At 40.6% G+C, this 139,808-nt stretch overlaps 3 protein-coding genes and 1 pseudogene across 10 annotated transcripts; 2 read left to right on the forward strand and 2 right to left on the reverse strand.

Moving 5' to 3' along the window:
* Positions 1–51,721: 51,721 nt before the first annotated feature.
* On the forward strand, positions 51,722–69,887 carry ASNSD1 (asparagine synthetase domain containing 1). 2 transcript variants are annotated; one of them, XM_004577291.4, is made up of 6 exons: positions 51,722–51,869; positions 53,703–53,756; positions 54,697–54,772; positions 56,739–58,291; positions 58,682–58,863; positions 69,528–69,887. In XM_004577291.4, exons 4-6 carry the CDS (start codon positions 56,831–56,833, stop codon positions 69,811–69,813), a joined length of 1,929 nt encoding a protein of 642 aa, XP_004577348.2. In that variant the 5' UTR covers positions 51,722–51,869; positions 53,703–53,756; positions 54,697–54,772; positions 56,739–56,830; the 3' UTR covers positions 69,814–69,887. The 2 variants fall into 2 exon arrangements, with proteins under 2 accessions (XP_004577348.2, XP_058520696.1); XM_058664713.1 differs by having other exon boundaries at positions 58,682–58,877; positions 69,528–69,652.
* A 4,510-nt stretch (positions 69,888–74,397) lies between these two features.
* ANKAR (ankyrin and armadillo repeat containing) lies at positions 74,398–120,840 on the forward strand. 5 transcript variants are annotated; one of them, XM_058664718.1, is made up of 23 exons: positions 74,398–74,517; positions 79,053–79,490; positions 81,928–82,091; positions 82,768–82,871; positions 84,989–85,169; positions 86,938–87,157; positions 88,337–88,372; positions 89,003–89,204; positions 91,018–91,226; positions 94,895–94,999; positions 96,624–96,865; positions 102,429–102,597; positions 103,860–104,101; positions 105,563–105,716; positions 105,791–105,952; positions 108,148–108,254; positions 109,818–109,940; positions 113,849–114,007; positions 114,574–114,691; positions 117,189–117,298; positions 118,064–118,260; positions 119,280–119,326; positions 120,585–120,840. In XM_058664718.1, exons 2-23 carry the CDS (start codon positions 79,160–79,162, stop codon positions 120,830–120,832), a joined length of 3,630 nt encoding a protein of 1,209 aa, XP_058520701.1. In that variant the 5' UTR covers positions 74,398–74,517; positions 79,053–79,159; the 3' UTR covers positions 120,833–120,840. The 5 variants fall into 5 exon arrangements, with proteins under 5 accessions (XP_058520701.1, XP_058520697.1, XP_058520699.1 ...); XM_058664714.1 differs by lacking the exon at positions 74,398–74,517 and adding an exon at positions 76,439–77,071; XM_058664717.1 differs by lacking the exon at positions 74,398–74,517 and adding an exon at positions 76,930–77,096.
* Positions 120,841–123,674: 2,834 nt separating this feature from the next.
* Positions 123,675–135,967, reverse strand: OSGEPL1 (O-sialoglycoprotein endopeptidase like 1). 3 transcript variants are annotated; one of them, XM_004576977.4, is made up of 9 exons: positions 135,789–135,966; positions 133,100–133,340; positions 131,790–132,177; positions 130,940–131,144; positions 130,707–130,855; positions 129,463–129,593; positions 129,284–129,355; positions 127,125–127,231; positions 123,675–125,569 (listed from the first exon to the last, which is right to left on the reverse strand). In XM_004576977.4, exons 2-8 carry the CDS (start codon positions 133,318–133,320, stop codon positions 127,153–127,155), a joined length of 1,245 nt encoding a protein of 414 aa, XP_004577034.2. In that variant the 5' UTR covers positions 133,321–133,340; positions 135,789–135,966; the 3' UTR covers positions 123,675–125,569; positions 127,125–127,152. The 3 variants fall into 3 exon arrangements, with proteins under 3 accessions (XP_004577034.2, XP_058520703.1, XP_058520704.1); XM_058664720.1 differs by lacking the exon at positions 135,789–135,966 and having other exon boundaries at positions 133,100–133,342; XM_058664721.1 differs by lacking the exon at positions 123,675–125,569 and having other exon boundaries at positions 127,124–127,231; positions 135,789–135,967.
* Positions 135,968–138,488: 2,521 nt separating this feature from the next.
* Positions 138,489–138,594, reverse strand: LOC118757885 (small nucleolar RNA U3; annotated as a pseudogene).
* Positions 138,595–139,808: the final 1,214 nt, after the last annotated feature.

A 139,808-nucleotide genomic window follows, 5' to 3' on the forward strand; every position in this document is an offset into this window, starting at 1 on the left:
GGCTAAGAATATGACAGGGCATTTTGCAAAAGATGACATAGAAATGGCCAACACATATGAGAAAAGACATCCAGGCTCACTAGCCACTATGGAAATGCAAATAAAATCAAAATGAGCTTTCATCTCATCCTGCTAACAATAGCTACCATCCCAAACTCAGGAAATAACAAATGCTAGCGAGGATTTAAGGGGAAAAAAAGATATCCTAGTACACTGGTGGTAGAAGCGTAATTTCTTACAACCCTTACTGAAGAGAATATGGAGATTCTTCGGAAATCTGAATATAAAATTACCATATAACCCAGTCATTCCACTCCCAGAAATTCACCCAAACTAAGTAAAATTAGCATCTATCCCCCATGTTCATAGCATCTACGATGTAGAATCAACCCAAAAGACCAATAATTGATAAGTGCTTAAAGGAATTGTACTTTATATATACAAGTGGGAATATTGTTCAACCATTAAAAAAAAAGAATGAAATTGTATGTTTTGCAACATGGATACCATGAGACCATTATCCTTAGTGAAACATGCCAGTTCCCAGAAGACAAGTGTCAGGGCTACAGCAAGCTCATCCTCCACCTGTGGAGTGCGCGTCCCATGTGGTTGCTGGTTAATGTCACGGCTACTCCACTTTCAATCCAGCTTCCTGCTTATGGTCTGGGAAAGAAGTGGATGATGGTGGAAGCCCCTGGGCCCCTGCATCCACAGGAGACATCTGGAAGAAGCTTCTGGCTTCTGGTTTAGGATCAACTCAGCTCTGGCCGTTGTGCCCAGTTGAGGGATGAATCAGCAGATAAAGATCTCTCTGTGTCTTTCCTTCTCGCTCTGTAAAATCTGCCTTCCAAACAAAATAAATACATTTTTTAAAAATATATGCATCATTTATTTCCCATGACCCGTGGTAATTAACATACTGAGTACAAAAAAATGCAATATGTAAGCAAATTGACATTTTAGGATTTGATTTTCGATTATAGCCATTGTCTATACCCTTGAGAACAATGGCTTTTCCACTTGTTGAATTCTGTAATTAGCAGAGGATTAATCTTGTGATTTTAAAGTAAGTAGAAAACAAATCATTGTAAAAAGTAAAAGAACATTAAGGGGGGATGGTAGAAAGTATCAACATGATGTTACAACTGTTCATGAAATACATAAAATCTGTTCCCTTTATATAAATTGTTAAAAAGCGAAAAACAAAAAAGTTAAAGTTTGAAAAAGTTAAATGCAAAACCAATGGTGACTTGAAGAGAATTATGCAGAGTGGAATCAGAAAAAGTAGATCAGTGTTTACAATAGGCAGGCAAGGGCCCGGCAGCGTGGCCTAGCGGCTAAAGTCCTCGCCTTGAAAGCCCCGGGATCCCATATGGGCGCCGGTTCTAGTCTTGGCAGCTCCACTTCCCATCCAGCTCCCTACTTGTGCCCTGGGAAAGCAGTCGAGGACGGCCCAATGCTTTGGGACCCTGCATCCGCGTGGGAGACCCGGAGGAGATTCCTGGTTCCCGGCATCGGATTGGCGTGTACCGGCCCGTTGCGACTCACTTGGGGAGTGAAACATCGGATGGAAGATCTTCCTTTCTGTCTCTCCTCCTCTCTGTATATCCGGCTTTCCAATAATAATAAAAATCTTTAAAAAAAAATAGGCAGGCAAGCAGAAGTATAGTGATTTTCAAGTAAAGGTAATTCTCTGAGAAAGAGTCCTGGAGAAAACATAATTTTTTTAATTGTGCCATGTTACCATAGTCATTTTCCTTACAATTTTATTTAAACCTAAGAATTGATCGATATATTTAATGCTACCAAATGTTGATGCAGTCTCTTAATTTGCTAAAAATAAAAGTAATTGGCTAAAAGCATAAATAATAAAGTATGTTACCATTTCTAATTCCACAAACCATTGTATTTTAAGTGTTTGAGTAACTTCTGCTTGTTAATATTTATCAGGTGTTCATGTTATTTTTCTTTTCTCAGTTTTTAACTAACAAAATAAACACCCTAGGCCCGTGTAATCATGATAAATCATTGTTTATTAAAATAGCTAATGCTTCTTTGTATTCTTCACAAACTCAATTATTACATATATATACATATATGTATATACACATACATATGTACATATATTATGTATATATACATTTGTTATATATATACATACATGCATATATTCTAAAAATAAACACACTAATGAGCGCTTTACCTCTGCCTAGATATGGCGTAAAAATTATAGTCCTGCTCAGGCATAAGGTCAAAGTGTAAGGCAAAAATCTGATCGTAACCAGTCCAGGCCAAAGCTGTTGATAACAAAACAAAGCCAAATTACAGCAATAAAACTCCCATTGCAGTGCTGCAGCCTGGACTAATTGCTTACTAGGTTCAAAATGTCATTGGTCAGCATGGACAAAACCATTAGAAGATGTTAATGAAAAGCCAGATTTTATTTTAAAAGTGAGTTGCCCAGATTTGATCCCAGGGGACAGATCACCAATTTAGTTATTTATTTCAACTGTAAAAATTCTGAAAGTTGGTGCTAAGAGGTAGTATCAATTTTCATTCTTTGAAGCAATCTCTAAATAGGTCATTTTTGCCCAATTTTTACATTATAAGTATTTTTGATGATGTTTACATACTTGATCAGGGTGGGAAGGGTTAGGGGAAAGTGGGTGAGACCATTGTTTCCAGATTTTCTTTTTTCTTCTTCCTGTGTCTGGGGAAAGGGGGAGATAAAGAGAGAAACTGCACCGAGCCTCCCATCCTCCTCAGTACTCAGGGATGGGGAACGGTCACCCAGTGTCATCCCAGCGTCCCTGATGTGTAGCATGCTCCGAGGGTTTTGCTCAAGTACTTTCAATGATTCTGAAATGCTCTTGATTTTGCTGATCCAAGGATGAGGAATTTTTTCCAAAGTCCATTAGCTGACATTGTCCACCTTGAAGTCTCCATTGACACAGATAATTTGCTGTCAACACTTGGCTGGAGTAGTTGACCAATTTGTTCTGCCCTCCTTCCTCTGCACTGGTACCAGTTGTCCTCTGCAGGCCCTAAGGGACTTCATGTGCATCTGGCCATGCCATCTACTGCTCCATCCAAGCCACTGAGGAGACCCATATCTGACATTTGCGCTCCATGGCTGAACCACAGATCCAACCATGTGTCATTCTCCCTATAGTTGGAGTTCACATTGTCAAATTTTGGGAAGTTTCTTAATTTGATATTATAATAACTAGGGATACTTTGGACCAAGATTTAAAAACCAAAAGCACTGTAAGGTGCCTCAGTTTTTCCAAGCAAATTAAATTAGTTTAGTAAGTTATTTTTGGTGTAATATTAAATTCTGAAATAAACCACATATTAAAAATCAGCTGGGGCAAATATCTTAGCATTTAATACATCCCTTGAAGCACTCGGCTTAATCTCAGCTCCACTTACCATCTACTTATCTGTTAATGCAGACTGTCACAAGCTACAGAGATGCCTCATGTCCTTGGGTCTCTACCCCACTCCTATGACACCCTGACTGCCTTCTGGTTGCCAGCTTTGACCTGACCCAGCTCTGGCTGTTAATTTGGCAAGGGAATCAGCATATGGAAGATCTCTCTCTCTCTTTTCTCAGCTTGCTCTTTCAGTCTCCCTCTACCTTTCAAAAAAAATTTTTAATGGACGTAGTAGCATAGTGGCTAAATTTCTTGCCTTGCATCCACCAGGATTCCATATGGGCACTTGTTCTACTCCCAGCTGTTCTACTTCCCATCCAGCTCCCTGCTTGTGGCCTAGGAAAGTAGGTGAGGATGGCCCAAAACCTTGGGACCCTGCACTCACGTGGGAGACCCTGAGGAAGGTCCTGGCTCCTGATTTTGGATCAGCTCAGCCTCAGACATTGCAGCCACTTGGGGAATGAACCAGTGGACAGAACTTTCTCTCTGTCTCTCCTTCTCTCTGTAAATTTGATTTTCCAATAAAAAAGTAAATCTTAAAACATAAAAAATAGGCTGATATATCTCTATGTATTTTAGTAATTATATGTACATTTGAATATTCCATATGCTGACATTAATGTTCAAGACAAAGATGACAGATAAAAACTCTTAACATAAATTGCCTAAGTTGAGTAGAGCCATACAACGTGTGTAATTATTTTTAAGAAAGAAAATTATGTTTCTGAAAGGCTACTTTGCTAGAAAGCACAATTTTACTTTGCTAGAGAATATGAATCTAACAAACTAGAAAATAGCTGTACATTTGATCTTGTTTGATTAGAATTTATTTTAAATACTTTACCCATATAACTTAATAAGTACAAGTATGTGTGTGTTCATCCGTTGGTTTTGTTGTTTTCATAGCTTCAGGAAACTGATCTACTTATGGCTAAAACATACCAGTCTTAGGCTGTGCTGGTACTGTAACTCTTCTGGTATTTTTAGGTCAAAAATAAACTTCCTTTACTTTAAAACCATTAAGCTTCAGGAGACTATGTGTATTTACTTTTGTCTGTTACATATTGGATCCTTTTCAATAACTATTGGGTAACTTGAGAGAAAGTGACTATCTATTTGATACTTCCTTTGGAGCCTCTCTCACACCCAAACTACCACCATCACCACACACACACACACAACCGTTTTTCCCAACAAATGTAAGGAATGCTAACTTGTTTCTTTCAAAAGATCCTTGCAAATAAAAGATCATGGCTCATGTTCTGGAGGGAAACTGAGAGACTTCACAACAAGGTAGCCAATGGCAGAGGCAGCCTTCTGCCCCTTAGTAGAAGTCTTGAGTGGGCTCCTAGCTGATTGGTATAGGGGAAGCCAGGCAGAGCCAGTCAAAAATGAATTCAATGCATTCTCTTTCTCTCTCTCTCTCTCTCTCTCTCTCTCTCTCCCCCCTTCCTCTTTCTCCCTCGCCCCCTCTCTCCTTACTGCCCTCTCTCTTCTCCCTGTCTCGCTTCCTGCCCTGGCTTTAGAAAGTAGTTTCATCTGTGAAGCATACTGATTTCAGTAAAAATGAGGGAGACCCAACTCTATCAGTGAATCCAAATTCGATACCTAAAAAATTTAAGCAAACTTCTCTGTTTCTCCTAACTGGTTATAATCATTACTTTTCTACTTAACTTCTGTCAACTCAGCAAGGGGTGATCTTAGATACTCTACCACATTGTAAGCTCCATAAATATCCCAATTGCTTTCTATTACCGTGATAACATAAATATGTGCATTAAAAATTAATTCTTAAAGTCAAGTTTAATCATAATTAAGTTCTTTCAGCTTTTGGTCGGTTCACAAGAGCTCCCATTGGTATTGCCCATAATGTGTTTTCCAATACTTTTTGTAGAATTAACTGACAAGCTCAGAGTTTTGTTGAGAGTTTGCTAAACTAAATGGAGATTGAAATAATTTACTACTAAATCATTTGTTTTATTTCAACCACCTGACCAATTCAATCATGGGTATAATTAAATGCAGTGGAAAATGCCCAAGCTGAGATGAATTTACTTGGGAATATGGAAATTCAGAAAATGTAACTATAGATATGCATTGTCTATACAGTAAAGTATGCATATCCTTGATAATCCACTCTCATCAGATAAGAAGGTGGTATGCTAGGACACGTTTAAGCAATGCTTCAAAAGCTTTGAACCTTTGAACATGGAACTATGCAGAATGGTATTTATGTTGCTAAACAAGGTTTAACAGTTGCACCTTGTGAGCACTGCATTGCAATGGTTGCTGAGGTTTTTCCAGCTTGGTCAGACATCCACCATCAAGAATCTTAGAAATACCAGGAGAGAGCCCACGCTGAGACAACGGCAGGCTTATGTATGGTTAGGTTAAAAGTCAAATGCACCAAGTTTGTCTTCTAGAGCTCCCAAATCTGTGGCTTAGCCTTCTTGAGTTGTAGCTTTCCCCTACTTCTACCCTTCAAATACACCCCTGCGGCTTCCCCAATGATAAAACCAGCCTCTCACCTCTCAGTTAAGCTTGCTCTAGAGAATGATGGGATACACTCCCTCTCCTATATAAACCATAGGAAGAGCTTCACTTGTTTATGATTGTCGATCATTCCTTAAATTTTAGTTAAGCAACAAATAAGAAAACAATAACAGTGAAGTTTCTAATTTCAGGATCCTGGCAAGTGGAGAAAGCATTTTTGCAGGATAGTAAAGGAAGGGATATGGGAAGCTTAGTAACCACAAATCATTTTCAGAAATGCCATAAATATTTGTATGAACTTAGGTCAAGTAAAGTATTTCAACATAAAATGTGACTGCTGGAATGTGTTTATAGCAAGTGGCTAAATAGGAGTTCAACTTATTATAGCTGGATAACCAAATTTACAAGACACGCTTCATCCTGTGTCACCTCCAGGTCACTACAATCTATGGAAAAGTATTTGGCTGGCCACTATGCATGGATATTCATCAGCTGTCTTTCACTCCGTCCTGTTGTGTATTTTTCCCTGACAGACCTAACACAGGTTGTATCTTGGCTCACCCTCAAAAGAGAATTCAAATTTCTTATCTTACAATGAAGATGATAAAAGGAAAAATTTTGTAATAGGCTCATCAAGGAACACGCTGGAGACAAAGGGAAGGACATTATTACATCAGAATAAAAAAGATAATTTTCATGAAATAAGTATTAAAATTTTGCCACTTTGACTATTTGTTAATTTTTTTCTAATGCTTCACAAAGTGCATTGAAGGAAAATTTCAAGGCAGCATTCCCCAGTGTCCCAGTCCCTGCCTCCCTTGTCTGTATCAGTGGACATATGGTGATGGGAGTCACGTCAGCCAGGTTTTGTCATCTTCCAGCTGCTCAGCTCCATGTGATCACAGATGAGCTCATGGACCCTTTAGATTACACGGTCTTTAAATGGCTTTCTTTCTTTCTCTATTTCATATTTTTAAAACATTGCTTATTTTCTTGCTTCCCAAAACCTCAGCACAGGCCTTCAGTGACCCCAGCTGTGGGCTTGCTTCCCAGGAAAGGGCACACAAACAGGCGCATAGACAGATATTCCCTGGAATAAATCAGAAATTCCCATGGCACAATCATGAAGTATTGAGAGATGGTGAAACAAAACACTGGATTTTTGTTGATTATTTTAGAATTGCTAGCAGTTCTTTTTTGAAGAATTATTTCATTATTCCAACAAGCAGTTGTTCGTATTTTCTAAGGCTTCAAATGTATACAGATCAGATGGTTGAGGTTGAAGCTTAATATTAGAAGAGCCCATTCTCATGACAAGTTGCTTCCCTGTGCTCAATACCTCTAAAGGGAGGGGGAAAAATAAGAGTTGTGAGGCTTCTTTTTTATTTACTTTTTAGAAGTTGAATGTTTTGTTTTTAAAAGAATCTTATGTATGAAACCCAATACGGTAAACAGATAGAAATGACTGTGTTCATGTGTGTGTATCTGTGTCTGTGTGTATAAGATTAAAAAGAATAAAGCCCAACCACTAGACCCTCCTCCTCTCCCAGATGACCACTGAACCACCACAGAGTTAGAAGATACTGTGATCTTGCAGCTATTTCATAACTCAGATCTAACAATTTTGATGCATGTTGGCAATCTCTTTGTCAAACAGTTCTGTGTTGCAATAGAGCCAACTCTACAGAGCAAGGCTTCCCTGGCCCCAGGGTCCTGTAGCAGCAGTACCTCCAGATTCCTGAAAAGTGAAGACATCCAAGAGAGAAGCCCAGCCTTTGGAGTTCTGTAACTTTCCCATTCCTAGCTTCCACCAGTTCAGCTGACATATCTGTGCTTTTTTTCTGTTTTATTTCTTTCATGGCCATTTAAAATATATTTTGAGAAAACACTATGGCATAAACAATTAAAAATCCACTGTACTGGACTTGTTTTTCAAGCATATTTTTTTCATGTTGAAATACAAGAAAAATGGCACTGACACCTAGAGGGAGAGATGTAGGTAGCCTCTCATCCCCCTTCCCTCCTGCCCAAGTAGACCAGAAGAGTTTCTGTGAAGGCATTGGCCTTATTATTTCAGGACTTATCTGGAGTGTATGCATTTGTTCATCCTTTGGGCCAAGAGACTGTTGTTCCAACCACTGTCAGCAAGAAATGAACAGCATAGACAAGTGGCTCTCTGTTCCTGCAGGTTCTCCATCTGTGAATCAACAAAGCACACCCACAAGTCACAGAAGCAGCCGCTGCCAAGTATTTCCTAACAAAGGCATCCATATCTATAATCTTAAGGATAGTCATCATCATTCAACCAAGCATGAACTAGAAATATTCAGCGAAACAGTGTATCTGAAGTGAACATGCACAGACTTTTATTTCTTGTCATTATTCCTTAAATGATACAGTATAACATCTATTTGTGCATCAATTACAAATTTTAAGTCATCTGGATAGTTTAATATATGTAAGAGAATGCACATAAGTATACAAAATTACAAGTGCATATATATTTTATAAAGGACTTGAATATCCTAGAAATTGCTAAGGGGGAGATCCTGGAACCAATCCCCCATATATTGTGATATACTACTCTACTATAATTAACTTAAATCAGTATTTCTCTGTATGCAGAATAATTCTATACAGATGTAGCAACTTTAACAGTCATAAAAACTAAGTCTTGTAACTGAAAAGAATTCAAACACACCACCAGATAACTAAGGGAAAGTCATCTGAACTATTCCTGACTTGTAATTCATCTTCAAGATGCACTGGCACATCAGTAGGCTTATTAGGCTGATCTTATGTGAGCTTTCAGTTCTTCCTAACACTGGGGTTTGAAAGAAATGAGACATCCTAGATTATCCTAAAATCTGCCAAGATCAGCAAAATTATACTTCAACACAACAAATGGCTAAATACTAAAATGAAATAGACACGAGACAGCTGAATGGTACCTTATAGCCATTTTAAGGTATATAGCAGCCGGTCCTGTATATAAACTAAAATTGAAATGTCAATGAGCTAATCAGAGGTTGTGGTTAAGAACTTGCTTTTTTTTTTTTTTTATAACATACTGGTTACTCAAAACCATGTCAATTCCATAATGTTGCAAATTGCTGTTGATGTTATATTGGGACTCTTAATTGACTGTGATGATATTCTACCAGCTCTAACTTCGGACCAGAAATGGTCTCCCCAAGAAACTGTTCAACCCATCTGGACAATAAGTTGCTGGACTCTATGCTTGGTATACATTTGCAAGGAAAGAATCTTGATTGAATTTGAACTGTAATACTGCATCAAGGTGGAGGAATCCACCAGGGGGGAGGGGCATGGGGAGGGGAGGGGGGATTCCCAGAGCCTATGAAACTGTCACATAATGCAAAATAATTAATAAAAAAAAAAAAAAGAAATGAGACATCCCAACACTTGGAGGAAGATGAGGGACATGCTCTTGCTCTTAAATCTCTACAAATTAAAATGTATGTGTGTGACCGTAGTTATACACACAAAATATTAGCTGGTCTTTTGATTATTGCTACAAACGTGTTGTTCTCTCAAGTGAAATTATTGGTTTAATCACAGTGCTCTATGTGAAACAATCAGACCTGTGACATGAATCCAAGCACAGTGCTCTATTGCTGAGACAATGCAGCCCTGTGTTCTCTGGTCTCCACAATCCTCTCTGCACTCTACACGATTCTGCAGCAGGGACTGCACCCCACCACCCATACATGACTTCTCAGAGTCGTGTTGGCTCTGAGAAGCCACGCAGCTTGGAAAAGAGTGGGCTGAGACTGACTGGCACCCCTGAGCTTAACTGCGATATGAAAAGTTCCAACAGCAATGTTAGGAGAGGATAACCTTGGTCTTCTGTTTAGATATGTTCTTAAAATGTTGAATCTTCAAATGTTATCAATTCCATGAGACATTATTATTTGTTAAAGATTTATTTTGATTTGAAAGGTAGATTTATGGAGAGAGATAGAGAGAAGAAAGAGAGAGATGAAGAGACAGAGAAAGAGAGAGAGATTTTCCATCTACTGGTTCTCTCCCCAAATGGCCACAGCAGCTGGAGCTGGACCAGTTTAAAGCCAAAAGCCTTATCAACAGGTTCAAACAAAAACAAAGACAAGCCGAGATATCTTGGCCACCTGTTGTGGAGGGAGGGAGGAGGAAGCAGTGATCTCAAGGAAATCTAATTTGAAATCAGGCCATTACAAATGTATTCAAAACCAGATTAGGTAATTTCACATCAGTTATGGCTCTGCGATACTGAACCATAGACTAGGGTAGTTATTTGTATTTAATGCAATCAAGAGATAATCCCTGTTTTCCCAAGCTCTTTTTTCAAGATTTATTTATTTTTATTGCAAAGTCAGATATGCAGAGAACAGGAGAGACAGAGAAGATCTTCCGTCTGATGATTCACTCCCCAACTGGCCACAATGGCCGGAACTGGGCCAATCTGAAGCCAGGAGCTTCTTCCAGGTCTCCCACATAGGTGCAGGGTCCCAAGGTTTTGGGCTGTCCGTGACTGATTTCCCAGGTCACAAGCAGGGAGCTGGGTGGCAAGGAGGGCTGCTGGGACTAGAACTGGCGCCCATATGGGATCCCAGCATGTTCAAGGCAAGGACTTTAACCACTAGACTACAGTACCGGGCCTTCCTAAACTTTTTGAAGACCCCCTCTTACCCTTACTATAATAATATATGTATTTCCTTCCTTTCAAACCCAATCTGTTTTTCAGAAACTAAGAAATTCAATGAGAAAGAAGTGTCTAAGAGATACCAATATTTCATTACTATGTGCCAAACTTTTCATGCACAGTTGTAGGCCAAATTACAGACTATACTTAAACTTATTATCTACCAGCAAGCACGCAAATCTATACTCCTGATTTCTAACCAGCACACAATATATGGCAGAATTACTATAAGGCTTCACTAAGATAGGTCAACCTTGGAAGACCGAAGTTCTGATACCCTCACACTATATATGGCCATTAGTTCTGGACTTGGCTTCCACCATGATGTTTCCTTGCTTTTTTAGCATGTTCAGCTGGTTAGAACAGTCTTAAGACTCTCGTTGGCAGGTTGATTTGGCCCTTCAGCCCTTCCCCTCTCAGCTCTGCCTTACAATAAGCTCAGTTTAAACAAACTACTACTGGCTCTCTCTGTATCTTTCCCTTTAAAGGAAATTTCCTTTTTTTTTTAAAGATTTTATTTATTTTTATTGGAAAGTCAGATATACAGAGAGGAGGCGAGACAGAGAAGATCTTCCATGTGATGGTTCACTCCCCAAGCGGCCGGAGCGGCCAGAGCTGAGCCAATCCAAAGATAGGAACCAGGAGCTTCTTCCAGGTGTCCCACGTGGGTGCAGGGTCCCAAGGCTGTGGGCCATCGTTGACTGCTTTCCCAGGCCACAAGCAAGAAACTGGATGGGAAGCGGGGCTGCTGGGATTAGAACCGGTGACTGTATGGGATCCTGGCACATTCAAGGCGAGGACTTTAACCGCTACGCTATCTATCGCGCCGGGCCCATGGGAAATTTCATATACAAATTCCAGGGATCAACTCACATGATACAAACTTAACTCCCAGAACAAATAGACTGCTTCAAACAGGAATTTCTTTTATCTTAGAGACCGAAGAAACCACTTCACCAAAGATGAGATTTGGCATACTTCCAGGCCTCTTTGTCCTGCTGGAGATAGAATGAAAGTGATTATAAATGTAGACGATAACTAGAAAGATAAATGGAGATGGCGAGAGGTGTACATTTTTCCAACAGGAAGACTCAGTCATGTAGAGACACGGACTTTTTGCTGCAAAATGCAAGCAGCCTCACAGATATTTTTCCAAATGCTTTCTCTGCGATATTGATGTACTGGCTTTCTGACATGTAAGGTCTTTGCCATCTAAAGTGTCCAAACATGTCATTTCAAAATAGACAGTGTCAGCAAAAAAGGAAAAGTCAAACCACGTAGATTTTCCTCTCACTGGCAGAAGCTGAACCAGCTGTTCTCATGTGTCTGCATTGGCAAAGAGCTTGGAAGCAAGTCGAAGTGTACCAAGGTTCAGAGGCTGGCAGATGCCAACAATGGCTTTCACGTTGTGGTAATTCCCTTAACAGCAGAAACCTCACCAGCTGATTTTTGTATGTGATCAATGACATCTGTCTAGGTTACAGAATTCTTATTAAATCAGATCATGTATACATGTCATTTCTTGTTTTCTTAGGAAACCAATTTTCAAAAAAACATGCAGCTAAACTGATGTCTTTCTTCTTTTCCTGCCTGTTTCCTACCGCCTATTTCTTTCTCCCTTTTTTCTTCCTTTCCTTTCCTTCTTCCCTTCCCTGCAAATACAAGAGTATTGCAAAAAGCTTGTGGGGAAAATGGAATTAAAATATACATAAAATGGAATTAAAATATACATAAAAGACCAGGTGTTCATAGCAGCAGTTGAGATACTCCTTGGGATGCCCACATGTCACATCAGAGTGCCTAGTTCAAGGCCCGCCCCTACTGATGATTCCAGCTTCCTGCTGATGGGCACCTACAGGGACAGCAGTGATGGCTCATCTGCTTGGAGCTCTGCCGTGCACACGGGGAGCAGCTGGAGGTCCTGGCCCTGTTTCTCTCTGGGGTGGGCATTTAGGAGGTGAACCCAGAGAGAAAGTCTGTCTTTGTCTCTCTTTCAAATAATGAAAATACAGAAGTCTTTAAAATGTTTTTGGTGCAAAATTTTTAAATCTATACATAGTTTTTACATAAAATACACTCGCCATGCACTCTTCAAAGGTTCTTCACAGAGACATAAACGATGACATTTATTTTTCAAATGTCTCTGTGCTTAATCGGGGAAAAAAATGAAGCCCAGAGTATTTTTTTCCCTTTATAGTGAACTCTAGCCAATTGTTTTTTGCTTTTGTGGTTTTTTTTGTTTTGTTTTGTTTTGTTTTCAGTCGGGTGTGTTTGTTTCCGTGGAGTAGGGGTCTACAGCCTCTGAGAGATGGAAGCTGCTGCCTGTGACACATCACGGGGCAAGCCAGATAGAGTTTCAAGTAGTGGAAGCCTGAGGCAAACAAGGTTGCATCTTCTGGCTGCTTTCAAACAGCCATAGCTCCACTTCCTGCTATTCTTTCCTAAAAGCCTGCTTCACTGTTTTCCAAATGTTAATCAAAAATGTCAGGACTGTTTGCTACCTCAAGTACTGAAATATCCACGAGTTTGAACACAATATATATGACTTGTAAAAGGGAAACAGCAGAACTGATAGCATGCTTTTTATAGTCTTTTCTTTCCAAGGGAATTCAGATATCTTACAAGACCAACTCAAATGAGAATATCATGCTTTATAAGTGTTATACATAAGTCAGATAATTGTAATTTGAATGAGACTTGGAGCAACTGGTCTACAAACATCACACTCACCACTGTTGCGTTGAGTTGGAAATTAGATTCCCCCTTCCTCTTTCTCTTTTCCTGAAATATGAACAAATGTAAAATAAATAAGTAAGTAAACAGATGTACAAATGCATATGTCCTCAAGGAAAATCTCAAGGTTTCTACTTCCATGTGTGAAGAGCGAAGTTGTTGACTATAAGCAAACAAAATGAAGCTTCGAAACAGGAGTTGTCCTAGACAAGATTTTAGAAGGAACCTATTATGTACATACATCACCCATGTTTTTGGTCTGCAATTAACAACCCACTTGAAACCACCCCCCACCCCACCCCACTTCCCAGCTGCTACACATCCATTTTCTACACATCAGTGAATGTGACTGTTTAAAGTCTGTGTCACTATCGGGTCAGTGTGACTAAGCCTGTTAACCTCATGCATAACTTTTGGGGCTTCATTTCTGAAATAAAACACTGTGAAGTATAAGCATCCCAAGCATACATTAACTCCTTCAGTGCAGTTTATATGGGACATGTTCACACAGACTCATTGCCATTACTGGGCCCGGATCCAAGCCCAAGTACAGAAGTGAGTATGGGTCCAGTGCGATGGCCTGATTGGCTAATCCTCCTCCTTCAACCACCAGCGTCCCATATGCAGTGTCAGTTCATGGCCCGGATTCTCCACTTCCCACCCAACTCTTTGCTTGTGGCCTGGGAAAGCAGCAGAGGACAGCCCAAAACCTTGGGACCCTGCACTCACATGAAAGACCCACAAGAGGCTCCTGGCTCCTGGCGTTAATTCAGCTCATTTGGAGAGTAAACCAGCAGATGGAAGATCTTTCATCTCTCCTCTCTATAGATCTGCCTTTCCAATAAAAATAAATAAATCTTTTAGGAAAAAAGTGAACCTTGAAAGCAGTAGAGGAAATTCTCCTGTGGTGTCCCCCACCACAATTCCAACATGTGAAGTGAGGTCTGAAGTGGCCCTCATGAGGAACAGCAAAATGCTTTACTGGCAGAATAAAACTATCTAATGTAAATTGCTATTTTTTAAAATAATAATAGTAAAACATTTTGCTAGAGTGCTTTCATAGGTACCAGTATTACAGCAACCTATGAGACGGACATAGTTGAGCTTTTTTAAAAATATATTTGTTTTATTATTTTTTTATTTGAAAGATAGATTCAGACAGTGAAAAGGAGAGACAGAGAATCTTCCATCCGCTGTTTCACTCTCCAAATGGCTGCACTGGCCAGAGCTGAGTCAATCCAAAGCCAGAAGCCAGGAGTTTCTGCCAGGTCTCCCTTGTAGGTGCAAGGACCCATGGACTTAGAAAGCCCTTTATTGCTTTCCCAAGCCAAAAGCAGGGAGATGGATCAGAGGTGGAGTAGGAGGAACATGAATCAGTGCCCAAAAGGGGCACTGGCATGACAGGCAAAGGATTAGCCTATTGAGCCACCATGTCAGCTCCTAAGTTGGTCTTTATACATTGGAAAAATCAAAGCTCAAAAAAGTAGAAAAATGTAGTAAGGACTGAAGAGCCCAAGTCTTTCCCGGAATTCTTTCCTTTGCATGAATGGGTCCTAAACATGGCATCAGAACCTGATTCCTGAACCTAGACGGTGTCCACTGTGGTCATCCCCTCAATCAGCAATGTGTTCAGTTAAATGAATGACAACCACAGGGAAAATACAAATTGAAAAGAAGCACAGGAAACCAGATTCCGGGCCTGGACTCCTGTCTATACAGGGAACTATACCAGTTCCCCCAAGGTACCAAAGGGAAGAGTCCCAACTTGCCACTGACCGTGTTGATCTTTCCCATAGATCTAGTGTAGAATGTCCAGGAAAACTAGGAAGTCCCGGGAAGTCAGGCCTTCCAGACTCCCCGAGAGGCCCAGTTCAAGATTGAGAGTCCTCCTTTAGGCCATTGCTTGTCCAGAAGGCACAGAATGTTCCAGTCAACGTGTGAACAAACAAAGCCTCAAGCCAGCTGTTGGATTAGAGGTGAAATGTCAACATATACTGAGAATCAAAGACACTCTGCTTCAGAAGATCACCTGAATGGTGATTCCTTCAATTAGCAGGTGTCTTCAGTCCCAAAGAGGAATTTGATAAAAGGAAGGGAATTCATCACCAGACTGTCTCAGTTCAAGCACCAGCAACAGGACATGTTAGTATGTGAACTAAATTGTGGGGTTTCTCGGAAGATTATAAAGGTTAACCTAGGTCGATCAGTGAGAATATGCCAGGCTTAGTTAGCATTATTTGGTAGCTATTGCTCTCCTTGGTTTTAAACATTAAGAAAAAACAATGGGGCCTGGCGGCGTGGCCTAGCGGCTAAAGTCCTCGCCTTGAACACCCCGGGATCCCATATGAGCACCTGTTCTAATCCCGGCAGCCCCACTTCCCATCCAGCTCTCTGCTTGTGGCCTGGGAAAGCAGTTGAGGATGGACCAAAGCTTTGGGACCCTGCACCCGCATGGAGACCTGGAAGAGGTTCCTGGTTCCTGGCTTCAGATCGACGCAGCACTGGCCTTTGCGGCTCACTTGGGGAGTGAAACATCAGATGGAAGATCTTCCTCTCTATCTCTCATCCTCTCTGTATATCCGGCTTTCCAATAATAATAAATCTTTAAAAAAAAAAAAGAAAGAAAAAACAATGAAATGTTTTATGCTTCAGTTTCAATGAGGCACATGTAATCATCAAAGGTATCAATTAAAATTCTTTAGGTATAAACATGTCTATTCTGGATAACAAAAGCCAAAAAAAACATAATTCATAAGTCATGGGATATCTCAGTGGAAACAAAGACTGAAAAATCCGGTTTCAGTGAGTCAGGGCTGGATCCAGATAGCTAAGGAGAATCAGGGGTCAGACACTAGGTGAATCTCCCAGGGTCCTGTCCTTGGGGTAAATGAGTCACAGTGGTTCTGTCAGATGATTCGTTATGCATTCAAGCGTCAAATTCCAGATTATCTATTGCCTGATTAGACTTATGTGCCTACCTCTCACCTAGGAGACAAAAGCATTTTAATCAAAACTACCACTCACACCTCAAGGATGAATAAACAAAATCAGAATTGTGTTACCAAATGGAACGATGCCTAATGGACCAACAAGGAGAGTAAGGATCCACCTTACTAACTGCTTTGACATGTAAAATTGTATGTATTTATGGGGTACACGTTTCAGTATGTGTACACGGGGCATAATGTTCAGTCAAAGTAAATATATCTCTTTGCTCATACCTTTATCATTCATTTAGGGTGAACTTTTTAAAAGTCTTATGTTTTAGAGTTTATGTAGAGAAAAATATAGTATGTTATTTGTAGTCACCTGTAATCTACCGGTGTGCTTTAGAACCTTGAAACTTCTTACTCCTATCCAGCTATAACTTAGTACCCACTAATCAACACTTGCCCATCTTTTTCTTCCCCTCCTAACCTCTATAGCCACTACAAAATGTTCAATATTTATGAAACATGAAACATCATTCTTTAGACTCCAGAACTGAATGCATTTGTGTGTCATTTATCTTTCTGTTGTGTAATTTCACTTGACATAGTGACCAAAAGTTCCATCCATATTGTAAATCACAAGATTTCACTCATTCTTATAGCTGGGAACTATTCTATTCTGTATATATATTTTCTTTATCCATTCATAGTAGTTGGACACTTATGTTGTCTCCATTTCTCGGTCATTGTAAATACTGTTGTAGCAAACATAGAAGGGCAGGTGTCTCTTGAGCAGATTTCTTCCTTTGAATATACACCGCATGGTGAGATTGCTGTGTGTTATACAGGGGTTTCACTTTTAGCTTTTGAGGAAACATCCTACTGTTTTCCTCCAACAGTGTATATTTTCACCAACAGTGGACCATAGATTCCCTTTCTCCACATCACCCATATTTGTTATCTTTTGTTATTTTGATTGATAATAGCAAACCTGCCTGGATAAAATGACATTTCATGAGGTTTTGATTGGCATTTCCCTAATAAATCATGATGTTGAGCATTTTATTTTGATGTACCTGTTGACTATTTGTATGTCTTTCTTTGAGAAATGTCCATTTAGATATATAGTCCATTTTGAAATTTAATTATTTTTGCTATTGAGTTTTTTTGATTCCTTGTGTGTCCTCTTCACAAACCCTTGTCAGGTATATAATTTGCAGATATTTTCTCCAAAATGATAGGCTGCTTCTTGACTCTGTTGATTGTTGCCTTTGCTGAGCAGAAGTTCTTTGCTTTGATTAAATTCCATTTATGTATTTTTGCTTTTTGTTCCCTGTGTTTTGGGGACCCAGTCCAAAAACTTCTCCCATATTCCAATGTCCTCAAGCATCTTTCATCTCTTACAGTAATTTCAAAGTTTATGATCTTACCTTTAGGCATTTAATCTATTGTTAGTTGATTTTTCACGTGGTGAGAAATAGGAATCAGGTCTCATTCTTCTAAATACAGGCAGTAAATATTTTATGCACCAATTATTGAAAAGACCTTTTTTCCTTGTGCGTAAATTTTGTTAAAGAACCAGTTTACTCTTAAGGCCTACATTCTGTTCCATTGGTCTGTATAACTTTTGTTGATGCCATTACCATCTTGTTTTTATTATTTTTATGACAGCTTTGCAATATATTTTAAAATTCATTAGTGTAATGTCTCCTGATGTATTATTTTTAGTAATGATTGCTTTGGTTATGTGTGGTCTTTGCTATTCTTTCTAGTTCTGTGAAAAATATCATTGAAATTTTTAGAGGAATTGCATAATGCATTGATTCTAAATAACTTTGGGTAGTCTGGACAGGTTACTGACTTTTCAAAATTATGAACATGGAATGTTTACATTTCTTTGTGTCCTCCTTCATTTCTTTCATCAATGATTTGTAGTTTATATTAAAGATCTTTTACTTTTTTTACTTTTTATGATATTTACGTAGTTGATCAAGGATCAGGGGATAGAGGGTAAGACTACTGTTTACACATTTTCTTTTTCTTCTTCTTGTATATCAGAGAGGGGGGGATACAAGAAGAGAAACCACATCCAGCCTCCCAACTGCCACATTACCCATGGGATAGGGAACTGCCACCTGATGTCATCCCAGGGTCCCCATTATGGATCATTTTCTGAAGGTTCCGGTCATGTGGTTTCAATAGTCTGAGATGCTGCTGATATTACCACTCCAAGGATGAAGAAATCCTTCCAAGGTCGATTGGCTGTCATAGTCCACCTAGATCTGAGTCTCCATTAGCCCAGAAATTTGCTGTCAAGCTTCACTGGGGTAGTTAATCAGTTTGTTCTGCCCTCCATCCTCAGCAAACCAATGGGTGCTGCGGACCAGCCCAGCCCTGCCCAACACACGCTCAGTCCTCAGGTACACCAGGGGGAGCTGCAGCCACAGTCACAATGACCTCTAATAACCTCCACTGGACCAGCCCCCCAGCTCTGGTTCCTGCGCTTGCCAGAATGTGCAGTGGGCTGATCCAATCTGCTCCGCGATCTCGTATATACCATTGGTCATAGAAGCCCAACTCAAGCCACACAACTCCCTGCAGCCCAAACTCATGGCAGCAGGTGCCACCGCATGTCCAGCCAGGCCCGCTGCCAGTCCTGGTTCTCATGCTCATCAGTGAGAGTTTCAGCACATCAGAAAGGAGCCCACTATCTCCCCACTGAACCCACTCCCATCCCAGATATTGCACTCTCCAGGTGGTTCTGCAGTCTAGCTACACAGGACATGCTCCCTGTCCGAGCACTTGCCAGCTGATGCTGCAGCAAAGCCCAATCTGCCTGCCCTTATTTTGGCTCCTGACTGTATCAGTAGATACAATTAATTACCCCAACCTGGCTCTCTCTCTAACCTAGTTCACATGTAGGCCAACAAGTATTGTAGCCCTGCCCAGTCTGGTCTGCCCCAAGTTCCAGCTCTCACAGTCACGAGCATGAGCAGTGTCCCTGCAGTAGAGTGCACACTATACCCCTACCAGGCTCACCTTCCCACTCTGGTCTCACATGTGCTGGTGGATGCTATGGCCTAGTCTGGCATGGCCTGTCTCACCTCGGCATTTGCCAGCAGGTGCTGTAGCCTGGCCTGGCCCAGTCTGCCCTCTTTCCAGTTCACACTGGCAGGAGCTGCCATCCAACCCAGTGCACAATGATCTTTTAATTCTGGAAGTACTGATTGCTATACTCTTCCCTCTTCATTTCACCTGAACTGAATTTTTTTATAGGCCTTGGTACATCATGTTTCAATTTTTGTTCATTAAAAAAAATTTTTTTTAATTCCCTCCTTTGATTTCTTTCTTGATCCATGAGTGTTAGGAGTAAGTTGTTTAATTGCTATGCATTTATGTGCTTTCTGAAGTATTTCTCTTTATTCATTTCTTGTTTGTGGAATTGTGATGTGAAATCTATTCTCTATTATTTCTGCTTTTTTAAGATTTGTTGAAAATTTTCAAAAATACAATATTGTCTATCCTGAAGAATGTGTGGTGTGCTGTTGAGAAGAAAGCAATTCTCCCGCTAATGTACAGACTGTTGTGTAGATGTATTCAAAGTGCAGTGATTCTAGAGCACAATTTAACTGTGGGGCTTCTTCATTGCTTTTGTGATTTGATGATCCATCCATGTCTGTAAGGAGTGAGAGACCCCTACCATTACGTGTTGGAGTCTGTCTCTTCTTTTATATTTATTAATATTTGCCATATGTATTTGAGTAATATATGAAAGCATATATGATTCTAAAATTTTCCCATTGTTGAATTAAATACTTTATTCATATAAGATGAGTTTTTAATCACTTTTTACTACTTTTGATTTAAAATCTATTTTGGTATTCAAGTAATTATTGATAGGGAAGGTCATACTACTTCCGTTTTGGTATTGTTTTCTAGCTTGTGGTTTCTCCCCTTTGTATCCTTCTCTTACATCGTTTCAGTGTATTAAAATTATTCGCTGTAGTAGTGTACTTTCATTCCTTGCTTATTATTTTTAGTTTACTATTTTATCTGTTACAGATTTCTTTGTTTTGTGGTTACTATGATGACTAGAAGAAACTTATTTTGGTCATAGCAATTTATTTTAAACTGACAGAGAAAGAATCCTGCATCCTCTAGTTCACTCTCCAGATGCCTGTAATGGCCAAGTTTGTGCCAGACCAAAGCCATGGTGACAGGAGCCAAACACTTAGGCCATCTCTTGCTTTTCCTATGTGCAGGGTGCTGGATAGGAAATGGAACAGCTGAGACTGGAACTGGTGCTCACATCAAATGCTAGCATTGCAAAGAGTGGCTTAACTTGCTGTGCTACAACGCTACTCCCAGCCCCCAATAAATATTTCCAGATTGCATTAATGAGAAATGTTAAGTCAACTATCCTGACATAGAGATGCTTGCTAGAAAAATTAGTGAAATTAACATGCTGGTCTCTCCAAATTTGGAAACCAGAGAATAATGAAAGAACACACTTTAAAATTATTTTTTATCTGTCTGAGAACAGTTAATATTTTTTGGTTATCAAAAGGGGAAATAATTCCTCATTATTTATTGCTTTCAAACACAAAGTGATGATTCAAGTGTTATTGATTGAATTTGAGGTCCATGGATTCTTTATCAAGATATTCTACCAGAGCATGGTACTGATGTTTTCACTGTGATCAACATGTCAAAAGGGAGCTGCTCCTTGTTATCCACAGCTTTCACACACCTGAAAGCTTTTTTGCTATTGTTTAATTGTTTGTGTTATTGCCAAAAAATATTGAGAAATTAATGTCAACTTTTGGGTCACATTTTTTTTCCAAAGCATTTTATGCTCCTCTTTTAAAACAGCCTAAGTTTTGCTTAGATGCATTTTCAAATGTGTGTCTTTTTTAAGAGAAGAGAGAATCTTTTCAAAATTAAAAGCAGATGGTTAAGTCCTTTGTAGAGCTGTGGGAAGTCTACTATTAAGCAAAATAACAAAATTTCATGTTGAAAACTGACTTCCAGGAAAATTGTTCCATTTTGTTTTGAAAAGGACTTGAAATTCATATGTGAGTACAGGCCGTAGCATTGTAAGCTGCTTCTTTTCTTGCTTTTACAATAAGGCTTAGCACAGGGAACAAGAGAAAATGAATTTCAAGATCTACAGAAAAGTTATCAATCCACTTATGCAATAAATGTATTTTCCATCTTCTCACACCCTAATGAGAACACCGCAATGAATGGTGAACTTAAAAACCCAAGTTCCAGGCCTGATGGGTTTTCAGTCCAGCAACTGAGGCAGGCAACAAACAAGTAAACAAATACGTTAGAGAGGTAATTATAAATTGTGTTAAGTGCCATGAAGAAAATACACAGGATTCATGATCAAGAGCAATGTTGGGCGGGGACAACTTTAGATAAGTTAGGAAAATAGTCTCTGGATGTCTCTATTGATTGGAATCCTTCATGTCATTAATAATTAAAAAACATTTTTAAAGATTTATTTATCTCTGTTGGAAAGTTAGATCGGATTTACAGAGGAGAAACAGAAAATATCTTCCATCTGCTGGTGCATTTCCCAAGTGCCCACAATGGCCAGAGCTCTGCTGGGCGAAAGCCAGCAGCTGGGAGCTTCTTCTAGGACTCCCACACAGGTGCAGAGTCCCAAGACTGGATCATCCTCTTCTGCTTCCCTAAGCCACAAGCAGGAAGCTGGGTAGAAAGTGTAGTAGCTGAGACACAAGCCGGTGCCCATATGGGATCCTGGCACTTTCAAAACAAGGATTTAGCCACTTAGCCATTGTTCTGGGCCCCATGTTACAAATAATCTATCGGTGACTAAACAATAAAATATCACTAATTTATTGGGAGTAAGTCTATTGTCCATGGAGTTAAATCTAGCAGCTCTTGGGCCCGGGGGCGTGGCCTAGCGGCTAAAGTCCTCGCCTTGAATGTCCCGGGATCCCATATGGGCGCCGGTTCTAGTCCCGGCAGCTCCACTTCCCATCCAGCTCCCTGCTTGTGGCCTGGGAAAGCAGTCAAGGACGGCCCAAGGCTTTGGGACCCTGCACCCGCGTGGGAGACCCAAAGCAAGAGATTCCTGATTCCCGGCTTTGGATCAGCGCGCACCGGCCATTGCGCTCACTTGGGGAGTGAATCATCGGACAGAAGATCTTCCTCTCTGTCTCTCCTCTCTGTATATCTGACTTTGTAATAAAAATAAATAAATCTTTAAAAAAAATCTAGCAGCTCATTCATACTAGATCTTTAGCCTACCTCACATCTCTGCTTTCCTAACTGGTGACATCTTGTATGGGCTGCATTCAGTCTCTATTGTCTCTTACCCTGACCTCCCAACACAAACATATTCAACCACAAAGCTACCATCCATCAATCCAGAGAAAGAGGAAAGCCTCTTCCAAAAGCTGTTAGTGCATACAGAGGAAAGATCCTTTTTCAGAAACGTAACAATTTTTGGCCTTATGTCTTCTTGGCTCTGACTGGGTTGTAGGCTCAACTCTGAGCCCATCACCACAGCCTTGGCAAAGGAATATGTTCATGTTTGTTTTTTATGAGTTATTTCTTTGCACATTACACAAGTGATAGGGGACTAATATCAGGATTTATAAAGAGATTCAGAAACCCAGGGACAGAAAAAAAAACCTGTAACAAAATGAGCAAAGGAAATGAACAGACATTTTTCAAAAGAACAGATTCAAATGGCATACAGACATATGAAAAGATGCTCAGGCTCTCTAGCCATCAGAGAGATACAAATGAAAACCACGTTGAGGTACCACCTAACTCCAGTGAGACTGGCCTATACTCAGAACTCAATTAACAACACCTGGTGGCATGGATATGGGGAGAAAGGCACCCTCCTTCACTACTGGTGAGAGTGTAGGCTATACAACCACTGTGAAAATCAGTATAGAGAGTACTTGGAGCATTGTAAATAAACCTGCATATGATCCAATTATCCCACTCCTAGGAATATACCCAATAGAAGTGAAATCTGCATATGAGAAGGGGATTTGTAATTCTATATTTGCAGCAGCACAATCTACAATAGCAAAAACATGGAAACAATCTAGATGTGCGTCCAAAGAAGAGTGGTTAAAGAAACTGTGGTACATCTACTCCATGGAATATTATTCAGCTATTAAGAAGAATGAAATTGTACTATTTGCAACCAGGTGGTCCCAACTAGAGACCATCATGCTCAGTGAAATGAGTCAATCACAAAAGAACAAATACCATATGTTCTCTCTAATATAAGGAAACCAGCATGGAAAGTGCAACATCAATAATCTAATCCATACTGGTTTTTGTTTGCTTTTTTGGCTATATCTCATGTGTTTTGATGTTTTTTATTTCAGTTTTGTTTATTCCAAATAATTTCTTTTCTCTTGTCGAATTCATCACTGGCTCATGGCTTACATGATGGCATCATTTTTCCCAAGAGACTTTTGTGTTTCCTTTTTGTCACTCATGTGTTGATTACTCAGTGGCATGCTTTTTCATAGTGCTGTAATTTGTTGTTGATGTTGTTGGTGCCGTTGATGATGTTGTTGTTGTGGCTGTTTTAACTCATATCAGTTGTTGACCTGGTTTCATGGCTTCTCAATTATGGAAACGTATAGTGATGGAGTACTGGGGTCTATCATATACAGATGTGGGGGAATATTGTAACATGCATTCCTGCTTTCAGACGAAAGATGGATTCCCAATGAAACTGTTGGACATGTATGGACAATGGGATGCTGACTGTCTGACATTATCTGCACCAACAATGTCGGGGTACACTTAAATAAGAGAATGATAGAATTATGATTCCTTAAGGAGGAACACTATTGGAGTAAAATGGAAAAAATCTGTCCGGGGATGGGAGCTGGGGATGAGGGGAATCCCAGACTATACAAAATTGCACCACATAATTCAAAATTCAAAATAAAAATATATTTTTAAAAAGATTTATTTATTTTAATTGCAAGATCAGATATATAGAGAGAATGATCTTCCCTCTTCTGATTCACTCCCCAAGTGGCTGCAAAGGCCTTTGTTGAGCTGAGCCGAAGCCAGGGGCCAGGAGCTTCATCCAGGTCTCCCACACACAGGTACAGGGTCCCAAAGCTTTGGGCTGTCCTCGACTGCTTTCCCAGGCTTCAAGCAGGGAGCTGGATGGGAAGTGGGGCCACCAGGAGTAGAACCTGAGCCCATATGGGATCCTGGCGCATGTAAGGTGTGTTTTTAGACGCTAGGTTATTGCATTGAGTCCTGTTTATGGTTTTAAGCTGATTGGAGCCGCCCTGGAAATGAACCTAGAATTTGTCCCACCTAAGCCAGAAGTCTGGAAGTGAGACGAGATTAGTGCTAAAGAGGATAACTGGGCTATTCTTTTAGCAAAAGAAAGGGATGGATTGGTGTTTAGTACAAAATAACAGATGCCCCAATGAGGACATAATGTTTAACTGAAATCTGAAGAAGCCAAGCTGTAACCAGCAATTAATGTAGGGTTCTATGCACTGGGAGCAAATGAAAAGGCCCAAGGCAAAGAAGACTTTTGTTGTCCAAAGAAGAGAAAACTACAAGAATTTTAAAAGTAGATTGTTACTAACCTCTGATAATTTAACCAAAAACTCTCTTTTCTTTCCTGAATAGTGGAAATATGTCAGTGTAGAGTAAACTATTAATCTTAAATCAACTTTTCCATACTCAGATATTTGTCCTGGCTTAATCAGTAACTCCCCATGAGCTTGTTTCAAGAATGTAAGACCATAATTAGCTATGAAATATCATAGCTAGTAAAAATCTATATAAATTCCATACGCAGTAGTTATTTTGGCAAGATAAGGGAGTGTCTGAGTGAAAAAAAAAAGGTTTCATTACTATGTAAAGAATGCTTGAATTTTAGGTTTAGTAGAAGCAAATATAATCAATCACATTTACAATATGTGATAATTATTACATGCCTTTCCTATTGCTATATCATGTATCCAATTGGTATAGAATGTTTTAAATTATTATTTAGTTGGCTTCTAAAATTGCTCCTACATGGTACCTGGTGTGATAGCGTAGTAGTTAAAAGTCCTCGCCTTGCATGCACTAAGATCCCATATGGGTCACCAGTTCTAATCCCGGCGGCCCTGCTTCCCATCCAGCTCCTTGCTTGTGGCCTGGGAAAGCAGTCAAGGATGGCACAAAGTCTTGGGATCCTGCACCCAGGTGGGAGACCAGGAAGCGCTCCTGGCTCCTGGCTTGGATTGGCTCAGCTCCAGTCGTTGCGGTCGCTTGGAGAGTGAATCATCGGACAGAAGATATTCCTCTGTCTTTCCTCCTCTGTATATCCGCCTTTCCAATAAAAATAAATAAATCTTTTAAAAAACATTGCTCCTACATGAGAATTTAGCACAACTCAGTGAAAAGTTGAACTAATTTTGACATCAGATAAGACCTCAGTTTCAGCTCAGGCACTTAGAATTATCTGAGTTTGAATAATTGGTTAAGCTGTCTAAATCTGTAAAGTGACATACTCACCCTTACAAAGTTTATGCATCCAGTACATGGAATACGTTCAACAAATATCCTACTTCCTTTCTCTGAGAATCAAGCTGCAATAAAGGTCACTATGTGAAAGAACTGGATTAAGTAAAATATGTTTCTTCTAGCCAAAAGCTAATTTTAACAATAACCTCGCCCTCAGGTTTTGATATGGTAATTTGCTTCCATTTCTCTTAGGTAAAGATCTATAGGTAGTATTGCTGGTCCCATGGTAGGAATATATGTAAATAATGTTCACATGAAATACATTCGAAGTTACTTGGAACAAAGACAAGGAAAGCGTCTGCTTGCAAGATATGCAGAAATGTAAGAGATACGTTAAGGATAGTCTCCATTACCCAAACAAAGGAGATGGCATATGGGTAAGTTTGGACAAGCTAGTAAGGAAGTTATTCATTCCAGGAAAGGAATTGAGGGGGTTGAAGGAATATGATGTCCCCTTTTCATTCTTTTTAATTTTCAGAAAGCAATATTTATTTGAAAGATGGAGTTACTGAGAGAGAAGAGACATACACACAGAGAGAAAGAGAGACCAAGAGAGACAGAGAGTCAGGGAGAGAGAAGGAAGAAGGGTGGGAAAAAGACAAGGAGATGTTCCATACATTGGCTGATTTATTTCCTAAGTGGCCACAATGGCCAAAGCTGGGCCAGGCCAAAGGCAGGAGCCAGAAGCTTCTTGCAGGCCTTCCATGTGGGTAGAGGGGCCCAGGTACTTTGGCCATCTATCCTCACTTTCCTAGGCTTTTCTCTCATCAGAGCTGGGTTGGAAGCAAAGTACCCAGGACATGAACTAGCACTCATATAGGGTATCAGCATCGCAGTTGGAGGCTGGACCTGTTCTGTCCCAGTATCACTCCCCATTTCTTCAAATTTAATGCATCATTTTAATGGAAAAATTCATTTTGGGTTGAAAATAAAATCTCTTAGAGGAGTCAACATGCTTAACATGTTGATGGTGTCTACTTGCCCGACTAATTCTTTCTGTGACATTTCCCTATTTAGAACTGTTTGAGTGACTAAATTAAGGCTGTATAAGGTTGCAATGTGCTATAGCTTTGAAGCTCCCAAAATAACACATGCTTTTTAAAAAAATTTGTAAACTGTCTGATCCTCAAAATCATACTGATTGTACATGAGAAATATCTGACAAATCTTTTCTACTTCTCTTCCCATTGACATTATCATTGTTTGCATGAATTTTGAAAGATGGGGGAACTCAGTGGGGTAGGGGCTTTGGAGAAGGGGTAGGGGAAATTCCAGGGCCTATGGAACTGTAACATAAAATGATAATAATAATACTAATACATGAAAAAAACCAGAAAAAGACTAGGAGGACGCCAAAGGATGGAAGAACTTTACCCAAGGGCACTTGCCACTGCCTTCAAAACACAGGGTCCAGTGTTCCCTGCTTTTGTTTTTAAAAAGGTGGTATTATCAGAGAATGTATGCCTCCTTATGAATCATTGTTTAATTTAAAAATTATATCAAATCCCCCCAAACACTGCCTGAATGTATCCTACTGTAAAGATGACCCCTATTTTAAGCATTTATCCCTTGGACTTTTTTACTCACTCACACACACTATTACTCTCCCTCCATATGGAAACAGAAATTTTTCAAATCTTGTTCCAACTATCTGATTACCAAAGTTTCTGTTTCTTTAAAATATATTCTCTTACAAACACAGAATACAAACTACAAAAACAAGGCACTGACAGAAAATTTCATCAATTGTCTCTAAACATCTTGGCAACCTACTTTTGCATTGTTTTTGTGTTTCAGTCTGGCTTTGGAGTGTTTGCCATCTCAAACATGATCCAGGAAGATGAGACCATTGTAATTAATGTGCATGTCTCTGGACCTCACCACAAAATGTTCCACCAAAAAATAGGCACTGTGTCCAAGTCATCCCACTTCATGGCCTCAAGGAGCCTGCCGCTCCAGTCAGGCCCCTCCAGTGTGGACAAGGAGGCCGGGTTATTCCTCTCCATGTCCCAGGAGTTGTTGGTGGGATGGAAAGAAGCTCTTTCTTTTTCTCTGGAAAGGAAGGCATCAACAAAGGGAAGGTTCTGTTGCCATCCGAGCAAATGAATTAGCCACAGGCTGTGCTGTCTGCTGAGCAAAGGGGTCTCTGTTTCTGATTCCCATTGCCAGAGATAGTCACTCTTTCCGAGTCTGTGTACTTCTAGCAGCTGAGTGCTGCTCCCTGCCCATCCTGTGTTTGCAGGTATTTCATAGGGAAGCACAAATGTTGGAACTTGGCAGAAAGAGTAAGTCTTCTTCAACCCTCCTGAGCACCTGCTTTGGCATAGCACAGGTCACTGGGAGCTGAGAGGGAGGTTGGCAGTGACTTTGCACACCCTCCCAGCTCCATGGTGTGTAGATAAAGGATTAGACAGCTGCCAGGCTACTACTGGGTCTTGTGCACTCACTTGGGTCATGTGAAAAATGACTCATTCCCAATGAGTTCCCCTCCTCTCCACTCCAAGGAAGGTAAAAGAAAAAAAAGAAGCACCATGTGAGAGGCACTGGTGTGAGAGAATGTGCATAGTAACCTCGCCTACTGACTTCTTGTGTCCTCACCAAGGGATGAGAACAGTGACGCAGCATGTCTGTCACCACTTGCATATGAGAAGGACACCAAAGAGAGAACAAATCCAAGAAACAGAAGAGGATTTTGACAAGCAATCTGTCATCCAGTTTCATGTAGCACTCAGGTCACTTCCTATTCTTCAGCTGGGTAGAGATGGAAAAAAATTTAACTGATGATTTTGTATTTTAGAGAAGGTCTCTTGCATCATTGAAACCAGTGTTTTATGCACACCCTAGTTGGATGCGAGATGGGGAACAGTAGTATATTGGTTTGGGGTTGGGGAGGAGTGGGGTGCAGACCCAGCCCAGGGCCAAAGAAAGTTCACTTTAAGATCAATTGCATCTGTGATGCTTACCTGTGAAGGCAGCAACTTTATTATTTTTCAGATTTATTTATTTTACATGAAAGGCAGAATCACACAGAGAGAGGAGATAGGGCACACACACACACACACACACACACACACACACACTCAGAGACAGAGCTCTTTCATCTGCTGCATCACTCTCTAAATGACTTAAACAGCCAGAGCCAGGTCAGGCTAAGCCAGGAACTCAATACAGGTCTTTCATTTGCACAGCAAAGTCCCAAGCACTTGGACCATCTGCTATTGTTTTTTCAGACACATTAAAAGGAGCTGGATCAGAAGCCAAGTGACCAGGACTCCAATCCATGCTCTTACTAGATGCTGATGTTGCAGGCAGCAGCATAACTGGCTGTACCACAGCACCAGCCCCAGGAAGCAACTTTTAAGCATGGTAACCCTGTGACATGAGAGTCCCTCCAACCGTATTGCTAGGCAAACAACCCTGATGGAAATGAGCAAGAATCTTGTCGTTGAGGAAAAAGATACTGTGAGGGCACTATTGTCAGGCACAGCATAGCCCTTCTTCCTTTCTGGGGAAGGTGACTTGCATGTGACACTTCCAGCCATGCTTCGTAATAGCATGCAGAATTTTGACTTCTCAGCACACAGTTCGACCATCAGCACTGAGGCAGTGTTTTGTGATTTCCATGCTCTTGGTAGAGCCCTGATAGACTTCAAGAACCTCTCAAAGTTCACTTGCAATTTGTGACCCCTACACCTTGCTCCAAGCATGCAGTAGTTATACAGGCTTCCTCGGCCCCCAGTGCAATGCTTTGAAAGCAAAATCCTCAAAGATACTAAGTAGATCCTAACTTTTGCCCAATTCACCTCTTTGTCCCTTGGACTCCATTCGTCCATTTAGGTCACCTTATTAAAGCCACAAAGGGACCATCTTCAGGCAAAGAAAACGTCAGAAATGGAGGGCCACAAAGGAGGAGGCAAAAGTGATTTGTGGGACCCCCTGAAAGGTAGAGAGCTCCCTGGGCCACCTGATGGACTTGCCACCACTCTATCATGGCCTGGCCTGCAGTTCATACTGTAGCATTCCTTCTGTTCCACCCTCTCATTACTCTACTCATTACTCTACTCGAGTATTGTTCAGGTAACATAAGATTAACACCTCAAAGCATAGAGTTTAACTGCATTCAGTATATTTAAAAAGGGATACAACAATCACTAAAATCAATTTTTAAAACTTTTCACCATCACAATACAAAACCGTACCTACTGGTAGTCACTCCTGTACCCACTCATATGCTCCAGCCTTAGGCAATCACAAACAAACTTCGCCTCTATCAATTTGCCAATTGTAGAAACTTAACATAAATAGAATCATATGACATATGGACTTTGTGATGCTTTTTTTTCCACCCAGCATATTGGTTTCAGCATACATTCATGTTATAGCTTACATCAGCACTCTGCTACTATTTATTTTCAAGTAATATTTCATTGTATAAGTGTGTTGTGATAATGTGTTAAAGGAAATCATTTAATGGGGATTTCTTGGAAAATTGTTTCTACTGTTACATAGAAGATGTTTAAAATATGATTGCTGTGTTTGGAGCCTCATCCAAATGTTTCTACTCTCTTTCATTTTAAATAAAGAGAATATAAAACTTCAAACATTGGTAAAACCAATCCCCGAAAATGTATAGGCCAGAGCCACTCAACACTCCAGCTGCCAGCCCAGGTGTTCTGCTTGCCCTCTCTGTCAGGATGGCATATAGAGTTTTACCCCATGTAACACCAGAGAGCCATCTTCCTTCTATGTTCTGTATCTTTGTCACCTGTACAGGCAAACAGCATCCCCTGGGATTAAGCAACACTGTGAGCCCTAGGTAAGGACACAGGTTTCATTTAAAAATTAAAACAGCCCCATCTTTCTCCCATCCATCTTCAACAGGTGAGTTTTTTCCTCTTGCTTTCTCGTTTGGGATGGACCTTGGGGAGGAGGAACACCTTGCCAGAGGCAGAGGAAGAGAGCGAAGGAGAATGAGGGAAAGAGAGGGAGATAGGAAAGGCAGAGAGGCAGAGGAAGAGAGTGAGCCAGGGCGGGGGAGAGAGAGAGAGAGAAAGATGTTCTATGCATGGTTTGCACCAAAAATGCCCCCAACAGCCCAATTGAGCCACACTGAATCCCTGAACCCAGAACTTCCTTCAGGTTTTCCATGAGGATGGCCAGGATCTAAGTATTTGGGTTGCCATCTTCTGCCTCCCAGAGGAACACCTTAGCAGGAAGTTTTATTGGAAGGAACCAGGGTAGCCAAGACAGGTACTCTGATTTGGGGTGTAGTCATCCCAAGCAGTAGCTTAACTGTTGCACCAAAAATTCACCCATGCATGCTGGATTGAAAGTGGAGATCCAGGCCGCTTCTCCAAGATGAATCTAGAGAGCTACAGAAACAAACCCGTGATTATTGCATTTGTCATGCTGTGAGCCGAGATTTCTCAGCTCTGACTCCAGGACCGTCTACATTACTACACGTGGTTTTTTGTTGTTGTTGTTGTTGTTGTTGTTTTGGTTTGGGGTGTTTTTATTTGGTTTTGTTACTAGAAAGTAAAGATGAATCAAAATCAAAGCATGGAATCCAAGCTGTGAAAAAACATCAAGGGGCAGGAGGGAAGAAAAGACGGGAAGTAGAACGAAGAGTGAAATAAAGAGACAGCCTTGCAAACACATTCTTACTCTGGAACAACAGGAGGTTTCCTGACCCCGATTCTTGTGCCAAACAAATGTGCACTTAAGGAGGAAAAGCAAAAGCAAGCAAGCAGCTTCTTGGTGTAAGCCTAGACTTTTCATCAACATCAAGTAGAGAATAGATAGCTTTTTCATCAACAGACATGAACCAAGAGAGAAAGAAAAAAGCAAGGAAAGAAGGGAGAACGAAAGAGAAGGAAATGGAAAAGGAAAGGAAATTGTGAGACAATATAAAGTAAGTCACACTCTTTAACAGCAAGAGTAAATTTCTGCTGCTTAAATCACTAATTTAAACACTATTCCATAATAGTACAAGCTAAGGAAGGGGAGAAAGGGAGGAGGAATACAGGAGAGGAAGTTTGCTACTGTATACACAGGGGTGAAATTACTGCACGTTATCTGTAGATCTGTCTCCCTAGCAATTTGATACATTTTGACTTGCTAAAGGTATAATCTTATTATTGGGATTGAATATTTATACAGACCAAAATGTATACTTCAAAATAGAGTTTTTTTTATATTTTAAATTTTTTACTGGAAAAGCAGATTTACAGAGAGAAGAAGAGATAGAAAGATCTTCCAACCAATGGTTCACTCCCCAAGTGCCCGCAACGGCTGCAGCTGAGCCGACCTGAAGCCAAGAGCCAGGAGCTTCTTCTAGGTCTCCCAGGCAGGTACAGGGTCCCAAGGCCTTGGGCCTTGCTCCACTGCTTTCCCAGGCCACATGTAGTGAGCTGGATGGGAAGTGGAGCGGCCGGGACACAAACTGGTGCCCATATAGGATTTGCAAAATGAGGATTTAGCCACTAGGCCATCTTGCCAGGGCCCAAAGTAGGTTTCGATCTTGAGATTTCTAAAATAAACTTCTTTAATTCAATTAAAATTGTATCACATTGGTCAGTCCTAAAATTACCCATGAAAATAAAGCAACATACTTCCTTTGGAGCGTAGTGAATAAAACTGAAAAAAAAAAAAAAAAACCATTTCCAAGTGCATTTAACTATTTGATTCAAAAACCCATTTATCAACAATGACATGGTGAAATTAACTGATTCCTATTTCTAGGTAAGTCCAAAGTAAGTCATTATAGGGCAGGTGTTTGACCCAGTGGTTAAGATATCTGTACCCCATATCCAAGGGCCTGTGTTCATATCCTGGCTCCATTCTTTTTTTTTCTCTCTGTTCTATTTTATTTTTAATTTTGTGATACAATTCCATAGGCTCTGGGACTTCCCTTAACTGGCTCCACTCTTATTTTGAGTTTCCTGCTAATACACACCCTTGGAGCAAGTGATGATGTCTCAAGTTAGCTGCGTCTTCCATGTGGGACATGTGGATTCAGTGTCAAGCTTCAATCTGGCTCAGTCCCAGCTCTTGTGGACAACTGAAGAATAAACCAGAAGATGAGAATTCTGTGTGTCTCTTTGCCTCAAAAACAAAAGTAAATATTTTGGGGACCCAGCATGATAGCCTAGTGGCTAAATCCTCATCTTGCATCTGCCAGGATCCCATATGTGCACCGGTTGGAATCCCAGCTGCTCCACTTCCCATCCAGCTCCCTGCCTGTGGCCTGTGGAAGCAGCAAACGATGGCCCAAAGCCTTGAGACCCTGCACCCACGTGGGGTCCCAGAAAGACCTCTTGGCTTTGGATCAGCTCCGCTCCAGCCATTTTGGCCACTTGGGGAGTGAGCCATCGGATGTATGATCATTCTCTTTGTATCTCCTTTTCTTAGTATATCTTTCTTTCCAATAAAATAAATCTTAAATATATATGTATATATTTAAAACAAAATGAAACACTATAAAATCATATTCATTTAGTCAACAACTATTAAAACCCAATATATATTAGGGTCCATAGTACAGTGGATTAAGTCACCCTTTGCAATATTAGTATCCTGTATCAGAGAGCTAGTTCAAGTTCCAGCTGCTCCACTACCGATCCAGATTCCTGCAAAAGCACCTGACAGGTGGGTGGGCGGGGGGCTGCCAGCTGTAGAAGAGTTAGCTACCAGCTGGAAGATATGAAAGATTCTCTCTAGCATCCTCTGTCTTTCTCGCTCCCAAATCCTGCCTTTTTTTTTTAAGGATTTTTTTTTATTGGAAAGTCAAATTTACAGAGAGAAGGAGAGACAGAGAGGAAGATCTTCCATCCGCTGGTTCACTCCCCAAGTGGCCTCAATGGCCAGAGTTGAGCCAATCCAAGTCCAGTAGCCAGAACTTTCCTCCAGGTCTCCCGCACAGGTGCAGGGTCCCAAGGCTTTGGACCATCCTCAGCAGCTTTCCCAAGCCACAAATAGGGAGCTAGAAGGGAAGTGGAACAGATAGGATATGAACCAGGTCTCATAATGGGACCCCAGCACATGCAAGCCAAGGACTTTAGCCACTAGGCTACTGCACCAGGCCCCCAAATCCTGCCTTTTAAACAGATAAATACATAAACCTTTTTTAAAGCTCTATTATAAGACAAATCCTCCAATAGTTACTAGTTACAACAATGGATAAAGTAGACTCCTCCCACATAGGCCTTATATACTAGATAGAGAAAATAATAAACAGAATTAAATCAAGTCTACAGCATAGACTGTTATATGGTGATAAAAAAAAAAAAAAGTAACCCAAAGAAACTGAAATAAAAAGGGAATGGTTAGGAAAACTCCCCTATGAACATTTTGCATTCACATGGAGATCTGCTGAAGTCAAACAGCCAGATGCAAAGGGTCACTCTTCCTAGGTAAAAGTGCATTTTTTGTCTCTGGAGAGCATCAGAGAAATTTCTGCCAGCCATTGTTCAGCCAGCAAACCACAGCAAAGCCTCCTGAAGCCTTTCTAGACTCCCTCAGCCTTCCAGACAGAGTTCATCCTCCTCTCCTCTGTCCTGGGCTCCTCCAGTGTGCACCTGTCAGTCTTCCTTCCCTAGTAAACTGTAGGCTCCTTGAGATCTTCTTTAGCTTTGCTTCCACCTGCATGCAGCACAAGGGCTTGCTCAGTATAGACACACAGGTTCTATTTAACATACCGAAATAGTTAATAACAGTAAGCACAACAATGAAGCAAACACCTATCTCATTGCAGGCTAAGTAAAACTCCAACTGGCCAGATATTCCTAAACAAGAATAGGGTACTCCCACCTATAAATCCTTTCAGGATGTTTCAAAGCCAGGCCTTTCAGGATGTTCAGAAATTTTAGGGGGCCAAAGCCTGCAGTAATTGGGCCTTCTTCAATTTCTCAGCGTTCTACACCTGCCCTGTTCTTGTCATACAATGATGCTGTTCATGACCTGCAAGCCAGGCCTCTGAGCCTCCAGCTTTGTTTGCTCTGATAAGTCTCCCCTGGCTTCTCAGGGCATTACCCTTCTGTTTGAGCTCTGCTACTTCTATTGCTTAGCTACCGCGTTTGTTACATCAGTGTGACAGCTTCCTTGTCTGGCTTCCCCACTGGACAGAGTTCTTGCAGAGTGGAGACTATTTTATTCGTAGTTGTGCTCTCAGCAGGCACCAACAATGACAGGTGCAAAGTTGTTACTTAATAAGTCCTCACTGAATAGGTTTTTAAATGCCTTCTTGTGAATATTCTGTGAGATACTGTCTGAGAAGATAAGAAAATAATTTTCCAGTGTACTTTTTTCCTACACATCATTCTACAAATTGGGTGGCATGGCTCACGTTATAGAGGCATACAAATTGGAAACATTCCCATATTTGTCTAAGAAGCAAGGATCTGTAAATCCTTGATGGTAGCACACATATGAAGTATGTTGTATTTCACTCATCATTAAATATTCAAAGAATTCAGGAGGGCTGGCACAGTGGCAGAATGGGTCACGTGGTCTCTTGTGATGCAAGTCTCTCTGAGCAAAGTGACCAATCAAGTCTCAGCTACTCTGTTTCCAATCCAGCTTCCTGCTAATGTCACTGGGAAGGAAGCAGCAGAGGACAATACCAGTACTTGGGCCCCTTGCCTCAACGTGGCATATCTGGAAGGCGTTCTAAGTTCGTGGCTTCAGTCTGACCAGCACCTAACTGTTTCAGCCATCTGGGGAGTGAACCAATTGATAGAATCTCTTTCTTCCCCTCCATCTCTCTATCTCTGTGTGTGTGTATATATCTCTCTCTTACATTCTCTTACTCTGCCTTTCAAATAAATATTTTAAATAAATACAATCCATTCAAGATAATCAGTGTGAGTAACTAAATGAACTTAAGCCAATGATTCTTTAACTGTGTATGAGTTTGCACTCCAGGGAACAATTGGTAACATCTGGAGCCAACCTGGAGAACAGGGGCGCTACTGGCATTGAGGAGAGGCCAGGGTTGCCGCCAAACAGCCTGCAGTGCACAGAACAGTCTTCGACAACACAGCAAGTTCTAGTCCTCAAGGTCTATAAAGGTGAAATAGAAAACTCTATTTTTCTATTTCTACTTATGCCCTATCTCAAGAAGACTGCATATTTTGCAAGTTACTATAATGCCATTTAAAATTAGGACCTATTACGTGTGTATATTTTACAAAATGGCACTGAAAATTAGGACCTCTTATGTACATATGAGTGCTTCATCAACAATTGCTAAGAATGTACCTCTTTGAAAGAGAACTGTAAAAACCTTGTACTCTGAACTAAGGGAAATCTCAAGAAAAGGGAAGGGCTGAGTTTTTATGTTGCACATTTAATTAGTTTCAATATGATCTCTGCTAAAACAATTAGACGATAATATACATACTCAACCTCAGAAATATTTAGATGGACCATTAGTGAGGTTAACTAAGGTATTATTGCTGATAAAATGGGTGATAACTTTGCAAAGAACAAATTGGCTACTTAGCAGCAAGATTACCAACCTTTGTAACGTTTTAGCAGTACAAGTACATTTGAGACTGAGGTAGCTTAGAAATCAGGGACTACAAGTTTGCAGAACCAGAAAATGGGAAGGTACTCTCAAGGAGGACACCGAGGCTTGGCACCCAGAATATACATAAAGAATATGATAAGGATCATAAATTATCTGTATTCCGGTGATACAACTGCAATGTGTTGCAGAGGACAACCTACTTCTGACCATGTTTTGATGACCATATTTCTTTATAATTACTTTTATTCATTTGAAAAAGTTACAGGGAAAGGGAGAGGGAGAGTAAGGGAGTGTGGAAGGGAGGAAGGGAGGGAGAAAGCGAGAGAATGAGAGAGAGAAATTTTTGCTGGTTCACTACCCAAATGGTCTCAACTGCCGAGCCTGCGCTAGACCAAAGCCAGGTACCTGGAACTGTATCTGTCCAATTCCACCCCCTGGATGGCAGGGAACCAAGTACTTGGACCACCTTTCACTGCTTTTCCAGGTGTATTAGTAGGGAAGTGGAGCAGCTGGGACTCAAGCTGTACTCAGATGAGATGACGCATCACAGCTGCGCTGTAGCACTAGCCCCAGTGGCTGTATTCCGATGAGCTTCACTTAGAATTCCTTTGATATACAAAAATAACATTTCAAAAAGTGAACTTGTCATTTTCCCATAATAAAATGGGAACTCTTACGTTATTTTCAGCAGTGTCTCACAACTTTCGAGTACATGTATTCACAATCCTGTCATCTTTCCTTTCACTCCATATTCCAGCCCCACTACACAGCTGTACTCCAGATCTGTATCATGCAATGTCTTTTATATTTGATCCTTTGTATTATTGATTTCTTTTAATTCTCATTCAGTCTACCACACCTCTAAACTCTTAACTGCTGTACTATTCCATCTTATCATCACTTAGGACGTGACAAATCCTGTATCCATACTATGGGATCAGTCTCTATATATCTGAACTCTCCTCACCCAACTGATTTTTTCTACAAATATAACTTTTACATGGAAGTTTCCTTTATTTTACTCTGTACATGGAGGTGAACAGTTCTGTAGTCACTCTCAAGCAGCACCATTTCTCTTTTGTCAGCTCACTGAGGTTTACATTTTCTAAGTTTTGCTAGTCTCCTACGTTCTCCCAATGTATCTAGTATAATAGGAGTATTAAGTGTGTTGAGACGAATCTTTTAGTTACATGGAAAACATTTATGAATAGATGAATTTAGACAAATGTGTGATCCTCCTACCCTAAGTTCAAAGCTACTCTTTCTGAAGCTTCAGTTACCTACAATCAACAAAAGTCTGTAAATATTAAATGGATAAACAACACTATGAGATAAGCAAGTCATGCTGGTTAAGTTGTACACCATTCTAAGTAGTAGGATGAAACCTCAGGTTGTCCAATCCTGCCCTGTTCAGAACATGCAGCATCCTTTTTGTCCATCCACACTGCACTGAACACTTACTCATCAATCTATCAGTTGGTAGCCCTCTTGGTAACCTGTACTGTTGGGATTTTGCAATCCTGACCCATAGGGCTTAGTACTACTGGTCATACAAGTATGTACTGGGAAACTTGGAATGTATCCCCCACTGATAAGGGATATCTGCTATGCTGTTACTATCATAAAAATTGAGTTGAAGATTTCCAAAAACAGTTTCCACAGACAGCGAAAACAAGGTAGATTGGGAGGTCCAGGAAACAGTAAACTCTTTCAGCTTCAATGATTAATGCCACATCCAAGGACTGTAAGATCTAAGATTTTATGCTCACAGTCAGCACAGCTGGTCCAGTTGTTCCAGAGGACTGTCCAGTGTGAAGGACTAAAAACTACCAAAACTTTCAACAGAAGCTGAAACCAGCATTGGACATCAACAGATGTGGGCAGTGCTGACAGTTTAGGCAGGAGTCTCAGGGATAATAAAGACTAACATCTTACTGTAACTGGTATCACTGTCATTCCTTTGGCTGTCATTCAGAAATATCAAACTGGAATGACAGCTGCAATAGTCCTCTGGCTTGTCAAATATCAGAAGACAGGAAGAGATAACAAGTTGAATTTATCAATAAATGTAGCCACACTCTTGCTCGTTACAGTTCAGTATTTGTGTCAAAATAATAGCACTATCTGTCATTCATTGGACTGACAATATAGCACCTTGATTAATAACAGCTCCCCAGAGTCCTGCCTAAACACACACACATACACACACACACACACACACACACACACCCCTCAGAGCAGTTTATCCTTGGAGGGGTGATAACTTTTTAGAGCCTAATTTCTTCACCTATACAATGGATCTACTAAAAGTAACTCTTTTCCACTGGATTCCTGAAGGGATTAAAGCAGAAAATAAATGTGGCACACTTAGTCTAGTTCTGCATATGGTTAGTATTCTTAAAAAAAAAAAAGAAGAAATGTGTTTGAGTGCTTACTCTGTGTCAGCCATTGCCGCGGGATTTCCAACGTCACATGGTCAGCATTTCAGGCCAGATAATGCTTTATGTGAGCTCTGTCTTATAGCCTTGGTCCCTATTCGCCATATGCATGTGGTACCTCTCCAGTCATGACTGCAGAACAAAATCATCCCTGATTAACATCACCAGCCCATGTCCCTCACGGAAAAGGAAAAAGCCTGAACTCGTTTTAAACATTTATTGATTCCTCAAAAGCAGTCTGGCAAATATACCAATGATGTTCTTTCTGCTCTCCAGGTAAGGATGGAAGCTCAGAAACGCTACCAAGTTGTCCAAGGTGACCCAGGCTGCGCTCAACAGATGACTGCATGTCCTGACTCTGGGTTACCACCACTGTAAAGTGGGCAATTTCATCTTCATGCTGTTTCCTTAGCTTCTTGTTCACATAGACACAGATAGTGGCATCATCCTAGGTTAGAACCTCAGAAGGAATCTTGGAAGAAAACAGTGCCAACGTTGTCTCTATAGTGATTTCAGAAATGTGCACAGGATGCCCCCTAACCATGAGCTGCAGTACTTCTACGCAGAACAACAGAACTCTAGTAAATCCCACCTGCAGTGGGTAAGTGGCCTGAAGCGCATCATTCTAAAGTCACACTCAGGAATGTTAACTTCAGATTGTTTGGGTCTGTAATTCTTTGCTCTCCTGCTCTTCCACTAGGCTTCTCTCATTTCTGTGAACCCCACCTCACCACTAGCATTTCATGTTTGCCCAGGAGGATCACAGATATGCAGCCTGCTGGTGCCGTAGCTCACCCTTGTCAGCTGTGCTCAGTGAAGGTCCTTCCAGGGTCCTTTTGAGTAGACTTCATAGAAGCCTCCAGCTGCTGTAGAATGGCAATGTTCCAGGGCAATGTCGGCCCGTGATGTTATCTTTATGTCTGATGCCACACCCAATAGGAGGTCATGTCCACTTGCAGACACTGGCCCAGCACACGTGCTTTTTGCCAACTCATTTCCAGCTCAGACCCTTTGTTGGTCCTTAGCTTTCAAGACTCCTTGCCCCCTATTCTTATCAGCACACCTTGACTTACTTCTGCATCTTGGTCTTTGACACTGACCTTCTTGCTTGGAAGTAAGGACAAGTCACCCTGCTGAGGTTCGCTCTTTATGGCCTCCATACCGGCACCCTTGGAAATGGAAATTGTGACATCATCTAAGCCATTGATCCCAAACATAGTTGAGAATAAGATCACGTGAGTGCTTGTCAGACATTCCAATTCCTAGGCCTGTTTCAGGTTAAATTGCACTGGGATGGTCAGAATAAGGTGCTAGGAGTTAGAAAGATGAATGATCATCCCAGGTGATTCTTTTTTTTAAAGTATATCCCAAACAATGGAGTCAGGGTCATCTGTAGACTAAATTTTTTTTCAAAGATTTTATTTATAATTTGCAAGTTGGAGTTACAGAAAGAGAGAAAGGGAGATAGAAACTGATTTTCTACCTGCTGGTTTACTCCCAACATGGCTGCAATAACTAGGGCTAGGCCAAACCTAAGCCAGAAGGCCTGGAACTCCATCTGGGCCTCTCTTGTGGGTAGTGGGAACCCAAGCACTCAGGAAATCTGCTGCTGATTTCCCAGGCTCATTAGCAGGAAGCTGGTTTGGAAGCAGAGCAACTAGGACTCAAACTAGCTGCTCATATGGAATGTCCTCATACCCCTCTCCAGTAACCAATGTGGTTCTTATGATCCAATGAGTCCAGGAAACAGTGATTATGATGCTGGGTTACATTACACCAGTAATGCTGATGAGATATTCAGGTTCAATTGGCAATTAGAATTGTTTACTCTAGGGGTTGGCATTTGGCACATTAGTCAAGGTGCTCACCTAAACTGCCTGGGTCTGATTCTCAGCTCCATGTCCTAACTCCAGCCTCCTTATAATGCAAACACTGGGAGACAGCAGTGCTGGTTCAAGTGATTGTGGATCCTGCCATCCATAAAGGAGACCTAGATGGAGTTCCCTACTCCTAAATTCATTCCCAGTGGACATTCAGAGTGTGAACCAGCAGGTGAATGGCCTCACTCCTCACTCTTCCCTACATTTACAAAAATTAATAAGAAATTTTGTATCCTGGAGAAAGAAATCATTGATTTCAGGGGTTTAGCAGTATGCCTCCTTATAAATTTTCATTTTTTAATTTTTAAATAAGGAACATGTTCTAATTGGTCACTGATGTAGAAACCTATTGTGTTATCTTGGACAAGCCATTTAGGAATTCTGAACTTCAATTTCCTCATTACAGGCTCCCACATGGGTGATGGGGACCCAACTACTCTAACCATTAGCTGCTAACTCCTAGGGTGTGCATTAGCAGGAAACTGGAATCGATAGTAAATCCAGAACATGAATCCAGGCCCTCTAACATGGAATGGGACATGGCTAACCGAAAGTGTCTTAGCCTCTATGCCAAACAGCCACCCCAAGAAACTTGTAAATACCTAAATCGGTTCACTTAAAGTACTCAATGGTTCCCCAGTTCTTTGAGGGTAAAGACCAAACTCGCATACTAGCCCTGTCTGGCCTCATTTGTACAATTTCCTCTTCACTCCCTAGTGCCGATCTTTTGGGGCTTCTAAGTGTATCTTGAACTCTTTCAACTCAGGTCCTTCTACTATGCTGTTCAGTCTTCCCCAGTACATTCAACCAATCCGTTTATCATGTAAGGTGCAACATGACACTCTTACCTAGCATTCATGGTCATCCTTGATGCTTGCAGCTCTCTGTGTTCCTTCATGGTTCCTATAATATTTGTTAACAAGTTTGTCGTACGGAGTTTATCTTTGCACTTGTGCTTGGACTGTGTTTCTTGCATTTGCTTTGTCTCCAGAACTAGTACAGGTGCTGACAGAAGACATTCAGCAAAAGTATTAACTTCCCAATTCCTGGTTTCAACTCCATCCAATACTAGTTTATCCATGCATTTAAAAGTAAACCAGTAGGGCCCAGTGCAGTGGCCTAGTGGCTAAAGTACTCACCTTGAACACACCGGGATCCCACATGGGCACCGGTTCTAACCCCAGCAGCCCCGCTTCCCATCCAGCTCCCTCCCTGCTTGTGGCCTGGTTGAGGATGGCCCAAAGCCTTGGGAGTCTGCACCTCTGGGTCCGGATCGGCACAGCTTTGGCCGTTGCGCTCACTTAGGGAGTGAATCATTGGACGGAAGATCTTCCTCTCTGTCTCTCCTCTTCTCTCTGTATATCTGATTTTGCAAAAAAAAAAAAAAAAAAAAAAAAAAAAAAAAAGATAAATAAATAAAATCTTTAAGAAAAAGTAAACCAGTGCATGAGATTCTCTCTCTCCTTTCTCTCTCTCTCTCTCTCTCTCTCTCTCTCTCCCCCTTCCTCCCTCCATCTCTCCCTCTTTTCCTCTCTCTTCCTCCCTTTCAAATAGATCATTTTTTTTCTGGGGCCAGCATAGTGAAGTACCAGACTAAAACTCTACCTATGGTACCAGTTCATGTCCCAGCTACTCCATTTTTTATTCAACTCCCTCATAATGACCCAGGGAAGCAGCAGAGAATGATTCAAGTCCTTGGGCCTCTGCACTCACGTGGAAGACCTGGAAAAAGCACCTGGCTCCCAGTTTTGGACTGGTCTGACTCTATCCATGCCAGTCATATGGGGAGTGAACCAGCAGATGAGAAAGTTTCTTCTCTCTCTCTCTCTCTCTCTCTCTCTCTAATTCTGATTCTTTTTTTTTTTTTAACCTGAAGTAAAATAAATACATCTTTAAATTTGTTTTTTCCAAGAGTTCCCATGCTGCTGGGAGTACAGAGGTGCCTGCGTGGGTACAGGATATCAGGCCACTACAGCAACCAAAGAAAACGTGCTGCCCTAAACTAGGAGTGGGAGGAGAAATGGAAATTGAGCCGAATGAATAAGGAGAGTCTGGATGTTAGAGGTTCGGGATTCAGATGAGTCAATGATTCAGATTTGAGTAACTGGGCAGGTGGCCACTGCATTTATTGATAAGGAATCCTAGAGGAGGAGCCAACTCAGGGAAGAGACTGATCAGTTCGGTCTGGAACATACTGAGTGTGAAACACCTGGAGTTAATCACATGAATTTCTTGAGTTGACCGGGTCTGAAACGTGCAAGAGAAACACAGACAGCAGTTGCAAACTCAAGAGTCGTCAGCATAGAGACAGTAATAGGAGTCAGCAGAGTAGATGAAGTCACCCGGTGTGGGCCGAGGGCTATGGCTCCAGCTGGGGGTGTACCTGCTTATGGCCAAGTGACGCACATTCCAACAAAGACAGCCATAGGAAATCAAGGTCAGGATTCTAGTTCCACTAACATGAAAGACACATGAAAAATTCCTTTTATTTATCACAGTAGATAGACTTCTTTTCCAGTCTGCCCCCTTGGAGATTTACCTCTCAAGTAAACCCCAAACTAAAAATTCACCAAAAAGTTAGCCAAGCACCACTCTGTTCTAATTACGTAAGATTCCAACAGAGTATCCCTTAAACCAATGACATTTCACATCACGAGGATAAAATGTAGAAGCTAAAATACACTGCCCTTGATATCATACCTCTTTACACACCACTAATGCAAAAGTCCAGCAAGCAAATTGTGGATTTTGTGTCTTGTCATTCTCACAGTGACGTGAGCTTTAGACTGTGCAGGGATGTGATCACAAACCTCCAAGTCCGTTAGGTCTGCGCCACGCGTCCTAAGTGCACCATCTAAGGCATTCTTGAGACACGACCTACACTTAAAGTGTATTTTACAGCTAAAACATCATACATACATACAACAACTAAGACTTCCGTTAGCAAGTCTACTTGATGCTATCATAAAAATTACTGAGTACCTGGTGAAACACATTTCCAAGACTTGACTAGTCTCCGGTTACTGTTGTTCCTTCCTCCCTTTTCTTTTTTTTTACATTACTTCTTCCCTCTACACCTCCCTTTTTCTCTTTATTCCTTTTATCCTCCAATCATTTTCTCCCTCCATTTCCCTTGTTTCCACGGTTTCAGTCTTAAGGCTTTTACAGAGACAGGACGTACATGTAGAATCTACATGACACAAACACAGTGACAACCCTGGCCAAAGGACTTTGACAGAACCCCAGCATCAGTATCGACCATGAAGACCCCTCTCAGGTCTCGCTATCCAACTCACACATTCCACAGATAAAGGAAGGGAAGGTTCTACTCCAGTGAGAAGCTTGTGAGCCATCTCAAGGCTTATCTGGCCATCATTCAGGAGGGCTTCATTTTTATAGCTTAAAAGTCTGAGAAACGTTCCTTGAGTTCTCGAATTCACAACTTAAATACTACTACATCCATATTGGTAGAGAACTGTACAATCGTAGTCTTTTCTTTAATGGGCTAGATTTTGATACCAATAATATTATTATATGGTCAGGTGGCTTATAAATGCTCATTTGTTACTAATGAGAAAATTTTACTTTCTAAAAAGATTTATTATTTTTATTGGAAAGGCAGATTTACAGAGAGAAGGAGAGATAGAAAGATCTTTGATCTGCTGGTTCACTCGCCAAGTGGCTGTTTCAGCTGAAGCTGAACTGAACCAAACCCAGGAGCCAGGAGCTTCTTCCAGATCTCCCACATGGTCGCAGGGTCCCAAAGTCCAGGACCATCCTCTACTGCTTTCCCAGACCACAAGCAGGGAGCTGGGTGGGAAATGGAGCAGCCAGGATATGAACTGGCACCCATATGGGATCCTGACGCATGCAAGGTGAGGATTTAGACTAGGCTATCGTGCTGGGCCCCCAATATTACTTTTGAATCATAGGTAGCTCTTACAAATATCTTAGGGAAGGTAAAGTAATAGCAGAATATTCAGAGATCTTCCCCAAAACAGTGTGAAAATCTTTGTTTCCTTCTTCATATGGAGAACTACAGAGGAAAAAGAATACTCACCTGCTTCATAGTTCCTCTCAAACAGGCATTCCTCATGTGGTTTTTAGTTGTTAGTTGAGTTACAGTGACCGTTCAAAACACATGGATAACATATTAGGAGTGTGTGCCCTAAATCCAGGTTGTCTCAGTTCATGTCCTCCTGCACAAATTAATGACCACTCAGAGTTAGGTGCGTTAACTGTTCTATAAAATGGAATTGATAGGGGCCCGGCACAGCAACTTAGTGGCTAAACCCTCACCTTGCAACTGCTGGAACCCCATATAAGCACCAGTTCATGGAGGATGACCCAAAACTGGGGACCCTGTACCCACATGGGAGACCTGGAAGAAGCTCCTGGCTTCAGATCAGCTCAGCTCTGGCCATTGCAGCCACTTCAGGAGTGACTCATTGGATGGATGATCTTCCTCTCTGTCTCTCCTCCTCTCAATATATCTGACTTTCCGATAAAAGTAAAATAAAACTTTTTTTAAAAAAGAAGAAAAGAAAACATAACTAGGACTTGACTAACTTCAACAGCTAGAGATTGGATAGAGATGCAAAGAAAATGTCTAGTTTGACTAAAGGATCAGACAAGAGTGGGAATTACTGACCCATTTTCCAAAGGAGAAAACCTAGGTGTAGAATGTCTACGTAATTTGCCCTGGTTACTGCAAGTAAACTTGCAAGGACCTAAATATTTTCTAATTTTTTTCCTAGACATTTTCCAATTTGCATCCCTTTAAATAAATAATCCTCACAAAATTACGATAGCTTCACTCAACATTATTTTGTATTTCTACATTCTTCCATTTATCTAGATAGCATTTATGTATTTTTATTTGTCTCAGTGTTTCACAGAGAAAAAGCCATAAATTACTAAGAAATCATGACCATAATTAAATTTTCAAAGTGTCTTCAGTCTTTTGAAAATTTCAAGTTTGATAAATTATATCTAGTGATAGTACTATGAATATTTTCTTATATATACCTTTTCATGTTCATTGTTAGATTGCATCCTAAGCAGTGGTATGCTAGCAGTATCTGCTAACTACCCTCTGGTAGAGGGAAGGAGAGAGAAAAGTGTTCCTGATTCATCCCACGTTCTAATGTGACTGCAAGCAGCAATGGGCAATTGAGATTTAAATAGAAATCTGAGTATCCAGAGAGCATAATGTTAAGGGCAATAAGCATGGATAGAAAGAAAAATACTTCATGATCTGACTTCTCTATAGAAAAGTGTTAAACTCGTATGAGGGACCTTCAGAAAGTTTGTGAAAAAGTGAAATTGAATGATAAGTTTATTTGTTGCAGAAAAACAGAAATCCATGCATAGTTTATTCAGAAGATGCATTTTTTCTTGAACTTTTTGAAGACCTGTCATTTAAGCAGGGTAGAATGATGACTGTAGGGCAGTGGAGGGGGTGGGATAAGAGATGTCGAATGAAGGATACCAAATTTCACCTGTATAAAGAAAACCTTTCCCCAAAATGTGTGATACCATATGGTGACTACAGTTGGTGACGGTAGCAACCATGCTCCTATACTGAAGTTTTAATCACTGATAGACCACCTGTACCACACTGATCCTGTAAGACTGTGGTGGAGTCTAAAATGTTCCTCTTGCCCTCAGAGCCAGCTAATAGAGTGCCAGAATTCATTTCTCACATGTATGGTGGTGCTGCTATAAACAGCATACATTTTAACAGTATTGCAATCAGCGTAAAAATATATCGCATACGATTATGTACAATACGTAACACTTGGAGATAATACTGTGACTGCTTTGTTGTTTATTACACTATACTGTTAACATTAATTTAGAACCTATTCCTCCCATCTATAAAAAAAAACCTTTGCCATAAAACAGTAAGCCAAATTACACTATCAGAAATCTTATATAGCTCCTGTTTATGTGTTTTGATTGCATCATTTTCATGCTTATTTCATCTCATATTGTTTTGTCCATCATGGCTCTAGAATCAATACACCATAATATGTATACATATATACTGTATGTCCTGTGTAACAAGTTGACCTACACAGATTTGAGTTAGTATGTTCACACGATGGCAAAATAGCTTTATTTTTCAGAACTAATTCCCCTTGTTTTGTGGCTAATGAATCTCTTATGTAATTTCAAGTTTCTAAGGTAGTAAACTTCAAGTGTTTCACTACAAAAATGATGATTATTAATATACATATGAGATATGCATAAATTATGGTATACCACGTACATACATGATATATACTCATATATATCACATTATACTTTATACATCTATAACTAGTCTTCATCACATAAATAATTACAAATCAAGGCAAGAGAAGTATGGATCATATAGCAAAAATATAAAATTAAGATATCAATATGACCCCCCAATTTTCTATATCTTTTGACTGTTTAGTTCTATTACTGGACATTTAGCCTTGGGCCGCGCAAGTCCTTACAGATGAATGGGAGCTGCCACCATGGAACATCTTTTAAAATTCTTAACTCCGGTGAAATTTACCAAAAACTTACGTTTGTTTCTTCTACATTCCAGGGAATTGCAATATTAGTCCGTGGTTCTCCCTTTCATCCCAGCTGTGTTCAAGGAATCCTGTGGAGAGTTTCATAACACTCAAAATGCAAGTACTTACGACGATCCTTCTTTACATAGAGGGAAATGGAGGTGTAGGGTTCTTAAAACTTGCTCACTGTCTCACTGTTTATTGAAGCTATATCAATCCAAAGTTAACATCCCATATTCTTATACCAGTATTTGCTTCTTCAGGAGGTTAGAAGCATTTCCTATCTACCACAAAAAGCAACCAACAGAAGGTCACGGAATTCTTGTTAATGGCATTGCATTGCATCAAAAGGGACTAGGTTACCTTTTATGATGATAGCCTTTCATCAGAAATTACAATTTTAGAATCACAGATAGATAAACATGAAAAGGAAAAAGTGCCGAGATCTGAAATGTTTATCACACTGGGAGAGCTTATCAGTCTAATAACAAGCTATAAAATATGACACAAGCCTCAGAGGCCGGTTACAAGTAGATTCATTCTCCATAAAAAAATCCTTTTCTTCTGATTCCCTCCTGCTTCCGCCTCAACAGGTAGCCTTCCTTGCAAAGCACAAGACACATGACGGGTTACTTACTATGCTTACAGCATTTTTTTTAAAGACATTTCATATTGCTCGAGAAAATAAAATTTAAGAATCAAAATTCCTGAATTGAGTAAATGACAAAACAGTCCAGGGTCTTCTGAATGCCACAACAGAAATTTTCAAGCCAATGTAAGAACTTCTTTAGAAAAAGTATTTATTGGGCCTGGCAGCGTGGCCTAGCGGCTAAAGTACTTGCCTTGAAAGCCCCGGGGATCCCATATGGGCGCCGGTTCTAATCCCGGCAGCTCCACTTCCCATCCAGCTCCCTGCTTGTGGCCTGGGAAGGCAGTTGAGGACGGCCCAATGCATTGGGACCCTGCACCTGCGTGGGAGACCCAAAGGAAGAGGTTCCAGGTTCCCTTCTTCGGATCGGCACGCATCGGCCCATTGCGGCTCACTTGGGGAGTGAATCAACAAACGGAAGATCTTCCTCTCTGTCTCTCCTCCTCGGTGTATATCTGGCTGTAATAAAATGAATAAATCTTTAAAAAAAAAAAAAAGAAAAAGTATTTATTTATTTTGAAAGTCAGAATGACAGGGGGGAGAGACAGAGAGAAAAAGAGATCTTGCATCTACTGGTTCATTCCCCAGTTGCCCATAGCCAAAGCCAAGAGCAACAAGTTTCATCCAGGTCTCCCACGTGGAACCCAAATGCTTGGGCCATCTTCTGCAGGTCTTTCCAGAAAGTTAAAAGGGTGCAGAATCCGAAGTGGAGCAGTTCCAATTTGAATCAACACCCATATGGGATACTGGCATTGCAAGTGGCAACTTTACCCCGCAACAACACAGCATGAGCCCTCACAAGTTCTTTCAGTAGTTGAACTAAACACTTCAAATCATGTGCCTTATGGAAGAAGCTGAGGTTAATTGATTTATATTCCCAGGGAACATTCCTTAGTTGTATTCTGTCTTCATTAAGTTGATTTGTGACCATATCATAAGTAGTTCAAATATTTCTTACTGGTGGTATTCATTGTTGTTATTATATAATTATATTTACGATTCCTAATTCTTCAAAGTATTCTCCCAAAATTCCGACTGCCCAGGTTCGCTCGCACCCTCACCTCTCCCCTCTTCTCCCACCACGCATTCTGCAAAAAGCCACCCGTGTTCCTTCTTTCATAAGAGCTCAGTCCCAGTCCCAGGCACACCCGGGCCGATAACATTAAACCCCAGGAACCAGGACTTCGGTCACGCAGAAGGTAATCTCAGCCTCGCACACTCCACCCTAAAATCACTGGAAAGCCAGACACACATCTGTGTGTTGTGTTGTCTTCCTTTGTTTTACTGGGGCAAAGCAACAACCAGGGCATTGCGATATTCTAAAAACTGAAACACAATCTGCAGGCAAATTGAGATAGCTTGTTTCTTACACTGTGGAAAATAAGCAGTATTTTCCCAGCCCGCTCCTGAACACAAAAAAATAAATTAATTAATAAGACTTCGGCAGTTCCCTGGTGGCCTTTACACAGATTTTGATTTACAACTTTATTAAACAAGTTACTTAACAACTTATTAAGCAATCAGTACTGGGTAAAAAGACCTCACTGCGAAGACCTCTATTATAAGAGCATTCTATAAAGGAAAACACCATGTCAATGTGTACGTAGCTATCAATAATATATCAGTTACACTTTGCCTCCATTGATTCACACAGGTGAACATATCTAAATGCAAATTTGGCGACCGTGAATGCCTTTGATAGTAAACACTTGCTAACTCCTTCACTGAACTGACTCAGCCATGCACTGTAATCTAACTCCCAGAAAGGATTATCATTATGTTTGCTTCTGCAAGATGTGAGCCCAACTATGTTGAGCATGTGTTTGGCTTTGTACACGTAGGTAGGCAAGGAACCCATATGGCAAAGGTTTTGAACCTCTAATCATTTTGACAGCCTTTTTTCTCTTTTCACAGATGTCCTGGGCAGCACAGAAATCACCTTCCATTGCCCCCAGAGCCACACTGACTGCTAGATTACAGGACAGAAGCACCAAGAGCCAAGTGTTCACGTGCAGTTGGCAGGAAAGCAGAGAGCTGAGACAGGGAAAGGTACGTCAGGCGCCTAGGATGGGACAAATAAAGAGGCACTCTCTGACTCCCTCGGTACCCTAGGGGTCTCACACCCCTCACCCCAAGCCTCTTCCCTGCACAAGAACCTATAAGCAAGCAGTGCTGGCTTCAGGAACCAAAGGTGATGCCTTCCCACTCCTGGCCTGTTGGGCTGCAGACAAGCGGTCCTGAGGCAGTCAGGCCAGCCTGGTGCGTGATGTCACACAGCATCTGCAGGCGGGTCTGGGGTGGGATGGGAAATAGAAGTATAGGGGAAGGCATGAACAAAAGAGAAAGGAGACAGCTCTTTGGAGAAGACTCCCAGCAGCCTGCGGTTAGGACTGCAGACAGTATCGTGTCTTCTGGACGGGGCTCAGGGTGGGCATTATGACACAACAGAGTTAAGCCATTTCCTGGGATGTCAGGACATCTGCTCCGCTTGGGATCTAGCTGCCTGCCAACGTGCCTGGGAGAGCAGCAGGAGTCGGCCCAAGTGCTAGGGCCCCTGCACCCACATGGGAGACCCAGAGGAAGCTCCTGGCTTCTGCCTGTGGCCTGCCTCAGCCCACTCACTTCCACCACTTGGGGACTGAACCAGCAGTGGAAACATGGCTCTATTCTCCCTCTTCTCTCTATAACACTACCTTTCAAGCAAATTAAATAGATCTTTTTTAAAAAGAGAAATGTTCAGACAGTATGCCAAGGTTAGCTATGTAACTGATTAGTGTTGTACAGAACAATAAATCATAACTTTCTACAAGTATCTGCTTGGCTAGCAGAAATTAATAGCATCTTTACCAAAAACAATTTCACAACTTCTCTTCTGTTACCTGCCTGGACCAGATTGTAAAATATCTAGGTTAAAAAAAAAAAACGAATCCCAGAATAGCACTGAAGAAGCATACGTAATCTCTTGCCTATTCCAAATTTAGCTCTTTTTTTCCAAGAATAACATATTGCAAATATTGCATTGAATGTATACTAAAAAAGTATTTGCTCACTTGAAATTAGCATTTAAATTCGCGTAACATTGTATTTTACCTGAAAGCTTTTGTATGTCTGCGGGGTTCCATTGCACCTCTGTACCCATTAAACCTGTTTTAGCTTTGTCTAGCTAACAATTCAATTATTTCCATTGTGCTACTATTCTTTAGTTGTACCACAAGGGGGCGCAGATGACTCATAATTCACTTGATGGGAGCCTGTCAACAGCCCACATAAGTGTTTCTACCTCCGATCCACTAGAGGGTGACATCGCAACCACATTGCTCAACCTGATTGAGGCACACTCGTGCCCTTCTAAGCCCCGGTGTGGGGGCGGAGTCGCCAGGGCCGGGCTGCGCAGGCGCACAAGTGAACGCCCCGAGGTAGGACGGCCTGGAGGGGGACTGTGGCGCTGGGAGTGCGCATGCGTTGAACCTGGGCCCGCGGCCCTGGCAGTGCGCACGCGCTGTTTCGGGATCCGCGGCCCTGGCAGTGCGCACGCGCTGGACCCCGGACGGGCGGGGCAGGGAGTGCGCACGCACTGCTTGGGGGGTGGGGAGGGCTCAGTCCTGAGAGCGCGCACGCGCTGGGCCGGGCTGGCCAGGGCTCGCAGTGCGCACGCGCTGGGTAGGGGCGGGCGGGGCAGGGAGTGCGCACGCGCTGGTTTTGACGCCCTCGGTCCTGGGAGTGCGCACGCGCTGGGCCAGGCTGGCCGGGGCTCTCAGTTCGCACGCGCCGTGTCGGGCCGCTGGCCGTGGGAAGGCGCTTGCGTTGGGTCCGGGCTGGCGGGGCTCGCAGTGCGGCCGCGCTGTCTGGGTTCCTGCGGTCTGCCCGGCTGCGGGCCGGTGAGATGCCAGGCCGTGGGGTGCTCCCGGAGGACCAGGCCGCGTCGGGCCGCGCCGACAGCTGGGCCCTACACAGGGAGGATCTGTGCAGCAAGGTGAGTGTGCACACGGGGCCCAGGCCCGAGGAGGCCGGGCGAGGGCGCCGTGAGCGGTGACGGTGGCCGGAGCGGCCGCAGCTGTGCCCTGGTTCATTCGGTTAATGGCCTCCTCTCCTTTCCCCCCACTCTGCTCTTGATTCATTGAACATTTATTTATTCTTACTGGAAAGTCAGATATACGGAGAGGAGGAGAGATAGAGAGGAAGATCTTCCGTCCATTGAGTCACACTCCAGGTTTCAGCAACGGCCAGAGCGCGGAGCCAGGAGCCTCTTCAAGTCTCCCACGCGGGTGCAGGGTCTCAAGGCTTTGGGCCGTCCTCGACTGCTTTCCCAGGCCACAAGCAGGGAGCTGGATGGGAAGTGGAGCTGCCGGGATTAGAACCGGTGCTCATATGGGATCCTGGTGCATGCAAGGCGAGGACTTTGGCTGCTAGGCTTTTGCTCCGGGCCCCGCACTCTTAAGCCGGTGTCCAACATAGTCGCTATCCATGCAGTGATGCCTGCGGCGTCGTGTGCTCACCCTTCAGTTCTGCCCTGCAGACACGAGTGGGACTCTGTAGTCCCCGAGACACACGCCGTGGACACCTGGTACCCGGAGTCCCGCCAGGACTTCCGTGCCATCATCCACCTGCCTCTTCTCGCTTGGGCCCAAAGGGCGACCCTAAAACACGCATCCGCCCTCGCCCCAAGGAAGAAGAGCGCGTGGGGAGCCTCTGCCGTCTGAATCTTAACTTCCATTAACGATTAACACCGTTAAGGTGTGCGGAAGCGAACTCCATGTCTTGCCTGTTTGAGTCACAAACAGGAATGCCTCCGGAATAGCACCTGCCCTCGCAGCCTCGGGGAGAGGATGGGTATCGTGAAGGTTATTAATCTGCTGGAGGGACTGATGCTGTTAGGTCGTCAGTCACATCCCTGTGATAACTACAGTTGTTAAGTGTCAAAGTTTTTCCCTTACTTGAGTTCTCTCTACAGTTAAAGAAAAAAAAAATGAAGCTCGCCCTAGGCTTAGCTTTATTTATCTGTTTGAAAAGCAGAGTTGCCAAGACAAAGGGAAGGAGAGACACAGAGAGATGCGTTCCCTCATTAACTGTCCCAGAATGGCCACACTGGCCAGAGCTGGGCTGATCTGAAGCCTGGAGCTTCTTCCAAGGCTCTCAAGTGGGTGTAGGGGGTGCAAGGAACTGGATCTTCCTCCACTGCCTTCCCAGGCACCTTACCAAGGAGCTAGATTGGAAGTAGATCATCCAGGACTCGAACCATTGCCCACATAGGATGCCAGGGTGACAGGTGGTGGCCCTACACACTAAGCCACAGCATAGGCCCCTGGCTTAGTCTTTACGTACAAAAACAGAAGATGCAAAGACAGGTGCATTTGCTATTACCTGCTTGATATGAATATGCGGGCTGTATCAATTAGCAGCTGAATCATGAAAAGCCCTGCTAAACTCATCCCTCATCCTGTTTGTTTTTTTACATACTTATCCAAATAATTAAAAATTAGTGGAAGAACCATATTGCTTTGGGTTCCTGTTGTCTGTATATGTCTTGTTTAGTAACAGTGGCCATAGGCACCAATGCTGGTGGTTGCCAACATCAGACCCACTGACTGGGCTCCATGGGTCGCCTGCCGGTAAGAAGTCTTAACTGCCATTTGTCCTGCACATGTGCACACACACGGAGGGTAGAAAGAAGTTTATATCCTAGACTGCCCAGGTGGACACTCAGCACGTGACAGCCCTTTTGCCATCTGTCTAGTGTTAAAGCCGTCATCTAATGGAGCATAATTTTAAGGCCCTCTATTTTAATAGGTTTTCTTTATTTCAGTAGATTAAAGAACAAAAAGTTGTTGTGGATGAACTTTCTAACCTGAAGAAGAATAGGGTGAGTATAGTAATTCCAAATAGAATGTGGAAGTAGTGGTGATATTTACATTATAGAAAGTTAAAAACATGTAGCAGATTGATATTTAAATTTACAAGATAAACTGCAAAAGTTCAACGAACAACTGTTTTAATGTGTATTAGGTATATAGGTCTCATAAAATTCAGACTGTTATCTCTCTTTCCTATCCTGCCATTTGCAAGACCTTTGAAACTAAAAATATTGGTTATATTTTGACATCTTCAAGCTGTATCACTAATATAACTATTTTGCACTTAAATTTGTTCATTTTTGTAGTGAGCTGACATTTGAGGGTTGAGCAAATAAACTACCACATGTCATACAGTGCTATAAAAGATTATGTATTGATGAAAAAAACTGTTTTCAATGTATTGCTCATTGATGGAAGTATGAAGCTAAGATTGCAGTAGAAGACTTACTGTTTGTTTTTTAAGATTATTTTAATCAGAAAGTCATTTTGACAGAAAGAACTTACGTCCACTGGCTCACAAAATAGCTGCAACAGCCAGAACTGGTCCAATCTGAAGCCACAAGCTCTTCTGGATCTCCCACACGGGTGCAGGGTCCCAAGGCATTGGGCCGTCCTTGACTGCTTTCCCAGGCCACAAGCAGGGAGCTGGATGGGAAGTGGAGCAGCTGGGACGTGAACCAGTGCCCATATGGGATTCCGATGCTTGCCAGAAAAGGCCTTAGCCACTGAGCCATTGCGCCAGGCCCAAGAGTCTTTTTTGATAAACAAGAATGATCTTATGGCAAGGAAAAACCAAATTCCCCTCACTGGTAATGATAACAGTGTCTTGGTAGCAGGTAACAGGTAACTGTTATTTGTCTCTTTGTTATCTGTGTTTACTAAATACTGTTTCCAAAGTTCACCAGTACATGAGCAAATGTTGATTTTAATCTGAATTATGTGTTGCAGAAGGTGTATAGACAGCAGCAGAACAGCAACATATTTTTCCTTGCAGACCGAGCAGAGATGCTTTCTGAAAGCAAAAGTAAGTTGGGTTTGACTTGTCTATCTGGTATCGTTTGGGGAACACTCAGCCACTTGGCTGTGTAAGGTCCGTGAACTCTGGTCTGTAGCCCCACCAAAACAACTCAGGTAGAAGCTGAAGTTTGGTAAATCTATAGCAGGCTGATTTTTTGTTGTTGTTGTTAAGATTTTAGTTATTTTTATTGGAAAGAGATATATATAGAGGAGGAGAGACAGAGAGGAAAATCTTCCATGCAATGGTTCACTCCCCAAGCAGCCGCAACAGCTGGAGCTGAGCCAATCCAAAGCCAGGAGCTTCTTCTGGGTCTCCTATGCAGGTGCAGGGTCCCAAGGCTTTGGGCCATTCTTGACTGCTTTCCCAGGTCACAGGCAGGGAGCTAGATGGGAAGTGGAGCCACCAGGATTAGAACCGGTGCCCATATGGGATCCTGGCGTGTTCAGGGTGAGGACTTTAACCACTACGCTATCACACCGGACCTTAGCAGGCCAATTTTTAAGTCGATCATTTGGCCAACAGTATTGTAAATGTCCCACTGACCCTTGTCAGAAAAAAAGATTCCCCAGTGGTGTCTTACACAAAGACACAAAAAATGTTTTGTACACTTCCTGTGGAAAATCATGACATTGCCTGTTACTCTGCCCATGCCTGGGTGTTTAAATGTGTGTAAATAATCAGTGATTGGTTTTCTCCTAGTCAGTCTTTCAATGATGAAGTTACAGTAAAACTAAAAATAAGCAAAACCCTATGTGGCATGTTAGAAAGCAGTTATCACTAACATAAATAGATCTGAAAACCATTCTGTCGCTTTTTATCATTGTGACTTTGGAGGAAATACCATGAGCTTCCAAAGCTGTGGGATAAAATAAGAGTGTATGAAGTAATCGTGCTTAACTGAGTGCCTGCACATTTAAAATAAGCACTCGATAAGCACTTTTACTCTGAAAGGCAAGCATGCTTTGTTCCCAGCCTGTCTTGAATTACTACTGACATTAGCACAGTGCGTACACTCACAGTACGTAACGTATACCTTTATAAATGTCCTGCTTTGCCCTGTGAATTATTAGGGAAGAATCCAAGAGTAGTTTCATAAACTTTCTTTTAAAACAACAACAGCAAAAAAACCCTCCATTTTATATATTGAAAGAGAAAGAATGACAGAAAAATCTTCCTTCTGTTGGCTTGTCAGATGCCTGCTACAGCCAGGGCTGGGGCAGTTCCAGGCTGGGAGCCGCAGGTTCACTGCAGGTCTCCCGTGTGCAGCAGGGACGCAGCTACGTAAGCTCTCACTTGCTTCCTCTTGGGATCTGTATTATCAGGGACTTGAACCCAGGGACTCTAATATGGGCAGGCATCTTTTTGTTTTATTATTTTTTCTAAGGTTTGTTTTTAAAAGGCAGTGTGACAGATGAGGGGTAGAAATATCTACTGGTTCACTGCCCAGATGCCCGCAATAGCCAAGGCTGGGCCAGACAAAGACAGGGAACTGGAAACAAAGTCTCTTGCAGGAGTGCAGGAACCCAAGGACCTGACATCATCTCCTGCCTCCCAGGCACATTAGCAGGAAGCTGGACTTGGTTGCGGGCACTCTAGTGTGGGACAGGATGCCGCAATCAGCAGGCTGCCCTACTGTGCCACAATGCCTGCCCCTCAAGCAGCTTTTTTTCTTTTTATTTTATATCTGAGGCAGATTGACAAAGAGAAGGCAAAAGACAGATCTTCCATCTTCTGGTTACTCCTCATGTTGCTGAGCCAGAGCTGAGCCAATCCAAAGCCAGATGCTAGAAGCTTCTTCCAGATGTCCCACGTGGGTGCAGGGGCCCAAGGACTTGAGACATCCTCTGCTGCTTTCCCAGGCCATAAACAGCTGGATGGCAAGTGGAGCAGCTGGGACACAAAGTGACACACAGACGAGATGCAGAGGGTTTTTATTTTGCTTAATATTTTTTTTTCTGTCTCCCTCCCACAGATATGTTGGATGAATTGAAGAAAGAATACCAAGAAATAGAAAATTCAGAGAAGACCAATATGAAGAAATAGTCAACCAGATTTCACACAATAATGTGTGGCATTTGTTGTTCTGTAAGCTTTTCTGTGGACCATTTCAGTAAAGATTTGGAAGAGGATTTACTGTGCAATCTTAAACGACGGGGCCCCGACAGCAGTAAGCAGTTGTTAAAATGTGATGCTAACTACCGGTGTTTATTTTCTGGTCATGTCCTTCACTTGAGAGGTGTTTTGACTGCCCAGCCTGTGGAAGATGAAAGAGGCAATGTGTTCCTATGGAATGGAGAGGTCTTTGATGGAATAAAGGTTGAAGCTCTAGAGAATGATACTCAAATCTTGTTCAGTTACCTTTCCTCCTGCAAGAGTGAATCTGATATTGTGTCACTCTTCTCAAAAGTCCAAGGCCCTTGGTCTTTTATATATTATCAAGCATCTAGCCATGATTTATGGTTTGGTAAGGATTTTTTTGGTCGTCGTAGTCTGCTTTGGCGGTTTAATAATTTGGGCAAAAGTTTCTGCCTCTCTTCAGTTGGTCCCCAAACTACTGGAGTAGCAAGTCAATGGCAAGAGGTCCCAGCATCTGGAATTTTCAGAATTAATCTGGAGTCTGTTGCCATTTCCAAACATGTCATGTTGCAGCTGTATCCTTGGAAATGTATTTCTAGGGATGGTGTTACCGAAGAATGTGATAGTAGCTTGCCTCAGGTCTCAGCAGACTTGCCAACATTTGTATCTGTGGTAGGAAATGAAGCCAAATTGTATCTTGAAAATCCCATTGCTCCTTTAAATATGATGCTGCCACAGACTCCAGTGGAGACTCTGTGCAGTCCCACTCCCAGCAGCCCACCCTCAAAAGAGACACTTCAGGTCTGTCTCACTGACGGACACATGAAGGAAGTAGTGGAGCAGTTCATTGATGTCCTTAGTGTTGCAGTCAAGAGACGGGTCTTGTGTTTGTGTAGGGACAAAAGCCCAGCACCAGATGGAGTTTTAAAACCGGATGAGAAGAAAGCAAAAATTGCGATCCTGTTTTCTGGGGGCATTGATTCCATGGTTATTGCTGCCCTTGCTGACCGTCATATTCCTTTAGATGAGCCAATTGATCTTCTAAATGTAGCCTTCATGACTAAAGGAAAGACCGCTCCAAGTAGCTGTAAGCAGACAAGGAGTAAACGGACACAGCGTGAGCTGCCTCCTGAAGAGTTCACTGAACGTGCTGCTGTTACCGCTGATGACAGTCCTCGTGAGAAGTACTGTGTACCAGACAGAATCACAGGAAGGGCAGGCCTGAAGGAACTGCGAGCTCTTAACCCTTCTCGGGTGTGGAATTTTGTTGAAATTAATGTTTCTCTGGAAGAACTGCAAAAGTTCAGAAGAGCCCAGATACGTCACTTAGTTCATCCGCTGGACACAGTTTTGGATGACAGCATTGGCTGTGCGGTCTGGTTTGCCTCCAGAGGCACTGGCTGGCTAGCGACCCGGGATTCAGTGAAGTCCTATGAGAGCAGTGCAAAGGTACGACCAGTGTTTCTGGTTCAGAATTACTGAGCCTGAATTTTGACCCTTGATTGCAGCAGTATAGCTGATTTAAGCAGTATAGCTGCATTTAAGTTGAAGTACATCCTAAGTGTACACTTTATAGAAATTCCTAGAAAAATGGAATTAAAAGGTGAGCTTATTTTGGTGCAGAGAAATTGAGGTCCAGGCCTAGTTACTTCATGACGTGCCTGTTTCATGATCTTTTTGAAGACACTTCATTGATGACTCCTTCAAAATAGGGCATATTGTTCTGTTTTGTGACTTGTGGTTTTTCTCTAGCAGCGTTGCCTGTAGGGTTGGAATCTTTCATCTGTTTCACTGTGCTGTAACAGAGGATATTTTCATGTGGACTTCTGTATCTTATAGGTAATTCTCACTGGAATTGGTGCTGATGAGCAGCTTGCAGGTTATTCTCGTCATCGTGTTCGCTTTCAGACACATGGATTGGAAGGGCTGAATAAGGAAATAGCCATGGAACTGGGCCGAATTTCTTCTAGAAATCTTGGTCGTGATGACAGAGTTATTGGTGATCATGGAAAAGAAGCAAGGTAATTCTAATGATGTGTGTGTTGTGTTTTTGCAAAAACAAGAGACTGAAAAAGCAAACTTTAAGTTCCTTTTTCAATGCATGCTGAAAGTGTGGTAGAAGAGTAAAAATATTTTGACTTTCTGTTAGAAACACAGTCAGAAACCAAGCTGGGAAGAACCAGGGCAGCACTTGTTTTCCCGAACTGGTTCTCCAAAAACATTTCGGTAATGTTGAAAGGCAATATCGTGGGGCTGGCCTTGTGACATAGTGCTGCCTGCAATGCCAACATTCCATATACACACTGGTTTGTGTCCTGACTGCTGTCTGCTGATGGCATGGAAAAAGCAGTGGAAGATAGCCCAAGTACCCAGACCCCAACTGCCCACGTGGGCAACCTGGAAGCAGCTCCTGACTCTTGGCTTCAGCCTGGTGCAGCCCCAGCCTCTGCAGCCCGCTCAGAAGTGAGCCAATAGATGGAAGAGTTCTCTCTGTCTCTCCCTCTCTCTTTGAACATTTAAGGCTAAAGAAAAAGACTATGAAAGTGCAGCTGAGATAAGAGGAACTTCTGAAAGGGTTTTGTTTTGATGTACGTGTTCGTCTTCCTCCTATCAGGGTGTAATCCCATCCCCAGTCTTTCCCCAGTGTGGTAGAGTGTGCTGTGTCTCTGAAGACATTTCTGTATTTGTACACTTCAGGGAGCTATTGTCACCTGCAACATATTTCTGATGTTAGCAAACAAGTACTTGGACACAGCTTTTTGAAATATGAAGGATAAAGGAAGTTGTAACAGTTAAAAAGAGTAAAAATCTGTATGAGTAGTTAACTTTTTTAAGAGGTGGCTTTTCACAAAAGCACAAGGATGCAAGAGCAAGGAGTCCTGGTGAACTGCACGGAGATTAGAATTGTGATTGCTTCTTTCCGTCTCTCAGATTTTTATCTTGTTTGTTTCTACTTCAGTCTTTTCTATTAAGTCATGATTGGTACAGTTGTCACTGTTGTCAGCCTTGACACAGGAGGAAATTTGACTATTATATCATTATTTCATAATTTCCAATATTTCACTATGAAGAGATAACTAATATGACCGTACAAAGTGTATGAAATACCGTTAAGAGTGAGAAGGGGTAGGGCAAAGGAAAAGGATAGGGAGTTAATATAACGGGTTAAGGCGATGCCTGCGATGCCCACATCGCGTGTTGGAGGGCCTGGGTTCTGTTCCTCTCCTTGATTCTGACCCATCGACCTGCTGATGCACACAGGAGGCAGCAGAGCATTCGAGTTCCTGTGTTCCAGCTAGGAGATCCAGGTGGGATTCGTGGTTTGTGGCTGCGGTCTAGCCCAGCCTCAGCACTTGGGAAATGAACCAGCAGATACCAAGAACTCTTCTTCCGCTGAACCGCTGTTGCTTTGCCTTTCAAATAAACTTTCATTTTTTCAAGAAGAACTTTACTTTTAAAAATAACCAATATAGAATCATATTATTAAAAATGCCACTATAGTGATTAAGGCTAAACATTTTATTATTTAGCTGTATGTAGTCACAGGTTCTCTATTTATATTTACTTTTATAATGCTTTTTAAATAAAATATTCCTGTAACACGTCCTATCCTTTCCAGTCCCTCTACTCAAGCCATGATAGTGGAAACACTAATGTAACCATATTGTATTTTTTTTTTTTTTTTTTTTTATTAATTATTATGCATTATGTGACAGTTTCATATGCTCTGGGAATCCCCCCACCCCTCCCTACACCCCTCCCCCCTGGTGAATTCCTCCACCTTGATGCAGTATTACAGTTCAAATTCCATCAAGATTCTTTCCTTGCAAACATATACCCAGCATAGAGTCCAGCTACTCATTGTCCAGATGGGTTGAACAGTTTGTTGGGGAGACCATTTCTGGTCCAAAGTCAGAGCTGGTAGAATATCATCCCAGTCAATTAAGAGTCTCAATATAACATTAACAGCAATTTGTAACATTATGGAATTGACAAGGTTTTGCGTAACCAGTATGTTAAAAAAAACAAAACAAAACAATACAAAACAAAAAAGAAGCAAGTTCTTAACCACAACCTATGATTAGCCCATTGACATTTCAATTTTAGTTCATATACAGGACCAGCTGCTATATACCTTAAAATGGCTATAAGGTACCATTCAGCTGTCTCGTGTCTGTTTCATTTTAGTATTTAGCCATTTGTTGTGTTGAAGTCTAATTTTACTGATCTTGGCAGATTTTAGGATAATCTAGACTGGCTTGTAACTCTAACAAGACATTTGTCAGCAGTTAAGGTGCAGAACATTTTTTTTTTTTGGGGGGGGGGGGTGTGCAGGAAAGTCCCCAACACCATGGTAAGGAGTGACTAATCTTTGTGTCCTACCCAGCGAGGCATTAGCCAATCCATGCCAGCTCTTTCCTGTCGGATTTCAAGCTCTACTTTTTGTTGTTTGTCTATTTATTTTAGGTTTTTTTTTTAGTTTGTATGATTGTTTGTTTGCTGTGAGGGGTTTTCGGAGCGATCCTGATGGTCATTGCAAGGGAGGGTGGGGGTCCAGAGGTGGAACCAGGCTCGGTCCAGAGAAAGCTCTCCTCCCTGGTCCCGAGGGACGTTTATTGTTCTTCTGTTTCTGCGGACCGCTCAGGGCTTCTGGTTGTCATTCCGATGACGTTGGTTTCTGCGCGGTAGTGTTTGGACTTCTTCCATCCCCTGCGGGAGCTCCGGTTAGGGGTGGGTGACCTCAGAGTACTCGGCCTCCGAGGGCATCCAATTCCCTGTGGCCTCCTTGGCAGTTGGGATATAGTCCTTGTTGCTCGTATTAGTAGTTTGTGGTGAAGGTCTGGGAGTCTTCATGGTTGGGATCCAGGCTTTCTCCTTGCCATCTGCTCTACCCTGGAGTGCCCCTCTGCTCCACGCACATGACCTCCTGTTAAGAGGTTGTCAGGATCGCACCCGATTCCCCCCTCATGCATTGGTATAGTAGTTTTACTATTGTTTAGTGCTGCTTTGAGTCTGTTGTCTATGAATTACCAGATTTGATCATGATAGGCTATATTATACTTTTTCCTCACTCTTTTTATGGTCCTGAAAGGCTTCCCTGCACTCCCCCCCATTACGGATTAACATAGCGTATTGAGGGTATAGTAGGTTTTACAGTTTTTCGATGTAGATCTTAAGTATTCTGACATTAATTGTTGGTTTATAGATTATATCACATTATCTTATTGTATTGGATACAGGTTGTTAGAGATTGCAATAATATTACAATATACAGGTACTATCAGGTTGTCATCTTTTCATCTCAGATTAAGGCAAACATGTGGTATTTAACCTTTTGGGATTGGTTCATTTCTCTTACCATGATGGATTCCAGTCGGGCCCATTTGTCCACAAAGAACTGCATTTCGTTTTTTTTAATAGCTGAGTAGTATTCCATAGAGTAGATGAACCATAGCTTCCTTATCCAGTCTTCTATTGATGGGCATTTTGGCTGCTTCCAGGTTTTTGCGATTGTAGATTGTGCTGCTATGAACATTGACGTGCATGTTGGTTTCTTGAGTAGGAGATGTTTTGGATATATCCCTAGGAGTGCTATTGCTGGATCATATGGCATGTTGATTTTCAGTTGCTTGAGTATTCGCCAAACTGATTCCCATAGAGGCTGTACCAATCTGCAGTCCCACCAGCAGTGGAGAAGGGTTCCCTTTTCCCCACATCCTCGCCAACAAGTGTTGGTGGTATTACGTATGTGTGCCATCCTTACTGGAGTTAGGTGGTACCTCAAGGTTGTCTTCATTTGGATTTCCCTTATTGCCAGGGAGCTTGAGCATTTTTTCATATGCTTGTTTGCCATTTGGGTTTGTTCCTTTGTGAAATGTCTGCCCATTTCCTGTGCCCATTTCTTGAGTGGCTTGTTTGTTTTGACATTTTGGTTGTTTTGTAGTTCTTTGTATATTCTGGAAATTAGCCCTCTGTCACCTATGTCGTGCGCAAAGATCTTCTCCCATTCTGTGGGTTGCTTTTTTACTTTGTTGATTGTTTCTCTAGCTGTACAGAAGCTTCTTAGTTTGATGAGGTCCCAATTGTTTATTTTGGTCTCGATTTCTACTGCATTTGGAGTCTTTTTTAGGAAGTGAGGGCCTACTCCTAAGTGTTGCAGTGTGTTTCCAACATTTTCTTCCAAAAGTTTGAAGGTTTCTGGATGTAGGTTTAGGTCTTTTATCCATTTAGATTTGATCTTAGTGTATGGTGAGAGATGTGGGTCTATCTTTTTGTTTCTGCAGGCTATCAACCAGTTGTCCCAACAGCATTTATTGAACAGACCTTCCCATTTGCTTGGATTGTTGTCTGTCTTTTTGTCAAAGATTAATTGACTGTATCTATGTGGATTACTGTCTGGTGATTCTATTCTGCTCCATTGATCTTCCTCTCTATCTTTGTGCCAGTACCACGCTGTTTTGATAACCACTGCCCTATAGTATGTCCAGAGGTCTGGAACTGTGATTCCCCCTGCTAACTTCCTGTTCTTCAGGATGGTTCTGGCTATTCGTGGTTTTTTGTGCTTCCAGATGAACTTTTGGATCATTGTTTCCAGTTCCATGAAGAATGTTTTGGGCAGTTTGATTGGAATTGCGTTGAATGTATATATCGCCTTTGGCAATATAGACATTTTAATGATATTGATTTTACCTATCCAGGAGCATGGGATGTTACTCCATCTTTTGAGGTCTTCTTCAATTTCTTTTTTAAGTGGTTTGTAGTTTTCCTCAAATAGGTCTCCTACATTTTTGGTTAGGTTAATTCCCAGATACTTCATAGTTTTCTCTGTTATTTTGAATGGTATTTTGCTGCTTAGATCTTTTTCCAACTTGGGGTTGTTTGCATACACTATGGCTGTTGATTTCTGTTCATTAATTTTGTACCCTGCCACACTCCCAAACTCTCGTATAAGTTCTAGGAGTCTCTGTGTTGAGCCTCTTGGCTCTTCTATGTAAAGAATCATGTCATCTGCGTATAGTGAAAGTTTGACTTCTTCATTTCCAATTTGGATTCCTTTGATTTCTTTTTCTTGTCTTATGGCCTCAGCGAGTACCTCTAGGACTATGTTGAATAGCAGTGGAGAAAGTGGACATCCCTGTCTTGTTCCAGTTCTTAGTGGGAAGGGTTCCAGTTTTTCTCCATTCAGTATGATGCTGGCGTTGGGTTTTTCATATATTGCTTTGATTATGTTGTGGATTTTTCCATCTATGCCTACTTTGGTTAGGGTTTTTAGCAGGAAGTGGTGTTGGATTTTGTCAAAAGCTTTTTCAGCGTCTATTGATACTATCATGTGATTCTTGTTTTTCAGTTTTTGGATGTGGTGTATCACATTTATGGATTTGCGAATGTTGAACCATCCCTGCATTCCAGGGATGAATCCTACTTGATCCGGATGAATGATCTGTCGGATGATTTTTTGAATTCTATTGGCTAGGATTTTGTTGAGTATCTTAGCATCAATGTTCATCAGAGAGATAGGTCTGTAGTTTTCTTTCTCTGTAGGATCTCTGTCTGGTTTTGGGATTAAGGTAATGTTGGCTTCATAGAATGAGTTTGGAAGGGTCGCTTCCTTTTCTATTATATTGAAGAGTTTGTAGAGGATTGGGGTTAGTTCTGTTCGGAATGTTTTGTAGAATTCTGTAGTGAAGCCGTCTGGACCTGGGCTTTTCTTTGTTGGGAGTTCTTTAATCACTGATTCAATCTCTGCTTCAGTTATGGGCTTGTTCAGGTCGTTTGTTGCCTCTGGGCTAAGTTTTGGCAGGTTGTATAAATCTAAGAACTTTTCCATTTCTTGATGGTCATCTGATTTGTTGGAGTACAGTGCTTTGTAGTAATTTCTAATTATGTTCTTAATGGTTGCAATGTCTGTTGTTATGTTGCCTTTTTCATCTTTGATGCTGTTAATTCTTGCTTTCTCTTGTTTTTTCTTTGTCAGTCGGGCCAACGGGGTGTCTATTTTGTTTATCTTTTCAAAAAACCAGCTTTTTGATTCATTGATTTTGTGTATGGTTTTTTTTATTTCTATATGGTTGATTTCCTCCCTTGTTTTGATGATTTCTTGTTTCTTGTTGTGTGTGGGGCTCATCTGCTGTTGCTTCTCCAATTCCTGGAGGTGTGTGTTTAGTTCCTGTATTTGGCGCCTCGCTTGGGCCTTGACATGAGCTCCAATTGCGATGAATTTACCCCGTAGCACTGCTTTGGCTGTGTCCCACAAGTTTTGGAATGTTGTGTCAGAGTTTTCATTGGTTTCCATAAATTTTTTGATCTCATCTTTAATTTCTTCTCTGACCCATTGTTCGTTCAATAGCATATTGTTCAACCTCCAAGAATTTCTGTATTTCCTTGGGCATTTTGAATTGCTGATTTCCAGTTTCATTCCATGGTGGTCTGAGAGGGTACATTGTATGATTCCTATCTTTTTGAAGTTACTTAGATTTGCTTTGTGTCCTATCATGTGGTCGATCCTGGAGAAGGTGCCATGTACTGCTGAAAAAAATGTATAATCTGTGGCTTTAGGATAAAAAGTTCTATAAATGTCAACCAAGTCCAGTTGTTCTATTGTTTGTATTAGCTCTGTTGTTTCTTTGTTGAGTTTTTGTTTTGTTGATCTGTCTATTGTTGTTAGTGGGGTGTTAAGGTCACCCACTACTATTGTGTGCATATCTATGTCTCCCCTTAAGTCTGTAAGTAATTGCTTCACGTAGCTAGGCGCATTGGGATTTGGTGCATATATGTTCACGATGGTAATTGCTTCCTGATGGATCAATCCTTTCACCAATATATAATGTCCTTCTCTGTCCTTTTTGATGTCTGTAAGCTTGAAGTCTATATCATCTGAAATTAGGACAGCTACCCCAGCCCTTTTTTCTCGTCCATTGGCGTGAAATATCTGTTTCCATCCCTTCACTTTAAATTTCTTAGAGGCTTTTCTGGTTAGATGTGTCTCTTGTAGGCAACAGATAGTTGGATCTTGTTTGATGATCCATTCCGTTAATCTGTGCCTTTTGATTGGTGAGTTCAGGCCATTTGTGTTAAGAGTCAATATTGAGATGCTGCGATTTTGCCCTGCCATACATATGTGTCTTTGTGGGTGTTGTTATCTGTGTAATTACCCCTCCTTGTGTGGGCTTTAGTGGGGAGATCTTCCTGTTTGCCATCTTTGCTTGTGGTTTGCCCCTGTTTTTTCTGTGTTTAGCACATTTCTAAGGAGATTTTGAAGAGTTGGTTTTGTGCTGGCATATTCTTCAAGTTTCTCTTTGCTATGGAAGTATCTGATTTCGTTCTCGAATATAAATGAGATCTTTGCTGGGTACATTAATCTTGGTTGACAGTTGTTCTGTTTCAGGATTTGGAAGATCTTTGTCCATTCTCTCCTTGCTTGTAGGGTCTCTTCAGAGAAGTCAGCCGTGATCCTGATTGGTTTTCCCCGGAATGTGATCTTTTCTCTGCTTCGTACTTGTCTTAGGATTCTTTCTTTGTCTTCGTTGGAGTGGAACTTGAGCACCATATGTCTGGGTGAAGATCGCTTTGGGTCATATCTGCTGGGAGTCCTCTGACCATCCTGGATTTGGGCTGGGTTCATGTTCCAAGTGTTTTGGAAGTTTTCCTGTATAATTTCGTTGAGCACCGTTTGCATTCCTGATTCTCTTTCTGCTCCTTCGGGCAGTCCCATAATTCTGATATTAGATTTTCTTAGGTTGTCTTTCATCTCCTGAATGGTCTTATTGGCTTTGTTCAGGCTTGTTTCTAGCTGTTTAATGAGCTGGGTGTGTTCATTTTGTGTGTCTTCTGTTTCAGAGATCCTCTCTTCTGCTGTATTTATTCTGTTAGTTAGGCTCTCAAGTTTGTGCTCTAAGTCAAGGATTTTGTTTTTGACTTGCTGTATTTCTGTGACTATGTGGTTCTTGAATTCCTTGAAGTCTTCCCAGTTCTTCTCATTGTCTCTGACAGCTTTTAACATTATTTTTTTAAATTCCTTGTCTGGTAGAGCTTCCATGTCTTCTTCTCGTATCTCCGAAATAGATATTGGCTTTTGGTCTTTTTTTGGTGAGGTACTGGCTCTCTCGTCTGGATCATTCCCTTTTCTGAAGTTTCTTCTCATTGCGTTATTGTTTCTTGTTGATTTCAGGGATGTATTCTCTGATTTGTTTATCTACAGTTTCTGGTCTTTGTGCAGTAGTTTGGAGTAGGTGTGAGTTCGCTGCTTCCTTTAGGTTTACTTTTGAAGGAGAATTTCTTTGAGTTCTATTGGAGATGTTTGGTGCGGGGGGATGGCTATATCAACCCCTGAATGTCTATAACCCTCTGTAGCTTGGTTTCTGTAAGGTCTGTTGGTTAGACCTTTCGTCCTGTGTGTGTTTTCAGGGGTAGGGCTTAGTAGCAGTATTTTGTAGCTTCAGGGCTCCTTGTCTGTAGTTTTGGGGTGGATTTGGAAGACCCCTAGCGCCCCTCAGGCCTGCAGTTGTGGAGCTGCCCAACCCTGGCCTGATGTGAAACTCAGATGCTGGTGTGCTGAGGGGTTTGCCCAGAGGGATTCCTCAGAGGACTGCTGTTGTTGTGCTGGGGCAGTTTTCCTAGGGGGATCCCTCAGAGGAACCGAAGCAGCACTCCCGCCGCAGGCGCGCACTGCTGGGGACCTCCTCTGTGGGGCCTCGGGGATTCAGCAGTGAGAAGCTGCAGGCGCGCACACCAGAAGTTGCTGTTGCACCGAGTGGTTTTACTGAGGCAGCTCCCTCAGAGGAACTGAAGCAGCACTCCCCGTTGCAGGCGCTCGCTGCTGGCGCCCGCCGCTGGTGCCCGCCTTTGTGAGGCCACAGGCATTCAGCAGTGAGAAGCTGTGCTGGCGCACACCAGAAGTTGTTGCTGCACCAAGGGGTTTTACCGAGGCAGATCCCTCAGAGGAACTGAAGCAGCACTCCCTGCCGCAAGTGCTCGCTGCTGGCGCCCGCCGCCGGTGCCCGCCTTTGTGAGGCCACAGGCATTCAGCAGTGAGAAGCTGTGCTGGCTTGCACCCCAGTTGCTGTTGTTGTGCTGGGGCAGTTTTCCTAGGGGGATCCCTCAGAGGACCCAAAGCAGCACTCCCTGCCGCAGGCGCGCACTGCTGGCGGCCTCCTCTGTGGGGCCTCAGGCATTCAGCAGTGAGAAGCTGCAGGCGCGCACACCAGAAGTTGCTGCTGCACCAAGGGGTTTTACCGAGGCAGATCCCTCGGAGGAACTGAAGCAGCACTCCCCGTTGCAGGCGCTCGCTGCTGGCGCCCGCCGCTGGTGCCCGCCTTTGTGAGGCCACGGGCTTTCAGCAGTGAGAGGCTGTGCTGGCGCACCCCAGAAGTTGTTGTACTATGTGGTCTGCCCAACGATGTCCAGTAGAGAGAGTTAAGCTGCGCAAGTCTCCTGCACCTTACCACTGGGGGACCTGTAGGGACTCTCCGCCCTGGCTCCCACACAAGTTGGAACGTTCAATTCTCGCACAGCCTCAGACTGGGAGAATTCTGGGGGACAGGGGGCACTGAACAGGGACAGTCTCAGTATAGTTCTCTCAGGGAGCGAAAAGCCCGAAAATAGTTTTTTTTTTTTTTTTTCACCTCTGGCGCACTCCACCTCTCTGGGTTCCTGTGTGTCCCAGCGCCACAAAGTCGCCAAGCTAGGTGCCTCCAGGGGCCAGTGTTGCTGTCTCCAGCTGCCCTGGGTCCTCTGGGCTTCCCGCTGTTGCACCCCCTTCCCGGGATGACTCACCACGTTTTAACTGGGTCTTTGTGTTTCCTGCGTTCCTTCTCTGGATTTCTTCCGAACCATGTGTTTCTTCTTGGATGCTCGATGTCCAGGGAGCTTCTGGCACTCCTTCCTGTGGTTCCTCAGTCCGCAGATCTCTCTCCAGCCGCGCCCTGTCTCTCCTTCAGCGCCTCCCTTTCTATGCCCGTCCTCCCAGGTCGGCCATCTTCTCTCCCTCCAACCATATTGTATTTTGAGGAGTTAGTATGAGGGGAATGTTGAAATTTTTAAACTCAGAGGAAAGGATTTTAGATTTTGTTCAGTTATACATAGTTCTCGCTATTTTAATGATTTAAATGTAAGTTTTGATATCATGGGTTTTTTTTAAAAGACTTCTTTATTATCTTTTATTGGAAAGTCAGATATACAGAGAGGAGGAGTAACAGAGAGGAAAATCTTCCATCCACTGATTCACTGCCCGAGTGGCCACAACAGCCGGAGCTAAGCTGATCTGAAGCCAGGAGCCAGGAGCTTTTTCTGAGTCTCCATGCGGGTGCAGGGACCCAAGGCTTTGGGCTGTCCTTGTCTTCTTTCCCAGGCCACAAGCAGGGAGCTGGATGGGAAGCAGGGCTGTCAGGATTGGAACCAGGCCCTAGGTATTTTGTAAATTTAGGCCTGTGGAGCCCTTCTGTATTGGTTTCATATCTCTAAAGTTCAATTTTTTTAGACATGGAAAAAAAAATCAGACACTGATGGGATTTAATGTCTAATTATGCTTGCTTCCAAATTTGAAATCACTGAAAACATACACTTATTTGAGGCATAATTTGCCATATGTTTGAAACTCTTTTTTAATATAATTAACTTTTAGTCATGCCGTTTTGACACTAGCAGAGTGCTTTTATTTGTGTGTAGTGATATTGTCTGTCTGTTTTAGATTTCCCTTCCTGGATGAAGATGTTGTCTCTTTCCTAAACTCCCTTCCAGTTTGGGAAAAGGCAAACCTGACTTTGCCCCGTGGAATTGGTGAGAAACTAATTTTACGTCTGGCAGCTGTGGAACTTGGCCTTATGGCCTCTGCTCTCCTGCCAAAACGAGCCATGCAATTTGGATCCAGAATTGCAAAAATGGAGAACAATAATGAAAAGGCATCTGACAAATGTGGAAGACTCCAAGTTGTTTCCTTAGAAAAGCATTTTTGTGAAAAGGAAGTCCAATCATAATATGTCAGAATGTAACAATATTCACTGAATGATGGTTTACATAAAAATAAAATATTTTGCTATTTATTGTATAATGTGGTGGTTATTTAGTTCATTAGGTAAATTTTTACTTTTCAGGTCATTGAGCTACTATATCTGAATTTCCTGAGTGGTATTCCTAAGGCAAACCCTTTCGTCTCACCTGGGTTTATGCGGATCAGGTGACTTGTTTTAGGGATCTCTGGATAGCCTCAACATGGGTTTGGTCACCAGAAAAACCAAGTGATCAGAACAGTGGAACTTTCCACCCACTCAGTAGAAATTCGTGGACAAGATTTACTGAGTTTCCCATATATGGAAGTACTGGGAGAACGACATGCATAGAGAGGGCCTGGACACTCCCTTTACACACCCCCAGTAATACCTTGCCTTGTACATCTCCAGTTGGCTGTTCCTGAATTGTATGCGCTTTCTTGTATTTTGTAAGATATTCTAGCAAACTAGTGAAACAGAGGAGGAAACCTTACAGCTGGCTGGTCAGATGAACCATAGGTGCCAACTTGCAAGTGGCATCTAAAGGAAGAGAAGTCTTGTGAGCCTAAACCCTTTATTTGTGTGATCCAACAGTCAGTCCAGGTAGATGGTCAGAATTAATTAAATTATAGTCATTGGTTTTTCCCAGGCTAACACTCCCCACTAAGCTATACCTAGAAATAACTCGGTTTGCTAATGTCATCCAAGATCTTGGATTAGACAAGGCTCCATTTGAAAGATAAGAGTTCTAAGGGTTTTGAGAAGTTTGCTGAGAAAGTTCCTGCCACTCCTGAGCAATACTGAGTACTTGAATTGTCAATCATTATGCAGCGTGTTTTCCCACTCCAAGAACTTTTAATGAGTAGTAGAACATTGTATTGCACCAATCTCCAACTTTTTTTTTGCCTCTCAACTCATGAGCTTTTCACAGAAAAGATCAAAGTTGTTAGGCCAAGAGCTGCCTCTTCTGACACCAGAATGTTTTAATTTAAAACAATTTATTAAAGTTCTAGAAACTGAAAAATTCAAGTTCAAAGTGTCTGGTTCATTCTGAGACTTCTGGCTTGCAAGTGTCCTCACATGGTTGTGGTTGTGTGTGTGTGTGTGTATAGCATTGTTTTGTGCACAGCACCCTCTTCTAAATTGTCTACCTACACCAGTCTTCCTTGCCATTAGAAGAGTCTTCCACACAGAAGAAGGCTATTTGTCCACCTGTTCTCCATCACTAAGCACACTACCTTTCAGCAAGCTCACACTGCTCTCTTCAGGATCTTCAGCCCCTTTCTCTGAAGGGTCCTTCCTGTCATCAGATTTAAATGCTGTAGTCCAAGTTCAAATTTACTTTTCTGGTCTTCTATCTTCCTCTACACCTCTTGGTGTACCCATCTTCTCCACCTTTCTGCCTATTCCACTCCAGCCTGGTATCACCCACTTTTCTGAGCCAAATGCAGCAGCACTGGAAATGATCATTGTTGAGGCTGGATCTGACTACACTCTAGATCATCATAGGAAATAAATTTTAACATAACCTAATGGTTTGGATATGATCTCCTTCCCTGAACCTTATATAAGAGTTTAATCCCCACTATCAGATGGTAATGGTTTTGAGAGAGTGGACACTTCTAAATAAGTCCCTGTTATAAAGGCAAGACCTTTGGGAAGTGATAGAAGTCATTGAGGTAAGGCCCAATCCTTGTGTGACCGTTTTTTCTCTTTGTTTTGTTTTACAGAGGACAAGGTAACAGACACATGAGCTGCTTGTCTTCGGCTTGTGAAGCTGTGTAGTTCCTCAGCATTCTGCCAAATGAGGCTTTTAGACTACACCTACAGAATCATCAGCAAGAATGATCTTTATAAGTCACCTGCTTCAGGTACTTCATTATAGTTCTTAAAAAGCTAATACAACAGCAGAAGCCATTATAGATTTATTTCCTGGTAAATACAATGTTCAAGCCAACTTAGGTATTGCCTGCACAGTTTTCATCTCTTCATCTGAAAACATAACTTTCAAGTGTCCATGTGGTCCAGAGCACTAAATTATTGATTATATTGGGTACTGAATTTAAGTGATTTGCCCCATAGCCTGCAGTTGAATATACTTGTAATATGGGTCAACACCAAAAATAGCCTTCATATGTATGCTACTATGTGCAGGCACTATTCTCTGGGTTTTATATGCATGTGTCAGTTTAGTCCATTGAACCTCAATGGACTGTCAAGGTCACCTGCTCCCACAGTTACTGTGTGTGTGTATGTATGTGTGTGTGTGTGTGTGTATGATTGTACACACGTGCTCTTAACACACAGAGGGTAAGATAATTATTAAGTAGCCTTCTTGTTCCTCTATCTGAAACTCTGGCGTAAAGTTCTGTGTTAATCTTCAAGTGAAGGGACAATTAATTCCCTGATTTGAAGCAGAACAAAAATACCTTCAAGTGGAATTTGCACTTAGGGTTCATACTTCATAGATGCAGGCTTGCAGATTTCCTAAAAGAAGGTGGTGATCTGACAATCCCTTTTCCTGGAATGCCTGTGATAAATCTGTTAATATTCACTAATTCCATAGTAGCTAAAGCAATGACAAGGCTAGTGTGCGAGAAATTCTGCCCCAGATGTTCACCAAGCACTGCCATGCTATTAAATTCAGTGGGAGAGTTTTGAGTTCTTATCTTCCTTCACCTGGCAGCAAAAGCCAATGAAGTTGGTCATGTGTTTTATTCTTAAAGCATGTTTATCAGTTTTGGGGGCCAATTTTGATTTTCCTCCCACCTTCCTGTCTTATATAAGTTTCTCTACCTGCATTTAAATGTTAAATATATTTTTTAAAGGTGTATTTATTTATTTGAAAGGCAGAGCTATGGAGGAAAAGGGAGAGAACCAGCCACTGGTTCACCTTCCAAGTGGCTGCTAGAGCCAGGCTAAAGGCAGAAGGCAGGAGTTTCTTTTGAGTCTCCCACGTGAGAGGCAGGGCCCAAGCACTTAGGTCATCACACTGCTTTTCCTAGCAAGTATTCATGTGGGATGTCAGCACTAAAGGTGAAAGTTTAAGACAGTACATTACAATACTGGACTGTCAATGTTAAATCCCTAAGGTCTACTTTTGGGTTTCTCAGTTCTCATTCTACATGGCCTCCCCTGGTGATTTCAACTGCTCTGTAACTTCAGTTTCCATAAGTCTGCCCAAATTTATGCTCATATATTCAGCCTCAACTGCCATTCTTAGGCATTATGTACGGTATTCCTACGATTTCTTCCTTAAAAAATTTTATTTTTTTATTATTTTTTGACAATCTTTACATAGTTAATTAGGGTAAAAAGGTTCAAGGGCTACAGGAAAGTGGGTAAGACTATTGTTCCCATATTGTTTACTTCCTGCTTAAAGGGGGGTATTAAGGGAGAAGGCCCACCCAATTTTCCACCCTGTTCCCAGATGTAGGGCATGCTCCGAGGTTCTTGCTCAAGTGGTTTTGATAGTTCACCAGTTATGAACCGCTGTCAGTCTTGCCACTCCAAGCACGATGAGGTCTTTGAAGAATCTACTGATTGACATAGTCCATCATAGAGTCTCCTTTTGTCCCATATTTCGCTGCCAACATATAGCTGAGATGGTTGATTGACCTGTTCTGTCTTCTGTCTTCTCTTGGTTAGGGTTCTGAGTCCAGCATTTCGATTGGGGAGATCTCCAAAGAAACTTTGTCTGAGGTGTTCTAAGACCAGATTCTTGTATGTACTAGCAAGTACAGGGCCCAGCACAGTCCATCGCCTTGATCAGCTGGTGGCTGCAATTGCTGGGTTGGTTCTGTTTTCAGCCCCGACTTCCATTGGAACCAGTGGGTGTTGCAGTCCAGCCTGGTTCTGCCCAGCACACACTCGGCCCTCGCATAAACCAGTGGGAGGTGCAGCCTAGTTGGAGCGACCCACAATAACCCCCACCAGGCCCACCCCCTACCCTGGTTTGCCAGTATGTGTAGCAGTAGTCCAGTCTGTCCCACACCCCATTCGGCTCTCGTACATGTCAATGGGTATTAAAGCTTTGTTCCATCTAACATTCCTACGATTTCTTAAGATAGCTCTGTCACGTAGGAACTCTTCACCTTGCCCAGACAGAAGTCCAAGCGTCACCCTGGCACCAGTACCTTTTCCTATACCTTCAAGTAGCAGCTTGGCTCCCTATTCTAACTTCCTGCTTTTGCATACTCTGGAAGGCAACCTGTGATGGCTCAAGTACTTGGGTTTCTTCTACCCCCGTGGGACACCTGGATAGAATTCCCAACTCAGCAGACTGGGTGTCTATATCCCTACACCCTGTCTCCCCTTCAATTTTTTTTTTTTTCGGTCACATTCTCAAAACAGCTTTTCCCAACTATTCATATAGATTCATTTCTCTTGATGTACTATTAATACATCTTGCAAGTATCATATTACTAAATACACCTGTGTGGTCCTCTAATTATAAACTCCCTGAGATTTTGTGGTGCCCCGGTTTCCTGGGTCTCCAGCCCCTAGCTCAGTGTCTGGCTCACAATAGGCGCCCCACACAGGTCTGTGGAATGATGGAATGACGAGAGATCTGGAGTTCCAATCCAGACTATCTCAAAGCCTGGGCTTTTGCTCCACCACACTCTTGCTTTGGCAGACAGTGGCAGGAGGCTGGACGTGAGCTCTGAAGCAGGGCCAGGAGGGGAGGTGAAGGTAAGCGGAGCCTGTGCACTGGAGACGGTGTGACGCCAGCCAAATTCAGGGCTCCAGCTGAGGTCCCAGCTGACATCACTCCTCATCTGAGAGTCCCCTGAGCACTCCCAGGAGGCCGAGCAGGTTGACAAAACTAGCAGGCCACCCGTGGCCCTCACCCCAGGGCTTCTCAGAGCTCCTGGCTCCTCATTCCTGCTTGTCCAAGCGGGAGAGCCTGGCTGCTGGCTGGATAAAGCCATGAAGTCATTGGAGACCACAGCTGCTGCAGGCTCCTAAGCAACATGCAGGAGGGTCAGTGTGGGTGCAGGGCTCCTCTCCTGGACTGAAACCAAGTCCATCTGGAACAGGTACCCTTGTTCTCTCCCACATGGCCAAGAGCTCTTGTCCTTGAGTCCGAACAGGTCTTGGGGCTGATTCAGAGGCTTCTGTGAAGCTTCAGGCCTGTCTCTGACCTCCATTTCCGCATTGTAAAGTGGGCAGAAGTGTGCCTGTCTCAGGACCAAGTTCTCTGGGTGTCCAGATGGGACCATCAGTGCAGTCAGAAACGTGGCAGAAATACAAGTTGGCCCAAACACAGTTAAATTTTAGCGTTTTCAGGTGGTTCTAAATCAGACTGCATTATGAGAACCACTGCCTCTGGTGGCCCATTACTTTGCATAAGGAGCTTGGTTATTACTATGCCAGAGAGAAGAAAGTATTTAGCTGCACAGAAATTAAAAGCTAAGAAGGCATTGCCTATCTTTTCTTCTTTTTTTTCTTTTTTTCTTTTTTCTTTTTAGATTTGGTTATTTTCATTGGACAGGCAGATTTACAGAGAGAAGGAAGAGCCTCAGTCATTCTCAGCCAAGGAGCTAGTGCATCAGCAAAGCTGAGGTAGGGAGTCTGGCCAAGGGTCTAGATCCTTTCTGTCAGTGTAGGAATCGTCATTGGCAAAAGAGTAGAGGAGTTTCTGGAAACTGGATGGGGAATTGAGGGCTGTGGCCATGCTGCAGAGTCACTGGGGGAGTTCTTATCTTTATTTGAAAGGCAGAAAGAGAGAGAGACTTTCATCCTTGGGTCCACTCCCCAAATGACCACCATGGCCAAAGATAAGCTGGTCTGAAGCCAGGAGCCAGGAGCTTCATCTGGGTCTCTTGCATGGGTGCACGTCCCAAGGACTTGGGCCATCCTCTACTGCTTTTCCAGGCCACAAATAGGGAGCTGGATGGCATTCTGCCACCCATATGGGATCCTGGCGCTTTCAAGGGAAGGATCAACAAAATTGGCTGTTGTGTCGATCTTTAGTTTCTTAAAGAAAATGAAAACCAAAGAAGTGCATACACATACAAAAGTGTGTACACAACTTCTACGCTACTTCTAATGTGTAGACTTAGCATTACTTTTTAACTTAGATCTTTTTTTTTTTTTTTGAAAAATAGACTGTAGTTAACATTAAAAGTTTTACCATTCAAAGCATGTTAATTGAGATTTTAGTTTCCTCTTCCTTTGGTTAGTCTGAAATTGAGAAATGTGAGGTAAACGTACCGCAGGTTAAGCTGCTGCCTGGGACACCTGGCTTCAAGTCTGGCCTGCACCTCTGACTCAGCTTCCTGCTTTTGTGCCCTCTGGGAGGCAGCAGATGATAGCCCACATACTTGGGTCTCTATCATCCGCTTGGGGGACCCAGTTGAAAGTCTAGGCTTGGTCCCTTCTCACCTCCCAGCTGCTGCCAGCACACAGGGACTGAACCAGTAGACCAATGAGATATTTGTCTCCCTTACTCTCTGCCTTTCAATTGCAAATAGTAAATAAATATGCTTTAATCAGATTAAAATATATAATGGGTTGATCAAAAGAAGTTAACAATAAAAGGTAAAGGTTTATTTTTTCATGTGCCACAGAAATTCTGTTGTTTATCTTTCCTTTGCACTCATTGCAGAACCTTCAAAAAGGACACACGGGATCTAATCGGAAATGTTAAGGTTGCCCAAAAAAGGATTAACTAGATTTGAACAAATTCAAGATGAAGAAACTTACCTGGAAAATTTAGCGGTTCAGAGAAATGCTTCTGCCTTTTTTGAAAAATATGACCGGAGTGAAGTACAAGAATTATTAACTACTGCGCTAGTTAGCTGGTTGTCCACCAAAGAGGATGTGCGATCCCAACTGGACATCCCGTGTGGCATAATGACACAGATGAACAACGTGGGCTTCTCCACCGCCATCCTGCTGACTCCGGTGGATTCTGATGCCCTCCTAGACTACAGAGAGGTCCACCAGATCATAAGGGAGTTGGCCATCGGAATCTACTGCTTAAATCAGATCCCATCCATCAGTTTAGAAGCAAATTATGATCAGAGTTCATCTTGTCAGTTACCTCCAGCTTATTTTGATACTAGAGTTGGGCAGATTCTGATCAATATTGACTACATGCTGAAAGCACTGTGGCACGGAATGTACATGCCCCAAGAGAAACGGGCCCGCTTCTCTGAACTGTGGCGCACCATCATGGACATTGACCAGGATGGGAAACCGCAAACAAGCAAAGATATTTTTGCAGAATTCAGTGCAGCAGGCAAGATAATCTAACCATTTAAAAAGTAATACAGTGGAGCTGGCATTGTGGTACACCTGGTTAAACCACCTGCTGCAGTGCCAGCATCCTATATGGGTAATGGATTGGAGTTCCAGACTGCTCCCCTTCCAATCCAGCTCCCTGCTAATGGACTGCAAAACCAATGGAAAGTGGCCCAAATCCTTGGGCCGCTGCACCCATGTGGGAGACATGGATAAGCTTCTGCTTCCCAGCTTCAAGCTGTTCCAGCCCCAGGTGATGCAGCCATTTGAGGGGTGAACCAGCAGATGGAAAAATCTCTGTGTCTCTCACTCTCTCTGTGATGTTTCCTTTCAAATAAATAAGTAAGTCTTAAAAAAAAAACTGATCTTAAAAAAAAAAGTAATAAGCCTCAGTTTGTGTGTAGCTATCATTTTTTGACAGAATTTTAAAAATTCATTTGTTTTTATTGGACAGGCAGATTTACAGAGATGAGAGACAGAGAAAGATCTTCCATGTACTAGTTCACACCCAGTGGATGCAACAGCTAGAGCTGAGCTGATCCGAAGCTAGGAATAGGAGCTTCTTCCAGGTCTCCCAAGTGGGTGCAGGTCCCAAGGCTTTTTGTACCATCCCCAGACCATTAGCAGGGAGCTGGGTGGAAAGAGGAGCAGCAGGGGCACATAGGAGATGCTGGCACCTGGAGATAGATAGGCCAGTGGAACCATCAAGCTGGCTCTGACTAATTTCTAAGTACAATCATTATTATGTAAGGAGTTGTTTTTGCTTTTTTTTATCTTTGTTTTTCATGAAACGACACCATAGGCTTAGGGATTTTCCCTTTCATCTTCCCCATTTGCCTTCCCCCTCCCCCCAACTGTTTCCCCTGTATTATTACAATAGCATGGTCCTTCCGCAGCAGTCCCAAGTCTTCTGTTTAAGCGTGTCATGGCATTGTAAGTGTAGAAATGGTAGAAGGTCCAACATCTTGTTGTCAAGATGTATCTAAGAATTTCTTTGGGAATCCATCTTTGATTCGGGAGTACTGTATCTTCCCTTCTTGGTGCAATACTGTCCTTTATATAGTTCCTCTAGGTAAATATATACATTTTTACCTATATATCTACCAATCTTGTATTTTGCATGAAGGTTGTTTTATATCAGAGAGAACATATGATAATTGTCACTGAAGGGAGTTTTTTTTTCTTTGAACTCCAAAGAACCTTTTCATTACTATTTCCCTGTTTTATCATTGCCACCAAAAAGTATGGTTTAAGTCAACTATCTTTTCTCTTGTTTTTTTACTGTTTGTTTTTCATTTATTTGGTAGGCAAAACAAAAGTGAGAGAGAAAGTGAGAAAAACAGAGCTCTTTAATCTGCTGGTTCACTTCCCAGATGGCAATCAAAGCCCAGGGGAGGGCCAGGCCAAAACAAGGAGCCAGGAACCCTGTCCAGTCTTCCACATGGGTGGCTGGGGACCAAGCATTTGAGCCATCCTCTTCTGTTCTTCCCATGTTGGGAGACCCATGTGAGGCTTCTGGCTCTCGGCTCTGGCCATCACACCCATCAGGTGTGAGAATCATACTTTCTCTTTCTATACCTCCCTCCCCCCCCCCACCTCCCTGAAAAAGCAAATCATTCTTTTAGCTCATCTGAGATTCCTTGTCTAAAAAGAGATCCATTTTCTTGTGATTCTTCCATATTTTTCTTGATTAAAGATCTAAGTTGTGTTATTATGTTTTTGGGGCATTGTGTGTGATTCCTCCAAAGAGAATAGAATAATCTTTTTAATTCCACAGTGTCTGTTTTTCTTCAACTTCTCAGTAACTCACTCGTCTGTCTTTCATCTTTTGGAGTTTTGCTGGCACCCTGTGATTCCTTTCCAGTTGTTTTAGTAGGATTTCAGTGTGAAACCCTGCATTCAATCTGCCATATTTGTGCAGAAACCAAGTGTGAGGTTTTCACTGTTTTTTTTTTTTTTTGGTCTTTGTTGCTGGAAAGGTTTGATCGATATCACAAAGGATCCAGACTTTGATGGAATCTATGAAGAAGACATTAATGAAGATCCAACATATGACCCCAACAGCCCTGAAGAAAAAGCTATATTCATGAAATATGCTGAAAATATTATGCTGAAGTTGACATTCAGTACCACACAAGTTCAACAATGTGAAAATGTCTTCATATTTGAAACAGCCTATTGGCTTACTAACGCTATAAAATGTAATCAAGATTATCTTGATATTTGTACTTACCAGAGACTACAGCAAAGATTATATCTTCAAAAGAAAATTATTCAAAAACATTTTGAGAAGAAAAAGGAAATCAGAGGAGGGCTAGGATACCTAAAGTTAATTTGTTTTCTGATTCCATTTCTGTTGAGTTTAAAAAAGAAGATGAAAGTTCCATATTTAAGTAGTTTGCTTCAGCCTTTTTCAGGTAAGAGTTTCATTAGAAATCATTTAAATTGGGATATACAATAAATGTATATTTAAATGCATTTTTTTTTATAGTTCATGGGTCTAGGCATGTAACCTTTATAGAAAGAAAATAAATGTTAAACTACTGCACTTAAAACTGCTTGGTATGTGTATCCTATACTTTATATGTATCCTATACTTTATGTGTATCCTATACTTTATATCAGTCACAAATTCTGAGCAGAGAAATGAGTCATATTTGTGAAGGGACAATACAGTGGAACCAAGTATCCTATACTTTATGTATCCTATACTTTATATCAGTCACAAATTCTGAGCAGAGAAATGAGTCATATTTGTGAAGGGACAATACAGTGGAACCATTAAGGCTTTGACTATATTGTAAGTTTAAAATATACTAGTTCAAAATAATAAATAGGAAGTTGAACATGAAGGGACAATACGGATTTGTCTTATCCAATCTATAAACTCAATGTACTTCTTTTTTTTTATTAATTTATTAATTACATTGTATTATGTGACAGAGTTTTTAGGTACTGGGATTCCCCCCACCCCTCCTCAAACCCTCCCACCATGGTGGATTCCTCCACCTTGCTGCATAACCACAGTTCAAGTTCAGTTGAGATTCCCCCATTGCAAGCATATACCAAACATAGAGTCCAGCATCTTATTGTCCAGTCAAGTTCAACGGCTTCTTAGGGAGACCCTCTCTGGTCTGAAGGTAGAGCCAGCAGAGTGTCGTCCCGATCAATTAAAAGCTCCAAAATACCATCAGCAACAATTTACAACGTTATGGAATTAACCGACATAGTATTGAGCAACCAATATGTTAAAAATAAATGCGAGTTCTTAACCACATTCTGTGACCACCTCATTGACATTTCAATTTTAGTTTATATACAACGGGTTCTGTACATCTTAAAATAGCTGTAGATTATCGTTCAGCTGTCTTGTGTCCATTTTCATTACAACATTTAGCCTTTTATAGCATTGAAACATAATATTGCTGAACCTGCCTTTTTTCTTTTTTTCCAGGTAGTCTAGACTGGCTTACAACTCCAATAAGACATGTGTCAACAATTTAGGTGCAGAACAGTTTTAGGAGGGGTGTGCAGAGAAATCCTCAATACCCTAGTGAGGAGTAACTAATATTTCACGTCTTCCTCACAGCTTCTAGGGTGATGGGAGATTTCTCCGCTCCCCCACCCCCTTACGGAACAACAGAGGGTATTAGAAGTATATTAGGTTTTACAATTCTTTGATGTAGATCATAACCAGTCTGACTCACATTGATTGTTGGTTCGTTGGTTACTTCACAATATCTTATTGCATGTGAGATAGGCTGTTTGAGATTGAGATAATGTTACATCAATGTACTTGTATTCCAGTTCCCTATTCCATCCTTTTCCATTAAGGTTTAAAGTGTTATTCAACACAGTGCTGTAGAATGCCATGAATGAGCTTACATTTCTGAAGAAGAGATTTATATTTTAAAAGGAAAGCAATTAGATGAGGACAATTGGACATTGTAATAAGAGAACCATGTAAGCGAGAGCTGAAGGAGCTATGCTTACATGGAGTTTAACAGGACTTCATTTCAAACCTTTTGTCCTACCTAGGTTAGTGCACAATTTATCTCTTTTTGTTGGTGTCCAAGCGTGTGGGCGTATTTTGAGGTCTGTATTCAGATGGCAAAATTGAACTTCTATATTCAGTAGAAATTTTGCAAGTCATTTGTTGGGCATTTTTATCAGAGTTTATCTCGTGAAGATTATTTCTAGAAACTACTTTAAAATATCACTGATTTACGCTATGCACGTATATTGACTTATGATACTGTACCCGATTGATGTATACAAAAATAAAATGTTAATCAACAGGTTTGGTTTTTTTTTTTTTTAAGAAAATAAAGTAGATTGAGGAAAATAAAATACAGTCCTGACAATGCTTGTTTTCTGAATGGGGAGAGGCATGTATGGAAACAGGAGTGGCTTGCTGTGTCCATAATGTTTTTTTTGCTTAAGTCATGAGCAGCCAATATATCTACATATCACAATATGTCTAAATGCTTGTTTCTTTACAGTATTTCCTACGTAAATTGCTTCAGATAAGTGTTTATATTCAACCAGGGATTTTCTGTAGGATAAAATTTCAAGTCTTTTCTGGTAAATTGAATAATATTTTGATGATACTTTTTGAAATGTCTATAAAATGGAGTTAGAGAAGATGCCTAAAAATATGATATATATTATATTTCAGTGTTCACAATATTCACATTAAGAATATAAGTAATGTATAGGTTTTTGCTAAGATTTTAATTTCATGTAGAATTCTTCACTTTATTTCTATCAGTGAGAATTTAGATATCCACAATACGATTGTATACTGTTCACTTTTTAAATAGCCATTTGGTTTTTTGTTTGTCATTCTTGGAGATGACAAGGTCAAGACAGAGCGTGAATTGCCACCATTCATTTATGGACAAGACTTTAAATGCCAGAACTTCTACTACAAAGAGAACCAATATTTTCATGTGCATGGAGGAATTGAATTTGATATCAGCACCCCTTCAATTGAGAATGCTTTGGAAGATTTTAAGGTTTAAGTTATTATTATTCCTGTATGGCTTGCCATCTCACAGCTCAGCTCTTCTGTCCTCTGTTCCCCAGCCAGAATGAGAGCTTCTGTGGGTATGGGCTGCATGCAGCCCTTCAGATGATTATTCTTGCAATGCACTACATTTTTCACACATTATCTTAATATACATAAATTAAGGACAACTTAATTGTGTTTAAAGTATTGTGTTTGATTCAGGGTAAAGTAATTGGTAAGCTAGATTCAGTCATTCTCCTCACAGAATTTAGACTTCTAATGAATCATATTTGCCCTAGAATTATCAAGTACAATAAAAATCCCTGACCACTCATTACATACTCTTCCATTTTCTTCAAAGATTAGTATTGGAACACATATCCTCTGGAGTTTGAAAACAGTAATTCTTCACCAGGAATTTAGTATACTCATGATATATCTTGATTGTGCAATATATTATGTACTTTCCCTGTTGCATTTTTCCCCCCTCATTCTCAAATTAGGGATTGGATATATGAAGTTACTATCATGGTCTTTTGGAATGTTAAAATCATTTTGTAAAACTTTTGTTTTTTGCATAAAATTGCATAGAGAAGTCTTATAACTGTTGTAACAATCTTAACAGTTTAAGGAAGATAAATATCTTTTTTAATGATTTTTTTGTAATAAAACTCATATTTTAGAACAATCTAGAAAAAATACGGGATTGTGCTGCCCACACATTTGGAGAAGAATCAGGATACAAAGAATATTACCCAATACCAGTCATAGAATTTTATGGAAGAAGGTAAGAATTTTTAGTAGTTATTCACAGTAGCCACAGCTTTTGAAAGTTAGCAGGGAGCAGCGAAAGTGCCAAAATGCAAAGGCTCCCTTAAATCCTTAGGAAGTGAGGGCACAGCACAGTAGTGTGAGGTCCTGGCCTTGCATGTGCCGGGATCCCATTATGGACACCGGTTCATGTCCTGGCATCCGCACTTCCCATCCAGCTCCCTGCTTGTGGCCTGGGAAAGCAGTTGAACACAGCCCAAAGCCTTGGTACCCTGCATCCATGTGGGAGACCTGGAAGAAGCTCCAGGCTTCTGGCTTTGGATTGGTTCAGCTCTGGCCATTGCGGCCCCTGGGAGTGAATCAGCAGACAGAAGATCTTCCTCTCTGTCTCTCCTCTATATATCTGACTTTCCAATAAAAATAAGTTCTTAAAAAAAAAAACTCATCCCATGAGCTGCTTTCAGGCTTCTGGAGTACTAGGGAACCTGAGGATGCAAACTGGGATATAAACTTCCTGGTGATAGGTGGTTGTAGAAGGAATGTGGTCACTGTCAACAAACTGCTCTGCCCTGGAATTCTTACTATAATTTCTGACTAATAAATAGTATTTCGTAAACAGTGTCAGTGAATGACAGACAGACAGACATGAACTTGTAGGTTTTGAGAACCACTGTAGGCTGGTTTCCCAGAGCTTGCCAACAGCAGAGTCAAAGTCCAAGTCTCAAGGACAGTAATGATCAGTATTTTCATGGCAGTTTCACAGAACTTTCAGTCTCCTGTAAAATCCGATCACCACTCATTCCAAGCATTTCATATGCTAATGAACCAGTATCATCAGCTACCTGAGATAGCTTCAGTTTCTCCTCTCCCTGTTCCAGTTCCCTGTGGTTTCCCATCACTGGGCACACAGAACCCAAAAGCTTTAGGAAAACAACACTAATGCCTTTGTTGTCCCTGGCATTCCTGCTCCTGGTATCACTCCTGGGGCTGGCTCTTGATGTTTGTGAGTGTATCAACCCGAGACACGTGGGAGCCAATCCCAGGGAAGTAAGAGGAATTCCTTTTCCAATTTATTGGATTCAAAGAGGTGCTCTCCTGAATCCCTAACAATCTTAGAAAAACAACTCTGGGTCATTCTGTGTGCAGTTGTTCTTCCTATGATGGAGGGATTAGTCTGTGATGGAACTGGACTAGAGAACAGACTAATTACCATCATGCCGTCTCTAAATTTGTTAAGTTTCAAAGCCATTGTTAGTTACAGCAAGCATATATATTTTAATATTCTCTTTCTTCAGGATAACTTGTTTAATAGAAGATTCTTGCCGTTTATGAAAATAAAATCTGTTCCACTGGTCTTCTAGTCCTGCCCAGAAACACCTAAGTCATTGAATCTATTTAAGGCTCAGATTGAGGTCTCCCCTGTCCCCGGAATTGTAAAAGAATAGGGACACCAGTCAGATACCCAGTGATTTGGCAATCCAGAAATGCAGAACTCATGAATTATTAAAATGGCACTTACTGGAGTAAGGCTGGATTGACATTGGTACTAAAATGTCCTATCTTAGGGAGAGCATGCTGGCATCACAGGACTGTTAGTGGGTCTCCAGTCAGCTGTGACAGGTGTGGTGGAGGCAGCATGGAGGTGTAGCACTGAAGCTCCTCACACAGTCCTTGATCTCAGGGCAGACTCCCAGAGAGAAGAATGTGGAGGGAGCCATGTTAAAAGGAAGCCTCCCCCAAAATTCCTATTCATAGCCACACTTGAGATTTTCAGTAAGAGCACTCGTTTGTCATGATTCAGTGCTTGATCAGACAGCTCTATGGCTGGAATACACAGCCACTGATCTCATAGTGCTGACTTCACATGCTTTTAGTATTCATCCTTGAGCAGGCCAGTGTTGACCTGCCTGTGCTGGGTGATGGATGAGACTTTCTCCTCTCTCTTTCTGTCATTCTATTTTTCAAATAAATAAAAATGAATATTTAAAAGGAGTTGATAACCACGTTAATGTGTTTATAATCAATTAGAATTTAAGTTACAATTTTGTGTTTGTTATGGAAAAGTATACCAGCACAGAAAAAAATCACTTCCAAATTAGAATAATATGTTCTTTTTTTTTTCATTTTTCATAGCTACTATGTGATTTGTTTTGAACTTGAAGGTTTCTATCAGCAACTGTATAAGACACAGTGGTGGGGAGCCATAAATGAAATTGTGAACAGTCTCAGATTGAAGAGACTTCCACTGACAGACGCTCAGTTACATGACCAATTTAAGAAAAAATTTGGTTTCAAAAAAGCAATGAAATGCAAGGTATTTCTTTGACGACTGCATGATTTAATATTTGAAGTCATATTACTAATATGTCTTATATGTTTATGTTAGTGATAATTTGTAAAATCCTCACCATGAAATAAAACTTACATTGTTACCAACTGAGGGGTTATACAAATCTGAGTTATAAATGTCTGGTAGAGTATAGAACTTATTCATTTGATGGGACTGTGATTAGTGTTAATAATGGCTAATATTGGTTGCTTATTTTGTATGCTAGGCAGTACTATAAGCCAAATTAAGGGTGCTCATTCTATGATTATCATTGTTATAATAAAATTGAGGAATTTGAAATTCAGAGATTTAAAGATCAGAGCCACATGGGTGGTAAAAAGATTTAAGGTCCTGGGAGTTAGAATGAGGAAACTCAACTGCTACAATTATGCCAATAAGCCTTGAATTGCATTCTGAAATCAGTCAGTTAAGATCACCAACTTCTAAGGTTAGACTAGCATTTACTGTTTATCTCTTAATGCCCATTTATTTAAAATTTAGTAAACTTAATAAAGTTAGTTTAAGGTAGTAGCTAGTCAGACTATCTAAAAGATGCCTTTTTTTTTTTTTTAAAGATTTCAGAGATACAGTGAGAAGGAGAGACAGAGAGGAAGATCTTCCATCCATTGATTCACTCCCCAAATGACCAGAACAGCCAGAACTGAACTGTTCTGAAGCCAGGAACCAGGAGCTTCTTCCAGGTCTTCCATGCGGGTGCAGAGTCCCAAGGCTTTGGGCCGTCCTCGACTGCTCTCCTAGGCCACAAGTAGGGAGCTGGATGGGAAGCGAGACTGCTAGGATTAGAACCAGCGCCCACATGGGATCCTGGCGCAAGCATGGCGAGGACTTTAGCCAGTAGGCTACTGCGCCAGACCCTTAAAGATGACTGCTTTTACTCCTCAATATTGAAACCTAGAGTACAGAAAAGTATATTTCTAGAAGTATATATATGAAGTTTCCAGATTTTTAAATTAAGTGATTTTAAAGTAAGATTAGGAACCTAATGATCTGTATTTGCTTATAAAGTATTCCAAAAAGATAGTTATCTACCCTGTTTTAATTATAAAAAAGAAAAGAAAAATCTGATGTCATGGCACAACGTGTTAAGCCACCACCTGAGACATGGTTTCACACATGGGTACTTGTTCAAATCCCAGTTCTGATCCAGCTCTATGTCAACCATCTGAGTGCTTGGGCCCATTCTGTTAGTTCCAGGCTCCTGACTTTGGCCCGATTCATTTGAGAAGTCAATCAGCAGATGAAAGGTTTTTCCTCTCTCTCTCTTTCCCTCCCTCCTTCCCTCCCTCTCTCACTTTCTCTCTCACTCTCCCTCCTCACTTTCAACTTTCAGTGTCCCTCACTCTCTCACTCTCCCTTTCTCACTTTCAACTTTCACTCTCCCTCCCTTTCTCACTCTTCCTCTGTCTTTCAAAAACTAAACCTTTAAAAAAGAAAAATGTACACACACAGAAAAAAAAACTTGCAACTTCCCGTTAAACAGGAGAAAAAACAGGAGACAACAATGATCTTTCAAAAAATATGTTTTACAGTTGGTTACATTTACTGTTATTGATGGCCCTTAAACTTCAGTCATTTCCTAATGAGAAACTTTTCACTGGAGCCTTCTCAAAGTTCAGCTCCAGTTGAGGAGCCGTGATTTGATTGTTAGTATAGTTGATGTCTATTTTTTCTTTAACCTGAACCTTAGACACACTGTGAAAAAATCTGATTCTGGCCTCCTTAATAATTTTAGAGTATCCCATTTGGTTTGAAGTCTGCTGTAGAAAGAGGATTAGCTGCCATTTTCCACACATTCAGTCGTAAAACCTCCAGCTCAACAATCAATGTCTCTGATGAAGCAGGCTTTGCCGTTTTCCACCATGCTGCTCTGTACAACAGAGTCTCCATCATATGTCAGCTGTGCAATGCCAACTTCAATGTCAACCAGAGACGCTTTATCATGTACAGCCAAGGTAACACACCATGGTGTTTTTAACCTGAAATATTCTTCTTTGACTTACTTTGTGTTCAGCATTAAATATGCAGGTGTGTTTTGGAGCAAAGTTAAAATTTGGTGCTGATTCATATAGCAAATGGTGTTTTCATTTTATTTAAGTAAGAAGAAATCTTTTTATTTTTCTAAGTATCACACATTGTTAGTTTATACAGTACTATATTTGCTGTATCTTTCTCACTTGAATGTAAGCTCTAAAAAGAACAAGGATTTGGTCTACATTAAAAATACCTTCATAATAGTAATGCTTAAAATTAATAGCCCTTCAAAGCAAATCTGGTTTAATTTTTAAATACATTTTTGCTGATAATTAATGAATATATATACATGTTTTACATCCATTGAAATTAATCAGTCAAAAATTAATCAGTCAATAACAAAACTGAAAAATGCAAAGTGGTGATTTTCTACAAATGAAAGAGGAAGTGAAGCCATGTCAAAATGGCCAGTGCAGAATGCAATGAATGGCCTATTGGCAATAGGAAGCAGTGATTTAATGTTTTAACAAAATTATCTGTCTTAATAAGCTGTTTTAGATTTTTGCATGTACCATAAAAGCATTATGCTTTGATCCTATTGATGGATAAATCTGGTACACTATCAATACAATCAAAATTTCTTAATATTAAAAGGCTATTCCTCAATTAAAATATTCAATACAGATTGAATCTCATTAAAGCACATTGAAGTGCAGTGAGTGTACTATTGTTCAAAAATGTATTATCTTAAAGTCCTCTTCAGCATGAAAAGAAAATTGTTAAATTGAAGTCTTTCATTCATCCTCTGAATCCTTGGATTTGCATTTACTGAGAAGTGGATACATTTAGAGGCATAGAGAATGCTTGATTCTCCTGGTAATATTGTCACTTTGTCAACACATAATTGTCCCAACTGTGAGTTTCACCATTTGCTAGGGAGGCAGATTTTCCAGGTCTGTTCTGATGTGCTGTTAGGTGGAAGTGACATACTTGGATGAATTGATCAAAGGACAGCTTGATTGTCCAATCCTTTTTGATACGATCCTCCCATCTATGTCTAAACAGCAATTCCACTCTTAGTCATAGAGTCTTTCTTATTAATGTAAGAAACTGCTTTGTGCTAATAATCATACTTCTATGTGCATTGCCTTTTAAAACAGACTCATCAAAAATGGACGTAAAAAAAGAAAGAACTGGTAAGACATAAGCAAAATATTCAGTGCATTTGAAAAGATGAGTACATATACTAAAACTTTCTTAGAGTATATGATCCCCAAAATGTTTTGTTGAAGAATGATATGTTTTATATTCCTTTTGAAGTATACTTTTTTCTACCCATGGATATTTGTTGATATTTTTCTAAAATGCTTTTTATTCAACTGTGAAATTTTCTGTTGCCTCTGTTTATTTTAATAAATTCAATTCACAGTTTTCTTTTACACCTTACAGAAGTTACTGTACAATATTCTTAAAGTCAGATAGAGAAGGGTAAGAGAGAGAGAGAGAAAGACAGAAATTGGAATCTCCTACCTTTTGACTTACCCCACAAATGGCTTGCAACAGCCAGGTGTGAAACAGGCCAAACCCAGGATCCTAGAACCCAATATAGGTTCTGTGTGGATGGCAGGGACCCAACTACTCGTCAACTGATGCTTCCCAAGGTGTGCATTATTCCAAGGTGAGCAGAATTGTCTACATTAGTCTTTTAGTACCTATCTTGGGGGTTTATGTCATATCATACTAGGCCTGTGGATGGATACCACAAAGGCAAATGGTTTAAGACTGTTAGTTCTTTGGCCACAGGAGGCATCTTTCATCCTTTCCAGGTCCAACACCTCTGCACCTGGCTGCACAGGCTTGTTCCTTAGAAACCACCATCTGTCTACTCTGTTTCAAAGCTGACTATATGCTTTCTGAAAAGAGAGGCTGGCTGCCGATTCACTTTGCTGCCTTCTACGACAATATCTGCATCATCATTGCGCTCTGCAGGAAGGATCCTGCTCTGCTGGAAGCTGAGGCAACAGCTGAGTAAGTTGTGAAGCATTGACATGAATATAAATTTCTACATTGTGTGCCTTGCCCCACAGACTGACGCAAACATGTTATGATTGGTATTGATGATTTGGAAAATGTATACATCTTCTGTTCATTTTTAAAAAATCAATGTTCTTTTTTTTTTTCAAAAAAAATTTGTTAATTTACACAAGGGTACAAACTTTCTTCTACTCCTCTTTTAGATTTTACAAAGATAAAAGTTCTCTTAAACCATGCGTGTTTCCAGAAGAATAAGAAGTAAGCCCTAAGTATTTTTACCTAATCTTCTCCAAGCTGCATGGTTCCACAGATTGGTTTATCAAGTTGCCTATTTAGTTCCAGAAAAGAGAGTTGACTCTAGTGTGGAAAAAAAAATGATCTAAATTGGACCCTACACAGCAGGAGATGGTCCATAGGCCATAGGGCTCCAGACCACAGTGTATAGGGCATGAATAACAGAAATAGGAATTGGTATTAAGAAGAAAAATACACGAAAGAGAAGAAAATAGCTTTAAAAATTAAAAAAGTCATTTATTTCATAATTTAACTGGGGAATCAGTCTTTTTTAAAAAAAATCTTGTGAACCTATTTTTACATTATTGATGCTGTGCTTTTATTTCTAGTAAATGTTCACATCTTTCATGTAAGAAAATGTTTTTCACTCAGATACCTTTGTCTACAATGCAAAGTGATTAAAACTATTCAGGAGATATATATATATGTATATATATATATATACACACACACACACATTATATATGTATATATACACACACATATATATGTATATATGGTCAGGTAACACATATATTGTCTTTAAAAGTAAATGATTAATACAGACTTGTAAGAGAAATGAAAAGCAGGGTAAATTGCTTTCAATTTTCTATTCCAAGTTAAATCACAATATAAGCCCTGCCCTACCTCTTTTGTGCTTTTCCTTCTTCACTTTTTCTGTTTTGTTTTATGATGTAGTTCCATAGCTCTAGGATTTCCTCTCCCCGCACCTCAAACCTGCTTGCCCACTGACTTATCTTCAAGGGGAAATCTGACTTCTGATGGTGCCTTCTTGGCTAGAAGCTGAAGACTAAGTTGTTAGTTTTTTAATCTCTTAACCTAATTCAGACTTAGTTTTAATACGTTTTGCCAGGACTTCATGTAGCCTGTCCACTATGATTCAATAACCTGTGGCTAATCTGTGGCTTCTATGTCACACTGTTTACATTATTATCTCTAAATTGAACCATGCAAAGAAAGAATAGAAATTTTATAAAAAACAAATCAAGAACTGTAAAATTGGTGGTATAATCCTATGCCTAAAAAAAAAATCTGCAGCATCTAAAAGGCAGATGGTAGATATTTGAGAGTAAAAATGCTAATTTCTGCCACAATGAAGAAACAAGTATTTGAAAACAACATGAAAGTAAGAAAGTAGATTTAACTACTACTTCATCTTGAGTTGCATTGTTTCTAAGGTAGGTTGACAATGTTTGTCTTATTTTTTTCTTTTTTCAACCTTATTATTATTGAAAAAAAGAAGTAAGTAGAATAGTGTACACAAAGAATTTTGTGCATAACCAAACTCTAAACAAAATACAGGTCACAATTGTTAAGTGAATAGGTAAGGTAAAACCAGTGCTTAAGAGAATACCAACCTATTTATTTACACATGGACCATAGAGACCAAGACGTCATAAAGAAGAGCTGATGCAGAAATCATACCCTCCTCCAGCAAGTTTGAACAGTTCTACAGTATGTAAATGTGACTACATGTATTCTCAATTACCATAGTATGTTCCTTGATTTTTAGGAATCAGTGTACTCCACTGTTGCTTGCCGCCACTTCTGGAGCACTGGACACTATTCAGTACCTATTTTCTCTTGGTGCTAACTGGAGAAAAACGGATGCTAAAGGAAATAACATCATTCACTTATCAGTGCTAACTTTTCACACAGAGGTTCTCAAGTACATAATAGAGTTAGAGAATTCTGAACTTCCAGTTTGGAAAACTTTGGTAGGTGAGTAAAGAATGTGTGAGTTCTGCTAAGGTAAATGTTCTAATTGTTATCTGATTTAGGTATTGAGACCATGAAATAGAGCATATAAAATAGTTGCTTCATAGTTTAAACAATTAACATGATGAAATAGAACCAGGTATGTGGCAAAGCTGTTGAGGTATTTCTTGGGATGTGTGTATTTATATTGGAGTTTCAGAGTGTGAGTCCCAGCCCCACTTCTGACTGCTGTTTGGTATTAATGTGCACCTGGGAGGTACCAGGTCATGGCTCAAGTCAGGTTCCTATCCACATGTGGAGGACTCGATGGAGCTGCAGGCTTCGTCTGTGGCTTGGTCCAGTCCTGGCTATTACAAGTATCGGAGTGAACCAAAGGATGGCAGATCTATTTTTGTTTCTTTCTTTCTCTTTATCATTCTGCCTTTCAAGTAAACATTTAAAAATAGAAATAAAAGTAATGCTTTTTATATTAATTTAAGCATTAAAATGTAATCAACAGAGCTTTTATTCTGTATGTATTGTAGTAGTAACAACCATGGTAGTTTGGGTTTCCTTTTAAAGATTTATTTATTTATTTATTTATTTATCTATTTATATTGGAAAGGCAGATTTACAGAGAAGGAGAGACAGAGAGAAATATCTTTCTTTTGCTGGTTCATTCTCCAAGTAACCACAAGGACAGAGATGAGCCGTTCCAAAGCCATGAGCCAGGAGCTTCTTTCGAGTCTCCCACATGGGTGCCGGATCCCAAGGCTTTAGGCCATCCTCTGCTGCTTTCCCAGACCACAAGTAGGAATCTGGATGGGAAGTGGAGCAGCCGGGACATGAACTGATGCTCATATGGGATCCCAGCATGTGCAAGACAAGAATTTAGCCACTAAGCCATTGCTGTGGTCTTACTGGTAAATTAAAATATATATTACATATATTTTTATAGATGTATAAATTTAAATCTAAAAATCAAAGATCTGTGACTCAGACTATATTTTACAGCATTATAATTATTTTTACTTTCCAATTTTCTCCAAAAGTTTAAGCTTTCTCTCCTCTATCAAAAAAATAGATTATGAAGAGGGAAATGAAGGAAATTTAAATGCTCCAATTTATACCTCACTTCATAATTTTGGAGACAAATTAAGAAAAATATTTTCTCATTATTTGGATTAGTATTTTGTGAAAATTCTCTCTGAGGTTTTTTTCCCCAAAATTTACATTCAGTCTTACTGAGCAACAGTATAAAGGTATGAATTACTAGACCAATTGAATGTTTATGTCTAATTTTAATGCTTTTCAAAATCCTTATAATGTCTTGAAATAATGCAGAGCAAATATGAATAATCAAATGATTAATAGAAAATGTAAAGAATTACATAAAAATACAAACGAATTGTAAGTAATGAGACACCAGATAAGTCTTCAAGGAAAGCCAGAGAAGTAAATGATAGCAATAGAATATTACCAAGTGGGAAAAAGCAAGTGTTAGGACTTAGCTGACCAGAGAAAATCACGTGGACCCAAGAGCGGAAAGGTCTGAGAACACCATAAAACCTCCATAGGCCTGAGAACTGGTAGAGCCGGTCAGGAGTGCCCTCCCCAGAGACTAATCAGGACAGGTCCACAGACACCAAGCCTGGAGTTGTGCCCCACAAGCAAGACAGACCCAGGAACAGAGTGTGCAACCTAAGAGAAAAATTGAGGAAATTTCAGGGGTGACATAAATGAAATTTCTGAAATGGGACCATGCAATCAGGGGGCTGCGGGGGAAGTAGAAAGAATTATCAATAAACATAAAGAAAACTAAATAAATGAAATAAAATGAGGATATTAAGATATCCATAAAAAGTAACAGTTAGATGTAACTACAGTACATTGCAGTGCTCAGATATGAATAATATCTGAATAGGCAACATAATAAGAGGACTAAATACTGATGTAACTAAAAGTTCTAAGCATGGAGAAAGGGAAATAAGAGGTAAATGACAAAACCATGTTGAAAGAGCTGGTTTCCTATAGCATGAAGTTAATACATGATGTCAAAAATTAATATACAAAAATATCAGTGCAGTAAATATGGAAAAACATGGAGACATGCACATCACAGAGGGTATAGGAAACAGTATAAAATGATTGGGTCTGGAGAGATCAATATAAGAATGGGGTTTGTAGGGACCATAAGCCACTATATTCTTGCCTTTTAGTAGCATTTTACTCTGGTTTGTGAACATGTATTTGATAGAATAAAAACAAAACAAAAAGGAAAGACAGAAATTAGAAAATGGCAACTGATTTTTTTTTCCAGTGATGTATTATAGATGGGATAAAATGTATTTAGGATTTTCAGTCTCCCTCTTGTAATTGAAGAATTTGATGTTTGATTTTAAAACTGGCTCAATACCAATCTTAGAATTCGTTGAGAATTGGGAGCATATTCTGTGTATACCAGCTCCCCTATGTATTGGAAAGTTTTTTTCAGTGTATAATTGTGTACATACACATCATTGTATCCTTGTCATTTTTGACAGATACAGAGAGAGGTGTTCCATCTGCTGGTTCATTGTCTAAATGACCAAAAAAGCTGGGGTTAGACCAAGCTGAAGCCAGATGTCAGGAGTTGCTTCCAGGTCTCCTGCGTGGATGCAGGCACCCAAGCAGATGGATCTTCCTGCTCCTTTCCCATGTTATTAGCAAAGAGCTGGATCAGAAGTGGAGCAGCCAGGATAACCTGAGCCCACATGGGATGCCTGTGCTGCAGGCAGCAACAAGCTCTGATGCCACAGCAATGGTCCCTGTATCTTTGCCTTTTTAGGAGAAGTGAGAGTATCATCCTATTATTTTAATAAGTTAAACCACTGCAAAAACCTAGCTTAAGAGCAAGAAACTCTGGACCCTGACAGAAATATCAAAGCAGCACACACACACACATACAAAAAGTGATGAAACCACTTCTTCCAACAGCCTTAGCTGAGAAGTTCTGATAATGATTAGAACCCACAAGCCAGCATCTGGCTGTTGTCACTTTGCCTTGCCTCCTGGACTTTCTTCCTCTCTCATACGCTGCCTCTTTCCATCTGGGTAAATGATGGATGAGTTGGGTTATTTGAAGTCTTCAGGGCTAGTTCTTGGAGTCGAAGCTGAGTTTTAAGAAAGAGGCCCTTAAAGTGATCCGGCCAAGGGAGGATGAAGACATTTTAGGTAATGGAGTGGATGGGTAAAAGGAATACAAAAGCATATTTCTGTGTGGTTTGTTCACAAATCACAGGCTTATTAAGAAGCACATGTATTTGTATTATTTTAAATCTATACAAATTCAGGATTTTATTAGAAGTATGCGTCTTCACACTCAAGAAATAGATGAAATGCATCAAATGGATATTAAATTTATATTGAGGATAATGAAAAACAATACTCAAATTTGATTCAACAACCAATTTACTATTTTCCAAGTGAATCTGAGCTATGTGCTAGCTAGTATAATTCCTTTGCACCAAAGATAATATCATTCAAATTTTTTTCTTGCTAATTATTTTTTGGTTTTGGTTTTAGTTTTTTCTTGTGAATGATCTTAATGTTACTGCTTACAGCTTCACTTGGCTGCTCCGGAAGGAGAACCAACCATTCCACTGCCTCTTGTTTGAATTGTAACTTGTGTCTCCCTGTTAATTACCTACCAGAAATGCTACAGTGTGAAAGCTACAAGCGGAGGATGATGGCTGTCATGTCCTTAGAAGTAATTTGCTTAGCAAATGATCGATACTGGAAATGTATTTTGGATGCAGGTGATAATTATGGTTTTTTTATATAGAATTATTTTACATTCAGATCAATCACTTTATTGGGAAGGAAGCTTTTTAGTTGATTTTAAGTTTTTTTTTTCTAAATAAAAGCACTTCTGTTACCTGTTAACTTTATGTTTTTTTCATGTGAAACATGATAAGAAAAACTGCATAAAATATCTCTAAAAGTTTGCAAACTGATGGAAAATTACATTAATACTACTTTTATATTCACTTTCATTTAGAAATTATCCCTATTCTGCACAAATTATTATTTGTTTTTTAAAGATTTATTTATTTTTATTGGAAAGCCATATTTACAGAGAGGGAGATACAGAAAGATCCTCTGGCCGCTGGTTCACTCCCTAAGTGGCTGCAATGGCTACTGTAGAGCATATCTACAGCCAGGAGCCTCCCCTGGGTCTCCCACGCCGGTGCAGGGTCCCAAGGCTTTGGGCCGTCCTCCACTGCTTTCCCAGGCCACAAACAAGTAGCAGATGGGAAATAGAGCAGCCAGGACATGAACCAGCACCCATATGGGATCATGACGCACACTAGGTGAAGATGTTAGCTACTGGGCTACCTCGCCAGGTCTGCACAAATTATTTTTAAAATTAAAAATGACAGATTATTTACAACTAACTTTTCATTCAGAATTTCAGCTAATTTCTTTGCTTCTGTAATCTAAACTCCTCCTTAATAGAATGTTACTGCCTCATATGGTTATTGTGATTATATAACTTGTGATTATATAGCTTTCTGAAATGTTGGAGAAGTTCTATTTGTTTTATCCACTCTGGTAGCCACTGCACTACTGTGGGTATTGAGTACACACAAGATGACCCATAAATACTGTTAAATGAGTAAGTGTAAATGTATTTAATTACATGGTATCCTCATGTATTTCCTTAAAAATGTCCAAAAATGAGACTTAGACTTGTTGGAAATGATGTTTCATTTCAGTGAGCTAAATCAGCAAGAGACATCCTAACCGTAACTTTTATGTTTTTTAGCATTCGTGTGTATTCTATAGTGTGCTATTTTTTAACTTCACCTTGTGTAAGAAATATCCAATTGAAGGCAGATTTTCTATTTTTGCCACTCATAAATATACATCTTTGAAACAAGCATATTGATGAGATAAGTGCTTTTTACCAGAGTTAGTATTTTCTTATTTTCATTTGCTGATATCAAATAAAGATACAATAAAATAAAATTCCTTACATAATTGCACAGATGCTGCTATGCAAATTTTATGCAGTAATGAGAATGTGTCTCTAGTATCTGGCAGCTAAGAGAATTTATTTATGAATGCTCTTAAGCCAACATTAATATTTCAGAGATCACTTACAGTTACTAATGTCAAACATATGGTTGTGTGTTTTGTGAAAATCAGAAGTAGAACACAGAGAACTGCCTGTGTGGTAGGTAAAACTGAAAAGTACAGAATTTAGTTTTAAATGTTTACTTTCTGAATATGATATTACTTGTTAATTTTTACATCGTAATGCCTATCAGCATTATTTACATCTTACAATGACTTACTACAAATGGTTACAAATGATTCAAGTGGTTCAAATGATTCTCTTTTTCTCCCTTCCTTTCTTTCTTGTTTTTTTCCGTCCAGGCACAATTCCTGCGTTAATCAATTTATTAAAAAGTCCCAAGATAAAGTTACAGTGCAAAACCATTGGATTATTGAGTAATATCTCAACCCACCACAGCATAGTGCATGCAATAGTTGAGGCAGGAGGCATTCCAGTGGTCATCAACCTCTTAGCATCCGAGGAACCTGAACTGCACTCTCGCTGTGCTGTCATTCTCTATGACATTGCTCGATATGAAAACAAGGATGTTGTTGCCCGATATGTAAGTTCTTTTCCAAAAACACTGGTTCTTAACTGACAGTGGTCTTGACAGTGATTTTGTGATATAGAAGCTAGGAAGGTGGAGACTTTTGTGACACAATGGCAAAACTCTCAGAGATGAGCAAATAACAAAGGCAAGATAGTCTGGTGAAAAAATACTTTATTAATAAGATAACCCCCCAAATAGATAAGAAAACATTTCTCATATGTTAGTGTATGTGATTTCTTATAGGGAGATATCAGGAGAAATACTACTATTCTGGCTATTTTCATTCTGCCTCAGAAAAAGTGTTCCTGATTAATGACATGTCCTATTAATGAGTCTATTTTCCTAGTACAAAGACAACAGAGTTCATGCAGTTCATACATATGATTCTAAGAATATAATATTTCCTTCTCACCCTCTCTCTCACTTCTTTTTCAATTTTTGTAATATATTTTTAATCTGAAGTAAACTGTGTTTAATATGAAGTAACTGTTACTTCATAGTCACAGGCTTAAGGTTCTATAACATAAAGAGTTCAACAGGTAAGTATTCAGCAGAAATATAGACAAGGGTTAATGAACAATAATCAAATCACAGGTTGTCAGTTTAACTCATATACATTAAAAATTTTTTCAAAATGACTTTGTTTGTTTATATTTGAAAGGCAGAGTTACAGAGATAGAAGGAGAGAAATAGAGCTTCCATCCACTGGTTTATTGCTTCATGGTCACAATGGCCAGAACTGTACTAATCTGAAGTCAGGATCCAGGAGCTCCTTCCTGGTGTCTCACATAGATGGAGGGGCCCAAGCACTTGGGCCGTTTTCCATTGCTTTCCCAGGCCAGTAGCAAAGTTGTATTAAAAGTGGTACATCCAGGACTCAAACTTACACCCATATGGGATGCTGGTGCTGCAGGCAGAGGTATAACCTGCTATGTCACTAAGCCAACCATATATATTGTATTTTTGTACTCTATTTTAGCTTCCACAAATCAGAGAAAATATGATATTTGTCATTTGGGTTGTGCTTATTTTGCTGTGTAGCAGTCACTGAAGTTGTGCATTTTCTTCCAAAAGAGAATTTCTCCTCCTCCTTCTCCTCATTTTTCTTCTTACATATGAGTAGTATTCCATTATATCTATATCTGTATCTATACCACATTTATATTATATATATTTATATATACCACATTTTTTTCCTCCAGTTCTCAGTTGAGGCGTCTGTAGCTTAGGTGTTGTAAATTAGAAATCTATAAACATGAGGTACAGTTAGCTCTTTCAAGGTATCTTTATGAAGGATATCGTTTCCTTCAGATTTTTTTCTTGGAGTGGAATGTTGGGTCATATGGTAGGTCTGTTTTTAGTTTTCTGAGAAAGCTCCATATACTGTCTTCTGTAATGGTTGTACCAGTTATGGTGGTTCTTTCTTATATCATAAGCAGCTTTGGTTTTATTGGGTGGGGTATGTAATAGTCATTCTAACTGGATTGAGGTAGTACTTCATTGTGATTTGTATTTGCATTTGTCTGATGGGTACTGATCCTGAGCATTCTTTTCAGGTTGGAAAAACATTTTTCAAATGTTGGCCAATTATTTTTCATCCTTTGAAAAATGCCTGTCCATATCATGCCTTTCCTAGCAAGATTATTTGTTTTATTTTTATTGAGTTTCTTAAGCTGCTTGCATATTATGATTATTAATTGTTTATCAGTTGCATAGTTTGCAAATGTTTCATTCTGTTGGTTGCCCTTTCACTTTGTTGAACATTTTCTTCTTTGGTGCCAACCTGCCATGTGGATTCCAGTTTGTATCTTGGCTAGTTCACTTCCCGTTCAGCTTACTGCTTATGGCCTGTGAAAGCAGCGAGGATGGCTTAAATCTTTAAGATCCTAAACTCACATGTGAGACCTAGAAAGAAGCTCCTGGCTTCAGACTGGCACAAATTCTGGCTGTTGTGGCCATCTAGGAAGCTCTGTCTCTCCTTCTCTCTATAAATCTGCCACAAAAAATGTATTTGTAAAAGCACAACTTATTTATATGGCCACACGCAAAACAAAGGAAGCCAGAAATGCAGATTGTATGCCAAAGACAAAAAAGATATTGAAGAATATGTAGCTACTCTGGGTCACACAGGCTTACTGTGTCATATGAGTTCCTGCCGAGGTTTGATTCCAGCAAAGGATGTTTTATTTTCTCTAAAATGTTTAAAATTTTATTTTTCATAATGTTTGCATAGTTGATTAGAGTGGGAAGGGTCAAGGATTAAGGGAAAGTGTATGAGACCATTGTTTCCAAATTTGCTTTCTTCTTCCTGTATCTGAGGGGAGGGGGGAGATTAAGGGAGAAGCCACACCCAACCGCCCAACAGCCTCAGTACCCAAGGATGGGAAATGGCCACTAGATGTCATCCCAGGATCCCCAACGTGGAGCAGGTTCCAAGGGTTCTGCTCAAGAAGTTTTGATAGTTCTGAAATGCTGTCAATCTCACTGATCCAAGGATCAGGAATTCCTTCCAAGGTCCATTGGCTGACATAGTCCACCTTAGAGTCTCCATTTGCCCAGATATTTTCTATCAGTACCTGGGGGGGTAGTTGAACAATTTGTTTTATGCTCGTTCCTCTGCTATGGTACCAGATGTTCTCTGCAGGTGGTAATGAACTGCCATATCCTTCATGTGCATCTGGACATGCTGTCCACTGCTTCCATCTTATCCACTGAGGAGGATGCAATCTACAGTCACCACCGATCCTGTGATTCTCACCATGGTTGGAGTATTGAGTCCCGTAGTTTAACTGGGGGGATCCCCAAAGAAACCTTGTCGGAGGTGGTTCTAGACCTGACCCTTGTGTGTGCTTGCCAGTATGGGGTCTAGTTCTGTCTGTCACCCACATCAGCCTACACATACACTGGTAGTTGCAGTTGCTGGGCCAGTACTGTCTCCTGCACTGACTCTTATGTGAATCAATGGATGCTGTGGCCCAGCCCAACCCTGCCCACACACACTCAGCCCTCAGCTACACCAGCAGGAACTATAGCCTAGTCAGAGCAAACCCCAATAATCCCCAATAGGCCCGCCCCAACCCTGGTTCCTATGCTTGCCAGTATGTGTAGGAGACTGGTCCAGTCTATTCGATATCCCATTCAGCTCTCGTACATATCAATGGGTATTGGAGCCTAGGTCAACCCAACAGACCTCATTATCCAGCTCATGCTCAACCAGTTGTTGCTACTGCCTGTGTAGCTAGGCCACCCCCCAGCCTGGTTTTCATGCTCAGCAGTGGGAGTTGCAAACCATCAGAGATGCCCACAGATTCCCTACTGGGCCCACTCCAGTCCTGGATCTTGCATTGTCCAGGTGGCTTCTGGGGCTAGCTTGACAGGATTTGCCCCCAGCCTAGTGCTTGCTAGCAGATGCTGTGGCAAAGCCCAACCGGCCTACACCTACTCTAGCTCATGCATGCACCCAGTGGATACAGTTATCCCAGTCTGGCTCTCTCCCCAACCCAGCTCAAACGCAGGCCAACAGGCATTGTAATGCTGCCAAGCCTGGTCATCTTCAGTCCCAGTTCTCATGTTCACCAGTGGCCCAGCAGGAGACCCCATGCTGCTCCTCTACTGGGTTTGCACCATCCTCGTCCCCCGCCACTCCCAACCCAGGTCTCACTTGTGCTGGTGGGTGCTGTGGCCCAGTCTAGCATGGCCCACCTCACCTCCACATTTGTCGATGGGTGCTTTAGCCTGGCCTGGACGAGCCCATCCTTCCCCAGTTCTAGCTCATGCTGGCGAGTGCAACCACACCAGCCAGCCCTCGGCTCAGCCCTAATGTGAACTGGCCAGTTGCAGCCTGACCTGGCCTGTCCTGCATCCTGTCCTGGTTCTCTGTTATGAACTGGCCCAGCCTGACCGACCCCCAGATATGACCCACGTGTGTACTGGCGAATACTATAACCTGTCCTGGTCTGGGTTGTTCCCACCCTTGGTTCTTGTGCTCACTGGCAGGGACTGCATCCTGAGAGAGGAGTTCCCTGAATTCCTCTATCAGTTCTTCTCTCAGCAGCAGATCATGCACATACCAGTGGGTCCTTAGCCCAGAGTGGGTTAGTCCATCTCCTGTCCTGGCAGGAACGGTGTCCTCTGACAAGGACTTTGCTGTAACTGTATTTTTGTGTGTGTGTTTTGTTTTTCCTCTGTAGTTTTGTGGACATTTGTTGACATTTTCCTGGTGGTAAAGGTGTTTCCATCTTGTTACATTTCCAGAGACTTTCATCTGTGTGAGCCGTCTGGGAGATTGTAAGAGGTGAATTATGGTAGAAAGTTCTCCAACCCACATGTGCTTTCTCATCTCAGTACCTGAATGTGTGTTGAAAACTGACTGCTATAAAAAGAGATTTTTACATTCACTATATAAATAGGACATTCGGGTTATTTTGTTGTTGTCCCATTGTGTGCATTCTGTTGTCTGTGAGGATCCAACTTCTGACAAAAGATTTTTTCACATTCATTGCATTTTGTGAATTCTATGCCCCTTGGGGCTTGAATTTCAAGAAAATGTTTTTCTACTGTCACTGCATTCGCAAGGTTTCCTCTCTATGAATTTTCTGATGTTTAATAAGGGCCAACCTCTGATGAAAAGCTTTTCCATCCTCATGTGATTCAAAAGGTTTCTCTTGTGTGTGAATTCTCTGGAGTACTATGAGGTATGGCTTTCAGCAAAGCACTTTTCTACATTCGTTTTGTTCATAAGATTGTGTGAATTCTTTGATTTCTATTGCAGTCTGATTGCAGTAAGTGTGTGGGTGTGCGCGCATGTGTGTTTCACATTCAGTGTGCACATGGGGCTTTTCTCCTCTGTGGGCTGTGGAACATGCCATGGCCAAGCTGCTGTGGAACAGAATTGGTCACCATCCTGGAATTGTGTTTCCTCAGCTGCCCCTCAAAATAGAGACACTTAATTTAAAAACTGTGCTCTGTCAGTATTTTCTATGCCCAGTGGCCATGGGTAATCTTTCTCATCCTATTGACAGCTCTTCACCGAAATCTTACTAATCTCCTAGCCTTGTTGAAAATGGAGTTACATTCTCTTTCCTATTTTTCTTGATATTCTTGCATCATTTCTGTTGACTCGGTGAAATGTCATTTTTCATTTAAAATAAGGAAATTATATTCATGTTTTAAAATAATATTTGGTGTAGCACAAAAATAATTATTATTTACTACTGAAGTATTCAAAATGGCACATACTTCTAAATGGGGCACTGTGGTCAATTGGTTGATTTCCTTCAGTTACTTTTCCTCTTGGATATTTATTAAATATCACAATCAATGTAAAGCCTGAAATTATTTTGGTGAAATTATTATGAAATATATTTGTTGAATGATTATTTTAATGTCAAGGTGTAAGTTTTGTTCACAGTTGTATTGTGATTTAGTGTGTTACATCAGTAGACACATTTGTTCGCAATTTTTGTCTCTTAAGAAAGCAGATGTTTACAGCAAGAAAGATTAGAAACTTGTACTTCTAAATATTGAGTTTATCTTCAATAAATTTAAATGCAGTTGCCTTTGTATCTATTTTCAGAACGGAATCCCTGCGCTAATAAATCTCTTGACGTTAAACATAGAAAATGTACTAATAAATGTAATGAACTGCATCCGGGTATCATGTATAAAAAATGAAATCAATCAGAGAGCAGTGAGAGACCATAATGGGATCCCGCATCTCATCAGGTTTCTGAGTTCTGATTCAGGTGATTCTCTATCTCAGTATTATCTGAAAAAGGAACTAGAACTTTCCAGTGGAGCGAATCTAGGTTTGGATTTATCCTGGCTGAACAGGTGTCCTGAATTTGTTTTCAAATGGATCTAGATATTTGTAATGTAGTTTAAATATCAGGAACACTTACATCTAAAATGCTGAATTTATAAAAGGAATTGACTCTCAAGGGCAACGTAAAATTATTTGAAAGATGTTTAATAACTGATATTTATAAATGAAAGTATTGGTATGAATAATGAGGAGTGCAAAGCTGCCCAGAGTAGATGTCTTCATATGTGAAGAGTACTCAGACTAGTGATTTGTAGCTATTATGTAAGTCACACCACAATCTCTCTTGGCTTCAGCTGTCCTAGAGCTGCTGCAAGTGTGTGAGAGTGACCTGGCACATGAGTTTATCTCTGTGTCTCCGTTCCTCTGTTGGTTAGAAACCAAACATATAAATAGATATATAAAGATAGGGATATGGTTAGATATATTGATCTAGAATAGATAAATAGATTAAATCAGTTTGATAATACATTAAAATGTATAAATCCAAATGAAGGGATACAGAAACTCATTTTTTTCTGTATGTTTTACAAAGAACAGATACAGCTGGTAACTAAGCATATAGGAAAGAAATCTAGTTAAAACTAGAAAATAAAGACATTTTTGTCTGTCCAGTTAGCACAATTTGAGTACTTAATGATCACATGACCATCCAAAGAGACATAATAATATTGGTACTGTTAAACTCAGATTGTGGAATTATTATTATTATTTTTGAAAATAAATTCCTGAGACTCTCTGTTAAAGGAAAAGAAGAGAAAAAGAAAAAGGAAACATATAGGTAGGAAATACTTTATATGTCAACAACATTTCTCTTGAAATTGTTTAAACCAGTGAAAAGTTGGAAAGAGCATGTATTTTCAAAGTGTGGATGGAGAAGAAAACATGATACATTAATGAAATATCTAGAAGATAATGATCATAAATAGACAAGGTTGTATTGGTGAATAAAATGCAGAATATTACCTCTGCAGGGTAACTCTATTCTCTAACTAACTAAACCCATCTTCATAAAATAAGGGTGATAATGAACCATTTGTGCTTGGATGGTGACTCTGGACTTTCATTTCTGTTTTGTACATTTTCTACAAACCCAATTTTATTATATGGCGAACAAGTGATATGCTATTTTTGCTATTATAACATGTAAGAGAGCATCTAAATTGTTCTTAAATTCATTTGAAGATGTGTTGAAAGCTGTGTCTTCTGCTACAATTGCCGAGGTTGGGCGTGACAATAAGGACATTCAGAATGCTATAGTTGCAGAAGGGGCCATCAATCCTCTGGTTGCTCTTTTTAAAGGGACACAACTTAGTGTCCAAGTGAAAGGTGCAGAGGCTGTGGAATCATTGGCAAGTTTCAACCCTCACATACAGAAAGCGTTTCTGGAAAGAAAATTAACAAAATACCTTCTAAAACTCCTAAAGGTAAATATTACATGGTTTCTGGTCATTTTTCTTTTTTATTTTTTTCTTTTATCAAAATTCATTTTATTATTTTATGATACAGTTCCATAGGCTCCAGGATTTCCCCTCTCCCCTTCCTTCATCCTCTCTCTCCCACTGATTTCCCCTATGTTAATAGTATAATCCTTCAACAACCATCATAATTCCATCATTCTGCTATCTAAATGTATCCTGATATTGTGGGTATGGACAATGGCAGAGAGTCCAGCATCCTCTTGTCAAGCATCAGTTGACAGTTTCATTGGGAGTCCATCTGTGATTTGGAAGTAGAGATGCTTACTGCATTGTATCCTCACATCTGGATATGATAGTCTCTATTACACAGTTACTATACATCCTGTTAATGAAAAGCCATAAAATGAAAATCCACAACAGGAAGAAAAATAGAAAAATTTACAACAACATGAAGTTAAATAACATATTACTGCGTGCTGTTTTTATTTTAATTTCTTTGAAAAAGTTTTGTCTTGTTTCTTCACTGACTTATAGGTCATACCATAGCATTGTTTGCTTCAATAAGGTTTCTTATTTCCTTCTTCATTTCTTTTTTATTAAAGATTTATTTTTGTTGGAAAGGCACATTTAAGGGAGCAAGAGAGTCAGAAACATCTTTCATCTACTGATTCACTCCCCAAATGGCTGAATTGGCCAAAGCTGAGCCTATCCCAAGCCAGGAGCCAGGAACCAGGAGCTTCTTCCAGGTCACCCACATGAATGCAGAGTCCCAGGGTTTTGGGCCATTCTCTGCTGCTTTCCCAGGCCATACGCAGGGAGCTGGATCAGAATTGGAACAACTGGGGCACGGATCAGTTCTTGTATGAGATGCCGCACAAGGAGATGAAGGATTAGCTAGTTGAGCCATTGCATTGGTTCTTTGTCATTTTTAAACCTTTTTTCTTCTTATTTATTTTATTTATATATATGTTTATAGATTAAAGATTTTTATTGGAAAGACAGATTTATAGAGGGAAGGAGATACAGAGAGAAAGATCTTCCTTCCACTGGTTCATTCCTCAAGTAGCCTCAATTACCAGAGCTAAGCTGATCCGAAGCCAGGAGCCAGGAGCACTCCCTGGTCTACCACGTTGGTGCAGTGTCCCAAGGCTCTGGGCCATCCTCTGCTGCTTTCCCAGGCTACAAGCAGGGAGCTGGATGGGAAGTGGAACAGATGGAACATGAACTGGCACCCGTATGGGGTCCCTGTGTGTGCAAGGCAAGGATTTAGGTGTTAGGCTACCAAATAGTGTCCCACTGGTGATTTTTCTTAGATGGTTATTCTACTGTAACTTTTGTCATGTAAATAGTGTCATGTAAATATCTGTCAAACTAAAACAACTTTTGGAATGAACATTTTGTAAAATGTCCATTACTAGAGTGTTCCATAAATGTTCACTAAACGAATGGCCCCTTTTCTTTAAATAGGCCTTTCAAATTGATGTTAAGGAACAAGGAGCAATGACGCTTTGGGCCTTGGCGGGACAATCACTGAAACAACAAAAACATATGGCAGAACTGATCGGCTACAACCTTATAATAAGTATGCTTTTGTCATCATCAGCTAAAATGCAGTATGTTGGTAAGTTATATTCTTACACGTTAATCTACACAATGGAGAACATATATGTCATATATGTCTCTCTTCTTTACCAGGAGGTGAGGCAGTGATCGCTCTAAGCAAGGACAGCAGGATGCATCAAAATCAAATATGTGAAGGCAATGGGATTGCGCCATTGGTTCGCCTATTAAAAATTAATAGATTGACTGAAGGCACCCTTCTCAGTGTCATCAGGGCAGTGGGTTCCATCTGCATTGGTGTGTATGCTTATTCTCAAGTCCTTAAATATCTATGAGAAAGAGAAGTCAAATTTTTTCTCTTACCCCCTTTTAGAATATATATATACATATATATATATATATGTAAATTTTATTTTTATTGGAAAGTCAGATATACAGAGAGGAGGAGAAACAGGAAGATTTTCCATCCATTGATTCATTCCCCAAGCGGCCACTATGGCTGGAGCTGAGCCAATCCGAAGCCCAGAGCCAGGAGCTTCCTCCGGGTCTCCCCCACGCAGGTACAGGGTCCCAAGGCTTTGGGCCATTCTTGACTGCTTTCCCAGGTCACAAGCAGGGAGTTGGATGAGAAATAGGGCCACCGGGATTAGAACCAGTGCCCATATGGGATCCTGGCGCATGCAAGGCAAGGACTTTAGCCAATAGACTACTGTGCCAGGCCCTAGAATAATTTTTTAATTGTCTCCAAAACTTTGGAGAGTAAAAAATCGGATTATTAAGAATTTTCTTTTTGGTTTGTTCTTAAACTCTGGCTAAAAACAAAAAAAGATGGCCCCTGGTGATTTTGATTTAAAGGAATCTCAGTTTTTAAGTCTGAGAGGAAAATACGTTTTCTTTTGAATCTTAAAAAATGGTGTTTTTGAATTTAGGAAAGAGTTTCCAATAGGGAGCATAAATTTTTCAATTCCAGTCTCTTTCTGTAGTGATTCTTTGCTTATAAACGGGCTTTTCATTGCAAAGGAATTGTCATTGCGGTACCTCAGTGATGTTGTGAAATTACCAGTTAAAAAACCCTACCAAATAGAAACAATTGCATTTATTGTCGATCTCATAAATTCAGGTGGCAGATCACAGAATGCTGCTTCCAAATGGAGGGGGAAAATTGATCATTCTTTCTAGATCCTTCTGTTTCCTCAAAAATAGTCCTGCTGAATGAAGTACCTGGGCATTGGTTCCAATATAATATTTTCCTCCTTTCTTGCAGTAAGCTACTAGCAGATACTCACCAGATACTCCAAGACAATCTGTTCAAGACACTGGCATTTCCTTCCTTAACTGCAGGCTGCTGCTAACTATAGGCATCCCTAAAATTCTTACATATGATTATATAAAGTCCCTTCCCCACCACACACAATGTATTTCTTACTAGTTTTAAGTTTTCCACACCATTCTGTGATGTGAGAGCAAGGGTTGGAAAGTGTTTTCTATTCTTTCCATTGTCCCCAGTTCCTTCCCAAGTCCCAAGATAGTAATATTTTGGTAGTGTCACTAATTGTTCCCTGAGAGACCCATTTTAAAAATATTTTTAGTTGGCCCTGGCGCGATAGAATAGGGGTTAAAGTCCTTGCCTTGAATGCACCATGGGCACCTGTTCTAATCCCGGCAGCCCCACTTCCCATCCAGCTTCCTGCCTGTGGCCTGGGAAAGCAGTCGAGGATGGCCCAAAGCCTTGGGACCCTGCACCCACTTGGGAGACCCGGAAGAGGCTCCTGGCTTCGGATTGGCTCAGCTCCAGCTATAGTGGCCGCTTGGGGAGTGAATCATAGGACGGAAGATCTTCCTCTCTGTCTCTTCTCCTCTCTGTATATCTGCCTTTCCACTAAAAATAAATAAATCTTAAAATATATGTATGTTTTTAAGTTGTATAAACTCACTGCATATGCATTATGGTATTCTTGACAGAAGAACAGAATGAAAATTGTATTTGTCTACCAGCAAGAGATCATTTGAGTTTCTCTATTGAGACTAGTCCTTCAATTAAAAATATTAGGGTATAAAGGGAAAGATTTGGATGATCTGTTTAGTAAATTTATGGAATCTAGAAATTTTAACTTAGTGATTTACTCTGTCCATTTACATAGAAATAAACTTTTCATGGAAAACAACAGCAAATAAAAATTTTTGTTCCTAACATACAGCATTTCTTCAATAATGGTAGCTTCTATTATTATTTCTTGTTGACATAGCATTTATAATTTGACTATGTCTATTAGAAAGCTATCCACAAATCTGAGAAATAATTCCCTAGTTATTCACTTAGTATTTTAGAAAAATTGATTCAGACCTATTAAGATGGTATCAGTATAACATTTTTATTAGTAATTTCTTAACCATATTATTATATAATACTTTGTCAAGCAGAAATATCCAGCCACGTGTGTGGTTTACAGGGTGGAAAGCATATACCTGTGGAATGTACACTTTCTTTACAGGTGTAGCCCACACGAACAACCCTGTGAGCCAGCAGTTTGTTGTGGAGGAGAACGCGCTTCCTGTGCTCATCCAACTGCTAAGAAGTCACCCTTCTCCTAACATCAAGGTACATGTAAAGGTTTACATGTTTTTTCTGATATAGAAGTTAAACAACATAATACCCCTTTAAGAACTTGCACAGACGCAATGATTCTTTACTTTTTTTTTTTTTTTTTTTTTTTGCTTTTCTCACGGTTCAACACTAGAAAGACTTTCTATGAGTTATTGAAAAGTCATTCACTCTTTTTTTTTTAAAGATTTATTTTTATTGGAAAATCAAATATACAGAGAAGAGGAGGAGAGACAGAGAGAAAGATCTTCTGTCCGATGGCTCACTCCCCAAGTGCACAACAACCAGTGTTACACTGATCCGAAGCCAGGAGCCAGGAGCTTCTTCCTGGTCTTCCACCTGGGTGCAGGGTCCCGAGGCTTTGGGCCATCCTCGACTGCTTTCCCAGGCCACAAGCAGGGAGCTGGATGGGAAGTGGGGCTGCCGGGATTAGAACAGGTGCCCATATGGGATCCCAGCGCTTTCAAGGCAAGGACTTCAGCCGCTAGGCCACGCTGCCGGGCCTGAGTCATTCACTTGTTCACTTACTGTAGTAACTAAGCTTAACTTCATAGTCATACTTTTCAAATTCCTAAGAAATGCACTGAGCATCATTTAAAACATATCTATTAAACTCCAGTAATATAGAAGAATCGTCTTTCTGTTGGGCTTCTACACATTAAATGACTTCAGAATTAGAGTTAAAAGGATTTAAAAAAAAACTGTGTTAAATTAAATTTTAGCTATTGATCACTGAGTTCCAAACTGTCATGAAATGCCTATTGTAGATTAATACTTTAGAATAGATTTAAAACTAAAGCTTGCAACTCAGTGATCAGTAACTAACATGAAATTTAGTTTTTGGGCCTGGCACGATAGTGTAGTGGTTAAAATCCTTGCCTTGCACCCTGGGATCCCATATGAGCACCTGTTCTAATCCCGGAGGCCCACTTCCCATCCCGCTCCCTGCCTGTGGGCCTGGGAAAGTAGTCGAGGATGGCCCAAAGCTTTGGGACCCTGCACCCGTGTTGGAGACCCGGAAGACCTTCTGGCTCCTGGCTTCAGGTCGGCTCAGCTCCAGCCATTGCGCTCACTTGGGGAGTGAATCATTGGATGGAAGATCTTTCTCTCTGTCTCTCCTCCTCTCTGTATATCCATCCTTCAAAAAAAAAAAAACCAAATAAATCTTTAAAAATTAGTTTTTAAGTCATTCCAGGAAATTTTTAAGAATTAGATATTGAAATGATACGACTGTGCAGGTGGCCTACCCCCTCCTCACACAACACACACCCTTGGCTCTAGCCCCCTCTCTATGCCCACGTGGTCCCCTGTACCTCTGTGTTGTCTCCCACGTAAGACAGGAACATTCTCCCAGCTGCGGCAAATTACCAGAGACATTCCTGAGGCAGTTGCAAGTTCTGCTCTTTCAATCCTAGTCAGGGAATTAGACTCAAAGTATTATAATTAAGCAAATTTTATAGTATCTTTCTCAAATGTATCCTACATAAATGTTTGTATTATGAAATAATGTCATTTGATTAAGTGTGAGTGAAAAATAACTTCTAAAAATTACACACTTAGGTGGAAGTAGCATTTTCTTTGGCATGCATTGTTCTAAGGAATGAGGCACTACAGAATGAATTACAAGAGAAGGAAGGGTTTAGATATTCTGATGTCCTTTATCTTCTTCACTCAACAGATAAGGTAATGTCTTTACAAAATATTAGAGTTCATTACTAAAAAAAATTTTTTGGATCATGGCAACATTCAAAATGTCTTATAAAAGATAGAAATGTAAAATATCTCTTTGTAACTCATTTTATAATGATGATGTGATAATTCAGCTCTGTATTTTTCATACTTGTAAACATTTCATCTTTAAAATACTGTTATTGGACCCATCTCGGTAGCCTAGTGGCTAAAGCCTCGCCTTGCATGCACCGGGATCCCATGTGGGTGCCAGTTCTAATCCTGGCGGCCTTGCCTCCCATTCAATGCTCCCACTTGTGGCCTGGGAAAGCAGTTGAGGACAGCCCAAAGCCCTGGGACCTTGCACCCACATGGGAGACCCAGAAGAGGCACTGGGCTCCTGGCTTCAGATTGGCTTAGCTTCAGCTGTTGTGGCCACTTGGGGAGTAAATCAACCGACGGAAGCTTCCTCTCTGCCTCTCCTCCTCTCTGTATATTTGACTTTCCAATAAAAATAAAATAAATCTTAAAAAAGTTTTTGCTATTTTAATGTTTGGCAATGTGCTTAAAAACAAACTTCTTCTGTCCTGGGTCTAACCTTTGGCCTAATTTTATGGTCCTTTCATCCTGAGTCATCAGTTCTTTTTTTTTTTTTTTTTTAAAGATTTATTCATTTTATTACAGCCAGATATACAGAGAGGAGGAGAGACAAAGAGGAAGATCTTCCGTCCGATGTTTCACTCCCCAAGTGAGCCGCAATGGGCCGGTGCTGCGCCGATCCGAAGCCGGGAACCTGGAACCTCTTCCAGGTCTCCCACGTGGGTGCAGTGTCCCAATGCATTGGGCCGTCCTCAACTGCCTTCCCAGGCCACAAGCAGGGAGCTGGATGGGAAGTGGAGCTGCCAGGATTAGAACCGGCGCCCATATGGGATCACCGGGGTGTTCAAGGCGAGGGCTTTAGCTGCTAGGCCACGCCGCCAGGCCCGAGTCATCAGTTCTTACCCATTACTCTGAAGCAATGCTTCTGAAACTGTCTTTGTTAAAAGTGTCAAAAGGCACAGCAGCCAGAGCTAAGCCAGCCCAAAACCAGGAGCCAGGAACTTCTAGGTATCCCACATGGGTACCAGATCCCAAGGCATTGGGCCATTCTCCGCTGCTTTTCCAGGCCATTTAACAGAGAGCTGGATGGGAAGTGAAGCAGCTGGGACGTGAACCAGCACCCATATGGGATGCTGGTGCTTTCTGGTAGAGGATTAGCAGGTTGAGCCACAACACCAGCCCCTCTGGTATATTTTTCATTTGCCAACCAGAACAGTAACATCAATACAGTATCATTAAATACCTGCAGATTTATTTAAATTTTGCCAGTTTTTTTTTCCACCAATTTCCATTTTCTGTTCCAGAACCTAGCCCAGGATGCCTCACTGCTTGTGTTTTTTATGGTTTTAGTCTCAGGTTTGTGAATCTCAGATCCATGCCATTTCTTTTAGAGATGGATCCTCAATTTGACTTTGTTAATGTTTTCCTTTGACTAAGTTGAGGTTGTGTATTTTGACAAGGATGTTACAGGAGCGATGTGGTCGTCTTCATTCATCTTCCTAGTGGCGTCACATCCGGGGTAACTAATGTTGATAAGTAATATTGCTGGCAGTGTGAACTTAGATTATTTGGTTATACTACTGCCTGTCATGTTTCTGCACTGTAAAAGCACAATTTTTTTTCTTTTTTTAGCTAACAGGTATCTTAAGGTGAGACATCTTGAAATTATGCAAATAATCTGTTTTGGATTAGACTTTTGTTCTAGCATCCAATGATGTGCATACTAAGTGGAAGGGACAGCCAGGCGGTATAGCACACTAATCCTCCCCCTGCAGCTCAGCCATCCCCCAGGGGTACTGATTCGAGTCCCAGCTATTCCATGTCTGACTTGGCTCGCTCCTTATGGCCTGGGAAAGCAGTGGAAGTTGGCCCCAGCCCTTGAGCCCTTGCACCCCCGGGGGAGACCCCGAAGAAGCTCCTGGCTTCCAGCTTCCAACCAGTTCTGCACTGCCTGTTATAGCCATTTGGGAAATGAACCAGCATATGGAGGATTTGTCTCTGTCTTTCCCTCTCTCTTTGTAACCCTTTCAAGTAAATATAAAATAATTCTTTAAAAAAAATCTAAGTGACATATGGGTTAATCTGATTTTTAATAAATTGTCCTTTTCCTTTCACATTGATTAACTAATATTCAATGTTCATGAAGGGTTGTCCCCGTTAAGTGTTTTCTTCTCACTTTCTAAGTTCTGTTCTCAGTGATTTTGTGCCTCTGTCGCCAGTCCTTGGCCTACCCTTTGAAATACTAGTGCTCTGGAGAAACGGGAGTTTTCACCTGCAGTGCCTTAGGCACTCAGGGACGAAAACTGTCAGTTCTGTTGCCCTCAGCTCTGAGAGATTTTACAGGGATAAAAACAGACTGGCTGAGAGGGATAAAGTCACATTCGTTTTTAAAAATTTTAAATTTTACGAGAGGAAAAGAGAAATGGTGCTAAAAGAAACATGAGGGATAACAACCTGCGGAGACTAACTTCATGTCTGCCCGACCGACTCGGGCGTTTTCATGCCCTGTGCTCTGTGCTTGTCAAGGTTTACCCTCGTCACCCTCATCCTCACATCTGAATTTTGTCTTTCTTTTTTCATATGTATATATTCCATTCTGATTTTCTCTCCCTCCCAGTCTGTTACTAACCTGTTTCATTCTGAATCCATAGTGGAATCATATGAAGTAAATCCTTGTGTATCTGTTCCATTACATGTAGGGAATATTAGAGAACTAGAAGCTTTAAAAAATAAACTGAAGCATTTGTCTGTTTTAGTCAAAACTTTTTGTCTGCTTTTGGCCAGGTGACCACATCACAAAGATAAAGTAAAAGTTTTCTACACTTTCCTATATGCTTACTAAGTTTCTCTCTTAGTACTTACCCCAAAAGAGCCCGTTGGTAATCTTAGGGCTGTAGAGAAAGTATGAAGTTAGTGAAGTCCTTAATTAAACCTATACTGGGAGGGATGTTTAATAACTAAATGTGTAATAAATGTGTACATAAATGTCTTATGAGCAATGATAGGAATGAAATAAAATTAAGCCAGCTAATCCAGATTTTGGAGCCACTGAACTACATTATCTACTCCAGGTCCAAGTGTACTTATTTTAAAATATGCAGATAATCTACATTATTATGATAATTGTATAATGCATACCATGCTAAATAATGGAAAATTTAATTTATCATTTCTACTTTGGAATGTTGAAGTAAAAATACAATTTAAATAATGAGAACTAGGTCCTGGAGTGCTAGCCTAGTGGCTAAAGTCCTCATCTCACACATGCCGGGATCCCATATGGGAGCTAGTTCCTGTTCTTGCCATTCCGCTTCCCATCCAGCTCCCTGCTTGTGGCCTGGGACAGCAGTCGAGAACAGGCCAACAATTTGGGACCCTGCACCCACCTGGGAGACCTGGAAGAAGCTCCTGGTTCCTGGCTTCGGATCGGCTCAGTTCCCTTGCAGCCACTTGAGGAGTGAACCAGTGGACAGAAGGCCTTTCTCTGTCTCTCCTCATCTCTGTATATCTGACTTTTCAATAAAAAAATAAACAAATCTTGAAAAACAATGAGAACTAAATGAAAATGCTGAGCTTTTTGTAGGTATTTGCTAGTATGATCAATAATCAACTATTAAAATATTTTCCCCTTTCTCCCTGTCATTAAAATCTACTGCTCCATTTTATCACTCTAATAACATTCTGGAATAACTCTTTTTTTATGTACTAGTGATGTTATATTTTATAACCAGTGATACAATGCAATATAATTTAATGGTCAGGAATTCAAAAGTTCTCAAACTGAGTAATATGTTAAGAATGATACATGGTTCTCTTGTTTCCAGGATATTTGCCTAAGAGCAGGCTATGCATTAAGCCTTTTTGCCTTCAATAATCGCTTTCAACAGTACTTAATATTGGAAAGTGGAACAATGACCATTTCTATTTTTGAACCTTTTTTTGAATCAACAGTTGAAACTGAGAGGGCAATGGCAGCATTTCAGGTATTCAAAGGCAACAATGTCTGTTTAGTGGAAACTTGACAATTGCAAAAATTTGGGAGTTCGGTAAAATATTTACAAAATGCTTTGTGTAGCAGTCCCTCTGCCACATAAAAACTCTACTGAGGATGTCCTCACCTATATAGAATTTTTACTAGTTGCAAGGAGTGTTTGCCTTCATGCTTTATCTGATTCTTATAACAACCTCATGGCCTCCGTATTACCAGGAACTAGGTAAAGAAACTAGTTAGCATGCCAGACATGCTATGTCTGTTTAGTCGGTCAACCAACTCTTCAAACCTGCAACAACTGTGCATATCTTGGTTCTTTTTAGTCTTCTTCTCTTTCTTCATATCATATCCTATGGTCTTTAGGAAAAGTACTTTCTATGCACTACCAGAATGTAGTTGTGAACATTGTAGGAATAATATGATCTATTATGATCAGATAGAAATAAGCCCTCTCTGCCACCATAACTTTTCTTCTTCCACCAAATATCACCTTTATCTTCCTCAGATGTACATAAAAAGACAGTCGTAACTGAGTACAAAATGTTTATTTTCTTTTAGATTATTGTATTAGCAAAAGTCATTATAGATGTGGATCATATTACCTTGACTGCAAGAGGTGTTACTATTTTAGTTGATAGTCTGTATTCGCTTCAGCCCAATACTATTGTCTTGACAGGTAAGAAATTATAATAACAACCAATAGTGAAATCACAGATTTGCTACCCTGTTACACAGTTTGATAAGTGGAGCAACATAGTAGGTCTATGAGGAACCACAGGCATATTAACTTTGAACACAGTGTTGGGGTTCAATGAATCTGAGCGAGACTCCAAGGCGAGTGAGATCATTTTATTGCCTAGTCCAAGGGGCAACCCCTAGCCATAAGCAAGAAGTGCCCCGAATGAAATAATCGTGGGATTTTTATAGTGAAAGAATCAAAAGCTATGTGACAGTGTGCAAATACATGATTAGGGGCTATAACAGTGACACAAAACAGAAAGCATGAGACAGGAATTTACAATGTATAGGCTTGGGAGTCCTGATCATATCACTTCAATGCAGACAATAATAAAAATAGCATGCCTTGAAGGTAGCTGTCTTTCCCGCAAATCCAAAAACTCTGAGATTCTCCCTATCTCCTGCCTGCCTCCTGGTCTTTCAGGAAACAGGAGCTTTGCTCATAACTGGATGCAGGTGTCTTTTTGGAGATTCCAGACTTCCAGGAGTACAGTCACCTTTACAATTAACCCTTTCAACAGGTTATTTTTTGAACCTGTAAGTACATTTTTGTAGAACATAAAATGAGCTTTCGGCTATGAACTACCAATAACAAAAAGGCATATTTACTCTGACATACCTTTGTGTGGTTTCCTTCTAGTCAGATGCACACACTTTGCTAGTATTTGGGGTTCCTTTGCATGGCTGTACAATATAGTCCACTGTCCCAAGAGTCAACAGAGTTCCTGACATACTTACTGCTAATTGTGTAACTGGATATACTCAAGACTTAGTGATTGATCAATAGTAGTTAACTGAGATGATGTATTACTGTCAAAGCAACACAAAACAGTGTCAGGATGATAGTGATAAATAACTAAGGTATTTTTAAAAATGAAGTGGATCACTGAAGGCATCAAAGTAAACTTCATTTGCCTCCCATAGAATTATGTTTCAATGAAGTTTATCTTTGCAGCAAGGAAGGAAAAATCAAATGAATGAAAACTTACTGATGAGAACTAGCTAGGAAAGAAAATCTTAAGTTCTGTAATGTATTTTCATTTACGTAACATTATTAATACATTGTCACAGTAATTCTATGAGAAACAATTGTGGTAGGTTTAAATTTATTTCACACTTTTGTGTGCAAGAAATTCTGTATTATACTAGCATTCAAATCTTAATTTCCCAAAGCTGAGGAGAATTGAATCTCAAAAATTGTTAGACTTCTTCTGTACTCCATTGGCAGACTCATATGCAACTCCAGGTCATATGTATGTCAGGGGTATCCCAGGCAATGTGGGACGTGCAGGCCCCAGGTGCAGTGTAAAGTAATCAATGTGTTCAGTATACCAGGTGACATGGCTCCCAGAAAGGCCAGAAAGGCTCATAAATTTTGCAGAGAATGAAATTTCATTTCCCTTGTGTCAAGTTTTCCTACATGTATCACTTAGCTATTCTCCATTGAAAGTTCTTGCTCCCTCTTTTGTCGCTAAAGTAATGACTTTTAAAACTCTGAAAAAGCAAGCAAGCAAACAAAGTCCGGGCAGAGGCATGGGTGTCTGAATCTCACATGGCTACGGCTGGGAGAATCCATGCAAGTACAGGCTTCCTGCTGGGGATCCTAGCTCCCCATCTACCACTCGCAAAAGGTGGGCAAATCCTGGGCTTGCCCAAGCCCCAGGTCTGAGAATTTTCTCTGTCCAGGTAAGTCAGGGAAGAGGTGCTGGTGTGGAATCCCAGCCATGTGGAATCCACACGGAGCCACTGGCAAATGCCAAGGTGAGGTGGGCCATACCAGACCCAGGGAAGGAGGAGGAGAACCCTACGGTAAGGGGGCTTTGGGGTGATCCCCTGCTGGACTACCACTTTCACTGATGAGCGTGAGAGATGGAATGGTGGCAGATCAGATTGGTTAGGGCTACAACTAGCCAGCTGCCTTCATGTGAGCTGGAGCAGGGAAAAGCTAGGCTGGGTTGACTGTTCTTACTGGTGCTTGGAAAAGCCAGAGTGGGTGTGGGTTGGTTGGGCTTTGCCGCAGCATTAACTGGCAGATGCTGGCACGAGAGGCAAATTCTGTCAAATTAAACTGCAGAGAATGCAAGATCCAGGAGTGGGAGTGAACCCATTAGGGAAACAGTGGGCACATCCCTCTTGGGTTGCCACTCTGACTAGTGAGCATGAGAACCAGAACTGGGGTGGCATGTCTAGACAGAGAATGGGACCTGCTGGCATGTGTGTGGGCTGGATACTGGTGCTGGTTGAGTTGAACTAGGTTTCAGTGCCCATTGAATGGGATGTGGGAGAGCTGAATGGGATGTGGGACAGAGTGGAACAGTCTCCTGTACATATTTGCAGGCATGGGAATCACCTTTGTAAAATGCCATTTTCAAATAAACAAAACCATAGCATATCCATTTATGTAAGTAACAGACTCTTTTTTTCTTAATTTGTAGGGAATTTAATAGCCAGCCTGGCTCATTCTAGAGCTGGTATTCCAGAAGCATTTACCACATTAGGAACAATCCAACGGCTCTGTTACCATTTGCACTCAATTAGAGAAGAGGTAAAAAAAAAAATTCTAAACATATGCTAAAAAATAATGTGGTGTTTCTCATTCTATGTAATAATTTCTCTGCAGACTGACTGATGCTCCTAACTCAAACGAATTCCCTTTTGAAATTAATTATTATTTTTAATCTTTTTATTAACATGTAATATTTGTATATTGTTATGGGGGTATGGTGCAGTATTTCAACACATACTTTAATTTCACCAGGCTGGGCAGAACATATACTCAGCATAAATTGATCAAGCAAGGCAACTAACCTTTCCATTTTCTTGTGAGTGTGGATCCTACCAGCTCCTTTCTTTCAGTTCTTTGTACAGCATATAATATATAATTATGAACTATACTACACTAAAGCTAGCTACTTCTGTTTGTTTCTTGGTACTCATTATCCAACCTGAGTCAATCCTCTTGCCCCACCTCCTCAGACTTTGGTAATCACTCTTCTAAGTTATCTGACATATACAGGGCTGAGTGAGGCTGAAGCCAGGAACCATGACTACCATCGCAATCTCTCATGTGGGTGACAGGGTCTCAAACACTTGAGTCATCTTCTACATCTCAACATGTATTAGTGTGAAGCATGATTGGAAGTTTTGAGACTCAAATTGGCACTATGTATGATATGAGACGTGGTTGTGCCAAGAGGTGGCTTAACCTGTATCCCAACTCCTCCTTCCCCTGGATTAGATACCTTAAGAAAATCTTAAAAAAACAAAACCCAACAAAACAAAAAACCAAACTTGTTCATTCTTTATTTAGGTCCGTACAGCTTGCTCCTGTGCCCTTGGCTACTTAACTTACAATGCAAATGCTTTCCGCATCCTACTGAGGGAGTGCAGGAATAAACCCAATCAGTTCCTCCGTTTAACAAATAACATCAACAAAGATGCAAATATTAACCCAGCATTTTTAAAGGAATTTCAAATACAACAAACAGTGGGACTTCCTTCTCTGAGGTATTGTGCCTTTAACTGAAGTTGCAGTTTTGAAATCCTTGACAGAAGTGACTTTTAAGATTGTTTAATCCCAAGCAAAGTATGAGAGAGATAGGCCTTGATACAAGCATATCCTGTGGATACTGGAGGGGAAACTTCTTTCTAATATCTGTTGTCAAACTCTGTTTTCATTCCAACTCAGTACCCGAATGGAGGGTGCAGCCAGGAAACAAATCAGGTCTCCGAGATCCTGTCTAGCCTGGATTGTTAAAGTGTTTGGGAGACTAGTAACCTCCACATCTAATCTAGGAAACGGTTTTTGAGTAAACAGGGTTCATTTGAGAATTCTGAGCCAGTCTGGAAACATTACCAGTAGGTCTTCAGGGCTGATACAAGACTAGACCAATCCCCGCCCTTCTACTCTTGGTGGAAATGGGGCTAACTCAGACCTGCTGGTTGAAGTAAGGGTGAAGTTTGCCAGGCATTTACTCAGAAGGCTTTTGCCTCCATGTTGCAGTTGCATCATGAAGGTAAGTCTGGAAAAAATGGAAAAATCCACATGTAGGTAACACAAGTACATATATGTTGTTAACTCTACAGTATTGGAAGCGAAAAAGGGGTGTAGGAGTGTAACATGGATTTATGAATAAATTTTTAGTGTAGAGAAAGATGGGTCTATTTTTAGAGCCAACTTGAGCTTTAATTCTTTGAAGAATTGAAAATCCAAACTAATGCCTTCATTTTATAAATAATGTAAGTCAATCCCATAATCAGTTCATATTGGCAGCCCTGTAGAAGTTAAGAAAATGTTCTTTTTCCAAAACCTTGTCAAATATCTCTTCTTGTTGTCATTTCAAGCAGGATCCAAGTTTTAAATATCTGGATTAAGTGAGTAAATGAGTGACTAAACAAGTATCTACAGGTCACATATATGAAAAGGGTCATTAAGCACAGAACATGTTACCTGAAAGAAATCTTAATTTTTTTCTGGATATATTATGTCTTCACTTATTTATTTTATTAAAATGTTTCCCTTTTAGTTTGGAAAAGAATGGAGGACCATCCATAATTCCTGTCTTTAAGAAAGGTAATTAATTTCTTATTTCTGAGATACTGTTTAGCCCTGGCACTTGATAATTCCATGTTCTATCTCTGAAAGTTTGAAATGTACAGGCTACCAAAAAAGGTTTGCTTGCAAACTCTCCTTTTGTAAGCCCAAATACCTAAGACACGTTCCCAATTGTAAGGTCATCTCTACTAGTACCATTTGACAGGATCCTTTTCTACTTTTTTTTTTCTCTAGCCTTGCATAGAAATAACACCAGGTAATGGTGACTTCAAATATAGTTGTATTATTGTCTGTTTCATTACAAGTTATCTATCTATAAATTCTGAGGGCAGAAATATTTTTCCATTACTATTTTGTGCAGTTTTTAACCTGGCTGGTAGATGACAATTATGTGACCTAAGTCTGAGAAGACTACAGCTTGTAGTTTCTAATGTTACTCATTCTCTCCTATTATACATACAACAGGAAACAAATTCTTATTAATGTCATGTATTTGATTGGTACTTGTTCATGTGTACTTAGAGTAGGACCAAGCATAGTCAGAATCAAGAAGAGAACCATTTAAAGTCACTAGTGGTTTGCTGATGTCACAGGAAGGAGAATAGGGAAAAATATAAAAGGACAGGAATCAATTTTATTTATTCAAGGTGTATCTGAAGGAAGCTAGATATGAGTATCAGTAGAGGCTGTGAAGGTATTTCGGAAAGTTCAATTGCGCACAAAGAAACTTATCTTCTAATTCCATTTTTCCATGAATTTTTTGTGGTAGTCTCATGTTTCTGAATATCATAGAGAGAATACCCAGTTTTTCTATAGTTTCTTTCATGAAAGAATAAACAAATGATTAGTCATTTCTGCTTTTTTTCTTCACTACTTTCTGAGCCAAACATTTTACCAGTAATTGTATAATGAAGTTTTCCCACGTTTATGGCAATCTTAAGGAAAAGTGAAGACATATAGCAAGTCTCTGATAAAACTCATTTTATTCCATCTCAAGTCTGTCATTTCAAAATGCCTTTTGCATTATCTTTTGGTATTAAGATACCTCTTGCTTAAATGATATTTGTTATTTTATTAGTGACAGTTTGGCATAATGAAAAGTTGGCACATTATATTTTGACCTTTTCTGTTACTTAAAAAAGTCTGGAAGCTAATTGGTCTTTTAGTATGTTTTAGTTCTTCAAAGAAGACAAAACTACACAGAACTAGTAGTAATGATATTATACCATGGGCAGACAGCTTAAGGGACATTTCATTGTGCCTCTTTAATTTTTAGGAAAAGAACACCGAAGAAAAGCAAAACCTAAAATTCAACCAAGAGATTCTTTGACTTTAATACCTCCTGTAACTAACTTAAAGGGACTCTTCAAAACATCAGAAAATGCTGATGTTCCCCTTAGTATACTTTCTTTTTCGTCTGCACTTTCATCGGATATCATAAACATATCAAGACCAAGAATAGTGTGCTTGAACAAACTTGGGAAAAACATACAGAAAGCCAACTCAGAGCCTTCAGAAAGCTAATAAAAGCACTCGAGTATGAGAGCAATCTTTTACTAATTTTTTTATTATGGTAAATATATGTAACGAAGCAGTCTTTTTGAATGGCTTTTCATTATCAATTTAATCATCATAAATAGAATTTCTTGAAAATGTCTAATATTTACCATCAGACCAGAATTAATGGTTTCAAAATATATGACTTGTGTAATTAAGAACACCTGTATTTCCATTTAAAAAATTTTATTATGTTCTGCCCAGCCTGGTAAAATTAAATTTATTTATTTATTTATTTATTTATTTATTATTATTTATTATTATTGACCTTTTAGTTAAGACTGGTTAGAACAGCCTCAACCCACATTGGAGTACTCTGACCTCAGTTTCCTGCTAACGCGCTCTTGGAGTAGGGAGTGACAGCTTGAGAAATTGGGTTCCTGAACCCACATGGGAGACTTCAATTGAACTGTGTGCTGAGCACTGAACATATAAGCCCCGAGTACCTGTTTTCTCCCAACACACCAATGATAGGACCTACTTACACTTAGGGTTTTCCATGTGGTGCATACTAAAGCCTATTTTCTTTGCCACTATAAGAGACTTCTTTAATCTTCAGATTCAATTGAAAATCATCTTAGTAGCTTTGAGTCACAATTTCCTGATGGTTGAACTAATATTTAAGAAATGTAGGGAAGAATGGAAAGGGATAAATTATTCAAGTGACAAGAAACTGTATATCATTTATTCAGCACTGTTAAAGATAGAAATTCACATCAATGTACTTTGTTTTTAACAGTCTTCAGAGCACAACCTGTAAGTTTGACATTGAGACTATAGTTTTTTTTTTTATTATTCATTAATTACATTGTATTACGTGACACAGTTTCATAGGTACTGGGATTCTCCCCACCCCTCCCCAAACCCTCCCCCCATGGTGGATTCCTCCACCTTGTTGCATAACCACAGTTCAAGTTCAGTTGAGAGTCCCTCTTTGCAAGCATATACCAAACATAGAGTCCAGCATCTTATAGTCCAGTCCAGTTCAACGGCTTCTTAGGTAGACCCTCTCTGGTCTGAAGGCAGAGCCAGCAGATTATCATCCCGATCAATTAAAAGCTCCAACATACCATCAGCAACAATTTACATCATTATGGAATTAATTGACATAGTATTAAGTAACCAATATGTTTAAAATAAATGTGAGTTCTTAACCACATTCTGTGACCACCTCATTGACATTTCAATTTTAGTTTATACATAATATATAACATAATATACATAACATAATATGTTATACTTAACATCACATCATCTTAAATTAAGGCAAACATATGGTATCTAACCTTTTGGGATTGGCTTATTTCCCTTAGCATTATGGTTTCCAGTTGGGCCCATTTGGCCACAAAGAACTGCATTTTGTTTTTTTTAATAGCTGAGCAGTATTCCATGGAGTAGATGAACCATAGTTTTCTTATCCAGTCTTCTGCTGATGGGCATTTTGGTTGCTTCCATGTTTTTGCAATTACTGATTGTGCTGCTATGATCATAGGGGTGCATGTTAGTTTCTCATGGGACAGGTGTTTTGGATATATTCCTAGGAGTGCTATTGCTGGATCATACGGTATGTTGATTTTGAGTTGTTTGAATGTTCTCCATACTGATTTCCATAGAGGCTGTACCAGCCTGCAGCCCTACCAGCAGTGGAGTAGGGATCCCTTTTCCCCGCAACCTCGCCAACAAGTGTTGTTGGTGCTTTTATTCATGTGGGCCAATCTTACTGGCATCAGGTGGTACCTCATTGATTTTTTTTTTTTTTAAGATTTATTTATTTTTATTGGAAAGTCAGATATACAGAGAGGAGGAGAGACAGAGAGGAAGATCTTCCATCCGATGATTCACTCCCCAAGTGAGCCGCAACGGGCCGGTACTGCGCCGATCCGAAGCCAGGAGCCAGGAACCTCCTCCAGGTCTCCCATGCGGGTGCAGGGTCCCAAGGCTTTGGGCCGTCCTCGACTGCCTTCCCAAGCCACAAGCAGGGAGCTGGATGGGAAGTGGAGCTACCGGTACCAGAACTGGCGCCCATATGCGATCCTGGCATGTTCAAGGTGAGGACTTTAGCCGCTAGGCCATGGCGCCGGGCCCCTCATTGATGTTTTATTTTGGATTTCCCTTATTGCCAGGGAACTTGAGCATTTATTCATGTTTATTTGTCATTTGGGATTGTTCCTTTGTGAAATGTCTGCCCATTTCCCGTGCCCATTTCTTGAGTGGCTTGTTTGATTTGGTATTTTGGTTGTTTTGTAGTTCTTTGTATATTCTGGAGATTAGCCCTCTATCACCTACGTAGTGCGCGAAGATCTTCTCCCATTTTGTGGGTTGCTTTTTTACTTTGTTGTTTCCCTTGCTGTACAGAAGCTTCTTAGTTTGATGAGGTCCCATTTGTTTATTCTGGTCTTGATTGCTATTGCCTTTGGTGTCCTTTTTGGGAAGTCGGGACCTACCCCTAGATCTTGCAGAGTATTTCCAACATTTTCTTCCAAAAGTTTGAAGGTTTCTGGATGTAGGTTTAGATCTTTTATCCATTTAGATTTGATCTTAGTGTATGGTGAGAGATGTGGGTCTATCTTTTTGTTTCTGCAGGATATTAACCAGTTGTCCCAACAGCATTTGTTGAACAGACCTTCCCATTTGCCTGGATTGTCATTTGTCTTTTGTCAAAGATTATTTGGCTGTACCTGTTTGGGCTCCCTTCTGGTGTTTCTATTCTGCTCCATTGATCTTCTTCTCTATCTTTGTGCCAGTACCAGGCTGTGAGACTATAGCTTTAAAATAATTAAAATTTAATCTACCCACATAAGTTTATTTAAATTTACACAAGCTGATCATTTAAATTTTATTTAAAATTATTCAAACCATACAATATACACATAATTAATTTAAATGCAAGTTTCTGTTTAAGTTATTAAATGCATATATACATATGCACACATATACACATACATATAATTTAAAGATCGGTCTCTCTGGAACTTCCTCCATGCCCCTCTTGGATGTTAGAGGTATCGCTTCTCTTCCTACCTGGCACATTCTGCCTGGGACCTGATTTATTCCTGCTTCAGTTATTTCTTCTCTGTTCATGGCAACCACTGACATGGTAGGCCTCTCTGCAGTTTTAAGCCTTTGGTTTTTTGTTGATGTTGTTACTGTTTTTTGTTTAAGATTTATATAATTATTTGAACATGTTAGAGAGAGGAGAGACACAGATCTTTCAACACTGGTTCACTTCCCAAATGGCTATAATAGCCAGGGTTGAGCCAGACTAAAACCGGGAGCTAGGAGCTAGGAGATTTTTCCAGACCCCTCACATGGTTAGCAGAGGTCCAAGCCCTTGATCATCTGCTGCTTTTTCCAGGTTATTAGCAGGAAGCTGTTTCAGAAGTAGAGTAGCTGAGACATGAATTGTTATTCACACGGGGCACTTTCAACTGCAGGTCACAGCTAAATGCACTATGCCTCAATATCAGTCCCTAAAAGACAATATTTTAAAAGTATTGTCAGGTTGGAAATCAGTGCTTCATTAATTTGGTTAATGCATAATTTCCTGAGTGTACTGACATAGCCAGGCCAACTTAACCACTTCCCAAACTTACAGTATTTCTTGAACAGTACATCTATCTCATATAGACTTCTTTTTTGCCATATGTTGTTTTTCTTTTGTAAAATTATGTATGAGAAAGGCCTCCCAATATAGAGAATTTCAACCATTTTTCTCCCTCTCACCTGGGCTGGAAAACAGTTGGTACAGATGTTTGCCATACAGTCTCTCCCTCACTTTTTTTTTTCTTTCCTTTTTCATTTTTCCCTTCATTCTTTTCTTTTCCCTTCCTTATGTCTAATTATTGAAAGGCCTAAAGATATAAAGTTCTCCAGAATTTTCTTTCTTTCTTTTCTGTAGATTTCCCTTATTTAGGTCATAAACTCAATTTCAGTATGCATCATTGTAGAATCTGGAACAATTCTGAAACTTTAAAAATTTGGATTAATGGTATTCCTGATTTATAATCTTTGTGATAATGTGAAGAAACCTTGACAGATTTTCTTTCATGGTTTGTATGTATGCTAATTTTAGTGCTGAAGGAATAATTCTACTTCTCTTTGAATTCAGAATCACAGGCATATGATGTAAATAAAAATGTAAAATGTGAAATAAAAAAACAATTGTTTATTTTAAATGACATTTATTCCCAACTCTATATGTCAAAGATTGCAAACCTTTATAAATATCAGTTACATATTTCTGTATGTTTACTAATATATAATAACATCATTTGTCCTGGGATAAAATGAATAAAATAATATACCTTGACCATAATTCTAAGAAAATAATTACTAACAGAGCTTCCCATAGGGAAGTCACTTTAAGGCGGGATTTATTCATTTATATTTACTTGAAAATCCACAGTTATAGGAAGAAAGGGAGAAATACACACACAGAAAGAGCTTGCATTCACTGGTTCACTTCCCACATCACCACCAACATCCAGAGCTAGGTGAAGCCAAAGCTAGAAGCCTACAATCCCAACCAGGTCTCTCAAGTGGATGGCAGGGACCCAAGTACTTGGGCCATCTTCCATTACTTTCTAAGGTACATTAGTAGAGAGCTGGATCAGAGGCGGAGCAGCTGGAACTCCAACTGGCACTCAAATGGGATGCTGGCATCTTGGGAGGTAGCTTAAGCTGACTGTGCCACAACACTGGCCCCTAAGTCAGGATTTAAATAAGAAATGTTTTCATTCTAGATTTTTATCCTTAACTCCCAGTTGCTCAATAAAGCAAGGCACTAGTCAGAAAGCTAATAATTTGGTCCAGTATAGATGATGTAGTATGATCCTTTACTGTAAAAATCTCTTAAAAGACATTAAACAATCAGTAGAGTAAGAGACAGTAACATTCAGTTTCTTTAACCTAGGCTCCCCATAAATGATATATTTATGACATCTGTAACACAAAATTTCAGATTTAAAGAAAATTTCATCTACTTTTACCTGGTTAAATATAATTTCTAAAATAATGGATGTGAATATAAATGGTCAACTAACAACTACAGTGTAGACTTGAGAAATCACCTGTATGCAAAACTTTTAGAATCAGATATATTTGAACAAACATGTAGACATAGCCACTTACTCCAAAAAGAACTCCTAGTACATATTTTTATGTTTAATAACATTTGATTAGAGAGAGTCAGTTTTTCTCTTGATTTGGAATTCTCTGATTTGCCATGATTTTGTCCCACTTTTCTAAAATTGCTCTCTTTCTATAGAAGTCAGGCTCACATTTCAGTCAGGGTCAAAAAATAACTTCCAATCTGATTTGACAAAGGGTAGAAAAGATCTGGATATGATGATTGGGGTCAGAATTGGGCAGAATTACAGTATTTCTTTAAGGTCTTAACCTATTTCCCAATATCAGTATATAGTTTCCCTATAAGATGTTTTACTTTGGTGTTTTATAGAATGTTTCGTTTCTATATACTTGCAAGGCAAAGTGACAAGAAATAGAGGAGAGAAAAGGGAATAGGGAGAAGGAGACAGAAATATTTTGTGGTTGGTTCGCTCCCCAAATGGCCGGAACAAAAGGCTGGGCCAGGTGAAAGCTGGAGTCCAGAACTCCATTCTGTTTCCCATGTGGGTGGCCAGGCACCTGAGCCATTATGTGCTGCCTCCCAGAAGCTGGGTTAGAAGTGGAGGAACTGAGGGGTGCTATTATGGTGCATCTGGTTAAGCTGCCACATGGGATTCCTTCACCCTGTATCAGAGAACCTGTTCAAGCCCTAGCTGCTTGGCTCTGGTCCAGCTTCCTGTTACTGCAGCTGGGAAGGCAGTGGGCTCTGCTATCTCTGCAGGAGCCAGCATGGAGTCCTGGCTTCTGGCTTTGGCCTGGCCCAGCTGCAGCTAATGGCCATTTAGGGAGTGGAACAGTGGACGGAAGATCTCTCTCTTTCCCCCTGTCTTGGGAGCTCTTTCCCTTTCAAATAAATGAGCAAGTACTTTATAAAAGGCACTCTGACACGGGATGTGGGCATGCTGCCCAGGAGCTTTATCTACTGTACCTCAATGCCTGCCTTACTTTGGTTTTTGCTAATAAAACTAATTTTTTCTTATATGAATGCATTTATTGTTTCTCAGAAGAGCAGGTTAAACATCAACATAAGAAAAAGAGTAACAAAAAGTTTTGATGAGTACCATACTTTCATAATTGATATACATAAGTGTAATACTTATTGATACACTTAATTATAATATTGAAATACTACCTTTATGGATGTTCTTGAAAAGCAGAATTCAAATCTTCATTTTTAATGGTGGTACTTTTATGGCAGCTTCTCCAACTTCTTCTGATATATCTACTCCAAGAGGACATCTGCATTGCAGACACATATTACTTCTACATTTTCTTCATAAGCCATCACTAGTTCTGCAGACTATGTATTTAGTGCGCTGACAAACACCACAAGCATCTGTTATATAATTTGTCATATATAGCTATGGTTCTTAAACACATACAAACGTAGTGGGATCTTAAGTCAGAATAATAAAGGCCAGTCTCATAAATAAAATATCTAAATTTTGGGCCCGGCACCATGGCCTAGCGTCTAAAGTCCTCACCTTCAACGCGCCGGGATCCCATATGGACGCCGGTTCTAATCCCGGCAGCTCCACTTCCCATCCAGCTCCCTACTTGTGGCCTGGGAAAGCAGTCGAGGATGGCCCAAGGACTTGGGACCCTGCACCCACGTGGGAAACCTGGAGGAAGCTCCTGGTTCCCAGCTTCGGATCGGCGCAGTACCGGCTGTTGCGGCTCACTTGGAGAGTAAATCATCAGATGGAAAATTTTCTCTGTCTCTCCTCCTCCTCTGTGTATATCTGACTTTGTAATAAAAATAAATAAATCCTTAAAAAAAATCTAAACTTGATGTGCTTTTGAAAGTAACGTTTCTGCTCTCAATTATTATAACCATATTAGCTAAAAAAGTAATGCTTATATTTTTATAAAAATTCAAATGTAAAAACATGAACTATACAGCTAAAATCAAACCTGTGCCCATGGACATTTATGAAATTCCCCAGTTTCTATCCATTCATCTTGGAGGTTTCAAAAGCTGTCCCTTTTCTACTCTGCTTTGTCAATGCCGGCAAGAAAGACCTTAGCTTCTATCACTTCCTCAGTTCTTCCTCAGTCAGCCTCAGGTATCCTTCTGGAAAAAGCCAGCCTCCATCCTGCCAGCAGAGGGCCCCATTGGATTAGGTGATGGACTCCATCCAGGCCTGGGGCATCAATGGAAAGGACTCCTCTGCCATTGCTAGCTCCCTTGCTTCGTGATCTGCTTTAACAGTTTGTGATTCATGTAACAGAGGCAGGAAACACCAGCCTGGTGGCCTGCAGAATCACTCGGTCCTGCCCTGCCAAGGCAATTAGAGGTGGGACTCAAAGTTCAGGCTAATTTTTTTTTCAATATATATATATTTTTTAGATTTATTATTATTGGAAAGCCAGATATACAGAGAGGAGGAGAGACAGAGAGGAAGATCTTCTGTCGATGATTCACTCCCCAAGTGAGCCGCAACGGCCGGTGCACGCCGATCCAAAGCCGGGAACCAGGAACCTCTTCCGGGTCTCCCACGCGGGTGCAGGGTCCCAAAGCTTTGGGCCATCCTCGACTGCTTTCCCAGGCCACAAGCTGGGAGCTGGATGGGAAGTGGGTTTGCTGGGATTAGAACCGGCGCCCATATGGGATCCCGGCGCGTTCAAGTCGAGGACTTGAGCCGCTAGGCCATGCCGCTGGGCCCCAGGGTAATTTTTAAGTTGATAATTTCATATGGCTTCTGAATGATGATATAAATACGTACATGGCTTTTGGCAAGAAAAATGTTCCCACCTCAATGTTAACACAACTGTGTAGTTATGGACTATATTGCTGGCAGTGTTCAAAATAGGATTCTGATAGTTTGTGAAATATAATTTTTACTCTTCTAGAATTCGACTGGAACTTGACAGTAAATTGAAACAGCTGTGTAATAGGTTGCAACGTGGTTTGAGAGAGGAAACTGGCTATCTCTTGGTCAGTTCTCAGCTTTCTCATTAGATGCTTTTGGCATGTTTCACTGCTTACCAGCCAGTCCTCACATCTCAATACTGCAAAACTCCAGGCCATGGCTAGGGTTTCCACTCTGGTCACAAATGAAGGAATTCAGTACATCCGTTCATGTTCTCTTTCTTATCCACCTATGAGTTTTCAAACTTCTCATAATTTGATACTACAATAAAAATCTCTCATGAAGTGTTTCATGAAAGCAATGGATGTGACTTCAATTACCACTAGGTCTAAGTGAAAAACTCATATATGAAAGCAAACTTCAGGCTTCATTTTTAAAAAAGTTTTGTTTTATAAAGATTAGGAATGATACTACATACTTGGGTTCATAGCGGATGGCTTCTACATCATGTAAAATGCCCAAGCCAGCACGTAATCTTTCAATACCGTTCCTAAAGAAGAATCAGGAGAATAAATTCAGTAGCCCCAAGATGTAAAGGAGATCATTTAATGTGAGGACATGGTGATCGGTGTGATGAACTGGCAAAGAAGCGCTTACCATGCAATCATGACGCCATTGTCAGTGCACAGTCTAGGCGGGGGACACAGCAGAGTGCACCCAGTTGCGTTTGTCACAATTTCCAGAGCTTTTCTGATATATAAGTTACTTGCAACACCACCAGACACAACCTGAAAGAAGAAAGGAGATCAAAATTAACAAAGAGCAAATATACATGAACCACTCCTCCAACTAAGTTTGGGGAAATTACCAACTTTATACAATAAGAAACTATCACATTTTGAAGTAAGTAATGAGCAAGTAATGTATCTGAAATAGTAAAATTTAGAAGAAAAAAACACAATTTTATTCATAGCATATAATCACTATTAACATTTCTGTATTTTTTCTAACTCCTTAAAAAAATCGCAACCTTTTTTCTAAATATTTTTAATATAGTTGCAATCATAGTGTACCAGTATTTTTTACTGTAATTTTTACTGGTAATAATTTCCACGGTTTACTCTGTTGAAAAATAATTATCCTTGATATTCACGTAATATTCAATTTTGCTAATAAACATTTTCCAAATAAGTTTATAATTTTCTTTTTAAAAAGATTTAGTTATTTACTGGAAAGGGAGATTTACAGAAAGGAGACAGACAGAAAGGTCTTTCATCTGTTGGTTCACTCCCAAGTAGCTGAAGTGGCTGGAGCTGAGCCAATCTGAAGCCAGGAACCAGGAGCTTCCTCCTGGTCTCCCACACAGGTGCAGAGTCCCAACGCTTTGAGCCATCCTCTACTGTTTTCCCAGGCCACAAGCAGGGAGCTGGAAGGTAAGTGGGACAGCCGGGATATAAACCGGTGCATGCAAAGCAAGGACTTTAGCCACTAGGCTACCACACCAGGCCCATAAGCTTATAATTTTCAAGAGACTAATTTTCACACCAAGTTTATCCAGGCTATGAAATTCATCGTAAGGGATTTTATCAAAGAAAGGAGGTAAGCAGCTTACTTAGAAAAAAATATTGTCAGCAGTTACTGCTTTGATTTCATTTTTACAAGCCCTATTTTCAATGAGGAAAATGTGGTCTTGTATTTTTTGACACCCAGGCTGTATGAGTGTCTTCTGAAGCTGCCATGCATGCACAGGAAATGGCTGGTTAATACATTTTTCTATTCTGTATAATTTCACACTGTGCATGACTAGCATGTGGTAAAAAGACCTGCTCATCCTAGGTATAAGCTCAAGTGAGGTCTTCAGAAAAAAGTATCATAGAGTCAAGTGTTATAACAAAACATACCAGGACTGCATTATTTTGGGGTAATAAGTGTTTCTGCTTGCAAAAAAGGATAGCGCGATGTGTTCTTTTTGCGATGTGGCACGCTGCTGTGTGCTGTACTGCAGCAGCAATGTCTGCAGCTGACGACAACAGTTGTCCTTTCTCAATTCCTGCAGAAATGGGGAGTCCTGTTTAGGCAAAGTCTGGCATAGTTGTCTTTCCATACTTAGAAATTACGGTAGTTAGAAGTATACCTTCTTCTTTTTCCTTTTTTGTTATTATTCTGTCAATAATATGCTGAAGTCCAGAAAAAGAAAAATCACAATTTTTTGCACGCTGCATGGGTGGTTTGATATCAAAGTGGAGTCTGTTTCCTTGTTTAGCCAAATGTTCTATAGCCTTCCCACCACTCATGGTGGAGCAATCGGGATGTTTGACTAAAGAAAGTCTTCTTGCCACCTATGAAGAACAAAACCACATACTGTGTAAGAAGTCAAATTAAACATTTTGAAATTAATGTATTATTACTACTTTAGGAATTCTGAATGCATAAAGTATGGTATACCTTGACAAATAAGGACTATAGTGGATGCTAATTAAAGCAGTGGGAACCAGCTGTTCTTCTCTGGAGTTGGAAAATAGGTTTGAAGTTGTAATGACTTTCCAAAATGAGAACCTGCCCTGTGAGCTTCAGTGTTGTTTTGCACACAGCACAGGGCTTTGGGGGGGTTTTAGTCTCAAATAATATTCTGCTTGCCAGCATTTGTGTGATAGTCACACAACCTTGTGCATCATTAATGTCCTTATGCTAATCTTTATATATCCTTCTATTTTAGCTTTTTCCAGCACACGACCTAACTGTATCTGCAAACTATTCTAGTCAATATGTATTGATGTAAATTGCTTACTAGTTTTTTAAGAAAATGTAAGAATTATATGTTACAAAATTATGTATTCTACTTTTTCTTTTTTCTTCCTGTATATAAACTTTTCAGTCTAAGAAAATATTCATAGATATCTATATAAATGGTGGTAGCACATCCATCACCATTTAATTGAAAGATACCAGAACAAAATAAAAGAAAGAAATTCTCAGATAATTACCTTGTCAAGCATGTCCCCTGGTGCTATGTCCAGAGACTTTCCAAGAAGCAGAAAATCTGAAACTCCCTGAACTAATGCCAGAAGACAATGACCTCCAGAAATTAAAAGCACTAAAAAAGGGAATTCTACTTTATTGGTTAATCTAATAGTCAGGGCATGAGCCTCCATATGATGAATGGGAATGAACGGCTTTTTCAACTGGTTTACCAACTGTACACTAAATGATAAGCCTATTCCCAGGCTCAAAGCGAGACCTGGTTTTATGGTTGTCGCAATAGCTGAGAGTTCACTCGGAGAGATTTTACTGGCAGAAAGAGCTTCTTGCACTATGCGTTGAATGTTTTCTCTGTGAAGCTGTTGAGCTACAGGAGGAATAATCCCACCTGATCTGAAAGAAACAAAAAGACAGCTTTATACCAATGCAACAAAATACAAGGCACATTGAGTCTCAATCTGTTGGGCCAAGGTTCGTCCTAACTCCCCTCACTCTGCATTTATCACCATGCCCATCGTGACTACAGAAACCTGCATTGATTGGGTCAGTCGATTCCAGTTATCCAACTGCACGTCCCTGACTATGTCCTCTGAGTCTTGGAGTGCACAGGGTGCTGACCCTGTTAATATGCTACTCACATCTAGACTCTTGTGGAATCTGCAGAGTTGGAATCTTCTCCTTCCCATGCATTTCTTCCTTTTTATTTTTTATTTTCCCTTAAAAAGACAGATCTACTTGGAGGGGTGATGGCTCTAGTAGGTTGGTTCCTGCCATCCACATGAGAGACCTGCACTGAATCTATGGCTTCTGCTTTGGGCCTGGCGCAGCCTTGGTTCTTGCAGGCAGATGGGGAGTCCATCAGTGGATGTGAACTCTGCCTCTCAAAATAAGATGATTTTAGTGAAACACCCCCCCCCCCGTTCCTGCATAAGAAGGTCTTCAAACAGTCCACAAACAACATGTTTGATAAAGAACCTATACAAGCATATCAAAACATATTTTGTGCTGAAATAACTTCTTTTCTACAAACTTTTTGAAGTACCATTGTATAGGCAGGGAAAAATAAGAATAGGCATGACTGAGAGAAAATGCTGAATACATATTAGAGCTGGAGCAGAAATGAGTTTCTTATGGTAACAGGATTAGAGGAGAGGTGTCTGAGGTGTTTTTATAGTAGTGAGTAGAGGCTTTTATGCACACAAATGTGCAATTCGCTCCTAAGGCTTAATTTTTATATATGATAAACATACAAGAATAACTTCATTTTATTTACTTTTCAAAGCAGGGGGCAACAATTGAGATAAGGCGTACTTACTTTAAGTGAACTTCAGTTTGGGAATGTATTGCTTCTCCCAACACATTTCCAGACTCATCCACCACCGCAGCTGCTGTGTCATCACAACTAGTTTCAATTCCCAAAACTACTGTATGAAGAAACTGCGTTCTGGGATGAAAATTTAAACTTCTTAATGCTTCATAAATTTTCCTTTTTGATGGTTTAAAAAAACACCTTGTTGTCTTATTTAACATTAGCATACTTAACTCTGAGATAATTCCTGCAAAAGAATCCCAAAAGAACCAGACAGGAAACAGTCAGCGTGGGCTCACATATGCCTTACTAGGTAGGACACAAAGATGAGTCACTCCCCACTAAGGCATTGGAGATTGCTCTGCACACCCCTCCTAAAACTGTTCTGTACCTCAACTGTTGATATATGCCTTGTTAGAGTTATAAGCCAGTTGCCAGTTTGGACCACCCTAAAATCTGCCAAGTTCAGTAAAAATTATGCTTTAAAAGTATAAACTGCTAAATACTAAAATGAAAATAGACACGAGACAGCTGAATAGTTCCCTATAGCCATTTTAAGATGTATAGAAGCCAGTTGTTTATAAACTAAAATTGAAATGTCAATGAAGCAGTCACAGGATGTGATTAAGAACCTGCATTTTTTAACATATTGGCTACTCAATACCATGTCAATGAACTCCATAATATTGTAAATTGTTGTTGATGTTATGTTGGGACTTTTAATTGGCTGGGATGATATTCTGCCAGCTCAGCCTTCAGACCAGAGATGGTCTCCCTAAGAAACTGTTGAATGCATCTGGACAATAAGATGCTGGACTCTATGCTTGGTATATGCCTGCAATGAAAGAATCATGACTGGATTTGAACTGTAATACTGCAATAAGGTGGAGCAATCCACCACGGGGGGAGAAAATGGGGAGGGGTTGGGGGAATCCCAGCGCCTATGAAACTGTGTCACAAAATGAAATGTAATAATAATAAAAAAAAAGAATGCCCCAAACAAACTGTTATTTGAAACCGATATTATCTGTAATCTTACTCAGCAAAACAAAATCCTGAAACCTTGGTTTATTTTTCAATTCATAATTTATACGGAGTTATTGAAAGTGCAAAAGTTACTACAATTTTTAAAAGTCCCTGGTAATCTGTGAATCTAACTAGCAGTACGAATGAATATAATGTGCTGAAAGAAAAGAGAATGGGGTCAGATATAAGTAGTTCATCATAAGTTGAGCATCCCAAATTAAGGTATCTGAACTTTTCTAGTGCCAACCTGATGCCATAGCTAGATACTGCTAGACCTGGTCTCACTTGATGATCCACAGTGAAAATATAAGCACATTTAAAATACTACATAAAATTTCCTTGAGGCTACATTTTCAAAGTGTACATAAAGTACAGATTGACTTATGTTTAAGTTTGGGATTCTACCTCTAAGTTATATGTATGCGAAATCTTTCAAAAATCTGAACATAATCTAAAATCTAAAACACTTCTGTGACCCCAAACCTTTTTGACAGCAATATTGCTGTGGTTCTTACCAGTCTTGACTATTCCTTCTAAAACACTAACATTACAATTTTAAAGAAGATTTTATTTTTATTAGAAAGTCATATCTACATAGAGGAGAGACAAGAGAATGGTCTTCCATCCACTGCTTCCCTCTCCGAGTGACCACAAAGACCAGAGCTGAGCCAATCCAAAGCTAGGAGCCAGGAGCTTCTTCTGGGTCTCCCACCCGGTTGCAGGGTCCCAAGGCTTTGGGCCATCCTCGACTGCTTTCCCAGGCCACAAGCAGGGAGCTGGATGGGAAGTGGAGCTGCTGGGATGTAAACTGGCGCTCCTAGTGGGATTCCAGTGAGTGCAAGGCAAGGATTTAGCCACTGAGCCATCGCGCTGCGTCCCTAACATTACAACAATTTCAAAAATAACCCTGTGAGAAGCACTATTTATTGATGTGTAAAAGTAACACAAAATGTATTTTTAAACTAGAAAAGGCAAGGTAAAACAGCTAAGTGATATATTCCATACAATGTAACCATTTGTTTCAAAAACTAGACTCGACATAAAGTGAATGAATGCCTCTGTTCACACAGACACTCCAAGACACTGTGCGCTAGTTTACAGACAGCATTGTAACTAAGCTTACCTTAAAAGAAACATAAGCAAAGGCACTGCAACTAAACCCCTATTTTATCCTTAAATACAATTTTATAATTAAATTTCCACTTTTTGCCACAGGCTGTCTCAGCAAAGATTCTCCCAAATTCTTTTCAACCATTACAATAGTTTTCCATCAGAAATGCACCTTAGTACCTTTGTATTTTCTCACTAGGTATCTCATTTCATGCCAAATCATCTGCTCTCAAACTTTCTGAATGTTTAAGTCCTTCCTGTACTACCATACTGGACAAAATTAGTAGTTCAAAACAAGAGCAAAGAATCGGATCTGGGTAAGAGGACAATAATGAACGAACTGTTTGCAGAGGGCACTTATATGGAGAGGAACAAGTATTTGCAGAGGAGCGGCCCCAGGAAGGCATACTCCAGAGGAAACATTTGCATTAACTAACTGTGGGCCAGGAGGATGGTGCCAACCGCTTCTTCTCTCGGGCAAGATCTGCTCTAACAAGGCGAGGAGCTGGGCATGCAGCCGGTTTTCCAGCTTGGCGAAAGCATCCAAGGTCTCACCCACCTTCCCACGACACCAGATGATGCTCCTCAGCTCGCCCCGTCCACCCTGGAAGCCGCTTCAGCCTCCGCAAGGCCGGCGCCTGGCAGTGACGTCATCCCGCCGTGCCGCGTCCACGGCCTGGGCGGCGCGACGCCCTCCGGTGCTGCTTCCAGGTTTGTAGGTAACGAGACTCCTACGAGGTCGCAGAGCTAGAGTCTGACTCGGAGGACGTTGAGTACAGGTTTGTTTGTGCAGCTGTCGGTTCCGAACACGACAGTTTTAGAAGGGGTTTTTTTTTTGTTGTTTTGTTTTGTTTTTGCGCGTTTGTCTGGAATTTGGTTGCCACTGTGAGAAAAGGATAGGCTCCCTGAAATAGGTAATACTTAATAGGGCGGTCTCTGGGGACCCAGGATCCTACATGGAGCTCCCGGATAACGGAAGGGCTCCGGTCGGACCGTCGAAATCGCTACTCCCGCCTCTTCAGGGGTAAAATGTAGGGCTGGCTTCGTTTTGTATTTGCAAAAGGCCGGCGACGAGATGGTAACAATCTTAAAAAAAAAAAAAGAAAAAAAAAACTTATCTCCATGACACAGCACGGGGTCCTTGCTCATGCGACCTTCCCCACAGAGTGTACAGATGTCCTGGCATCTCCCCCCACGTGCTTTTGGAGGGCTAGCGCTTTGATTGGTTTATGAACTTCTTACGATTGGTTGGGGTAGATGTAATATCCCCAGTCTTGCTAGAATTTCAGGTTTTAGTAAGCAAGATCCCTATTGTGCAGGGTTGGACAGAGCTGTCCCACATAACTGCCTTGTGATGCTTTGGGTGTTAAAGATGAGCAAATCCAGTGTGTTCTAGAGATAAGATACAGGGTAAGTGCATTCTTAATAACCACAATATTGTTGAGAAGCTTCTTTGATTGGAACAAGTTTTTCAAAAGTTTTCTGGTATGTGTAACAACACCAGTAAAAGGGCACTTAACCACACACAGCTGAAGATTAATAAAACCACCTTGAGAAGTCCTTACTACCCGCGATTTTACAGCACCTGGGCCATAGAATTGGGTGGTTTGAAAGATACACAGCTAGAAAGTACAGAGCTAGGAATAGAAGCCAGGCTGTCTGCCAGAAAATAATTCACATTTTCCTTGGGGCTCATTGTTGACCCAACCAAGAAAAAAACAGAAAAATACAGAACCTGAAAATGAAGGGAAATTAGTCACTCTGACTCCATATGAAGGGTCAGGGTGTATTCCACAATGTGATAAAATCTAGCCTGAACAGAAATCCACTCATGGTTAGTGTTTTTTTCACAATTCACATTACGTTCCGTAGATATAGCCCAGTGCTCTTTTGTGCTGTCAGGAGTTAGCCTTGTAAGGTGTGCTCCTTGCATCGGTAGAGTCCTCATTAAGGCCTCCTTAACAGGAGTGGAGGTGGAAGGATGCACTGTGTCAAACAGCTGACACATCAGGTCGGACTGTTACTCTTCCTAGGATTGTGTGTGTTTCACAAGTCAGGGTATGCTCACAGGCCTGACATGTGCTTTACTGTAGTGCTGGAGGGAGGATTGCTCCAGTGCCTGTCTGGACTTCAGCACAGATCATCTGGTTAAAAAGCTAAAATGCTATCAGCATAATATGGCCTGTTGTCATTTAGCTTCAATCAAAAAGCTCTAACCTACTCTAAATACACTGATTTGGTTTTTTTTAATTTGTTTATTTTTATTATAAGGTCAGATATACAAAGAGGAGAGACAGAGAGGAAGATCTTCCATCCTCTGATTCACTCCCCAAGTGAGCGCAACGGCTAGTGCAGTGCTGATCTGAAGCCAGGAGCCAGGAACTTCCTCCAGTCTCCCAGATGGGTGCAGGGTTCCAAGGCTTTGGGCCGTCCTCAACTGCTTTTCCAGGCCACAAGCAGGGAGCTAGATGGGAAGTGGAGCTTCCAGGATTAGAACCGGTGCTCATATGGGATCCTGGCGCGTTGAAGGCGAGGACTTTACCCGCTAGGCCACGCCACCAGGCCCTAAATATACCGATTTGGTCTTGACTATTCCCTGTCTAGTTTTCCATTTAAGGGAACTATTTTATGTAGAACAATCTTAATTTCCCTAATCACATTCCATTAAATTTGTATTTTCATTTATCAGTTATATATTGGGTTCTTTGTGCTAGGAACCGTAGTCATTAGGGGAAAAAAAGACAAGCCCCAATCCCTGCCCTCCAGGATGCCTAGTGGTAGAATGAATAATAAACAATACAGAATAATGGAAATATGAAGTATGCATGGAGAAGGATTGCTGGGGTTGTTGGGAAGGCTGTGTGGTTTGCCACAGATGTCTCCAAAGTCTGGTTAGTTCATGGTGTGATTATCTGGTTTCCATATTTGGCTCTCTTAGTTTAGCAGATCTGGAAGTGACTGGAATCTGGTTTACTGAGTCGTTTACCACAAACTGCTAAGATGCTACTGTCCACAGATCATTCTACTAATGAATTAATTTACAAGAACTGCAGTGATGGGGAAGCTAAGAGTTGAGCTTGCTAGTCTATTTTGTTTTAATCAAATTACAATGAAAGCAACATTCAGATTACCAGAAGAATGCTTGGTCACCATCGTATGGAATACTCGGTGTTCTGAAGTTGATGTTTAGTTAAATGAAAAAAATGAGTCCTATTTAGTAGCAAAATCAATGTTTTACTAGAACTAACATTAAATGGTAAAAATAAAAGTAGAACACTTCATCATTTTTTTTTTTTTGGTGCTCTACACAGTCAGAGAACTTCTCTAGTCACAGACATAGAAATGACCCCTGAAAGTATAGTCTTCATTTTGTTTTTGACACCATATGTGGGAGGGTTTCTCTTACTATTGTGCCCATCACTACAAACTTTCTTCTTATGGGTATTTTACCTTGTGCTGCCTTCCTATTCCTGCACTTGTTACTTTATCCATGTTCTTGTTTTGGGAATTACTCTTGTCATCCTATTAGACTAATCCAACTGCAAGTCTATGCTTGTATATCCTCTTATATTTTTTTTCCCAAAGATTTATTTTAATGGCAGAGTTATAGGGAGAGGTAGGAGGAGGGAGAGGGGAGAAGTAGAATATATCCCACTGGCTGATACATTCCCCAAATGGCCACAACAGCCAGAGCTGGGTCAGACTGATGCTAAGAGCCAAGAGTTTCTTCCAGGTCTTCCACTTGGGCTTAAGGGTGAAGCACTTGGGCCATCCTCCAGTGCCTTCCCTTCAGTGGATCTGAAGTGAAGCAGCTGGAACATGAACTGGTGGCTAGATGGTTTACTGGGACCAGAAGTAATTTCCTAATTTGCTGTACTACAAAACCAGCCCCACTGTATGTCTTCCTCATGATTAGCAGGAGGGTTATTTTGGGATCACACTTATTGTATTGGTATGTGTTTTTTTTGTGTGTGTGGGTATATATATAAAGTTTTATCTAATTTCTTAAATTTTCATTTCACTTGAAATTCAGGGACAGAAATCTTCTGTCCACTGTTTTATTTCCCAAATTCATAAAGTAGCTAAGGCTGTGTGAGACTAAAGACAGGAAACTGACATCCAATTTGGGCCTCTCATGTAGAAGGCAGGGACCAAAGTTCTTGACCAATCACCTAGCATCCAGGTGCAGGTTATCAGGAAGCTGATTTAGATGCAATCATGTGTGCCAAGTGGCATCTTAGTCACTGCACCAAATACCAGTCCCTGGTGGTGTATATTAATATAGTAGATATTCAGCTTTAGAGGTCAGCATTATGCTGTGGTTAAGCTGCAGCCTACAATGCTGGCCCCCTATTATGCCTGCCAATTCCACTCCTAGCTGGTGTACTTCTGACCCCTGCTAATGAACCTCAGAAAGCAGTGGAAGATGGCTTAAGTGCTTGAGTCCCTGCTGCCAATGTGGGAGACCCAGATGGAGTTCTACCTTTCAAACAAATAAACCTTTTTTTTTTTTAAAGTCAACTTTATTAAACAATATGAATTAAGAGTAAAATCTGTCAGGATGTGCTTCTATAGAAAA

The sequence above is a fragment of the Ochotona princeps genome, chromosome 5 (assembly GCF_030435755.1).
Source record: "Ochotona princeps isolate mOchPri1 chromosome 5, mOchPri1.hap1, whole genome shotgun sequence".
Taxonomy (NCBI): domain Eukaryota; kingdom Metazoa; phylum Chordata; class Mammalia; order Lagomorpha; family Ochotonidae; genus Ochotona; species Ochotona princeps.

Bases quoted from the DNA above. Each gene is read 5' to 3' on its own strand.
- OSGEPL1 (XM_004576977.4), bottom strand. From the start codon at position 133,320: ATGCTAATGTTAAATAAGACAACAAGGTGTTTTTTTAAACCATCAAAA. The intron at 129,356-129,462 runs GTAAGCGCTTCT...ATTCTTCTTTAG, and splicing joins AATGGCGTCATGATTGCATG to GAACGGTATTGAAAGATTAC. The intron at 127,232-129,283 runs GTATGTAGTATC...TCTGCAATGCAG, and splicing joins GCCATCCGCTATGAACCCAA to ATGTCCTCTTGGAGTAGATA.
- ANKAR (XM_058664714.1), top strand. From the start codon at position 76,471: ATGTTAAGGTTGCCCAAAAAAGGATTAACTAGATTTGAACAAATTCAA. The intron at 88,373-89,002 runs GTAAGACATAAG...CATCCTTTCCAG, and splicing joins CGTAAAAAAAGAAAGAACTG to GTCCAACACCTCTGCACCTG. The intron at 105,717-105,790 runs GTAAGTTATATT...CTTCTTTACCAG, and splicing joins AGCTAAAATGCAGTATGTTG to GAGGTGAGGCAGTGATCGCT.
- ASNSD1 (XM_004577291.4), top strand. From the start codon at position 56,831: ATGTGTGGCATTTGTTGTTCTGTAAGCTTTTCTGTGGACCATTTCAGT. The intron at 58,292-58,681 runs GTACGACCAGTG...TGTATCTTATAG, and splicing joins CCTATGAGAGCAGTGCAAAG to GTAATTCTCACTGGAATTGG. The intron at 58,864-69,527 runs GTAATTCTAATG...TGTCTGTTTTAG, and splicing joins GATCATGGAAAAGAAGCAAG to ATTTCCCTTCCTGGATGAAG.